The sequence below is a fragment of the Salvia splendens genome, chromosome 6 (assembly GCF_004379255.2).
Source record: "Salvia splendens isolate huo1 chromosome 6, SspV2, whole genome shotgun sequence".
Classification (NCBI taxonomy): Eukaryota; Viridiplantae; Streptophyta; class Magnoliopsida; order Lamiales; family Lamiaceae; genus Salvia; species Salvia splendens.
Window position 1 is genome coordinate 13,941,213 of NC_056037.1, and position 109,462 is coordinate 14,050,674.

Genomic DNA, 109,462 nt, shown 5'->3' on the forward strand with positions numbered 1-109,462 from the left:
ATGAACAATAATGAAGTTGATGATCCTGAATGGATCGATATCATGATTGAGCTAACTAAAGCTGCTGAGAGGACATGTATACTGAAAAATAGGAATGAGTTCCCTACCTTCACTCTGATACCGGAATATGACTACACTCCTGATGAGAATCAAAATTTTAATCGGGAAAAGGATATAGAGAAGGAAAAAGATGATGAGGTGGAAAACGAGCAAGAGAAACAGAATGAAAGCGAAAAGGAAATGGCTAATAAAGCAGCTCGAAAAGAAAAGGAAAAAATTCTAGAGAAAGAAGTTCAAAATGAAGAATATGAGGTAACTTTTAAAAATGATAGTTTAAGTACATAAAATATTGTTTATATGGTTAAAATGATATAGGTTTGATGATGTTTTTTGGTTGTTCTGTTTTAATTGAAAAATGATACTTTTGCATCATAAAATGATAGTTTAAGGGGATAAAATGATAGTTTCAAATGATAAAATGATACTTTTGTATGATAAATTGATTGTTTGAGTTCTTTGGTTGGATAAAATGATAGTTTCGGGGAATAAAATGATAGTTTCAGTGGGTAAAATGATAGGTTCGGTGATAAAATGATATTTTTGTTTCATAATGATAGTTTTAGATTTTTTGCTGATAAAATGATACTTTTGACTGATAATATGAGTTCCATTGGGTAAAATAATATCCCTTCTGTCAATAACAATTTATATTTTTGAATGAAAGCATGACAGAGTTGATACCATAATATCCACTATCATGGAGGATATAAATGGTGAAATAGGAGATGATGAAGTTTTAAAACAAATAGAAGAAAATTTGAAAAAGGACAAAGGGAAGAAGATGGTTTCCCAAGAACCTCCAGTTGAAAAGGAGAAAGTGGTCAGAACAACAAAGAAAATTGTTGAAGCATTGTGCTCTCCCTACAATGTCAGAGCAGTAAATCTAAAAGGAAAACTGAATAAAGAAGAGAAAGAAATATTGTACTGGTTGATGACACATGAAGAAAGTGAATACTAAGTTTTGAATTACATAATTATATTCTTATTAAGTTCTTTTAACTAACATTAAATATGAATTTGAAATCAGTTATGAGATAGTTTATGAGAACAACATGATGAGAATGTTCAAGATTGATTTCCACAGCCTTGCTCTACGTACACCCGTCAGTATCAACATCATAGATGCATGGTTTGTGTACCTCAACTACCATAAAAAATTCAAATCAAAGGCATCACCGAGTCGTCTTTTCATCAACACCACACCTACGGTACAGTAAACGAGTAAATAAATAATAGTATTACATTAAAAGTTAAATTTATTTACAAAAATGTAAACATGACAGGTATACAATATTACTGCAAGGAAATCTGAATGGACTGAAGCCGAGGCTCAAGAAAGATTCTGCTCGGCGTTAAATGAATTTGTGTCAAAGATTGAAAATTTCAAATGGGAAAATTATGACATGGTAAGTCATAATGAGATATACATTACAGAACAACATACCTATATTTTTAAAAATGACATTTGAATATAATGTTTTTAAAATTAGATATTCTTTCCGATCTGGGCGTACGAACATTTTTATATCATGTGCTTCAATCTCAAAATGCAAATGATGGATGTGATTGACAATGCTCTGATTAGTAAAGAGTTGATTGAGAAGAAATATGGAGATACACCAAGTATTCTGGTATGTTTAGTTAAATGCATTCAATATTTATTAGTTAAAATGCATTGAATATCATTTAGTACGGAACATAATATCATTTTTACCAGTAATAAATATCATTTTTAATCAACCTCATGTATGTTTTGTGTTATTTGAATAGAAACTTTTCTTCCGAATTTATCTTGGAAATGGAGTTAATCCATCAATGGGGAGAATTGTCAAACTGTCAAAAATCAGACACATGAATATGCCATGGCAGAACGATACAAATAAAGTTGACTGTGGAGTTTATGTGATGCGCCATTTGGATACTTACATGGGTGGTGTTGTTCGTAACTGAAATTCGGGTTTAACGAAGAAGGGGACAGAGTCTTTCACAAAACTCCGTGTCAAATATACTGAAGCATTGCTTATTGGAGATACTAACAAGAAGGCTTTTGAGACATTTACAATGATACAAAAGAAGTTTCAGAATGATAGAAAAAAGGGGAAATCAATGTTGAAAAGATGATTAGAGAATTTGAACCCCCTAAAGAGAGCTAGTAGTTGTAATAGTAACTTGTATGACTTGATACTAGTGTTTTGTAATAGTGGTTTCGAATATAATCACCCAAGATTATCATTTTATCCGTCAGAAGTATCATTTTATCTGCTTCAAGTATCATTTTGCCATTTTATAAGTCAGAAGTATCATTTTATCTGCTTCGAGTATCATTTTATCATTTTATAAGGTTATTGGCATATTATCTGCTGCGAGTATCATTTTATCATCTTATATATCACTTTTTCAGGTTAAGGTATCATTTTATCAGTTTATATGTCATTTTGTCAGGTTAAAGTATAATTTTATCAGCTTATATGTCATTTCTTCAGCTTATATATCATTTTATAAGGTTACTGTCATTTTGTCTGCTAAGAGTATCATTTTATCAGGTTAAAGTGTCATTTTATGACCAATGTATCATTTTATAAACAAAAGTATCATTTTATGCGCTGAAAGTAACATTTTGTTAACAAAAAGAGTATCATGTTATCAGCCAAAGTGTCATTTTATAAGCCCAATGTATCATTTTATTAAACAAAAATGTTATTTTATACACCAAATATACCTATCATTTTATCTGCTGCGAGTATTATTTTATCAGCTGAAAGTGTCATTGTATATCAAATAGCTTCAATCTGCCTTCTCATTGACTCTACCATAATTTCTTGAATCATGACGAGAGATGACATTTACCACACCGTCGTAGAGGCTTATTTGCTTTCTTTATTGCACTCTCCCTCTTCGATACCTTGTTACTAGCTGATCCTTTGGTACTAACAACGTCTGGAGGATGTACACCAATTACATCAGGTACTGTCATTCCATAAAAATCCTCAACCATCTTTTTCTTTTCAATGACTGAAGGTGTTGCACAATTTCCAAATATATGCTCTTCCAAATCATCAAGACCAGCACATAATAAAGACAGATGATCCATACTTCCCTCAGACTTTTGGACTAATCGATAAAAGTTGGAGAACAACTTTTTCTTAACTTCCTGCTTTTCATCCAAATAAGCAAGGTAAAAGATAACATTATTACAATAAATACTATCATTTCTCTGACTGAAAAATAGCGTTTTTACAAATAAGGTTAAAAATGGAGCACACGTTCAAATGGTTGTTGCTCCTCAGATGGTAGACCATGGGCTGCCTTTAGTAAAGAGCTCTTCAACCACCTTCGACCAAAATATTTCTCAGGAATAAGATTAGCAGCCTTATTCTTCAACAAACAAATATATGACAACATAGCAAACCAATTCTGGAAAACTTCTTACAACTACAGTCGAATGTGTCTTGCTTACAATCATACTTAATATCCCATGTTCTACCATATTGGTCCTTGACCTTATGCATCTTGATGTTATCCTCAACAGTTATAGAAACAATCTCACATACCATACTTATTTCCTGTTATACATGTTTGAAAATAGAATCAGTGTAGATTGTAGATGCATGCTTCTCAATAGGCAATTGGGTTGACAAATCAGGAATAGTTGAGTAATCCAAGTAGTTCAATCGTGAATTGGCATTCCTTTGATCTCACACAGCACAGTTAAAGAAATTGATGAACTGTACAAGATTTGCACGAGGCTTTGTGTAGTTTTTAAAAAAGCTATTCTCTGATTCAGACATCGATGTAGTCCTAAGAAGCGACCCCATGGGAAAATCTCGAAAATAAGCAGGAACCCAGAATTCTCTATCTTCAAACATCGATCCAAACCAGTGCACGTCTTCTAATCCATACCGTTCCATTATATCAAACTCATCAGGCTCTTACAAATCAGACCAAACACATGCATTCAACTCTTTTTTGAAATCTTCATTACCAAGCAAGGATTTGGGCAACTTATCTGACACCTTAACCATAATATGCCACATGCACCATCGGTGCCTTGTTTGTAAAAGTACTTGTTGAACAACAAGTTTGATCCCCCAATCTTGATCAGTGATAATCAATTTGGGTGCTACCCCCATACATCGAACAAAACAGCTAAACAACCAAGAATATGAGTCTCTACCTTCACTTGATAACAAGCCAGCTCCAAATGTAACTGCTCTGGGATGGTTATCTTTTCCAGTGAATGGAGCAAAAATCATGCAATACCTTCAGAACATAACATAAAAATGAATTATATTTTCATACATACAGAAAAGTATCACTTTATCAGCTATGAATATCATTTTATCAGCCAAAAGTATCATTTTATCTACTGAAATATAATTTAATCAGCAAAAAGTATCATTTTATGTCTTTTAGCAACAAAAGTAATATACATATTAGTGTTGTATGTTGAGTCAAATGAAATTACATCTCCAAATATATGATAATTTCGTCTTGAAAATGCATCAGCCCAGAAGAGTTTAGTTAACTTTTCATGAGATCCTATCTCAATTTCATAATAGAAGGCATCAGATGATTCCTTTTGAGAACGCATATAATCAAAAATCATTTGAGCATCTGAACCATCAATATTGGACATAATACCACGATAACCATTTCTAATATCAATAATATCACATCCAACATTTTCAGGTCCACCCATTATCTCCTTCAAAAGTTTGAATGTGAGAGTGGGACCAATATTACACCTGCCACAATCCTCCATAAACCTCCGATGGATAGGATCCAGACTGCGATTGGTCGTCATAAAATGCCTATGCTCATCCGTAACCATTAAGTGATTATGATACTCAACAAACTGATAAACATCATACCCTTTGCTCATGCCATCTGAAAAATATCTCAAGTTGAGCTTAGCAAGACATTCACACCTAAATGACCGACACCTACGCTTCTTAACAGACACTTCAGTTGATTGGGATGTGTTGGGGCAGTCGAACTCCGCGGTAAGAACATCAATGACAGAGTTATACCTTCTGTGGTGCGCGAAGCACGGAAGGAAATTACATCTAGGATTCTGGACAGCGTACCAGTATAAGTATGTTTTGTTGTGTTTTGGTATTTCTGTGCGTCAACCATACTGGCCATTACCTTTTTCCAGTTCACAGCCCCATCTGAGGACATACATTGTGAAGTGGGAGGGGGGAATGCACTGGCCAGTATGACATGTGTACATATGTGTTATCTATGTTTAAGTGTTTGCGTAGTGTCTAGGTCTAGTTTTTATGTGATTGGGCTTAAAACTCAACTGTCTTGAGCTGACGGTGAGGGGAATTGAGGGAGATAAGACATGCTGGAAAATGGAAACCACCCCCCTTAGTATCTCCTAGTCAGTATGTATGATGCGAGTATGAGAGAAAAGCCCACACTTAGAGCCAAACACGAAAGCCCTCTTAAAATGTGAGTTATAAGCTTAAAGTGGAACCACTTTCCACAATATCCAGAAAAGAAAAGAGTGGCTGCCACAGAATGATTAGGGCGAAGTGACCGCGTGTGGCAAACACTGAAGGCAGTAGGAAACCCCCCCTTTAAAAAAAACTACCAGTAGAACCCCTTTTCCTAACCATATATACCCAGATATACACCCCTAGCCACTGGGACTGTGTGTATGCAAGGCATGAAAGCAACTGGCCAGAAAGGTGTGCAAGAAAGAAGAATTCAAATGGAGGGAAGATTGGGAAGCTCGAGAAGAAAAAAAATGGTCAAAAATACTTGACCACAAAAAAAAGAAGGAATAAGGGTGGCGAAGCCACAAAAGAAAAAAAAAAGAAGAAATAATATGAAGAAAAATGGTCAGAAATACTTGACCACAAAAAAGAGGGAATAAGAGTGGCGAAGCCTCAAGGAGCTACTGACCAGTTGGAGGTTAATGTCAGAAACACAGGCCGAAAGAGGCAACAACCAAGAGCCCGAGTACACACAGTTCCCACGCACCAAATAAAGTGGAAATTTTTGAACCTTAGAGCCTTAGGAACATCCACGCCAAACACTACAACCAATAGCCCCGTTACAAACCTTAAAGCCCTTCAGTAACTGCACGTGAGATCTAAGTCCGAAGCATCTGTGGTCTAGCGTTTAGAGAGAACAGTCCTAACATTCCCGGAGAGGTATGAGTGACTGAGTGAACCTAGTGTTTGGCCGAAAGTTTGGGCGATCTTGACGAGCAGATATACTGACTGGGAGAGAAAAGGGGGGCGGCGGAAGTTCAAGGCTGTTGACAAACTCATATTTTCGTAGGTGTAATTGGTATGTTGAAGTGCTAAATGTCAATTTTATCACTCGAATTTGATTTCAGCTAACCGATTATTATACCTTTGGAGTTCTATGCGTTTTGTTGAGTGTTCTAGGAAAGATAGCTGAAAAGAGGAGAAAATGGAGCATAAAGTGTTCAGAGGCAGCAGGGGCACGAAAAGAAGGACCCGGCCGGGTGGATTTACAGTGCAATAATCCGACCCGGCCGGGTAGAGCCAAAGTCCAGCAACGGTTCTAAAATGGGGACCCGGCCGGGTTTAATTTCCAGTTCAAAAATACAACCCGGCCTGGTAGGAATGTCTGACACGTCTGAAAAGCTGAAAACGCGACTTTGACGAAAAAAAAACGAGAAAAAGGCTAGGGTTGCAGGCACGCGAAATATACCACACCTACCGCCTCCAACACTCACACACACCCCAAGAACACCTTTGAGAGAGAGATTTGAAGATTGAAGACTCTATATCGGAAGATTGAAGCTTCATTCCATAGCTTGCTCTCACAGGAGTACTTAGTTTCTATATTTCATGTGTTTGTTGAATTTCTTTGTGTTGAACATGATTTTCTTCATAAACATGAGTAGCTAAACATCTCTTGTAGAATTCTTGGTGATGATGCACTAATTTCATAGTTTTTATCCGATTGATATTGTTCTTGCCTTGCTCTTGTAGTTATTTGATTATTCTTGGGTTTATTCCTTTCAATTGCTTGATCACCATTTGATTGTGTAGGATTAATTAGATTAATCGGGAGATGAAATAGTTAATCCGGAAAGAAGAATAATTCACACCTTAATACAATAGACCTCGGGAGAGTTGAGGTTTTGAGTGAGGTCATTAACCTAATCAAACTTTTGGGAGTTAGAGGTTTTAGGATTAGAAGGGGACTTCAATTCTAGCATCTAATCTACAGGTTTTTCACCTCGGGAGGGGGTTTAATCTATAATCGTGGTTGACTTAGTAACTCTAGAGACACCAAAAGGTAAGGCGAATCAATTGGATAAGAGCTTGGAATTATGCATCGGATCCTTGAGTCCTACATTTTCTCCATATTATCTCTCATATCATCATCGCACCGTCTTTTCTAGTCCTTAATTGATACTTGCTTATTATATGCTTTTATTAGTTGTTAGAACAAACAAAACTGCACTTGATTGTCTAGATAGTAGTTGATCTTTGTTCGTGGTAGTTAAGCTGATACAAAATTGTCTCTGTGGGATACGATACTCTTGCTTACTGATTGCTACACTAGCCCCGTACACTTGCGGGTATTACTTGTGTTAAAATAAGTCGAGTCAGCTGTCTAAGGCCGGATTGCACCTGATCCCGAGGGGAGGGATGGTTGAAAATATAGCCCAATTACTGTGTTAATGTGTCTAAGTGTTTTAGTTTTCTTTTATGTGTTTGTCTTTGTTATGTGTTTTCTTTGAGTCATGGTTAGAGTCTAGGGTAGGATAGAGTCGGTCAGGGGAGTAACCAGGCTAGAATTCGACTTACTTCTTTTTGTTTGTTCTTCACGCTTGAGGACAAGCATGTGGTAAGTGTGAACAGTTTGATAAGTCGTATTCTAGGCCTTGGTTACTGGTCAGTATAATGTGCATAATTGGAATATATTCTGCAAAACAGTTGCTAAAGTGTGCAGGGAAGTGTTCTAGCCAGTACGGGAATGTTCGGAGAATTCAGGTGAAAAGGGCGTCGGGATGTTGTTATCCTGACCAGTATGCATGCCAAAAAGGCTCGAGATGGAGAAGAAGGATAGCTGGAAAGATCAGCCGCAAGCAAGGGGGTAAAAGAGTCATTTCATGTTTGAAGTCTACCCTAAAAATCAAGGGAGGCCTCAATATAAAAGGAAGCCACTTGGAGATAGAATCATCATCAATTAGTTAGTTAACTCCTACGCTTAGTTAGCAATCTCTCTTCGGTAGATCACTCCTTCAGCATTATCCTTCGTAATTCTCGTTCCTCGCCACAGCCATGGTCACTTGAAGATCATCAGTTCGCCGGAGTTCCATTCTCTCATTCCAGTCAGCGTGTCTCGCAGTGTCAACAGTTTCATCGCCCGGAGTGGCAAACAATCTTTATTGCTTTCTTAGTTAATCGCATTCTGTTTTCTTACGATTGGATTTGTTGCACTTTAAATATTTGCTTACTTTGAAGTATTAGTTGTGATCCAAATGTTTTATTGAATATGAAGTTGTTTTCCAGCATCGGTTCATGTTTGTTTTCGCTTCTTTCTGCCTAGATAGCTTAGATCTAGCTGTTACGGTAATTTCCAGTGTGGAATCGCATGTTTTAACTTCTGTAGTTAATTTCTCTGAGTTTGCAAGTCTAGATAGCTGTTAGATTTTAGATCTAAATTAGTTAAGTGCGAAAACCCAGTTTACGTGATTTCTGTCACCCTGCATGTTGACCAGTAAGCATAATTGCAGTTTCAGTGTTCGGTCTTTTTTATTTGAAGTTTTGATTGTAGATCTGTGTTCTTGAAGTTGTTAATCTGTGTTTTTATGGTGATGAATCTGGTTTTGCTGATCTGATTTGATTTATGTTGAAGAAGACAACATCTCCATCCAAGTTTGGGACCACTTTTGCTTTTTTTAACAACTTTTTACTTTTGTCCTTACTTTTCAGCTGTTACTTTTCAGATCTGCAGGTCTAGTCACCTAACTACCTCTTTTCCTCTGATATTCCGTTTAGCCTTTTATAGTAAACTCGTACCTTCCACATTTATTAGCCAAAATGTTCCCCACTCACACGTACACAACCGTCTGTTTAACATCTCTCTCGCCTCCTAGTCAGTAGAGTACCACCTTAAATTCCAGCCTAGATAAGTCTCAACCCAAAGCGTGGTAGCTAACCAAACCTTTCCAGAATATCACCACAATTCCCAAAACGCATTCATCATTTTCTTTTCTGGATATTGTGGAAAGTGGTTCCACTTTAAGCTTATAACTCACATTTTAAGAGGGCTTTCGTGTTTGGCTCTAAGTGTGGGCTTTTCTCTCATACTCGCATCATCCATACTGACTAGGAGATACTAAGGGGGGTGGTTTCCATTTTCCAGCATGTCTTATCTCCCTCAATTCCCCTCACCATCAGCTCAAGACTGTTGAGTTTTAAGCCCAATCACATAAAAACTAGACCTAGACACTACGCAGACACTTAAACATAGATAACACATATGTACACATGTCATACTGGCCAGTGCATTCCCCCCCTCCCACTTCAGGATGCATCACCAGGTATAAAATTCTTAGAGCCTTGTCTGCTGCAAGCCAAATACTGCCACTTAATAATACCATGAACTGATTTGTTGCCCAATTTACGAATGCCAAAACCAACTGAACGAGCATAATGTTCATAGAAATCAGCTGCTTCTACTAATGTATTGAATTTCATACCAATCATTGGCTTCAAAGCATCATCACAAACAGGAATGTACATACCTACAAATCAGTAAAAGTATCATTTTATCAACTCAGAGTATCATTCTATCCGGCAAAACTATCATTTTATGCAGTAAACCTAACATTTATAAGCCAAAAGTATCATCTTAACACATAATCGGCAATACATAATATAATTAAATAAGAAGTTCAGTACATCAGAAACATAAACCAATCGACAACTAATATTAATCTAAAATCAAATTCAATACATGAAGCAAAACAATCAATAAATTAAATATGAACACAATCAATAAGCTAAATAATAGATAATGTTTGTTACCTTCGTTATTTGCTACAGACTCCATCGAAGCAAATTCTGATAACAATTGAACAGGTAATCAATGAAAATAAGAACGCAAAATTGAAAACATCTTCCCGGTCACAATTATGCGAGAAATATGGAAACAAAATCTGGAGATTATGGAATAATGAACCAAATCAGAAGAAAATCTGGAAACCAAATCGGAAGAAAATCTGGAAACAAAATCGCTGAGAAGGAATATGGAAACAAAATCACTGAGAAGAGAAGAGAATCGAACTGAGAGAGAGTGAAAGAATGGAGCGAAATTCAGAAATTAAATGAGGGAAATGACATATTTACCCTCTGCGCCTTTTTTATGAAGTAAATATAAGTTTGAATCTCGGCCACAAGATTAGAAAATATGTGTGGTTCATATTTGGTTATAGAGTTATTATGTGATTTGGGGTATGATCACATCCCTATATATATATATATATATATATATATATATATATATATATATATATATATATATATATATATATATATATATATATATATACTCCATCTCCTTTGTTCACCATTTTTAATTAAATGATTTGAGCTTCTCTTTCTGTCAAAAAAAAATATATGTATATAGGGGAGTGTTAATTTTCTTGTTTTTCATAAGTCTTTCATTTTGAATTTAAGAGTTTATTTTCATATCTGTAATATCTCTTTTAATTTTATAATTAATTAGTTTATGCACCCATTGTGATAATAATGTTATAAAAGGTAAAATTACATAAAATTATATACTTAAGGATAACTTTGACAACTAATCAACACAATATATTAAAAATGTCAATGCAAAATTTATATTAGCATATTGACGCCTTTGTACTGACATTTATTTATAAACGTGAATCTAAATTTTTATTGATATACTTATGTCGTTATGTTGCTATTTTTAATATATTGAGTTGATAATTATCAAAATTTTGATGTTAAGCTAGTTATCATTTGATTGTATCAATCGTCTGTACGTGTAATTCTATAGAAAACATTATTTTCTGTTAAATGGAGTACCTTTTATGCTAAATTTAGTTTCGATTTAGAACCTCGAATGATCCGCATGATTGGAAATTGCTTCATGGCAGTCAGCATTTCATTTAAAATTTAGCTTATACTTTAATTGAGGTTAATGGGCATAGAGGGCTATATTAACAGAGGCAATAAAATTATAAAAGTACTAAGGTTCTAGACTTACCAAACTGATGGTTGATTTTTGTCTTGATCGTATGGTAATATTTTTTTGAGACCTCGACACCTCGGCCACTTTAATTGTAGATATAAATGAAGGTAACCCATAGCTTAAATAGTTGGTAATAATGTTATTTTAAAGCTAGCTAGTTAGCTTAATTATGTGAGTTGGATAATGTAGTCCGGAAATATATGTAGATTAGAAAAATGTTACTACTATATTCCAAGAGATTGTTTTGGGTACAATGTTTTAACATGGCTGATTCTCAAACAAAAAATGCTAATTTTGTCACTTTATCGTTGGATAAAAATAGTCTGCTTATATTTTTTATTTAAATTATATTTTTTTCTTAATTTTTTATCAACTCCATATTTTTTAAAAAATTAGAACATAATACTTACTTATAACTTTTTCGATTTTTCACAATTATCTTATTCTGTTCAAAATCGATACGGCAAAATTAAATATAACGTAACAATAAAATAATCGGTAGTGTTTTAATTAACTATCAAAAACTGAATGATGTTGTTTCATCCAAATCAATATCGTGATTTGTCACATCATATGATATTTCATAATACTACTAGTTTTGATTTTGATAGTTGTAGGAGACAATTGCAAAAAAATATGAAAGTTACTTGCTATAGATATATTAGTTCCAAAAGTTCTGAAATTGATTAGAAGTAAACGAAAAATTATGATTTGAATGACATTTTGATAATTTTCAATACTAGTTTGTTTGCTTGAGAATTCAATATTTTTGTAGTGGTAATTTGTGTAAAATAGTGAACGAAAAACAGGGAAAACATTTGAGACAATAGATCCAAGAAATGGAGAAGTAATAGCAAAAATAGCAGAAGGGGATAAGGATGATATTGATTTGGCTGTGAAAGCTGCTCGTCATGTTTTTGACAATGGCCCATGGCCTCGTTTCCCTCCTTCCGTAACTTCATCTACCATTTCTCATTTTTATTTTGTTGTAGATTTATTAGTTAGTTTAATCATCTAAATTTACAGGAAAGAAGAAAAATGATGCTCAAGTTTGCCGACTTGATCCACCAAAACATGGAAGAATTGGCAGCACTTGATAGTCTCGACGCCGGAAAGCTGGCCGAGAAGCTCCGGTACTACGCGGGGGCAGCCGACAAGATTCACGGATCGACACTGCTACACGCTTCGGGAGCCCATAGGGGTGGTGGGGCTTATCATCCCTATGAAGGTGGGCCCCGCGTTGGCCGCCGAGCAGACCCCTCTCTTCCTCGCCCATTTGGCCAAGCTGGTTGGACTTTTTTTTTGGTTGCTTACACATTTGTCAAGTTTGTTGATTTTTCATGCGTGCGTGCGTGCAGGCTGGCATCCCCGATGGAGTGTTGAATGTGGTGACGGGGTATGGCCACTCTGCTGGGGCTGCAATAACCTCCCACATGGATATAGACAAGGTCATCATCCATTCATGCATTTCTTGGTAAAATGAAAGAAAAAAAAATGATGTATAACATTATCCAACATCAATGTAAAGAGAGAACTGAAACTACTTATATATTCATGGGCCCCTCGCCACTCCTACCACCAATTGGTTAATTGGTTCTGGGATGGAACTTTATTGGTTTCTATATATCAGCAGTATTGATGCGCATGTCGTGTGTCAGGTTAGTTTCACAGGGTCGATGGAAGTAGGGCGTCTGGTGATGCAGGCGGCGGCTGCTAGTAACCTAAAACCCGTGACACTAGAACTTGGAGGGAAATCGCCTTTCATCATATTTGACGATGTTGATGTCGATAAAGTTGCTGCTCTTGCTCTGCGTGCAATTACATACAACAAGGCAAATCCAATACTTATATTCGTCAATCATTTCATCATCCCAATTCTCTTTAATCAGGGGGAAATCTGTGTTGCTGGTTCGCGCGTTTTTGTTCAAGAAGGTATATACGATGCGTTTGTAGTTAAGTTGTTGGAGAAGGTCGAATCATTGGTGGTCGGAGATCCATTCGATCCAAGTGTTCATCAAGCCACCCAAGTGGATGAGAAGCAGTACAACAAGATTCTTTCATACATAGAAATTGGGAAAAAGGAAGGAGCCACTTTGTCAACAGGTGGTAAGCCTGCAGCCAACAAAGGCTACTACATTGAGCCTACAATTTTCACTGATGTAACAGTAAGTATTCCAAAATCCAAATTCAAATACTACTATACTAGTACTAATTATACTTGTATGGTTATAAACATATACTCCATTTGGGGATTTTAGGATGATGTCACTTATGAAATTCAAGTAAGTAACTCTGTGGTATGGTGATTTAAGTAAAATTCAAGTAGAAATAGGAGATTGAAAATTGTGATGGCGCAGGAGCGTGGAGGAAGCGATCAAGAGAGGGAACGCGACTAAGTATGGGCTAGCAGCGGGTGTGATGACCAACGATTTGAACATTGTGAACACGGTGTCTCGGTCGATTCGTGCAGGGATAGTGTGGATAAACTGCTACTTCGCATTTAGTGATACTCTTCCTTACGGAGGTTATAAGATGAGTGGTTTTGGTAGAGATATGGGAATGGAGTCTCTCGAGTGTTGCCTTCAGACTAAATCTGTGGCCATGCCCATTCACAACTCTCCTTGGCTCTAATCCTATACATATACATACATTTATGTACAAGAACCTCTACAATTCTGATAATAAATCAAACGCATCATCAGTTTCCCTCTGTAGAGAAAAAGAGAAAACTGATTTCACCTACACTCTCCTTATCTATGCTAGAGCCAATCAAAGGTGAAGAAACATTTACATTAAAGATAGAGATTATATAGCATATTTCAAGAGTGTGACATACCTAAAAAAAGAAAGAAAACTTTACATAGTCGACGCTTGAATTCAGTAGATGATGAAAGTGCATAATAACATACATACAGCAGTAGGAAGAAATTACGAGGCAGGCTGAGGACGTGTTTCCTCTCGTCATCAGTTCTCCTTGAAAGATCTTTTCAGCTCATGCCACAGGCAAAATAAGAAATCAAACGCATCGTCGTCAAAATCAGTTTCCTTTGTCTTCGAAATAGATAGAATTGATTTCAGCCACTCTTCATGCAATGTCGAGAAATTCTCCCTCTGCTCGCTTGACTTGAAGCTTTCTCCCACAATTTCTTTCATGACTTGTCTTGCTTTTGAGGCTGCTCGAACCACTGTGTTTGGAATTCCAGCCATAGCTGCTATTTGCATTCCATAACTCTGTGGGCACGCTCCAGAGGCCAGCTGGTAGAGGAAAATCAGCTTTTGGTCGACTTCTGATGATGTGTCAGAAGTCCGATCAAAACAGCATGCCATATGTTGCAGTTTTACACGAGGATGGGCTGAAAACTCCTTTGTCAGAGGGTGATAATGTGTTGCAAATAACAATCGGCAGTTGACTGACTCCACAAGATGACGAAACACCTGGCCAAAATATTGGTGAGCGCACATTAAAAAATTAAGCAATGACTTCCACATAGTTTTAAAAACATTGTGTTAGCAGATATGTTTAACCCTAAACCCTAAAACATTGTGTTAGCAGATATGTTTAACCAAATGGAGGATAAGCAACTCACAGCATAGGCAATAGCATATCCATCAAAAGTACTAGTCCCTCGACCCAATTCGTCAAGAATAACCAGTGAATTCTTAGTAGCATTTTGCAAAACTGATGCTGTCTCTCTGCACTCAATTAGGAAGGTACCTGCAGAAAGATGTTTTTATCTCTACATTAGTAGGAAGAAGCTTCATCAACATCTTTTGAGTTTTATGTTTCTTGCAGAACTATATCTGAAGAACTATTTCGGATATCAATTCTAAAATAGTATAAGATAACTGGCAGAGTTTATTTCTGTGAGGACGATAGTGATCACAAGAAGTAATAGTATCAACTCAAACTCTCAAAGCAACCTAGAATCTGTCTCTTGGGAATTCTAGAGATATAATCATGAATCATCAAGTCACTTTCTATGAATACTTTATCTGAGTGATATTAAAACTCAATACTAAAGTTTGAATCCTATATCAAACAAATCAACTTCATATTATCATTAGGATCGTGTGATTGAGTCAGGAATGTACTAAGAACAAATAGATCCAAGATAGGCAGAAGACAAATTGTTTGACATATTTCTACAATAACCTTTTTCTTCCATCGATTATATGTTGTTCGTATTTATTATCCTCAGACACATGCTGTCACAATTACCATGTAATGTACTATGCTCACAAGTTTTAGCTTTCGAGATTCTTCATCCAAGAAAAGGTACACTACTAGACGAAGAAACTTACTCTCGCCAGTCATAATACGATCGGTTGCACCAAGCCGGGTAAATATGATGTCGACAACTGATAGAGTGCATGTTCTGCCCGGCACATAACAACCTAGCTGTGGAACAGAAACTCTTGTTGTTAAGCAATGATATTATGAAACTGAGATGAAACTGCATGCGTCCACCAATTTCTGACTGACGAAACAAACCTGTGCCAGTACAACAGCCAGACAAGTTGCACGCAAGAGTGTTGACTTCCCACCCATATTTGGCCCGGTCAATAACAATGTCACTGGAGTACAACTACTACCATCTTCTCCAAGAATAATGTCATTGGGCACAGGTGCCCCCCCATTCTCATCAAGGGCATAAGGATGCCATAGCCCTTCCATATGAAGTATTGGGTTTGTCGCCGTGAGTGAGTTAGTAACGGTGGCGTGGGACAAAACATTAGGTCGACACATCGCTCCACAAGAAGAAATCGCAGATATGGCAAAAGATCTTAATACATCAATGCAATTTATGGCATGTATCATTTGAGACCACCGAGCTGCCTTCTCGACAAGTAACTCAATCAAAATAGTTAATGTTTCAGCCTCTGAGTCTGAAACGTTATGGTCCTGTCATTACAAAACAGGACAACTTACCAATATAAAGATATTACTTTCCACAAGGCTTACTCTTACGGATCAAAGCAACTAGTAAATAAAATCATGATAGAGCAAGCAAGAGAGAAAGTAAGGGAGATAACTAGTAGCATTAAGAATGAAATCATATGAATTGCATACTAGTCATATATTCAGTCTAAAAGAAAGAAAATAAATGCTTGAGATATTTAGATATTTTGCAGATGGTGCTGGGAGAGAAAAGTAAAGAGGGATCTCAATCAGCATCGTTGCTTAATGGTTGACATAATCAAGAAAACAATGAGACCACAAAGCATTATAAGAACACCACAACAAAATCCAGAGAATAGCATACAACTAGCAACTCCAGAGGGCATTCACAGAGAGTTATTGTATGTTTGTAATGTTTTGGAAACTTTCTAAATATTTTCATTCCAGTTTTTCATGCTTATAATAATGTTTTGAGAATTAGATCAAGAATTAATTTCATTGACCAAATCTTTTCCGTGATTTTATTTTCCAAGACATAAGCATCAGTATACATAAAAAGTATCAAGACTGAGTAAGATCCCATGGATAAAGAACAGTGAAAAAGCACCAAAAAAGAATTTATATAACTTCAAATGCATAATGTCGAGAATCAATAAAGCAGACCTGGTAATTGGGGAATTCGCTATCTATTGCTGCTTCAAACTGAGAAAGGTATTCATCAAGCCCCCCACTGCCACTTAGAACAGGAACAGTTATAACTTTTGATAATGATGCCGTCATGACATCATTGTTTTGCAATAGCATTAGCATTTCCATTCCAATTCGCAGTCCTCTTACAAGAGATCCAAAAGCTTTTAGCTGTGGAAGCATGGTTCATATTTGATTATTCCAAGGCATTATGTGTTAGATATAAGTTCTGAGTTTTTATAAAATGCAACCTATGATGTACAAAAGCTGGAGATGCTAAGTTGAAACAGAAGGACAAACTGAGTAGCAACATGAGAATGCTTAAAGATGGTTAGCAATGCAAAAAACAGATGGTTAGCAATGCAAAAAACAGATGGTTAGCAATGCAAAAAACAGATGGTTAGCAATGCAAAAGGAAGTACGCATTTTGCACAATAGTAAAAAGTGGTATGTTTTGTAGGTATACTTTATAGGTACTCCAAACATTTACTGTGATTTTAAAGAATTACTATAATCTATCGGTAACAGAAATTATTGAATTAAGGAGACAATTACCTCAATCCTGTAAGAAGTTGAAGTATAACTTAGAATCAAGCGTGCCCAAAAGAGAAGGATGTGATTGTAATGGTGATTCTTAGAGCTACTAGTGAAACCAACCCTTTAAATAAGTCATCCATCAATATTCAACAGTGATAAAAATGTTAAAGCCAATCAGGGGAATAGGCAATGGTCTCCATTAAGAAAATACAGAAGCTAAGAACTTGTGTGTTGTGTCAATTTTTCAAAGACAAGATACAGAAAGGTGACTTTAAAAAGTGAGGGAAAAATAAACGCTCTCGTACTCTCTCCAAAGTAGAAAAAGTTATAGACCAAATAGAAAGAATGAATCAGTTTCAGGAAAAAAGTGCTTACTCGCTGTTTCAGTAACTTGCTACCAAGTAAGGGCAATGAAAGTACATAAGAAGATTGAAAGCTCGACTTTACACGTCCGAGTAACCTTTCCACATCTGGAAGCTTGCGAAGTAATTGGGCAATGTGTGAGACGATTTCTGAATCAGCCATCATGTTTTCAACTACATCAAGCCTATTGTTTATTTTATCTACATCTTGAAGGGGATGACATATCCAATTCTTTAAGAGCCGTTTCCCAGATGAAGTTATGCAATTATCAAGATACTTGTACAGAGTGCCTGTAGATTTATTAATGGATATTACATACTAGAGAGGGTGGGGTAAGAGGGAGAGAGAGAGAGGGAGTCACTAGCCTGATTGGCTACCATCCGCGCTATTATTAAAGATCTCCAAATTTACCAGAGTCTGACCATCCATTCTAAGGAAACCCTTATAAACTTCGTAAGAAAAAATATCTCCATTGCGAATGACATCATTTAACTGGACAAATCGCAAACGAAAAGCTGTTATAAGTAGGAAAAAAAAAGTAAATTCTAATCTTAGCACACAATTCAAACAAAAATACATCTCTTTACCATCAATCTTGATAGATGACTAATAAGTCCCCCCAAGGCACACAACGCAAGATCACAGTGCACAACTCCATCAAGAACTTGGTTCCATGAATCAGAAGACCCAGCAAAGTACTTGTTTGCATCAATAATACTTCTAACTTCAAAGGCATCTCCACAAGCGTCACTTGCATTCAATTGGAATGAAGTTGATCCTAAAGATATTAGAGATTATATAAAATTACCACTTGCTTGTTTGGTACTTATGTTTATTTAAGTAGCGTCATTACAACTATACAGTTATCAAACAAACAACTTTGATAAGACTATCCACGTGTTGCTGACTGAGCATGTAAAGCATGTAAAGCATCTAAAACCTATAAGCAAGGAAAGAAAAACATGTGAATGAACAATTCACAAAAAAAAAATGTTCAAGTGGATTGAGGAAAGAAAATTATTTCCTAACAGCCAAAGACAGAAGATTTGTTTATAAATTTCTTCTACAAAACGGAAAAGAAGGATAAGATAGCATCAGAAAACAAGATAGACAAAATGACCAAACTGTGCACAGAGAAAAGGATGGTTTCAGCATGTGAGAGTTCATGCAAAGATAATGAATTAAGCAAACTAGGATGGAGAGAATTTCACATGAGATAAAAAAATTGATGCCGTGACAATATGATAAAATGGTTTTCTTGACTATTACCTGTCAAATTTAACTTCTTGAGAGCTCTTTGAGCATCTTTAGACAGCCCTATAATAGAGACCACAGATAAAGCACATCCGCAAGATGTAAAGAAAATTTCATGTCCATTAATCTTGTACATAGAACACTTTTACCTTGTCCTTCATAAATAATTTCCTTAGGAGACACCTAAGGTGAAATTGAAAGTAATATAAGATACATTATGTTATTAAAATTGCATATTCACTAGTAGCTTATATTGAACACTCATACTAGATAGAAGAGCATACCTGCATTAACAAAGCCCCCACCGCTGCATATGAAGCATCATCCCTGATAGAACCAACCCAAAATTTTAATGCAGCGCAATCAACAAATGCAAACCCAAACAGAATTGAACCATCTTCCAGCATACGACCCTGGATGCAAAAAAACAGCATAAGCGAGCAGTAAATCTTAATTTTACGTCTATAGGTAGCCATAATATGTTGCAAATAACGTTCGATCTTGATGAAGAAAAAAAATACTCCCCCCGTCCCATAAAAATATGTGCATTTGAAATGACACAAGAATTAATGCACACTTGGTAAAGTAAGAGGGGGAGGAGAAAAGTAGTTAAAGTAGTGTTAGTGGATAGCGGTTCCCACATTATTATTAGTGTTTAATGATTTGTAATGGTGGGCAGAGTGGTATATGTTGTAAATAAATTGATATATGTGGGTAATAAGTTTAGGACAATTTTCCATAAATGGAAATGTCTATGGGACGGACGGAATGGAATATGCACATATTTTTATGGGAAGAGGGAGTATATAGGAAAAGCAAAACATCTAACCTCCTTTATAGCAAGAAGATGAACCGCATCAGGCCCAATATTGCCCTCACTAGTGGTAGCAGGAGTTTGCACATGAACCAACTTTCTTCGAATGACCTATACAAACCAACTCTCATTAGTTTGCCTCAGGCACCAACCATATCACGAATGGAAAATTTTATGTGAGGGAGAAAAAAGAACAAAAAGGGGAGAGAGGGGAAGGGTGGGGGGGGAGAAAGCCTCAAGTATGTGTAGCCACAACTGCACATCCTAAGTTTGTTACCACCACCCTTCCAACCTCACAAGGTCATTTACAGAAGTGTTCGTATAATCAAATCAAGAAGGAGACAGCAATCATTTTAAAAGCCCTGTTATCATCATCAAGCCATATTAAGTGTGTTTTTTCAGGTTAAAGTTGAAAGTGATTGTACTTCTGAATTCTCTAGCTACAAGACTCAAAAATAAACTTTTTCGGATGCCCTATTTCATTTCTTCATATCGATGGAAATGCAGAGATGTAAACTGCTCATAGCTAAGACTACAACAGCATGATACGATACTCAATCTCCAGCAGGTGGACAGAACACAGAAGTCACAGAACATTGTACAAATAAAAGTTTTTGAGGTACTTACAGATGTAGAGCCCCTAGATTTCGCCTGCTCTGAGGTTTCCAACTGTTCTATTCGACCAACCTTGTACCTTCCAGAAAGGATGCCACAGAAGCAATGGCATTATATTAGTTTCCATAGTTAGGTTGTTACCTTCTAACAATTAGAAAAGTAGTTTTTGAATCTTAAAAATATACTGGAAAATCAGTACAAAATGTCAGATATTCTCAACTGATGGTGCATTGGTGCTTTATGCAAGAAATTAAAATGTTATTCCAATTTACTTTTCGCTAAAAAGGGTTTCCTGAAGAATAAGGAGTAGAGTCGGTAGACATATCAAAGCCAAGTTATTTTCAACAACTGAGATGGAACATATTTTTAAAAGTAATCAATGCAATTGGGGAAATGTTCATACCCACGAGCTATCAACTTCTGAACAGCATCGTCAATTCCACTCTCAGATACACCAACCTAAAGTAAACAGCAATAATTTATGGAGAGATCAGGTTTCCTAAAGGCGTGTAAACATAAGATGAAGGCATTGAGCTCACTTGTCGACACTTCCCGACACCACTTTGTGTTATTTTCCAATCGAGTTCCTTATGACCGATTTCAGCATCTATTTCATAGAGCTCATAGAACTTTCCCTGTACAGAATGATGATACTACTGTGAAGGAATGCCATAACTCATAGATGAAGATTGTTCAAAAGAACAATTTATAGAACTTTGATAGCTTTGGAAAAATAACATTAAGGAAGAACATCATACACTTCCTATGATGACAATTTATGGGATAAAAGCATGTCCTATGATGACTAAACATTTCAAAATCGTATATTGTAGTTAGGGATTGTGATTGAAAGAACCAAACAAAAATTAATCTATTGCAAAGTATCTTCTCATACATGCATTTTGTCTAATCCAGAAAGTTACTCAGCACATGGAGGGCTGTATAAAAATAATCAAGAACACCATAAAACAATAGACAGGAAACATAGATTAGTAATCGCTTTCTATGCAAACTGAGCAAATGAAGATGGAACAAAAATGAAACTGACCACTTTAAAAAAGAGAATCACGTCCATATACTGGCGTTTGACATCCCAGTATTGCTTTTGAGATGCTGACATCTTTCCCAGTGCATTAGGAGGGATGTAAAGTGTCCTCTTATCATAAAGAGGGTTTGCTGGCTTTCTTCCATTGGCATCCTTGATTTGGGATTGATGCAACCATTCAAACTTGCTAATTGTATCCGAGTCCTCATCATGAATTTTCTTTGAAACACCAGAAGCTTGCTCAAGTTTCATTCTTTTCCTATTATCTTGCAAAGAAAAATCAGCCTTAGCCTCAAAATCACAGACATCCTCATGCACTCGCTTTACCCTAGGAACAAGCGGTCTCATGCCTGGCGTCTCTGGGCCAGGAAGGTCATCCTCCAAATTGTTTAGGAGCAAAGAACCTTTGTCCCCTCCAGGAAACACTGTTCTGCTGGAATTTAAAGCATGTTGTTCACTGGGATGCTTGGAGACCACCAAATGTCCATTTCCTGAATCCTCTGATGCATCAAACCCAAGGGGGAGAGACTGAATAATAAAATTTTCACCCCCATCACACCTGCACGTTGCACCAAAAAAATTTAAAATATTGTACTTGAATATGAGCCCAGAGCATGCTGAAATTTTCTTCACCCTTAATGTGTCCAAAAATTAGATTTCATCAGACGTATAGATGACTTACAAAAATTAAAAAAAGAGGCTAGTTAACTGCAAACACGTATTCCACTTTAACAAAGCTTTGCACCAGTAAAGATCATAGTATGTTACAATTGTACCCAAAGTCCTCTTGCTTTGACACCCCTGACCAAACCAGTATTCCAGTATCTGCAATTTCCTAAACACCTTTTACCACAAAAACAATAGAGGAAAGAGAACAAAAAAATTTGAAAAATACGCTGAACTAAACTCAGTAACTGTTATATCAATGTTCTCCATAACACGCACAATAGCTATTAATGGGGGAATACATATTTTCCTTTTTTATCCGTCCACAACAGCTAGCATACACTTGCATATAAATCTCCATGTCATGCTATCAGACTTCATTTGTCACATACCATGAGCCAATACAAATCAATGTCGAAAAAGTTAGGGGGAAAACAGCACGATCATTGAATTACAAAAACAAATAAAGCTAAAGCTGGAACGGAAGAGCATGAAGTATAACGAATACCGTCGTGCCAGGGCACTCACACTAAACACAGAGAATCAACATAAAATATCACAAAAACGCCAAACAGTTCAGTGAAGCATCTAATTCTAGGCACACAATAAAAAGTAAACATATGAGCAGGCGCACCTGGTGGAGCTGTGAGGTTTAGCGAACTTGTGCTGAATGGTGGAGAAGAGAGAAGGACGGCTGTCCGGAAATATCCGACGGGGCACTTTCTCGGGCGGAGTGTCGGTTCCTGTGATTTCCGCGTCGGAAACGGCGGGTTTGGCTCCGGTGGAGGGCTCCGGTTTCTTGAGGAATGAGAGTATGGACTTCTGTCGCTGCATTTTGGATTTCCGGTGACGAGGGCTTGCTAGCTTAGGTCATAAACTGGCGCCAAAATAGTAATACAATCCCCAAATCACAAATGCAGAGTATATAGATATGCGAGGGAGGGCTTCGTTGGAAATTGTGATGGTGTTAAACTGCCGCCAAAATACTATTCCTTGCCAAGTGATTTTTAGGATTTTAGTCTTTTTTTAAAAAAAATTAATTTTGTAAATATAATTTTTTAGTAAATGTTTGAAAGTTAGAAAATAATTAGAGAAAGTATAAATACAGAAAGTTTGATTCAATTGTGACTTATGGATTGTGGCTTTTAAAAACTATTGGACAAAATTTATCGCGCATCACACTCTCTCCATTTTAGTACTTTGATCAGTTTGATTCGATTGTGACTTATGAATTGTGGCTTTTAAAATCTATTGTGCAACACGCATCACACTATCTCCATTTTAGTAGTTTGATTATGAGGTTATTGAAATTTTTCCCTAATAAATACTTTATATGTCTTCTCACTCTAAGTGGAACATTTCTTATTCAACACGAGATTTCTATTTGTAATTTTATTTTGAGTTTAGTAGAGAAAAAATAAAAATAGAAGAGAGAATAAATTAGACATAATGATTTTTGTTTTAGAAATTGTGTCAATTAAAATGAGATGTTCCAAATAGAATAATGTACTATATGACTTAAAGTGAGACAAATGGAGCAATATTTAAGTTGCTAGTAATTAAGAGTGGCTCACAAAAGACTATCCCAATCTAATGTGATATCATAATATTATAGGTTGTTCATTTGTGGCCTAGCATAGTGAGTGTTCTAATAACCCTTTAAACTTTTATAATAAGCTTATTTAATGAAAATTATTATAATAAGTTTTGAAAATGAATTGTTTGATAATTACTTTTAGTAACCCCGTGCAATTAGGTGAAATGTTTATAATCAACGAAACTCTCTTTGATTAGGTTGGCTTTTTAAAATTTGACTGAGTCACGGTTTTTCCTTGTAATTTGACGAGTTACCAGAATAACTTATCCCAGCCAAAACATTTGTGTAGCTTGGAGAAAATTGGAACTGAATAAACTAAGTCCATGCCTAAAGATGTTTCTTGTGAAGGACATTATTAGATTTTTATAAACGTCATTAGCACAAACATTTCTCTTTCATGAAACATATATGAGATTAAGAATAAATGTAACCTGGAACCATGTTTTTTAACCTAGAAATATTGACAGCATATTAGCATATTATAACAAGGATCCATCCTTCTACACATAATATATGCAGTCTGCAACAGCAAAACTGCCTTGAGTTTACTATATAAACGTACATGGATATATTGGCTTCACCAAAAACCAATGGCCGGATTCAAATGTCCAGCCCCATCTAGAGTCTAGTACTACCGGAATAAATTTACCTGCATATGCATCATTATACTACTGCGCATGGAGAAATCCCATGGCTTTTTCGCCAGGCTTGAACTTGTCACCTTCACCGACCTGGAAAACTGCAACAAGTAACACAAACTTTACTTCTCTGTTACTGCCAGAGATTAAGATGGCATGACAACTATATTATCAGCAAACCCAACAGATCAATATGCCATAGATGGACTAGGAAGTTATTTGGCACACTGGCACGTCTGCTACAGAACCATAATAGATGCATGGATAAAGATCAAATGGGCAGGGATGAAAAGGTCCAGTAACATGTGGAACAACTTTTTGCAGAAATTTATCAACTGTAAGGGCACCCTAATACAGGATAAATGATGCATTCATGAATTGATGTGACTGTGAGTAGTGAAAAGTCAGTCACTGCGAATCCAATGCACAGTAAATCTGTAAAATTACAGCCATTTTGACACTTCATGAATCACAGAAGAAAAACTTATCATAACGGTTCTAACTCACTCAACACATTGAGCTGAAACAGCTGACCCATTGAAATCTACTGAACACTTCCTGTGCTTGCACGCTCACTCTCTCTGTCTTTAGTAAAGTTGGGCCCAGTGTGATTTCAATGTTTACAAATCTACAAATAAGACAAACTTTATGGTAACTCAAGCTGGGTCCAGGTTGTAGGCGGCAAATGTAGAACTCTATTGTGGCACTTGAGCACTTGATGATCATCATTTAAATCACATAATGAGCGATATGAAGGATTAGGGATGTCAATGTAGCCCGTAACCCGTGGGCTGGCCCGAATAGCCCGCCAAATTTATAGGGTTAGGGTTAGAAATTTCTAGCCCGATAAAATCAAAACCCGATTAGCCCGCACCCGATTAACCCGCAACCCATTAGGGCCATACCTGAAAACCCGATGGGCTGGCCCGAAAACCCGATAAAATTTATATTATTCTATTTTTTACTCCTAATTCGACATTTTATTGATTAATTTTAACTAAAAAAATACCTTTCAATTTTATATTAAATATACAAATTATATATTGAATTTTTATTAATATTATAATTGATAAATAAATTAAAAACATCAAATTCACAAAAAAATATTTAAATTTTTAAAACATGCATTAAAATTCTACGAAATATCTCAAATATTAGTATTTGATCATGTTTATTTGATCATGTTTATGATTGAGTTTAAGCATATATATCTCAAATATATCATAATTAAATGTTTTACATTGTATGAATATTAATAATTTTAATCATTATTTATTGGATTGATCGCATGTTAATAAAATATTAATTCGACATTTTATTGATTAATTTTAACTAAAAACATAACTTTCAATTTTTATATTAAATATACAAATTATATATTGAATTTTTATTAATATAATAATTGATAAATAAATTAAAAACTTCAAATTCACAAAAAAATATTTAAATTTCTAAAACATGCATTAAAATTCTACGAATATCTCAAATATTAGTATTTGATCATTTTTATGATTGAGTTTAAGCATATATCTCAAATATATCATAATTAAATGTTTTACATTGTATGAATATTAGTAATTTTAATCATTATTTATTGGATTGATCGCACGTTAATATTATCGGTAGCAACCCGATTAACCCGCTGGGCTGGCCCGAAACCCGAGCTTTTAGGGTTAGGGCTGAGCTTTTATAACCCGAAAGAAATGACAACCCGATTAGCCCGCACCCGATTGACCCGCAACCCGAGTAGGGCTGGCCCGAAACCCGACGGGCCGGCCCGATTGACATCCCTATGAAGGATCATCCAAATCAAGCCTGATGCTGCTATACATGGGAAATGTCATAGTTGTAAGAACAGCTACTACCAGGGGTATGCAGGCCCAACTGGCAATATCACTATGACATTATTTTAGCAACTACCAACGGCTTGTAAATTGTAATACGGCAGGGCGGCTTCACATTCTTAACCAGCCATAGCTCTTCCACCAAACAAAAATGGATACCCAAAACCGTCCATCTCTCTTATTGATTGTACTAGTTAATGAAACATTAGTGTTGTTTGATTCGAACACTTACACACTTCCAATCCAACGACTTTGAATGCCATGGAATTTTTGAAGCCTAGTTGCACCTCGGTAGAGCTTAGAGTCCACATTTACAGGATAAAATGGAGGCTTAATCAAATCTAAGGAAAAGGGAAGGTGATATTTGTAAAATGAAATAAAATAACAACAGGTTAAATATAATTGGGAAAAGAGAAAAGGAAAGCTAAAGGCGTCATGCTGGCACTAAAATCTGAAAATAGATATAAAATTACTAAATCACAAAACTAAAACATTTTCTGATTCAACACTTCGTCAGAGGCATTACTCTGCTAATGCATTCCTCCTTTTCTTAAGGGAAATGAAAAGGTTAAAGAGAAAGGAATGAAAGGAAGTTGCAAAATTAGAAAGAAACTACAATATTTTGTAAAGCATTATTTTCATTAATATTTTTTCTCTGCTACACTCTGGTTACCATAGAGAGAATCACAGATGCAAGGTACTTGGAATTGTCAAAGAGCACTCTCATTGAATCACTGTCTCATTCTATAAAATATTTTTCAGTTCTTCATGAAGAGAACTAGTTGTTGTAACTTGTAAAGTTGCAAGTTGTAACCATTCATATAAAAGCAGCTATGAAGCAGCCCTATGCATTCTCTCAGCAATCTATATGTAAGGTAAACTGTATTCCTATTTCCTATAGATATGAACAAAAAATGAACATCATCTCATCCTACATAAGTTATATCTTCGTTTTCCCTATTCTCGTTAGTTTTAAATTCCAGAGCACAGTATGCTGATTATCTCCAATAAACTAAGCTAGAAGGTAAGTTGACAGACAGTCCTAGAAAATAATAAGATCAAAGTTTGAGAAATGCAACATTAGGAAATACGTAAAAGAATAACAAAGACTATTCATTCAATTTATCGTCACCAGCTTACTAATTTAAATAATTCTCTAATTTCAAACAATGGATAAATGCACAAACTAATATAGTGAAAATTTATAAGAAAAAAAATGTGAACTCAATAAAAACATCAATATTAATATGAAATACTACTTACATATGCAATTTTCAAAGGGAAATTTAATAAGCATTGTCAATAATATTGTCAATAGTTTTCATCTTAATATAGAACCCAAAGGCCACCAAAAACAACCAGAAAAGAAAAATATTCACGAGTAAACCGAGAGAGCATTAAGCTTCCAGAACCACTCATATGTTGAGGTTGAGCTGAAAAATTACCATATCAATCTCCGGAATTCTCAGCAGAAGTATCAGTGTTCTCATCCTCGTCATCATCCATTTCTCGTATTTTAGCAATCTCCGCCTGCGCACGCTCAACAATCTGCTTCTTCTGCAACTCCAAATCCCTCTGGAAATCCTGCTTCAGTGTCTCCAACTCCACCATCTGCATCCTCTTACTCTCCTCAATCTTCTCATACACCTCTCCAAACTTCTGAATCGAATTGGCCAACATTCTAGCAGACTCACCATCCACCATATCATCCCCACTAAAATCCTCCTCCCCGTCCTCGCCCCCGTCTTCATCGGTATCCTCATCCGACTGCCCCGGGCTATCCCTCATCTCATCCAACACATTCGACATGTCCAAATACACCCTCGGATTCATAAACACGTACTCCCCGGAGTCCAAACCACACCCCAATCCGCCGTACCCTCGGGCCCTGAGGTTCAGCAACGCATCCATCTTCTTAAAAAACACCCACTTGATAGCACCCCCGCTCTCCACCTTCACCATCTCCTTCTTATACTTGTTCTTCAGCATATCCAACTGGCTCCTGCACTCCCCCTCCGTCCTCTCGCGCCCACTAATCTCGGTGACCTTCTCCATCACGTCGACCCAGTCCTCGGCGCGAAGGCTGCGCCTGCCGAGCTCTACGTAGCGCTCCCCCCAGACCTCCAGCAGGCCGAAGATCTCGTCTTCGCTCCAGGACTCGCTGTGCGGGGAAAATTCGTAGTTGGAGACGAAGGATTCGAGCTTCCGCTTCTTAGGGTGACGCTTAGAGTTGTCGAAATTGTAGAAATTGCCATTCTGGGCGAAGGACTTGTCGGGGCTGTCTTCATTGTCGTCGAAATCGTTGTCTTCGTCGTTGTCGTAATCGACGGCGGGGCTTCTGTAAGCGTAGAAATTGGGGGTTTTCATCGGCGTAGGGTTCTGATTTGAGATTAAAGGGATTTTTGGGGCACTGTTTTGGTTTGCGGAAAGGGAACAAAATGAAACTCTCCAATTCTGAATGGAATAATCGAATAAAGGTTAATTTGTTTCGAATTAAAATACTCAATGATTATAATTGTCGCATAAAATATAATTCTACCATTATTTCTCACAGGCAACTTCTGATTTTTCCAATACTTTTAGTATATCCAATGCTTTAAAATAACATATTGTTAAATTGTCACAAAAATCTAAAAGTATGGTTGATCAATATAAAATTAGTTAATTTTTACCATCATAACTTTGATATTTCTCATTTGTCCAATTGATTTAGATTTAGGAAAAAATTATGTATTATTTGGAAGTAAAATACTTTTAGCTTTATTTTTTATAATAAATTAATGGCTTTTGCAATCATGGAATTCAGATTCCACATCATACACGATTTTCTCCAAATACAAACAAACCAGACATACTCATCCAAGCACTTCTCTTCCTTCCGCAGTGAAGCGTGACAAAATTCGGGTATAAATGAGTAAAGGTACATGTTGAAGAATTTAGTGCTATGAGTATTTTCTTTCACAAGATCTTTAATTCTGAGCGCTATCTATATACAACTTGAACTGGTTTTATAGCCTATGACTAAACAGATAAAAAATAAATTGAAATATGAGCTTTTACTGCTGCCCAACATGTTAGAAATAACTTAGAGAATGGATTGAGAAGCATCTCTCCGCAGATACAAATTTGTGGTGGATTTTCAAAGATGCTATTTAGTCCAGGAGTATAGGAACATCAACTAAACGCTCCATCGTTTGAAGCTGATCGTATGGTGCAATCTGCAAGATAATGAACTAGTATCAAGCTTTGGCTCTGATGAATAGGATGTCTTGTATTGCATGTCACTTCAGTAAAGGTTGTTTATGATTGATTGAGGATATAAAAATGAAGCTCATTTCTGGTAGATTGGTTACCTGGTTAAATCCATCAGGCCATGTTATGGATACTGCATAGTTCCCCATTGGCCGGATTTCTTCAGGTTCGACATCCTCTGGTATGTCTCCATACTGCAGTTTCTGCTCACCGGTCCATTCATCCTGGTTGTACCATAATACGAACTTTCAAATGTTGCAAGTAAAATATTCCAGAGCTACTGGTTTTTATCTACTAAGATTATTTCTAAAAAGTGGGTTTCACTGGAGCATTATCATTTTACTTGAATGATCTAACTAGCACCTGCCAGATTTATGTTAACAAGCCCCAATCTTTCTGGTCAGTTACTTTGTTGCTAGTTCATTATTTGTTAATTGTCATCCAAAAGTTTCAGTATGAAGAACTTTTTCCATACCACACTTTCTGCAGATCGATCATTTCGCCTCACAGTTGCCGGGTGCAAATAGAATTCTTCATCTGATGTAGGTACTTTGACTCGGATTGCCTTCATAGATTTATCGTAAGTGACTGCTGTCGACACTGCATTGAAACAAGCATAAGAAGTTCCTTCAATCCCAGTATATTTAAGTAATTATTAGATATCTGTCATCCAACTCATGACCGGGCCTCAAGAGTCGAGAGTATCAACCAATCACGAATTGAACAGAATCTACCATCACATCATTGAAGAAGAATATCAAGATACCTTGTTGGCGGATTTTGGCACACTGTTGCACTACACAGACACCTAAATCCTGAAACGTTCCTGCTACTTCACCTTGGGGATCAGCCACGACTTCAGGTACTCCACTATCCCCATAAACAGATAGCTGTCAAGCAAGCACCTTATTTATATCACAAAATACACTTCCAATGATATGTGCTTGATATTGAAATATGAATTTGGTAAATTATGAGTTTATATTTTTCAGATAAGATGAAACAATAGTTCATTTTAGGAATAGAACTATCAATCCAGACGATTTTTGCAAGAAATCTACAATGATATCACATGAACAGCCCATCTGAATATATATAAGTATGTTGGCATCATATGCTGCACATCTATGTTTTCTTGGTATAGAATTTTATTTTTCTTCAGTTCAAATGTTTAATAAACATTGATCCTATCGTAATGTATATCAACATGCTAACATGGCCTAAAAGGAACTCACAGTTGGTCTTATAGGAAGCTCAAACAGATTAGGGATCCCAAACTCCTGAACCACCTGCAAATAAGCATATCTAGTTAGCAACTCTGGCCATCTGGATCAGCATAGCTGTTTGAAATATGGTGAAATAATTCCATGCATTTTACCCCACTTTAAAATGTATATGCATTTTACTACCACCCTTTCATGAGCTGTTTCAGTCTCCATAATATTTCAAGAAGAATAGGATTTAAAAAATAAGAACTTTTTAAGATATTAAAACATGGGGAAACCTGGGAACCTGAACCTCTGCCAAAAGGATAATATCGTTTTCCATCAGCATCAAAATGGCACATATTCTCAACCACTGCAACACATGGTACCTGAAGATATAAGTCACAGTTCTCAAAGAGCACCAAAGGGGTAAATCCCAGACTATGCAAGTTCTGGAAAAATAATCTATTTTATGATGTAATCTTCCATTGTTTAGATTACAAGAAAAAAGGCAGTCAATGGTTTTATGGGACTGAAAGTATGTGATAGTAGAGAAGGAACCAGCCTTTAGCTTAGAAAACATGCGGACTCCTTTTGCAACATCTATGAATGCTAGCTTCTGAGGTGTGGTAACAATAACGGCAGCAGTCAATGGGACAACCTAAAATTACAGTTTGACCAACCCCAGTTAGTTCACAAGGAAATTTTGCAGTCAGGCAAAGCATAACAGAAGAAGAATACTTCATATTCCAAATTATAATAGCACCTGGCATAATGTAAGTTGAATGTCACCTGTTCCAGGAGGCATGTCTATGACTAGGTAGTCAAGTTCACCCCTACACATTAGGAATGTGAAACTTAATCGAAATCTTGATAATGATGTCGATAAAATGATACATATACAAGTTACATGGATGAGGCTAATAGTATGTAGTATGTAGTATGTACTAGACAGGTTCTCTGTACAATTGCAACATGCATTGAAGACATGGGTGCTGTTTAATTCGAATCTAGAGTAGCAACACAGTGTGAAAATTTTCTGAGTAATCAAAATTACTTAGTATTTATTCAGCCAAAATGAAAAGGTGAACAAATGAGAAAGGGAACAAACAGAGAAATTTAATCATATGAACCAGAGAAAAATTATTTAGACAGAAATCTTGGCAAGGTAATACTGGCAGTGGCAGTACAATTAGTGAATATTGGAAACAACAGAGATAGAAAATTTGAAGAAAAAAGCAAGTTTATGCATCAAATGGTAATGGATATTATGGGCGAATACATTCTTATGAAATAAAAAGGCTTGGTCATCCTCAAGGAACCACAGCATACCATTCAGTAGTAGTCAGTAGTTGATCAATCACACCTGAAACCATTGGGCCACGCATAATAGCTCGACCTTGTCCAGTAAATCCAAAAGAAACGAGCTTGACTCCCATGTACTCAGTTGGAATTATAGTTCTCTTCTCTGGGTTCTAAAGAGCCATTCAGTTGTCATGCAGAAATGCAGGCAGGTAAGAGCAATTGCAATGCAAGAGTTTGATGACTTACCATTTCCAGCAACCGATTTTCTGGAGATACCATTGTAGGCAAACTAGGACCATATACATCAGCATCAAATATACCAACTCTTGCACCCATACCAGCCAAAGTATATGCAAGGTTTACTGCTACAGTTGATTTTCCCACACCTCCCTGGAGTTGTTGGAGTATTTATTTAGAAAATCAAACTGTTATGAAGTTCAAGGAGATAGCCGAGCATTGAATCTAACAATGCACAATATTGGGCAATTTGTATCTAAAGGATCCTATCCGGAGGAAGCTCTATACGGCTATTATATTTTCTTATACGTGAATAGCAGAATAATGATTTGCAGAATAAAAACAAATCCAAAGAATGTATGTACCCTCAAACCTTTTTGTACATCAGGTGGGAGAACATAATTTTTTAATTTGTAATGAATGTAAAATACAGAAGCAAGTATTAATAAAACAAAAACAACAAAAGAGCAGGACAATTACTTCAATGAAATACTGAGACATGTCACATGTTATCGAACACCTACCTTGCAACTTGAAACAGCCACTATATTTGATATCGTCTGTAGACCAGCTGGAAGTTGTGACCCAAAACGAGGTCTTGCTGGTTGAGCGGACATAGTCACCTCAACCTTTTCAACCCAGGGAAGAGCTGCAACCACCTCATTGGCCCTCTGCTCAAACTGCACGGTGAAATTTCCTTATATAGCAGATTTATTTATACATAACATTCACAAAAAAAAACAAAAAACTTCTACCTCTCTAGTTATAATGTGATTTAGGAGTTCTTATTAGTATAATTACCATGTCTTTCACTGGACACGCTGGCGTTGTGAGCTCTAACTGAAATGAAACCTGAGATTCAAAGTGTTAATATTAGATAAGGTGATGTAGTGTATTATGCAAATGAAGAGCTCATCAAATACAATTTCTTGAGAGACCTTTCCAGATTCTTTGTTGACATCAAGATCCTTCACAAACCCACATGAGACGATATCAGTACCAAAATCTGGATCGATGATCTGAGACAAAGCCTTTAGTACCTCCGCCTCGACTGTTTGACTTGATACTTCAGTAACAGGCGCTGCAATTGTAATTTGGTTATATTAGTTGAGATGGATCTGGCTAGAATTCCAACTTTACCAACATGTAAAACTCATGATATTCGATCAAGCACTTATTCATAACCAAATCAAGGATCAGGACACAAGCAATCTATAACTCATTCATCAACCCTGAGGCATATAAACACACATACATGTATCTTATAGGTAATGGTACACTGTAATTACATAGGCCGCTGCTCGTTATAGAGAAATTCGTCAAGTTATGGAGGAATGTTTTTCATAGTTAAAAGGCTTTCGGCGATTACAGCAGAAGAAACAACATGACAAAATTTTCAATTACCAATAAAGATAACAGAAGCAAACTATCAAAATTCATGCTTCGGTTATAGTATCTTCGATTGCGAGATAATTTATTTGATGAGCATAGATAAGTTAATTAATTTCCCCTGTGTTGTGAAAGCAAAAACATAAATGAAGGAAAGTAATGATGACCTTGGGATGAAGCAGCTTTAGGTGAAATTGAGGTAGATAGTGCATCGCCAGAAGAAATGAAGGCAGGCTTAAAATGCCTAGGAGGTAAGGCGGAAGCAGCAAAAATTGGTTCGGAAAATGACTTCGGGGCGACATGCGCCGCTCCTACACAAATTAAAGTTAGTTTTGAGAATGAAGAAGTATGAAGCTCAATCAAACTCACTGGCGTTTGATTGCGATATGGAGCATCGGAATGGCAGAGGAGCCTGAAGCAGCTGCATTTTGGCCTCCGCTGTGTGTGTGTGTGTGTGTGTGTGAAGAAGAGAAAAGAGGGGGAGAAGCAGAAGGTGAGTTTTTTGAGCAGAGAATTGGGGCCTCACGTTCCATCCATGCTGGGGTGTGGGGTCATGTAATCTCTTTTCTTAGAATTTTATGGAACGTCATCCACAACATAATCCTGCACTACTATTGCTAATGCTAAAACTTTAGCATAGAATCGGTTGTGCGTCGGCAAGAGCACATCCGTGCTCGCTACTGTGCTCTTGCCGACGGCACGGCCGAGCTCTTACCATCGAGCACCGTCGTACCGACTGCAAGAGCACGAGTGGCCGACGTGGCATGTTCTGGTTGGTCGTGGTTTATCATTTTTTTTGTTTGTTTTAAATTCGAAAAAATCTGAAAAATTCAGATTTAATAAAAAATATTTTCTCACCTCCCAATAAAATATATCCGTTTTCCACACTTTTAATTAACTTTTTTCATTATTTTTACCTCAAAATTCACACTTTCATCTATAAATATCCTCATTATCAACACTAAAAATCACTACACCAAACAACTATCTCAATCTCAATTTTTAGGATTTTAATTATGTAATTTTTTTTAGGATTCTAATTATGTAATTTTAAATTTTTTTAGTAACTTGTAATAATATTTCGGGTATTTTGAATGCATTTTAATATTGTGAAAATATTGTTAGTAATTGAAATATTTAAATTGAATAATAGAATGGTGAGACTCTTGAGCATGCTCTTGCTGAAGAGCATGAATGTGGGTGTTGTACTCTTGCGGAAGAACATAGAATTAAAAATGAATAAAGGTGAGTTTAGACCCACATCTATGCTCTTGGCAAAAGCACGGATGTGGATAAAAAATACGAGCCAAATTCAATATTATGAACAAGATATAGTACTCCCTCCGTTCCAAGTTACTTTTATGAAATTTGAGATAAGGGATTGAGATTTACTCCCTCCGTCTGCCATTAGGAGAGTCATTTTTTGGCGGCACGAATTTTAAAAAATGTTAACAAAAGTTGATGAAAAAAGTTAGTGAAATAGTGGTCTCACTTGTATATATTAATATTAAATGAAATGTGGGTGAAATGAGTTAGTAGAATGTGAGAATATTACCAATTATGGTAAAAATAAACCGGGCCTCCTATTCGCATACAGACTAAAATGAAAAAACGGACTCTTATAACTACTCACTTAAATTGGATGATCGAGATATGACACTTGGATCCACCAAAGCTATGGTGCAGCCTGCTCCGCCCCGAGAAGATCTTGGTCCTTGGAGGCCCAAACTTTTATGGGCCGCCCGCCCGCGTTGTTCAAATGCCTCCTGTTGGTCTGCTCATCATAGCAGGTGTTTGTGTGGACATTATAAATGTATTATTGTAATAACATTTGGTAAATCAACGGAGATTATTTATTTTGCGTAGTGTTATCTTTAGCCCTAGTTTTATTATTTGTTTTTGTATTTTTTCTATTATTCTTACAATTCTTTACTGCTATTCAAATTTTAATTCTCCTTAATTCAAATCCCAATTAATAAAACATGGATGATAACTAAGGAGAGGATGAAACATAAATCATGGATCAACTAAGCAATATACACTCCTCAATACGTGTGATTGCGACAAACTAAGGAGAGGATGAAGGCACCAGAATGAATCAAGAAATGGTGGTTCGATTTGGCGAGTTGTGTTTAAAGAATAAATATCGATTCCGGTAAATCTTATACTCCATATAAATATCAATCTTTTAATAATAAAAATAACATCAGCTTTCACTTTCAGAATTTTTAAAATCGTTACATTATCAAGTAATTTGGAATTCTTAAAATTTGAAAATAATTGGTAAATTCAAACGACACGTGGCGAGCACGTGACAAACTTGGGTATATTATCCTTTTAGTGGAATTATTTATTTTTTAGTAAAAGACGCTTTTTTTTAAAGGAGGATCGACGATGGTTCCCCATCTATCCCCGAAGTGACTCGGACCCCCGGCCTAACGGTCGGAGGTGAAGCGTTTTACCACCGAGCTGCGCTTCGTTGTCGGGATGGGAAGGAACGAGTCAGCCAACCTTTCCCCAAGCACGGGTCCAGACCAGTTAACTGTATCAACCCAATCAAGGGTACCAAGGTAACCTATCTCCCACAGGTACCCAAGTTAACCTATCTCCCCCAGTGCCTGGGATCCAGGCCAGGAATCAAGAACTCCCAGGGGAAATTAATCCCCAAGTTTGGTCTCCCAGAGGTCGAACTCGTGACCTCTAGGATGGCGCGGTATCCTTGCCTCCCTCCTCAACCACTTGAGCTAGGGGGCTTGAATTAGTAAAAGACGAATTTTGCCATTCAATATTTCACCAAATTAAAGTGAAGGTTGTTACCCCATGTAAGAAGCTTGACAAATGCCGTTGGTTACTGCCACCTGCAAATTTAACAACCTTTTAACTAGCGTCAAAGAAAACGCAAAAATAACCAGGTTTTAACTACTCTCTTCGTCCCAGAATAAGAATAGTACTTATCATTTTAATACATCTCACAATAAGAGTCACATTTCATTTTTATCATAAATGTTAAATAAGTCTCACATTCCACTAACTTACTTCACTCTCATTTTATTATAAAATTAATATAAGAAAGTAAGTCTCATATTCCACTAAATTTTCCAACCCACTATTTTTTATATTTTTTAAAAGAGTGAACTACATAAATGGTACATGATCTTTCACTTTCGCACGTAAATGGTACCTGATCTTTATTTTATATCGTTTTGGTATCATGTGACAAAAATAACCTTAGGTACCAAAAATGTAATTTTTTTGTTATGGATGATATTTTTGGAAATTTCAATTAAATAGTACCAAATATGTGATTTTTTTTCTTCATTTCTTATTTCTTTGTTTCTTCTTTAGTTTCTTCTTCTTCTTCTTTATTTTTTCTTCATTTTCTTCTTTCTTTTTAGTATTTTGTCTTCCTTTCTTCTTTCTTTTTTCTCATTGTTTATGTTTCCTCTTTTTTCTCTAATCTTTTTTTTCTTCTTTCTTTTTTGTGTTTTATACATACATCTAATGACATTCATAATATAAGATAAATCAAGAACAAAACACCTAACCAAATTAATTATTTAAAATAATTAAATCAATTGAATATCTTTTATTAAATTATTTTATACTCATTTTAGAGTTGAAACACCTAACTTAAAATATTCAACTCTTTATATCGTTATGAATAGAATTCTCTATTTTTAAATTTTCATTAAGACTATACTGATTAATTATTAATTTAATATAAAATAATTATTATTATTATTATTAATTATTATTATATAATATTATATGATTCATAATTTAAATAATTATACTATAATTTATTTATTAATTACTACTAATTTTTAGTATTAAATAAAATTATAACTATAATTATAATTAAGTATATTTGAATGATATTAAAAAATAAATTAATTATTAATTTATAACATCAAAATAATAATATTAATATTGATTAATAATAATAGTATAAAGAGTGAGGAGAATGAGAGAAGATATTATAATATCACTTTTGGTACTAGTTATATGCATGCCCAAAATATTCTTTATGACACAAATGGGATAATATATGTGTTTAGGGGGCATTTTGGGGTGAAAATTAAACCAACAACAAAAAATGTGATTTATAGGTACCAAAAATGATATAAAATAAAGATCAGGTTCCATTTATGTGCGAAAGTGAAAGATCAGATACCATTTATGTAGTTCACTCTAAAATTCGTGCCCAAAATAATAGTGATCCTATTGTGGAATGGAAGGAGTAATACACGGTAACAAGGTTCCAATTATGAAAACCATGTGATTCCTTGTCATTTTCTACCTATTTTTCACTAATAATATGAGTGAGAGAGACAATTTGTATAGTATTCAAGATCAGTTCATAGAAACAGAAAGAAGAGAAGAGAAGGGAGATTAGAGTGGAGCGTTTGATTTCACTAGTATTTACACCCGAGCTATGCACGGGACATAAGAGTTTCACGTAATGAATTCAAAATATAATAAATATATAGAAAATAAGAATTCAAAAAAGCAATGTAAAGATTTAAAAAAATAGAAATGTACTAATCTTGTCTCACTCTAAATGAAGAATTTACTATTCCCTAATGAATGAAACATTTATGCAATTTTAATTTATAATCTAAGTGGAGTAAAAACTATAAAATTAATGATAACAAGAAGTTGTGTGACTAATGATCAAAGAATGAGTTAATTAGAATAAGATATAAAATAAAAAAAATATGTGTGAGTAAAGATGATTATTGACAGTGCTATGCAAATCATTAATCCAAACAAAAGGTAAATTAATATATAAATTTAATAGCTTAATTTTGAAAAAAAATTGAAAAACATATATGGAATATTAAACATACCCACATTAAATATATGAATGATTTAAATCATAAAAATTGAAAACTTCTTTGAGAAGTCAAGTTAGAAAATTCGTATTATCCAATAATTACATTTTAGTTGACTATTTATTTCTTCTGTTTAATTTCAGAACATAGCATAACTTGATATACATGACCAAAGACTAATGAATATTTTTTATTGAAAAGAATAAATTTCTTACTTCAAGCCACATGTACATATAAAAAGTAAATTATCACTTAAAATAACGATAATATTTTATGCATCTTATTTGTTTTGAATAATCTGACAATTTACACTACTCTTTATGTTAAGAAGTACAAACTTTATAAGTTAGATTTAATTTTAAATATATATAATTTCATCTGATACCGTAGTTTAATCTATAAACTTAGTAGTATTTTTTAATTAATTAGAGGCAAATCAATATATAAGAATTAAAATTTTTAATTGAGTAAATATAGGATGAAAATTGCAAACATTGCATATGTGTTGCATTTAGCTCAGGAATTAATTCGGAGAAAAAATATTGCAATAAAGGATTAAATCTCAATTTTAACTTAAATAAATGGAAGGCAAACTAAACTCTCTAGCACAATTTCAATTTAAACCCAAATATAAGGCTAATTAGTATATAAATTTATTAACTTAATTATAAAAAAATTAATGGTAGTACACTATTTAATGTGTTTTAAAACTTCTTCAAGAAGCTAGCATTTTATTGGATTATTATTTGTCCAATTGTTTTTGCTTTGAAAAAATATTTTTGAATAGAAGTAACTTCATCTTTCGATTTTCCCTCCAAAAATGGTATTAAAGTCTTTTTACCCAACTTGCACTTTAGATTAGGATAGATTAGTCGTTGACTCACTTCTCATTTACCTAATAGATAAGAGTATATCCGTAAAAATTGAGAAGGTATAGTTCTTATTTACTTTTTTTTTAATAGAAAATGAGTTTTTATGAAAAGAACTAAATATGTAGTAGTAGTAGTTTTTATTTATTAATCTCCTTCCTTGAAAATGTCCTTTACCAAGGTGAATACTGCACATAGTAAATGGTAAGAGTAAATGTCAAGAGAAAATTAGATTAATTTTTTAATGTACTTAAGATCTAATACATAACAAATAAATAGATCAAAGTGAATCATTCCTATCGAACTATTTAGTTTGTAAGAGATACCATTGACATAAGTCATAAAAATAAAACATCAAATATTTTATTTTTGTAAGTTTTAATTTTTACGTACTTACTTATTACGAATGTGGGACTACAACAAGATAAATAATAATTACAAAGAAGAAAATAGGTGGTTTGACCGTAATGGTATGCAAGTATATTAATAGTATTTTTTTTATGAATAAACGAATTCAAATTTAATGGTCTCGCTCCGGAGAACTTTAATCTGAGATAAATTTTCTGTTGGACGGCCTTTAAATTCAAATTCATTTAGCCAGAAGAATTAAAGATACAACACCATATTTTATATATTATCACAAATACATACAACATAGTGCCATATAATATTATGGCTTATTATTATTGTCGCTATTATTTTATTACATAGTAATTTATTTGATCTTCCATCCAAACTATATTATATTATGAAGTGTAGCAATTTAGAATTATTATCAAATAACTAATGAATGATCTTATATTGAATATTTGGGAATTTAAATTGATTTTAGATTCAATTAATTTATGATTCACTTGAAGAATTCAAGATTTTTTGGAAAAAAAAACAATGATAATTTAATAATTAATAATTATAATAAGTCACTGGCCATAGTATAATTAGAACATTCATTAGAAATATGAATAATCGGTAGGAAAATCAGTTCAATATTCAGTACTATTGAATATTAAACACGATTAAATATTAAAATAATAATTTAAAATATTTAATACCCAAGATTTATATAAATCTAAGACCAATCAAAATTCTTCATTAAATTCAAGATCAATTCAAATCCCCTAATCGAATATAAGTTGATACAAAAGTGAATCTAAATTAATTTTAGTATTAAAATATATTAGTTTAAAATCAATCAAATTGAATATTACACCCTTTGTCCAACAAGGTTATGCAATTTTTTTTCCAAAGAATAAATTAGCGTCTTTATCTGGTTTTTTTATTGTAGTGGTGGTATTTTTGCATGAACTTTAATACTCCGTTTTTACTGCTCATTCGATTTGCATAGTGATAATATTGGTATATTAGCAAATATATATGTAGAAAATGAATGAATTAAAGTCATCTTTAAATATCAAGAATTGAACTTCAAATTCAAGTAATTAATCACATGTTTCAACCAATTACTATATTGTCAGAGTTTTTTTCAGTTTGAGACAGCCTTTTAGTTCATGATGCATGGTGTGTTTTATGTTGAAGTCGAAATGTCTTTTGAAAATACCTACAAGTTAAAATTTTGTATACTACTATTAAAAATACGATTATAACACAAAAGACAAAACTGTTAATTTTTATCAAGTGAATGATTGAATGAAACATGTCAGCGAGTCGTCGAGACGTGCATCTTCACTGTTCTGCTCCGATTTCGATCCGAACAGTTCTCATTCATTTCTTTACTTCATTATTCAACTATTTTGGACCTCTTTTTCTACACAACTCAAGCTTATCATGTACTTCCTCCATCTAATTATACTTGACACATTTCTTTTTCGCAGTTATTTTAGAAAAATAATATACTACCTCCGTCCAATATTAGGAGTCGCATTTGCTTTTTTGCATTCGTTTTATAAAAATGATACTCCCTCCGTCACTGAAAATTTGTCACATTTCATTTCCTGCACTTGTTTTGAATAAATGATACTCCCTCCATCCTACAAGAATATGCACTATTTCTTTTTTATCCGTCCCACAAGAATATGCACTTTCCAATTTTAAAAACTCTTTTATCTCTAAAGAGGCGGGACCCATTTCTCACAACCAATCCTTTAATTACTTTTTCTCTCTACATCTCTCTTACTTTACCAATTTTGCATTAAAACCCGTGTCGAACCCAAAGTTCATATTCTTTGGGGACGGGGGGAGTAATAAATAGTTAAAGTGTAAAGAAAGTAAAGTATGAGAGAGAATAATGTAGAGGAGAGTGAATAAAAAGTAAAGTGAGAAATTCGTCTCTACATTATTACAATATTCTCTCTCTTACTTTACTTTTTTTAACTAAATATTTATTACTCCTACTAGTATCATTTTTCTATAATGGCTGTAAAAAAGAAAGAGTGTACTACGCAAATAGTCCCTCAACTATGCGTTTTGCACGCAAATGGCACCTAAACTTTAAAAATATCGTGGTAGTCCCTAAACTAAGGTGTAATCACATTTTTTATACTTTTTTACTATTCATCATAATTTTGCACCTAAAATGCCTCCAAAGGCATGAAGGGCATATTTGGACTTTCATGTCTAGATATTGGATTTGATATTTTCTTTATCTTTCTCTGAGTACTAAATATGATATTTTCTTATAGTTTGAGTACCTAAAATGATATTATTTACTTCACTTTTTCAATCACTTTATTTCATATATTCTTTCTCTCTCTTTCTCTAAAAATTTTAGGAAGTAAAAATTAAAATAAAAAAATACACTATGAAGTTCTTAAATATGGAATAAAATTTAAAATTATAAATTGAATTATCAAAATAAATTTTAGCTAAATTTAATTTGATTTTGATTCAATAATTTTTAATATTAAATATTATGACTAATTAAAAATTAAGAATTTAGTTTTAATTAAAAAATTAACATTTAATATTAAAAAAATAATCAAATCACAATCAAAATTAAATTTTGCGACAAATTATTTTTATAATTAAATTTATAATTTTAATTTTTATAACTAATATATTTAAGAATTTCATACTATTTTTTATTTTAATTTTTTACTTCCTAAAATTTTTAAAGAAAGAGAGAGAAAGAAGATATGACATAAAGTGATTGAAAAAATGAAGGGTACTCAAACTATAAGAAAATATCATATTTAGTACTAGAGAGAAAGATAAAGAAAATATCAAATCCAATATCGTGATATGAAAGTTCAAAAATGTCCTTCATGTCTTGGGGGCATTTTTGATGTAAAATTGTGACGAATAGTGAAAAAGTATCAAAAATGTAATTACACCTTAGTTCAGAGACTATCCACGATATTTTTAAAGTTTAGGTATCATTTGCGTGCAAAACACATAGTTCAGGGATCATTTGCTTAGTTTAATAAAAAAGAAATGTTTCAAATAGAATGAGATACAGGAGTACAATCTAACCAATTTAACTCACCTGGTTAAAAATAATGTACATAAATTTAGATAATGACATGTCACCATCAGCTACTTCCATAAATAACTTTGGAATCCAAATTTTGGATTTATCATTATTAGTCAATTATTCATTTCACTTTTGGAGTATTTCTCAATCATCTGACATCTCTGTATTTGTCTTGCTCTACATTCTTTAATAATTATTATTGATAAAATGTTTGGATTACAAACAGAAGGCTTTTCTTAGTAATTTTTGCTTTAGTATTTTCGAATTAAAAATATTTTTTTTATAAGAGTTCAATTAGCTACTAATAAGATAAAAATATTCTACGGTTTGAATACAACCTATAGTAGAAATCACACTGAATTGCCCTTTTCTTGATTTGACACATGGTTCACTTTTATGAAATTTCCTTTAGAATAAAAATAACATAAATATACAAACATATATCAGGAATGATATGAAAATCATATAACAATGAAATGTTGAACTGATAACTTTTTTAAGTTACATGGTGCATACATCGTGACTCTAATTCCCATCATATTAGCTACTAGTTGAAGAGAAAATGTCTTACCAACTAATCAATCTACGATTCATCATCAATCAATAAAAAAATTAAACGTATATATGTTTAATCATGTGTGAAAATTTCGGGATCGGGTACCCAAAATTTTGGATCGAATATCCGCGGGTACCCGATTTGACAGGCCTATGTGAAATTGTAATAAATTGATATTCCCGGACATACAATTTACTTCACGAGGGGATGGATCGATTAGTGTTTTTTTACTCTTTCCTCTTGTAATTAGAGACACAAATGGTTATTGCAAGTGTCCTAAATGTAAGTACGGTTTTTTTTTGTGTCCTGAATAATTCGAAAATTGCTAACACAAGAAATTGCATCTTCAGTTTTGCAAATAGATTGTAGCGAAAATAGATATATAATGTGTTTAGAACATGATTTTGTCCCACTACCTTCTTCTAGGAATTCATTCTGTAGAATTCAAGCAAAAGAATATTGTTATTTTTCTATATAATTACAATGATTGAAACTGCAAGATGCAAATGAACGAAATAATACAAAATTTCATCAAAACATCATCAAAGCTTTAAAGCTTATCTACAAACTTATCAAACAAAAGGACATAGACATAAAGAACCATGTCCAAAGGGAATAATGGTGTTAATTATTAGTTAATAATGAGTACAGGTAAAACGGAAACCTAACATTTTATTGTTAAATGTATACGGGGATTCTATAGTTTGCTCAGACAATTTGTCTTTGACTATCCCTCCTATCATCCACATGGGCCATGCCCAATCTTCTTTAGAAAAATATACTTCCCAATCCTTTTCTTTAATTTTGAAGGTACGAGCTACACAGGGACGGAGATAGCACTGGCCAAGCCACCGCTCCAGCGGGGGCTTGGCTGGTGCCGGACCCAGTATCCCGCCCTGGCCGCCATCGTCGTTCTGCAACTGTGGGTGTGAGAAATTTGATTTAGGGAAGAAGATAGTCTTACTGGGCTATTAGTTATATTTTATGTTGGGCTTGGGTCATTAGAGATTAGTGATTGGAATGGAAGCCTAAATTTCTAAGTATCTAATTAATTAGTATATTAAATCTTATTTATACAACTTCACATTATTAAGAAGATGCGATAATAAATATTCTCTCACTTTCCAAGTTTCCACGCACCATTTTTAGTTTAATATTTTAGTGATCTTCTTCTTAATATTATAGTGTATACTTTATTTAGGATATTTCTTTACTCTCTTTTTTATATTCATCTATTTTTTCAATATTATGAATATTTATATACTACTACTTTTTATACATATTATAGTGTAAGTTTTGAGACAATTACTTCCTTTTTACTATAAAAATATTGATGGTAAAGTTAAAGACCTTTCTCTCTCATATACTATAGTAGAAGAGTATATAGAGTATTCAAGTGATCCAAATATCAGTGAAATATTTTTTTGAAAAACAATTGATAATAAGATTATTATTTATAGTTTAAAGTCATGTTGATCCGTCTAATACAATTACTACTCCTAAAAACTATAAAATATTACAAATAAAAATAAAATTAAATATTTTAATATTATTTTTAAATTCAGCACCTGCTTCCTTAAAATCCTCGTTCCGTCCCTGGAGCTACATAATTTAGAATACAGCATAATATTAGTTTATCATTATTCGCATCGTGTTATTTGATTAGACACACAAGAGTATTAATTAATAAATTATTAGGCATACATTTTCTTCGACTTTACAAAGAATTTTGGACGGAGCTATTAGTTTATAGTTTAATCATAAAAAATCATCAAGAATTTGTCGAGACAAATGATCGTAAGGTTCTTGCATTGATACAAACATGAAATAATAAGACCTCAATATATATAGTATGGTACTAATACTATATTATGGGGAACATAATCGGGCTGTTCGAACTTCTGATGGAAGGTCATGATTATTCTTATATTTTGTTCAAATAGTTTTTTTTAAAAAAAAAAATTGGCTGATGACAATGTATCTTATCTTCCTCCATGAGGTCAAAATTACATCGCATCTCGTGATTAACCATCTCTTCTTTATTCATATGATTAATTTATCTCAGATAAATCTTATTATAACTTATCTCATACTATATTCCATTATTATTTTATATATGGAATCAAAGTATAAGCACATGGAGTATACTATATATGTAGAGAGAGTAACATTTATTTCGTATAACCTAATTAAAATAATTTATTATTCAAAAAAAGGCATTACTATTTATTACTAGTATTTTTATATACTATAACATGTAGCCCCACTTTCTGAAAGTATTTCTTTGTCAAATGACCATTATTGAAAATTACTTTTTGTCACCTTTTGATTCTTGAATTATGGTGGCCCTATATTCTGGCTTGTTTGAGTCCACCACTCATTTTACCAGATTCCCAAATAAAGTTACTCTACCAATAAAAATTATTATTTCAAAGCTCGAAGAATAACTGTATTAAATAATTAAGTATCATTCAACATAAAAACATTTAGTTGATTTTACATTGTGTCACACAATCAATAAATCTAGTAATTAAAAATTGTCATCCAACCAAAAGCGACATTTCAGAATTTGGTACGATGAAGTTCAAATTAATACAAGATAAAAAAAAAGTGCAACATGAAAGATGTGCAAACACGTTTTTGTATTATAATTCCATGATTCAATTTCAAACTAATGGTGGAATAAAACATGATAATTGAATTATTGATGATTAGAGGAGAAGAAGGCTTCCCAAATCTCAGCAAAGACCTGAACAATAAGATTATAATGATGGTATGAATTTAGAGAGAGAAAGCAGCGCAGCAGATTCTCCAAATCCGTAGCAGCGAAGATATGCTTCTCTACAATCATCTCCACCATTGAATTCCTGAAATCAGTGTACGGATCGCTGGAGCGCTTCACCACCGCCAAACTGTCCTCCACCGAGGATGGCATTGACTGCCGCTGCCCCGTGTCGTCTTCGTACTCGCCGTCGCTGCTAAACAGCCCGTTGACATACTTGCAATCGGGAAATCGGTTCTCGAAAGCGCGCTTTTTGTAACGCGCTTTTCTCTTGCCTTGTTTGCCCCTCGGGAAATCGTAGAAGTTGATGATGGGGGAGGCCGGGGGGCATTTTCGACCTTTGACGACGTCGGGGGAGAGGAGTGCGTAGCTGAATCGTGGGGAGAAATGAGGCGGCGCAACCACGTCGGAGATTTGGTCTTTGGATTTGCATGATCGGAGCATGCGCCGGATGCGGATTTTCAGGCCGTTCTCCGCCATATTGGTGGTGGTGGGGGGAAATGGTGACTGATTAATGTACGTGCATATCTGTATATATAAAGAGAGTAATTCAAATAAAGACTGTTTTCAATAAATAATTCATTGTATCTTAATTTGAATTTTACTTGCTACTCTTGGAATGCTTATGTATATATTTAAGAAAAGTGACATACCTTCAATTGACAATTATCCCTATGATTTTACTTAAAATTAACTGAAATTGTAATAATTTCTACATTAATTAAAGCTTGAATTTAATTTAAAGGGTGGGTGTTTCAATAGATAATTTATTAAATTATTATGCCATTCTAGCTAGATTGATAATCCAACATATATACTTAATGATTGCAAATTTAACGTTTTCGATAGTTTTGTTTGGTACACAATGTGAAAGTGTGTCCATGCAAACTACTGATTTGATCGAGTGGTGGAGCCTCTGCAGCTCAAAGAAGAGATCAAGAAATGAAGCTCGGCTTTGAGCTAGCCGAGAAAGGGAGTTCGGTTTTTGAGCCGAGAAGGGAGTTCGGTTTTGAGCCGAGAAGGGAGTTCGGTTTTGAGCCGAGTAGCGGTTATAACTAACTTTGGGAAATAGAGTTAGTTGGATTTTATTTCTTGATTGCATCTTGTATAAGTAGCTCGATAGAGCTCAGTAGTGAAGTAGCAGAATTACACCATATACACACACACCCAGAGAGATTAATTCTCAAGATAGCGAGCGGTTGTGAGCGGTAGAGTGTGAGTGTGAGTTCATTGTAATTGTAAAGAGTTCATCAATAAGATTCCGGTCATCTTCTCCGTGGACGTAGGTGGTTTATCACCGAACCACGTTATATCGTTTGCGTGCTTTATTTTCTCGATTACGTGTGTGAGATCAGCGGCATCGCAACCCAACAGGTGGCGCCGTCTGTGGGAATTTCCCAAAGGAGTTCTTGATTGCTTTCTGGGATAGTTAGGGTCCAAGAATTCCGGTACTTGAGCTGATCTTGGCGATTGCCCACCGTCTGTTTGAGAAATGTCTACAGCTAAGTTTGAGGTGGAGAAGTTCACCGGGAAAAATGACTTTGGGCTGTGGAGGTTGAAGATAAAGGCCATCTTGATGCAGCAGGGCCTATGGAATATCTTGAAGAATGAAGTCGATGCCGAGAAAGAAGCGGAGGTCGATGAAAAAGAGAAAGGAAAGCTTCAGGATATGCAGTATAGAGCCTACAGCACCCTAATCTTGAATTTGTCAGATAGGGTTCTGAGGGAAGTCTCCAAAGAGGAGACAGCTGCGGGAGTATGGACAAAACTTGAGTCATTGTACATGACCAAGTCCATTACAAATCGTTTACACCTGAAGCAGAAGCTCCTTGCATTCAGATTCTCAGATGCGAGAGGAATTACAGAGCAACTTGAAGAATTTGGTAAGTGTGTAGATGATTTGGAAAATATCGATGAAATGATCAAGGATGAAGATAAAGCCTTGATGCTGCTGAATTCGCTTCCTAAGAGTTTTGAACACTTCAAGGATGCGGTGTTACTTGGAAGAGAGTCCAAGGTTACATATGAAGAAATTCATTCTGCTCTGAAAATGAAGGAATCGCAGAAGAATGATTATTCCACTTCTACTAGACAAAATGATCCAGTGGCTGAGAGTCTTTTCTTGAAGAAGGGTCAGAACAAGAAAGTTTTCAACAAAAAGAAACAAAACAAAGATAAGGCTGAGGGAGAGAGGGAGACTAGAAGCTGCTACTATTGCAGAAAGCCGGGTCACTTGAAGAAGGCATGTTTTGCTTGGAAAAGGAAGCAAGAACAAGCGATCAATGCAGGTTCAAATACTGCAGATCTTGCTCAGGAAGTGGAGGCCAATGAGGCCTTGAATATACTCTCAGGAGCAAGAATTGAAGAATGTTGGATCATGGACTCGGGTTGCTCCTTTCATATATGCTCCCACAGATCCTGGTTTCAAAAGTTGACAGCACACACAGGATCAGTAATGTTGGGGAATGATCAGACATGTGATGTTAGAGGGATTGGAGAAATCAAGCTGAAGGTGAGTGATGGTAGTGTAAAAACTCTCACAGAAGTGAGGTTCATACCTCAGATCAAGAGAAACTTGATTTCTTTAGGGCTGCTGGAGTCCAAGGGCTACAGGTTTGAGTCCAGTAACGGAGTGCTCAGGGTGACAAAGGGTCCCAGAATAGTCATGGAGGCCAAAAGAAAGAATAGCATGTATTACTTGGTGGGTGAAACCGTGATCAATGCAGTAAATGTTACTCAGTCAGAGAGCCTGGATCTGTGGCATGCTAGACTTGGGCATGTGGGGGAAAAAGGCATCAAGGAACTTGCTAAGCTGGGTGTAATGAGGCTGGGGACATCAGAGAGGCTCAACAAATGTGAGTCTTGTATTCTTGGAAAGGCAAAAAGGCTACCATTCTCTGGTGGAAAGCACACTACAACAGCTCCCTTTGTATATGCTCACAGTGACTTATGGGGGCCTTCTCCAGCAGAATCCATAGGTGGAGGTAAGTATTTCATATCTATTATAGATGACTATTCAAGAAAGGTATGGGTTTACATCCTCAAAGAGAAGTCTCAAGCATTTGAGAGGTTTAGAGAATGGCATACTAGATATGAAAATGAGAGAGGGTCAGTGCTGAAGTACTTAAGAACTGATAATGGGATGGAGTTCTTATCTACTGAGTTTGATAGCTTCTGTAAAATGAAAGGGATAAGAAGGCATAGGACCGTGCCAAGGAACCCTCAACAGAACGGGCTGGCAGAGAGGATGAACAGGACGTTGCTAGAAAGAGTGAGATGCATGTTGTTCTACTCTGGAATGCCAAAGAAATTTTGGGCAGAGGTTGTTTCTACTGCAGCTGATCTGATTAACAAATGCCCCTCTTCATCAATTTCTAATGAGACTCCTGATCAGAGATGGTATGGAACTTTGGGAGACTACTCAGGCTTGAAGATTTTTGGGTGTGCGGCTTATGCACATATCAAGCAGAATAAGTTGGAACCAAGAGCAAGAAAATGTGTGATGTTGGGATACCAAGATGGAGTGAAGGGGTATAGGTTATGGAATATGGATGAAGGGGGTCAGAATATCATTGTGAGTAGAGATGTAGTGTTCGATGAAGGAGAAATGCCATTCAAGAAAAGTAGAGCACCCCCTGGTGGTGACAGTAGCTCTAGCATACAAGAGTTTGAGTTTGATGAGAAATCTGCTTGGTCTGATGCTGATGAGGATGTTGAAATCTCTGAACACCAAGAAGAAGGTGGAGCTTCCAGTTCTCAGTCAGATGAAAACACAAGAAGTGGAGATTTGATAATAGCCTACCTGTTACTGTATGTAGTTGATATTCTACTAGCTGGATCAAGCTTGAGTGAATTGCAGATTGTAAAAGATGAGCTTAAACAAAAGTTTGAGATGAAGGATCTTGGGGAGGCAAAACGAATCCTAGGCATGGACATTGTCAGAAATAGGAAGAAGAAGGAACTGAGGCTTGTGCAAGCTGAGTACATCAAGAAAGTGATAAGGAAATATCAGGTGACAAATGCAAAGGCAGTCTCTACTCCATTAGCAGGCCATTTTAAGTTGAGCAAAGAACAGGCGCCTAAAACCGATGAAATCAGAAGGGAAATGAGTGCGATACCATATGCGAATATAGTGGGAAGCATAATGTACTTGATGATATGTACAAGGCCGGATGTGGCTCATGCTATAAGCGTGGCTAGCAGGTACATGGCTGATCCGGGTAGAGAACACTGGATGGCTCTGAAATGGATCTTGAAATATTTGGGAGGATCTGTTATGATTGGTTTGAGATTTGGTGGAAAAGCATGGTCTGAGAAAGATGAGATTCTTGTAGGCTACTGTGATTCTGATTATGCGGCCAACTTGGATAATAGGAAGTCCCAAAGCGGCTACATATTCACTTTGTTTGGTACAGCCATTAGTTGGAAGTCGAATCTACAACCGGTGGTCGCATTGTCCACAACTGAGGCAGAATATATTGCACTAACAGAGGCCGCAAAGGAGGGAAAATGGCTACAAGGAATCTTACAAGATCTGGGGATAGAGCTGGGAGCAGTAATGATTAATTGTGACAGCAATTCAGCCATATGCTTAGCCAAGCACCAAATGTTTCATGAGAGATCTAAACATATCGATGTAAGGAGGCACTTCATCAGAGACGAAATTCAGAGTGGGAAGATCAATGTGGTGAAGGTTCCCACTGAAGAAAATGCCTCAGACATGTTAACCAAGTCACTGCCAACTTTGAAGTTCAAGCATTGCTTGAAGTTGGTGGAAATTGTGGAATGTTGAAGTATGGAACAGGATTGAGAAGGGAATCTAGATATTGATGGAGTTTTGCAAGGACAAGGTGGAGATTTGTGAAAGTGTGTCCATGCAAACTACTGATTTGATCGAGTGGTGGAGCCTCTGTAGCTCAAAGAAGAGATCAAGAAATGAAGCTCGGCTTTGAGCTAGCCGAGAAAGGGAGTTCGGTTTTTGAGCCGAGAAGGGAGTTCGGTTTTGAGCCGAGAAGGGAGTTCGGTTTTGAGCCGAGTAGCGGTTATAACTAACTTTGGGAAATAGAGTTAGTTGGATTTTATTTCTTGATTGCATCTTGTATAAATAGCTCGATAGAGCTCAGTAGTGAAGTAGCAGAATTACACCATATACACACACACCCAGAGAGATTAATTCTCAAGATAGCGAGCGGTTGTGAGCGGTAGAGTGTGAGTGTGAGTTCATTGTAATTGTAAAGAGTTCATCAATAAGATTCCGGTCATCTTCTCCGTGGACGTAGGTGGTTTATCACGAACCACGTTATATCGTTTGCGTGCTTTATTTTCTCGATTACGTGTGTGAGATCAGCGGCATCGCAACCCAACACACAATATTCTATCCACACCAACTTCTACTCCCCAAATTGAGCATTATAATAAATCACCCGACATTTGAGTTCTAACTATTTTATATTTTTTGGCTTCAATATGATTCTTTACTTAATCCTCGTATTATGACTACTTTTTCTTCATTGTTCATACAATTTACTCCCACCATTCTATAGTCCTGTACTATATTTCATTTTCTGCACTTGTTTTTAAGAGATGATACTAAAGTGGCTAAAAAGTAAAGTGAGAAAGAGAATGATGTAGATTAGACTCTTATCTATATTATTCTTTTTTTTTACTACTATTTTTTAATTTTAACTATTTATTAGTATTATTTTTTTTAAAACGAGTGCAGAAAATAAAATGACTCTACTATTATGGAACGTATAGAGTAGTTATTTTTAAACTACTACTAGTATTGATACTAGCTAAGCCGTTTAAAATTTCACAACAATCGAACTTTGTTTGAAGGTTGGTTGATATACTTATTTGCAAGACACAGACAAATATCTGTCACTTCTATGTAATAACGAAAGCAACCGCGAAAAATATTTAAAATTCTATTTTTTTTCCATGTAAAAATTTCTACCATCCACACGATTCCTTTATAATGGAAAGGGGTGCGCCACAAAATAACTTTTAAATTAAAAATAAAAAATAAAAATCTCTAACTAACACCATGAGTTGGCAAGTCTGACTACTGATCAGTTCTGAATAAGGGAGAAACCTTATTGAAAAATTTGTTTTTATGAGTAGAAAATGATGAGAGCACTTTTGCCGTTTTTGTCGTCACTGTTGTCTCCATTAATGGGGTGAATCCAGGTGCTATATGCATAAATTAATTTCTTCGAGGTCTGTTAAAGTTAGGGATATTACTTTCGTTATTGACTTGTGATTTCATGAGATTTGTGCAGACGTTAATTTTGTTTGAAACATTAAGGTAGAGATTGCACTATTTAAATTTGTTACTAGTAAGTCTAAAAAGGTTGAGTTTACTCAAGGGAAATCTAATTTAAGATAATTATATTATAATAATGATAAAACTCCACTTCCCTTTTCCCTGTGAAGAGTCGCTACACTCAATAAAAATAAATGCATTTTGGTTTTATATTAAAATTGCTCTCTTTATCTGTACCATATATGATTTGGTTGAAGGTGCTTTTCCTTGGAGATATTTTCTGAATTAATTGTCTCAAAAAATCATGAATTAAAATTGAGTTTATATGGTTAATTACATGACATCCAACTTACTAATTGTAGCACGAGAAGAGAGATAGTTTAAACAACTGGGTATAATATATTTTCCTCTGATAAGATATGGATAATAAAAGTTTAATTATGTAATAACTAACCCTGCTTAAAATTATTAACTGAGAATTTAGAAGGTAAAAAAACTTAATCGGAAGAAGTGACGAAGTATGATACGGTGCAACCTTCCGCGAGGCTAAAGGAGACGAGGCCAGAGCATCTGATGGAAGAACCGGACTTCGACACGTCGGAGAAGGTCGACAAGGAACCGGATAGAACGATCGCGAGGGATCGCCCACGACGACAGAGGCGGCCGCCGGAGCATCTGGCGAACTTCTCCACCGGCCGAAAGTGAAGAGGAGTAGTTAGTATTATTTTTTTGGCTTAGTTAGAGTCTTTATTTTTCGTTGCTTTATTTTCCTAATCTTTTATTTAATTATTGGATATTTCTAGTTGAGCGGGCTTTAAGCTCATTTCCGAGTTTTCTTCGTTGATTCTTTCCCGGATCGTAGGTCGAATCAACCCTAGGGTCCTTAGTTATAAATAGGCGTGTATTTTGTTTCACCATCAAGGAATAAAATATTTTTACGCTATCTTTTGTTCACGTTCAAACCTATTCTTCTCGCGATTGATCGTCGGGCAAAGGCTCCCGCGACTTCTCGAAGGAATTACTCGTTGTTAGGGGAGTTTCTCCTTAACAAGTGGTGCTTTCATCACGTACTCAGCAATCCATGTCGATTTCGGAGGGAGGGCTGCCTGTTTCGGGCCCTGTTTCGTCACCGCCGTATATCGCCGGCTTGGAGCCGTTGGCGGCGGCATCTGTGCCGTTGAATGCTCAGGCCCTGGCCTTTGAACACATTCTGGCTTCGATCGCGAGGGTCGAGGCACGCCTGGATGCGGAGGGCCGTCAGCCCGTGAACGCGCCACCACGATCGCGGCCTGAACCTGACCCGCCATACGATGGACCGTCGGGGTGGAGGAGAGGATCACCGAATCGGCGTCATATACCCACGGCGGCGGTCTCCACGACTGCGCTGCCGTAACTAGGGTTTGCGGGGCCGTCGACTACGCGGGGGCCGCAACGTTCGGCGCCGATGGATAGTTCTCCCTGGGCACCTCCAGGATACGGGGGCGCGCTTGTTCAGAACAACCATCCATCTGCATGGGATCATCCGGCCGTTAGGCAGGAGGAGCGCTACGACGCGCGACCCTCGGCCTGGGATCTTCCATTGGGTGAGCGGGATGGGGGACATTATTCGGACTCTATGCGGTATGATCACCAACGCTATGAGAAACCGCGCTATGAAAAGATGAAGCCACCTCGTTTCAACGGGTCCGAGGCGGTTAACTGGATTTCGAGGGTTCAGTACTATTTCAACCATATGGGCACGCCAGAGGATCACCGTTTGCATTACGTGGTCATGATGTTTGAGGGTCCGGCATCGGAGTGGATATTTAACTACAGGGATAATAACCCGAATGCGAACTGGGCGGATTTCTTGGAGGATGTGCGACGTCGCTTTGACCCGCAGTGTTTTCAGAATTTTATTGGGTTAATCGCGAAGTTGTGTCAGACTGGGTCGCTAGCGGAGTATAATACCACTTTCGAGACCATGTTGAATCGGGTGAGAGGGGTACCTGAGTACATTCTCCTTCCGATCTATATAGAGGGCCTCACACAGCCTGTTAAGAACCAGGTGCGTCTTCAACATCCGTCTTCGGTGGCAGCCGCAATGGCTCTGGCGGTGGAGTGCGGCGGTTGCATCGATCGGCCGCCACCTGCAGAAGGTTTTTCCCGACGCACTGGGAATCGTTATGAGAACAGACAGCTCGGCCAACCACCGCAATTGGCCCTGCCGGCTCCCCAACAACAGGTTTCGCGCCCTCCTCAACAAAAGTTCTCTGAATTTTCAAAACTTCCGGTGATTCGGTTGTCACAGGCAGAAAAGTCAGAAAGATCTCGCCTGGGTTTGTGTTGGTGGTGCCCAGAGAAGTGGGTAGCGGGCCATAACTGTCGGGGGCGTTTCCTGGTGTACATGGGCGCGGACGGTGAGTCGGAGGAGGAGAGTGAAGGGGAAGAGGTTCCTCACGACACACAGTTGATTACTGCAGACATATCTCATATCTATGCATTGGAGGGTCGTCAAAAGGAGGACGCCATTGAGCTGGTCGGGACTGTGGGATCGATGGAGGTTCGGATTTTGGTGGATACAGGAAGCTCACACGACTTTCTCCATCCTCGGGTGGCTGAGCGATTGGCCCTCCCGCTGCTGAAAGTTCGACCGTTCAGAGTATATGTTGGCAACGGCGAATCACTCCTTTGTTCGTGGGTTAGTAAGCAAACGAGGATTGTCGTCCAGAAGCATGTGTTTCCGGTAGACCTGCACATTTTGCCGGTGCATGGGCCGGATATTATTCTTGGGAGAGCGTGGCTGAAGTCACTCCGTCGTGTGACTAACGACTTTGACACAGACACGTTGGAGTTTGTGAAGAATGGAGAGCAGATCCGCCTGAATTTGGTGCCACCGGCCGCCCAGACCGTCTCGCTGCGGCGTTTTTCTACCTTGCTCACGCTGCAGGGTGTCGGCGATGTGTTTGAGATGGTACCTCTGCCTCAGCAGCAGCCCGCCGCCGCGGCAGTGGGGGAGGCGGGCACTTTTCCGAGGGATCTTCCGGAGGCTATGTTAGCCGTGTTGGAGTCGCACAACGTGGTGTTTGGGTTACCCACGGGGATGCCGCCGAAGCGCATCTTTGATCACAGGATTCATCTACTTCCTCAGACAAAGCCGATCACTGTACGGCCCTACAGATATCCGTACTTCCAGAAAACGGAGATCGAGCGCCAGGTCAAAGAGATGCTTGATTCGGGTATTATTCGCCCAAGTCAAAGCCCGTTTTCATCCCCGGTGTTGCTTATACGGAAGAAGGATTGGTCGTTCCGATTTTGCATTGATTACAGGGCATTGAACGCAGCGACGGTGCCGGACAACTTCCCAATACCGACGGCAGATGAGTTATTTGACGAATTGGGATCGGCGAGGTTTTTCTCTAAGTTAGATCTGAGATCGGGATATCACCAGATCCGAATGTGCGAAGAGGATGTGTATAAGACGGCGTTCCGGACTCACGACAGGCATTTTGAGTTCTTGGTAATGCCGTTTGGCCTGACGAACGCCCCGTCTACATTCCAGGCCGCGATGAATGCCCTCTTCCGTCAGTTCTTGCGAAAATTTGTCATCGTTTTTTTCGACGACATACTCATTTACAGTCCGACATTGTCGGCTCATGTGCGGCACGTGAACGAGGTTCTGGCAATCCTTGAGGCGAACCAGTTCTTTGTGAAGCTTTCGAAATGCATCTTTGCGTGTACAACAGTCGAATACTTAGGGCATATCATCACGGACGGCCAACTCAAGGCGGATGCGGCGAAAATTGAGTCGATGAGATCATGGCCGGTGCCTTCGACTGTCAAGCAATTGCGGGGTTTCTTGGGCCTGACGGGGTATTACAGGCGTTTTGTGGAGCACTATGCGTCCATCGCAGGCCCTCTTACCGAGTTATTGAAAAAGGATGCTTTCGTATGGTCGCAGGCAGCGGAATCGAGTTTTGAGGCATTAAAGGCGGCAATGTCAACCGCACATGTCCTGCGCCTCCCCGATTTCGCGAGGACCTTTTACTTAGAAACGGATGCGTCAGATTTCGGCATAGGGGCAGTATTACTACAAGATGGGCACCCAGTGGCGTTCTTCAGTAAAAAGTTGGGCCCAAGGCGCCGCATTTCCTCTACGCTGTTGTGGAGGCGGTTCAGAAATGGCGCCAATATTTGTTGGGTCGGGAGTTTGTCATCCGGAGTGATCAGAGAAGTTTGAAAGAGTTATTACAACAGGTAATCCAGACGCCGGATCAACAGTTCTATGCCCGGAAGTTGATGGGGTATAAATTCCGAATTGAGTACAAGACGGGCGTCTCAAATAGGGTGGCCGACGCGCTCTCTAGGCGAGATGTGGATGACCCGCTTGTGTCGCGGGAAGAGAACGCGGATCAGCCGCGAGCCAGCGACCCCGCAGAGGATGCGAGCATGCTGATGGCGATCTCCAGCCCGGCTCCCGAGCTGCTGAATATACTGCGCGACGAGGTCCAGCAGACGTCGGATATGATCGCGCTGCAGACAGCCTTGGAGTTAGGTACAACGGACCCGGGTGTATCTATGTCAGGGGGGCTAATCTACTTTAAACGGCGTATTTATGTTAGCCAGGATTCTGCAGTGAAGGATGTGTTGTTGCAGGAGTATCACGCGGCGCCAACCGCGGGGCACCCAGGGGTGGACCGAACATTTAAACGCCTAGCAGCAGTCTTTTATTGGAAGGGGATGCGAAAGGATGTGAAGAACTTTGTGAATGCCTGTTATGATTGCCAAACGACGAAGTATTCGACGCAGAAACCTGCGGGATTATTGCAGCCCTTACCAATCCCAGCTCGTGTTTGGGAGGACGTGTCGATGGATTTCATCACCGGCTTGCCGCAATCTCGGGGGTACACAGCCATTTTGGTCGCGGTAGACCGCCTCACCAAATACGCACACTTTGCGCCATTGCCAAGCACTTATAATTCGTTGAAGGTAGCATCCGTCTTCATAGACACGGTGGTAAAGCATCACGGGTTCCCGAAAACGTTGGTGTCAGATCGTGACCCGGTATTCTTGAACGCAGTATGGGAAGATATGCTTCGTTTGAGCGGCACAAAGCTCCATTTTTCGACCGCTTATCACCCGCAGTCCGACGGTCAGACGGAGGTGCGTAACCGTGGTTTAGAACAGTACTTGAGGGCTTTTACTGCGGATAAGCCGTCCAAGTGGGTGAATTTCCTCCCGTGGGCGGAGCTGGCCCTGAATTGTTTCTATCACGAAGGTTTGGGGACGTCGCCGTTCACAGCACTCTACGGCAGGGAGCCGCCGTCGCTGATCGCGGTCGAACCGTCGAACGCGACCTACCCCACCTGATGTCGCATCGATGATAAGGCAGCGCGGGGAGCTGATTGTGACGTTGAGAAAGAACTTGGAGCAGGCTCAGCAGAGGATGCCAAATAAGCATCGCAGGGACGTGGAGTTTGATGTGGGGGACCGAGTGTTGTTGAAGCTACAGTTATATCGACAGCACTCCGTGGCACGTCCGTTATCTACTAAGTTGGCGAGACGTTTTTATGGGCCGTTTGAGATACTCGAGCGAATCGGGCAGGTCGCGTACCGTTTAAAGCTGCCAGAGGGTAGTCGGGTTCACGACGTCTTTCATGTGAACTTGTTGAAACCGTTTGTGGAGAGGGCGTCTGGAGGCACGGCGGCGTTTCCAGCGGCATTCGCGCATGGCAGTCCCGTGGTCCAGCCTAGGCGGATCTTGGATCGGCGCGTGGTGTGGAGCGGGGGTAGTACCGTGGAGGAAGTGCTGCTGGAATGGGAGGATAATGGTGGAGCTGCTCCGACTTGGGAACCGGTTACGATGGTGCAGAGGAGATTCCCAGGGCTGCTCCTTGAGGACAAGGAGGTTGTTAAGGAGGGGAGAGTTGATACGGTGCAACCTTCCGCGAGGCTAAAGGAGACGAGGCCAGAGCATCTGATGGAAGAACCGGACTTCGACACGTCGGAGAAGGTCGACAAGGAACCGGATAGAACGATCGCGAGGGATCGCCCACGACGACAGAGGCGGCCGCCGGAGCATCTGGCGAACTTCTCCACCGGCCGAAAGTGAAGAGGAGTAGTTAGTATTATTTTTTTGGCTTAGTTAGAGTCTTTATTTTTCGTTGCTTTATTTTCCTAATCTTTTATTTAATTATTGGATATTTCTAGTTGAGCGGGCTTTAAGCTCCTTTCCGGGTTTTCTTCGTTGATTCTTTCCCGGATCGTAGGTCGAATCAACCCTAGGGTCCTTAGTTATAAATAGGCGTGTATTTTGTTTCACCATCAAGGAATAAAATATTTTTACGCTATCTTTTGTTCACGTTCAAACCTATTCTTCTCGCGATTGATCGTCGGGCAAAGGCTCCCGCGACTTCTCGAAGGAATTACTCGTTGTTAGGGGAGTTTCTCCTTAACAAAGTATATATACATTGTCAACTGACACAATTTGAAGCCATGATCCAGTTTTTGTTTTGCTCGTCTTTTTTTTGTTGGTTATTTGTTGTTATCATGTCATTTAAATTCTGGAAAACAGATGACCATCGCAATTGGCCCTAAATCAACGAATCAATTTGTTTCAGGTATGCCGTTGCCTTGATTTTATACACCGTTTTGGTGCATTGAGTAAATCCTCCCCTCTTTAAATTTGCTAGTTGTTGTCGACTGTCGCAACATAGTATTTTATTAGGTCATATTTGGACAAAGGCCCAACTTACCACGCTTTATCAGATTTATTAAAACTAGTTGGAATTATTTGCTTTGTGTTGGCCCACTGTTCAAAAGCCCAACTTACCACTCTAGTGTGAATTATTTGGATTGTGTCGCCCAACTATTCGAAGAAGGCCCGACTTACCACGCGTTCAAAATTTACGAATTCGATTACTTCTCCGATGAATCAAACTATCCAAGTGACAAAGTCACCTCTAATACCTAGTTGGCAGTCTTCTCATTCATCATTTACATAATAAATGGTAGTAATTTCAGATAGGGATTTTGTTCCATAAAATCATTAAATTTTGCAAAATATGTTACTCCTACTATCTTCCATGAATTATAATAGTAGTCTGAAAAATCACAAATTTTGGCATCACTTGATTTTTCCTCCCGACAGATCAAAAGGCGAATCCTACTGAATTACGTGACATTTTTTATTCTAGTAATTCAGTTATTTCCTCAAATACACGAAACATTTTTCTAAAATACGCTGACCATTTCCATTTTCCTGATTCAAAGTACTCTTAACTTAGAAAAGCTTCAAACTTTGATTTGTCAGCCAAATACTTGTATTTATAAAAAAAACTAGGAAAGAAAACAATGTTGCAAGGTTTTAAATTTCTGGTGTGAAAGACTTTATGATTGACTACATAGATCCTATTTTTCCGTAAAAATTTAAATCAGGTTGGTCTATGAAAAAACAAGCTCCACCAAAGTTTGTGATTTTTCATACTGCTTTTATAGTTCATGAGAAATAGCAGATTTTTGGGGACCAAAATCCATTCCAAATAATACTACCTTATTTCCAAAAAGTAGTCCACCTTTGCCAGTTTGGACGGTCCTCTATACATTTCTATTTTTGGTAACTTTTTTCTTTCTAATGAGATGAACCTCATTTTTCATTAAAAAACTACAATCTTTTATTTTAGCTCTCTTTTACTTACCAAATTAGTAATAAAATCTGTTTTGTTTTCAAATTCTCTATTTTCATAGGATGGAAAACAAAAAAATGTCAAAGAAACCAAATACAAAATGAGGGGAGTTTTACTTATAACATTAGGAAGTACCTAAAAATACATTTGCCGATTAAAAAAATAGTATACTATACATTCGTGTTTAAAAAATAATTTTATTAGTAATGACACAATTTTATGCAATAAAAGAGAGATAAATAAAAAAATATAATTAAAGTATTGATAATGTAAAAGGAGATTCACCTATTTTAGATATAAAATTATAGTAGTAATTAAATAAAGATCAGACCGTCTAAAATGGGAAATAAAATTATTTATCGTGGATATATATTTTTCATATTAAGTAAAAGGAAAGTTGGTGGGGACTGGACTTACGTAAGGGCGGAGATAGGCGACATTTCACTTTAATCGATCACTGGTGTAACTAAATTTTCCTATATGCTTACACACACAACCACCATTCCTATCCTTAGCTACTTTTCATTTAATTTTTTGAAAAATAATGGCATTACGTGCGTGCGTGCTTCTTTTAGAAGAAGTTTTAGCTTTTTTATCAAGTATAAATTAAATAGGCTAGAAGATAATTTGAACTTTTGGTAGTTTTTTATCTTACTTTATTTAAATTTTACATATTTTAAGAATGAGAGAGTGACGAAGTTTGATTCCCAAATCTTACCCGTTGGAGGTGGAAAGTGGCACTATCAGCATGTATCTCACCTAAGCCAAGATTATGGTTCTGCATACTCTCTCTGTTCCATATTAATATAGACATTTAGAGCGTCCACTATAAGGTGGACGCGGCGGTCGCCGCGAGCGGGGCGATGGCGGGGCGGAAGGCGCGGCGATTATAGTGGATGGGGTGTCCGCCGCGAGGGTGGACGCGGCGGGTGAGGGGAGGGACGGCGGACGCGGCGAGGGGGCTATAGCCGCGCCTATAGGCGCGGCGCCTATAGTGGCACGAAGATGAAGCCGCGGCTATTGCATGCGAATATATATATTTTTTTTACATTTCAATTCACCTAATACACTCCACTCCATTCATTATTTTCACACCATTCAAACACAACATCTATACAAATTTCTCTCACTACAATTTGGGGTCGGAAATGAACAATTTGTGGAGAGACAACTGGAATGCTCTGATTCAACAGGTGCAACACCAGGCCGCCCAGGAGGTAGCGGCCCGTTTGGCGGAGGATGCGGAGGCTCTGATCCCTCTCACCATTACTCATCGGCGGACAATTTTTATTTTTATTTTTATTTTTATTTTTATTTTTATTTTTATTTTTATTTTTATTTTTATTTTTAATTCGTATAGTCGGCCTTTTCTAATCCACTAAGAGCCCGATAAATTTGTTAATAATTACTTGATATATTATAAAATGAAAGTTGATTATAAAATTTGGGGGCTATTGGAGTTGTCCACTATAGTGGCGGAAATAGAATTTTGGGGCTATGGACAAAAAATTGGGGCTATGGATAAAAAATTGGGGCGGGGCTATTGGGCGTGTCCACCTTATAGTGGACACCCTTAGTTATTTTGGTACATTATATAATAGTGGAGATTTCATTTTTTTAGTAAAAGTCAACACATTTCTTCTCATTTACTTTACTCTCTCTTACTTTATTCTCTCTTCATCTCTCTACCTTTTCCATTTTCTATTTATTCCATCCTTAACTTACCTCACTTAACACACATTTTCTCTTAAATCACGTGCCGAAAAGAAATCCATTTACTACCGTTGAACGGAGGGAGCACTATATTAATAGTAGTACTAATAAATAGTTAGAATAGGTAAATAGTAAAGTAAAAATGAGAATAATATAGAGAATACTCGTATCTACATTATTCTCGCTTTTACTTTAGTATTTACTCACTCTAACTATATATTAGTACTACTTTTTTAAAATGAGTGTAAAAAAGAAGTGACTCAACTTTCTTGGGCCCGATGGAGTACTAAATAGTGTAATCGAATGTCATCACACCCATCCATCCTTAATCAAATAGTTAGAAGATTAATTTCTAGGTATAAAGCAAATTTGAATCCTTAAATCAATTATCTTATCCTCCGATATTTCTATATATCAATCGGTGAATAGTTACTGAATTGAAACCTTTATTCTAACAACCAAAAAATAGCGACTTCTTGACTTTTTAATTCCTGGGCAAACCAATATGATTATAAAAGACTAATGAACCCTTCAACGTACTTAGATAACACTAATGAAAAATGACCAACAAATGTTAAAAGCAATTAAAAAACTGCATCAGCCAAACTACCACATTAAATCAACAACCATTGTCCCTCTCTTCTCCATCTCTCATCCAATTCCAATTCCAATTCCAATTCCAATTCCAATTCCAATACCAACTCTCTCTCTCATATATGTCTTCGATCCTATCAGCACAGAGCGTGGTGTTGGCCACCGCCATGGCGGTTTCCGGCACAGTAATTCTTCTCGCCGCTCGCCGCCACCAGAAGCCGCCGTCGTCGACTGTCAATTATTCACTGCCACCATCTAGCATCATCTCTTCTTCAGGTATGTATTTGTATCAACTTTAATTTTCCCGAATTCAATTTATTTTGTGCTTCTACAAATATTTAAAAATATATAGTTTGCTTCTAAACGGGTAATGAAAAGACAACATTTTTGGAGTAGGGAAACTGATCTCGAATGTTCAATTTATTTGTCCAAGAATCATGGATATTAATCTATGTGTTTGTTTTTGTGTATGTGCAATGATTTATAGTAGTATATTGTATTTTATTTGGACACTATGTTGGGTAAAGAATATAATTAAATGCAAATTCTAAATATTATACAAACTCCATAATCTGAATCGTTATAAAATGTCAATAGATGATAAAATAATAACAATAAAAAATGTCAACATAATGTCAATGATTAATGTTGTGTTGACATATTTTCTGTTAATGTTATTTTGTCATCGGTTCATTTTCTAATGGTCCATATCATATTTGGAGTTTGTACAATATTTAGAGTTTGCATTTTATCAATACCATGTTATGCAATGTGTTATTGGTTTACGTGGTATTTGGAGTATTATTTATAAAAAAAATCCAATAAAATTATTATAAAAATGAATAAATGTAGTGCATGTGTACAGATGAGGGGAAGAAAAGAAAGAAAAAGAAGAAGAAGAAGGTGCACTTTGCAGAAGATGTGGTGGACCCAAGAGGAAACAGCGAAGAATACAGGAAATCACAGAAAGCTAATTTCAATAAATATTCAAATTCAACCACTTTAAGCAAAGGTGGGAGAATTCAAGAAATGCCAGCCAATAGAGTGGCCCTTTACAATGGCATTTTGAGAGATAGAGTCCACCAAAAGGTTGCATATTCATGTTGATTCAGATTAATTTCCCCTTTTCTTCTTGTAACAAGATTTGGTTTGTTAATATAGTTGGGGAATTGATATGAGTTGGAAGTCTACCTCTCTTAGGAATTAGTTAGGTCGGTTGAGATCATGTACAAAGGTTTCTTTCTCAATTTGGCACTACAATTTGAAAGATTCGCACACATCAACTCTACTTGTTAGAGAGTTTGCATGTAAAAAAAAACAAAGGGGATAGGATAATATTGCACATGATCTTCTTATTTGCTTTGTCTATCTTCCCAAAATTCATTAGTACTTTTATACTCCTACTTCTTCTCATGACCACAAAAAAACCCCTTAAAAGAACTCAAAGAACTAATTAACTAGTGTGGTATGACAATTGACAAGAGGTATACATAATACATCTATCTTAGTATAAAGTGCCAATTTCTCTCACCCTTTTAACAACTGCATAGAGGCCACTATTTGGGTACTAGTATATACTACCAATCAACTTAATTTTGTGATTGACTTATTCTTTTACTACTTCCATCAATATGCTGCTGTCAAGTGTCAAAAGATTAGTGGACAGACCAATTAGCAAAGAAAAATATTTACTCTCTAAAAAATTAAATTTGAAATTCTACAAACTCTATGAGAGGATAATGTACTTAATTGATGCATGTGGCATCATCTTTTTCCTCACTTCTATTTCCCTTTCCCTTGTTTTGAATATTCGGAAGACGTTTATATTGACCAAGTAATACCGTAAACGAATAGAGATTACCGTAAAAATAGCTTATAATTTTAACTAGTGTAATTTAATAGTTGGAATCTGGATGGAGTCTATAGAGTTATAGGAATTGTGGCCTGACTCAGAAAATTAGGAATAATGACGTGGAAGAAACTTAGGGCCTAGATCCTGATCGAGGTTAATGATGCTATAAATATTATCATCGTGTACTGCTAGAGAATGAACGGTTTGTGACTATTAGTGCACACATTTCCTTTATACTTGTCTTTCTTATCTTTCTTTTATTCGACACATTTCATTTGCACTTTATTCATCCTCATTTTGCACAGCTATCTTTTAAGAAAATAAAATTTAACTCATCATTATCCATATTAACTAATTAACATAAAATTAGCTAACTCTATCTTAAATTAGCTATGTGTACTATTCTTTGAAACTCTTAAATGAACTTGAAATCTTTGAATTCATGTGAAATCCTGGCATAAAAGTTTGTAATTTAAATCCTTCAATTTGAAGTTACATAATTAATTACTGTATAAAAATTATACTAAAATCCAATTTTGGTCCCTTACATTAAGTTTATGACCTTTTGGTCCATAACATATTGTTTTGATACATTTTTATCTCAAACAAGGTCACAAACTTAATATATGGGATCCGAAAAGAATTTTATGGAAAATGTACGAGATCAAAATTGGACTTTAAGTCCTAGATTATAATTAAGTTATTAAATTAATCAAACATTTTGACTGTTAACTTTAATAGAAAATGGTTATTTTGGATCAAAACAATATGTTTGGGATAAAAAAGATACTAAAACAATATGTTAGCGATCAAAAGATTACAAACTTAATGTAAAGAATCAAAAAGAATTTTAGACCAAAGGTAAGGGAGTAAAATTAGACTTTATTGTAACATCAACCGTTTCATTATCTGACTACGAAAGGTACTACTACATGAAAGGCTTTTTACAGTGGAAGATGACACATTCATGAAATATTTAAAGCAATATGACATATGCGAATCCAATGTTTTAGAAACCCATGTCCGTGACCTCACAACCTCATCAAATATTGTACTTGCTTCATGTCATGTCGCTTTTCATAAAGCAGTTATAAAGGCAAGAGGCACACATTTATATTCATGATTATGCCTTTTTTTAAAGTTAATGTTACTTTTATCATGACCAGATATTTTTAAATTAGTATTATTTTATTAGTGATCATATATGTGGTCACAATTGCAACATCAATTTCTTTGATAAAGTTCTAAACTAAAATAATCATTTCATATATAGCACATCTTCCAAATTAAATATTTATAATAATTGAACGGTTGTAATATACATATGCCAATTTCCCGAATTGAAGACATATATGTGATATGTGTAGTTTAATATAATGAAGAAAGAGATGATGATATTTGCTGGTGCAGACCGATTTATAAAGGTCAGCAAAATATCCAAAAATTATATGTATACCAATTCAAAATTTTGTTAGTTTTTTGGATTTGGTTTAGATTTGATTTAATTTTTGGCCAAATAATAATTTTTGTGTTTGGATATATAAAAAATGAAGAAAAAAAGCTAAATTTAATAATATACTATCTGTTAAAGGATGATATTTAAATTTTATTAAGATTGTTGATATGTTAAATTGTTGACAGTACAATATATTCTTTGATGTAAATTCAGGAAAGAATGATTTTTGAATTTTCATTTTTTTAGAATATATTTGTACTATTTCAATTTTTTTAGTTTGAATTTCGATGTTTTGAATAATTTGATTTGATTCGGTATTCATTTAAAAAAAATGAATTTTCAGTTCGATTCTATTTCTGCAAAATGAACCCCAAATGTTCACCTCTATCGTCACACCAAACAGCCATATAATTAATTGACATTTATTCAAGAAAATAATGAATCAATTAAATATAATTTGTGGATATACGAGCACAAATTGGCGTCACTGAGAAACACTACTATATATGATTCGTATTATCAAATTTATTATGATTTCTGTCGTTCTGAAAATATACGTAACTACCAAATAAAGCATCGATTTACTATATTTCTAACCCTGACCACAAAAATCAAACAAATTATACAAACCTTTTACTTTTCACTTCACAAACTCGAGATAGAATAACTTATCATTAGCATTTGATTAGCAATTGAGATGAGTTTATTGGAGGGATGGAAAAAATGGTAGGGTTTATCATTTTATATTTGAGAAAGTAGAAAGAAAAAGCGATTAAGATAAGGATGATGGCATATTCACAATAATTACCCAAATTCCTAAGACGACTTAGTAGTTGATTAGTGCTGGTGACGTTCATCGATTATTGTCGATATATTTTTTATTTTTTATTCAAATTTTGTCATCATTAGTTATAGTATGTTAGTAGCTTTTGCTATTCAAAGAATGCACTTACGAAAGTGTTCTTTATTCGGTAGTACGCATAGGAATAATATGCTATATACTTTATGTGAGCTCCATATATGAGCACTGATCTTGTTTGACGCCCTTTTAACATTGTTCGTTTTGATTTATATATTTAATTTGATTTTAATACATTAAAAACTGTTATTGAAATTTTTAATTTCACAAAATTCATAAAAATCAAAGCTTAATTTGTTATTTTATTAATTTATTTGAAATTATAGAGAAAACGAGCAAATCGAGCTATGATTTTTATAATTTTTGTGAAATTAAAAATCTCAATAACAATTTTTAATGTATTAGAATCAAACTAAATATATAAAATCGAGACGAACAACACTAAACGTGCGTCAAACGAGATCGGTGCTCACATAAAGTAGGTAGCATATCATTTCTCATAATATTTATATATACAATAGTAATATTATGACAGAGTTGTATTCAAATGAAAATTAAGCCTTAACTGCCTTTAATCATATTTTATTGGATTCACATGGTGTGTGATAATTTAAAAATTATTATTTTAATATAAAAATTATTTATATCATTCCTTATTGACTCGTTTTTATTTTATCACTATTAAGATACTTTATTAGTGTACGGACTAATGCACCAAAGTATAATATCACACAGAAATTAATGTGTCTAACTTAATTAGTACGGACCAACTTCAACTCTTATATAAACAATCAAATTGGATTTTTGTTCTAAAACAGCTAGTTAAACAAATTCAAATTAAAAATAAGTAAAACTTAAGCAATTAAATATAATGTAAAAAGATGATACGAAAGAATATAGAATCCTAGGATCCAATTCACAACTTCAAGCTATTATCCAATTAATCACACTTGCCTTTTTTGTATTTCTAGAGATATTAGGCCAGTCACTTAATTAGGCTAAACAGTTTAGGTTAATTAGTTTATTTTGTAGGCTTATATAACTTTCACTTCTAAAAAATGAACAAAACTGCAAATAATTAATAATGAAACATGTCGATGTACACATGTCTCTCTTCTTTCTCCGTTTTCTCTATCGTCTTTTATTCGCCTTTTCCGTTTCCCTTCTTTTTCCAACAATTAGAAGTTCTGTAATTGCAGATAACTGATTCGATTATTTACATTTTTTTATGTTTTAGCCTCAAAACATCTCACCCACTTATGTAAGTTATGTTCAATATAATTATAGTACTACTTGTTATAAGAAATTGTACTTTAATTATTGTATAAAATTGCACCTGCAATTTTGATTTTTTTTCACAAATTAAATCAAGCATACTCTGGAATTGCTTTTTTTTTTTTCTAGTACGAAAAGAAATCAGTAAATAAGTAATATAAGTTGGTTGAAAATTAGACGTCGTATTGATTATCGCAATGTGTAGCTGCGTGCTTTCAACTAATCCTTGTCTTTGTATAATTCTTTCAAATAGATGATTTGATAGGCTTTAATTGCCTATCTTGAAGAAAAGTGGTGATTGGCGTTAATTTGAGAGAGATTGTGAGACATATCGATTTTCTCTATAAAGAAAAACCGGGATCGAGAGAATGATAAATATTAATTTAATTCATTCTGCTTGATAATAATAAAAGATTCCACACATATTTATAATATATGTGGTACAAAAAGATCTTCTATAAATTAAGAAATCAAATAAAAAAGCAAATCAAATCCTAACCACTATGAAAAGTAAATAAAATTATAACAACTAAATAATACTTAAATATAAATAAATTAAATAAATATACGGAGAGAATATCAGCTCCTTTTCGAAATAAAATAGAATATCAGGTCCTTATCAATGATCAGGCTGAATCTTACTATTTATGTAGTACTAACTTTTATTCTTTGGATTAATTTAGAACATGAGTAATAGTAGCGCTCATGAGCAATAGAGAATAAGCAAATAAGAGAAGAAAATAAAAGGTGGCGATACCATTCCCCTCCAAATGGGCCTTGAGCAGAAGGCCCAAACTTGGCAACCCATACAATCCGCCGACCCAATATATGCAATCACCAATATTTTTTTATAGTACAATGCATAACTCTTTTTAAGATACCGCAAGATTTATATTTGCATATTTCACCTAAAAAGAAACAAATATGTAAATAGATTGAAATTTCCTCCATAACCTTGAGGTATTTTTATCCAAATTTTTTTGAAGTAGTGAAAAAGTAGCTTTTATAATATTGAATCAAAATTTATGAACCTCGAATGCTATTTTGAAACGTTAAGTACCAAAAATAATACCTTAACAAAGTTCGCAGACCAAAAATAAATGTTTATTCTTTCATTAATTTCATACTACCTCCGTCCCACATTAAGTGTCACATTTTGTCATTTCGATCCGTCCCATGATAAGAGTCACATTTCACTTTTAACATGAATGGTAAGTAGATCCTACATTCTTCTACCAACCAATTCTACTCACATTTGATTATAAAACTAATATATATATATATATATATATATATATATATATATATATATATATATATAAGTGAGACTCATAGTCCACTTACTTATTCAACACATTTTTCTTTACATTTCATAAAATATGCGCTCGCACTAAATGTGACACTTAATGTGGGACGGAGGTAGTAATATTTATTAAAAAAAAGAGTCAAATTTTAACGTAATCCAACAATCCAAGTTCGATAGAGATGCTAAATAATGCTGGAAATTTTATGCTATAATAAAAGATAATTTAATAATATAAAATGATATTATTTCATTTCGAAACTTATTTCTATATATCAAACATAGAAATTGAATGAAGGCAATGGTCATTTCTTTTATTCTGCATACCATATAAACCACCGTATTTAATCATTTCATATACTCAATTTCTAAGTTCATTGTATATCCCTCGTTTTCATCCAATCTCATGTGGACCCCAGCCCATTTTAATATAATTGAGTGTTGATGCATATTTTTCTGAACTTAATTTTTTTTCAAAACGATTAGGTAGTAAATAAATTACAAAAACCGAATCTATTAATTATTAGAGAAAAAATATTGCAGCTCTATTATAGACCTGCTTCTGCAAATAAAAAAATATTTTTCACTTGAAAAACTAGGGTTATTTGAAGGTGTTGTTAAAGATAACAAATTAATGGGATACTACTAATAAAACAAGTTTGTTGAATGTTGATTGATTATAAAGGGAAGGGATTTTGGTTTGTGGAACGCATACGATGTACTGTCGCACACAAACGCAAGTTGGTAATTTGCAGAAATCGAGGCAACAATCACAAATTCAATTCCATTACAACTACAACGATATAAAAATGTGCTACTTGAATACTATTGTACCAAATTCAATGATTCTATTCTATCTGTTGTGGTAAACTTATTCTCCTCACACTTATGTCGTGACAAAGTTATATTGTTGCACCAACTTAAGGATATTTGCATTTAATATATATTTGGATTTAATATATTGGGAAATGATATGCTACACGTACTTATGTGACCAACTTATATGAGCACTATCCATGTCCGACGCACTTTTAACGTTGTTCGTTTTGTTTTATATATTTAGTTTGATTTTAATACATTTAAAAATATTATTGGGATTTTTAATTTTACAAAATTTATAAAAATCAAAACTTGATTTGTTGTGTTGCTACTTAGGTTGTTTGGTAGATCGAAGAGAGCTTATAAGCTCCACCAATTTAATACTAGTACTCCCTTCGTCCCCAAAGAATATGCACTTTGGGGTCGGTACGAGTTTTAATGTAAAATTGATAAAGTAAGAGAGATATAGAGAGAAAAAGTAAATAAAGTATTGTTATTGGAGAATGAGTCTCACCTTATTAGAGAGAAAAGACTTTCCATAATTAAAAAGTGTATATTCTCGTGAGATGAACTAAAAAGGAAAGAGTGCATATTCTTGAGGGACGGAGAGTATAATTTAAGATACTTATAATGTCTTAAGAACTTGTCAAAATAATTATGATTAATATTGTGAAGATGGAATCCACGAGCTCGGCGCTGCATGACAAGTTCGGTATTACATATCGGTTGTTAGCCGAACTGAATCGAGTTCGGTGATTAGCCGAGCTTCATCGAGTTCGGTGATTAGCCGAGCTTAATCAAGATCGGCGAAGTAGCCGTTGTGAAGTAGCCGTTGCTCAGTCATAGCCGTTGAAGTATTAGTTAATTTTCGGTTAGAGTTAGTTTGTAACTGCAGTGTGTAGTTAGTGAGCTGTTGAGCGCGGTTTTTTGTAGTAGTCTAGCTCAGCTACATATACTCTACTTCTACTTGAAGAGAGAGTAATCCATTGTATCAAGATCAATATTCAATAAGAGTTTTTCATTGTTTTCTCAATATCGTGTGTTACTCCATACTTATCACAAATCAAGTTCTTCATTCATTCTTGCAATTGTGGCTTGTTCATTCCTGATACGTCTTGATTTTATAACAAGTGGCGCCGTCTGTGGGAACGAAGAACAAAGCTTAGGCAATTGAAATTGTTTCCTGGCTGTTTTGAGGTTATTTCTGCTACTGCACATCATCCGTTTGAAGAATGGCTACTGCAAGGCTAGAGGCTGAAAAATTCACCGGTTCCAACGACTTTGGACTTTGGCGAATGAAGATTCGTGCAATGTTGATCCAGCAGGGGTTGTCTGCTGCCCTTGAAAAGAAAAAGGAAGGTGATGAAGGGAAGGCCGAGTTGGATGAGAAGGCTGCGGCCAAGTTGGCAGAAATTCAAGCTAAGGCTCACAGTGTTGTGATCCTTTGTTTAGGCGATAAGGTGCTACGAGAAGTGGCAAAAGAAACCACTGCAGCAGGCGTGATAGCAAAATTGGAGAGTCTTTATTTGACTCGCTCTCTTGCTAACAGGTTGTGCATGAAGCAGAGGTTATACGCCTATAGATTCCAGGAAGATAAAGGCATTTGTGAACAAATGGAGGAGTTTTCGAAGATGATTGATGATCTTGAAAACATAGATGTCACTATAGGAGATGAAGACCAAGCTATCCTGCTGCTCAACGCGTTGCCAAAGAATTTTGATCATCTTCGAGATGCGATGGTGTATGGGAGGGAGAAAACCATCACCTTATCTGAAGTAAAGGCCGCATTGAGAGCAAAGGAATTGCAGAAAGGTGCTTCAAGATCTCAAGAGAGTGCAGCTGAGAGCCTACACATCAAGAAGTTCAAGAAGCCAAAATTCAAGAAGAAATTTGAGATTTCTAAGCCTTCAAGCTCTGAAGTAAAGGAGTCAAGATCCTGTTTCTGGTGTAAGAAACCAGGACACCTCAAGAACGATTGCTTTGCTTGGAAAAAGAAGCAAGCATCTGAGGGGAAGAAACTGAACAATGCGGATTGTGTTGAGCGAGTAGAGCTTCCAGAAATCATGAATGTAATGGATGGTGGAGTTAGCGGATCTTGGATAATGGATTCGGGGTGTAGTTTTCATATGTGCCCACATGAACATTGGTTCCAAGATCTAAGTCCTGCTACTGGAACGGTGCTCTTAGGGAACAACCAAGTCTGCAATGTTAGAGGAATAGGAAAGATAAAATTCAAAATGATGGATGGATCTGTGAAATTGCTCAGTGATGTGAGGTACATTCCTGAGATTAAGAGGAATCTCATATCATTAGGCTTGTTGGAAGTAAAGGGGTTTTCATTCTCATCTCATGAAGGCAAGATGATGATCAAGAAAGGAGATCAGATGGTTATGACTGCAGAAAGGAGAAACAGCCTGTACTATCTGATTGGAGAGGTTGTGATTGGTGATTCAAATGCTGTGGCTGCTGAAAACTTGAATCTATGGCATCTACGGATGGGACATCCAGCTGAAGGAAGCCTCAAAGAACTAGCCAAGAAAGGTCTTATTTCTGGAAACACATCAAGCAACCTTGGTTCCTGTGAACAGTGCATCTTGAGCAAATCAAAGAAGAAGCCATATCCATCTGGTATGCATTTATCTACATCTCCTTTAGAGTATATCCATGCTGACTTATGGGGGCCAGCTCCAGTAACCACTCTTGGTGGAGGGAAGTACTATCTGGCAATTGTAGATGATTATTCAAGGAAGCTATGGGTTTATATCCTAAAAGAAAAATCAGACACTTTCTCTAAGTTCAAGAATTGGTGCTTGGAGGTAGAGCTTGAGAAAGACAGCAAGGTGAAGTGTCTTAGAACAGACAATGGAATGGAGTTTCTTTCTAGAGATTTTGATGAGTTTTGTAAGGAGAAAGGGATCAAGCGTCATAGGACAGTACCCACAAATCCCCAACAAAATGGGGTTGTTGAAAGAATGAATCGAACAATCTTGGAAAGAGTTCGGTGTCTCCTTTTCGCTTCTGGTCTGAGCAGTAAATTCTGGGGAGAAGCAGTTTGTACTGCTGCATATCTTATCAACAAATGTCCCTCTTCTAGCCTAAAGTCAGATACACCAGATTATAGGTGGTATGGGACTCATGGTGACTACTCAAAGTTCAGGGTTTTCGGATGTGCAGCATATGCACATGACAGAAAGAGTAAGCTTGAGCCTCGGGCAATAAAGTGTGTGATGCTGGGGTATCAGAAGGGGGTGAAAGGTTATAGGCTATGGAGTGTTGAGCCTGGTAATCAGAAGGTTGTATTGAGTAGGGATGTGGTTTTCATTGAAGACCAGATGCCTTACTTGAGCAAGGGAAAACAGAAAGATCAAATTCCCTATGATATGTTTGAGGTGGAGCTAGGGAAGCTAAGCCTGAATCCATCTGCGCGTGACAGTGATTCAGAGAGTGATGAGCTCAGTGATGAGCAACAAGGAGACTCCATTTCTGATCAAGGTGGAGTAAATCCGCAGTCTGCTGATGGCAACCTAAGGAATTACCAACTTGCTAGAGACAGAGTAAGGAGAGAAAATATAAGGAAGCCAGCTCGGTATGCTGAAGCAGATGTGGTATACTATGCATTGTGTGCTGCTGAAAATCTGGAGTATGCGGATCCTCAGTCTTACAAAGAAGCAATGGTGAGCAAGGACAGAGAAAGATGGATAGAGGCTATGAATGAGGAGATGAACTCTTTACTCAAGAATAACACTTGGGTTCTTGTGGATAAAAGCAGCTTGAAGCAAGAATCTAAGGATAGAAAACTCATAAGTTGTAAGTGGATCTTCAAGAAAAAGGTGGAGACAACAGATAAAGGTAGGATCAGGTTTAAGGCTCGGTTGGTAGCTAGAGGCTTTACACAAGAAGAAGGTATTGATTTCACAGAAGTATTTGCTCCAGTGGTAAAGCACACCTCAATAAGGATTTTACTTGCTGTTGTGAACCACAGAAACTGGGAATTGCAGCAGCTTGATGTCAAGACTGCATTCCTTAATGGGGACCTTGAGGAAACCGTATTCATGAGTCAGCCTGAGGGATTTATAAAGAAGGGAGAGGAGAACAAAGTCTGCTTGTTGAAGAAGAGTTTATATGGCTTGAAACAAAGCCCAAGGCAGTGGAACAAGAAGTTCAATGAGCAGATGGTTATTCATGGTTTTCTCAGGTCTGAGTATGATGATTGTATATACATCAAGAAGGCTGGAGATACTCCTGTAGCATACCTCTTGCTCTACGTAGATGACATGTTACTAGCTGGTCCATCTGTGGCTGAAATCCAGAAGATCAAAGCTGATTTACAGAAAAGTTTTGAAATGAAAGACTTGGGTGAAGCTAGAAGGATTTTGGGGATGAATATCTTGAGAGATAGGAGCAAGAAGTTACTGTTGCTATCTCAGTCAGAGTATATTGAGAAGATCTTGAAGAAGTTTAACATGGAAAATACTAAGGCAGCCTCCACTCCTCTGTCACAAAGCTTCAAACTGTCAAAGGAGCAGTCTCCGAGAACTGAGCAAGAAGTTTTGGAGATGAAGCAAATTCCTTACTCGAATATTGTTGGAAGCGTCATGTATACCATGATTTGTACAAGGCCAGACCTTGCACATGCCATCTCAGTCACAAGTAGATACATGGCTGATCCGGGAAAGGAGCACTGGAATGCACTCAAGTGGACTCTCAGGTACTTGAAGAGTTCTAGGAGCTGTGGGATCTTGTTCAAGGGAAGTCATAAGGAGGGTGAGGAAGCTGTTCAAGGGTATTGCGACTCTGATTATGCAACTAATCTGGACAACCGCAAGTCTCAGTCTGGATATTTGTTTACTTTGTATGGTTCTGTTATAAGTTGGAAGTCCGGCTTACAAAGTGTTGTGGCTTTATCCACGACCGAAGCAGAGTACATTGCACTCACATCAGCTGTGCAAGAGAGTTTTTGGATACAAGGTGTGATCTCTGATTTTGGGATAAATCAAAGAACTATGGTAATTTTCTGTGATAGTAGTTCTGCAATTTGCTTAGCTCGGCATCAGTATTTCCATGAGCGTAGCAAACATATAGACGTTCGTCTTCACTTCATCAGAGACGAGGTTGAGAGAGGAAGAGTGAAAGTGTTGAAGATAAGCACTTTGGACTACCCGGCTGATATGCTAACAAAATGTCTTGGCAAAGACAAGTTTGAGTATTGCAAGGATCTTATAAGTTTGAGCAGTGGAGGAGCTGTGGATTCAGGTGGAGAATTGTGAAGATGGAATCCACGAGCTCGGCGCTGCATGACAAGTTCGGTATTACATATCGGTTGTTAGCCGAACTGAATCGAGTTCGGTGATTAGCCGAGCTTCATCGAGTTCGGTGATTAGCCGAGCTTAATCAAGATCGGCGAAGTAGCCGTTGTGAAGTAGCCGTTGCTCAGTCATAGCCGTTGAAGTATTAGTTAATTTTCGGTTAGAGTTAGTTTGTAACTGCAGTGTGTAGTTAGTGAGCTGTTGAGCGCGGTTTTTTTGTAGTAGTCTAGCTCAGCTACATATACTCTACTTCTACTTGAAGAGAGAGTAATCCATTGTATCAAGATCAATATTCAATAAGAGTTTTTCATTGTTTTCTCAATATCGTGTGTTACTCCATACTTATCACAAATCAAGTTCTTCATTCATTCTTGCAATTGTGGCTTGTTCATTCCTGATACGTCTTGATTTTATAACAAATATAACTTGCATTGTATAAAGTCATAGATGGATATTTGTGAGTTAAGGGCAATATTGACATCTCACTGCGTGGAAAGAAACTATTCATGTGATTATCTTATATATATATATATATATATATATATATATATATATATAGTTCCATTATTCACAAATCCACTCTTAAAGACCGAACCACCGAACCATACCAAATTAGGGTTTTTTGATCTAGTTTTTTATGGATGAGAGGCACAAATTTATAATTTATTTTCACCTTCATCACGAGCCTATTTTAATTCATCCGAAGGTAAATAAGTCATACAAACATGTTACAAAGATTTAAATTCATTCCAGTAGATTTTTACTTCATTCCAGTAGGTTTTTACTTCAGTCCAGTAGGATTATTACTTCATTCCAGTACGTAAATGCGGTTTCGCCGTCGCGTGTCGTTCTTTCTCTCTACAATATCTATCACCACCGCCACAACGCTGATATGATGTAATAAACACATGGAATGATGCAATAAATTATTGGAATGAAGTATGTGAAGTCCTACTGGAATGAAGTAAAAACCTTATCCAATGAAGTAATAACGTTTCTGAATGAAGTAATAAACGCACTTGAATAAATTACATTTTTTAATGTAAATAAAGTAAAAACTCAGGTCAATGAATTCAAATGAAACATATGTTGAATCATTTCAAAATCTACTGGAAGAAAGTAAAAACATGTTGTAGTTTCAAGGTATTACGTACGGAATGAAGTAATAAATCTATACAATGAAGTAAAATGGGCTTGTAATGAAGACCGAAAAATTTACACAGCAGCATATCTCATCAAAAAAACTAGATCTAATGGCCCAGATTTGGTCTCTAGTTCGGTCTTTAAAATTGGTTCGACGTTGATCACAACCTATATATATATATATATATTCTTGTTCGTGCAAAAGCAGCTAACACTATTTACATTTATTATTACATTTTTCTTAGATAATTAAAACAATTAAAATTTATGAATAAAAGATAAATGATTTAATTTTATTAAAATAACTAAAACTTGCACAATTAAAAAAATTATAATCTAAATTTAAAAATACATAATTAAAAAACAAATAAAAAACCATTGCATAATTCAATTAAAGTTTTGCACATAATCGACGTGGCCGAAGTGTTTCCAGATTTTCTCAACTAACTTGTACGAGTAGATCATGATGATCTCTATCGCGTATCGACTCATGACGAGTTGCGTACGCTCATAATTCTAGAGGAGCACCTTAAATGGGAGGGTCGCTTGCAATCGAGGAGCCGACCATTTCTTCGTTCTCCAATTATCAATGTTGGCCCCTTAATCTTCGATAAGCATATTGTAGATTATGATCCACGCATACATTATATTGCAAGGACGTTTTTATGCTACATACAGCTCAGACTCTTAATGATGTTCAATTGAACTTGGGGCACCCCAGATGCGTGTTTCACGTCTTTCTTTGTGGCCTCCTAGTTTTGGTGAATAGAGCTATTTTGGGGTTAGTTAGATACTGAAATTTCTTGGTGAAAGTCGGCCACCTTGGGTAAATGTTGTCTTTGAAGTAATAGCTCAGTGTAATTTATAGAGGGCGCCCGTCCTTTCAAGACATTATTGATGATGTCGGAGTGGTTCAATACTTGATGTCATTATTCGACCCGGTGACTCTGAAGAACACATATCAAATCTATAGTCGTTGGTGATGGTCAGTGTGATCCATGATCACTAGTATATGTGCCCCTCGCGGCAGATGGACAACTTCCCAATTATGATGTTGTCAAACATATCAAGGAAGTCGTGCATAATTATCGGTTGTTGGTAGAGATGTCAAATAGGTCAGATCGACCCAAGCCCGGCCCACCAATGAAACGAAGCGGGCTTGGGCTGGGCTCAATAGATTAATCGGGCTCCAATTGGGCCTTTTTACAAACCCAGGACCGGCCCGAGCCTAGGCCCACTCGAAGCCCGGCCCAGGCGCAGGACCGGCCCAAACCCCGCCCAGGCCCGACAGAATCTAACTTATGCACTTATATTTGTATATTTATTTTCTATAATTACATAGATTAGTTATTTACTTTTTTTAAAAAAAATAGTGAATTCTAGAATTGATTGTGTTATAATAATTTTGATTTGCATAAATATTACATATAATTAAATTTAACTTATTTTGATATAAAGTATGTTTTTTGTGTCTAAAATATTTTGACAATTTCCTTTTTTTATTCATTTATGAATATTTTATTTTATCTAACAATTTTTACGTGCACCATATATATGTGGACTAGTATGTATACCTCATTTCTTTCCAAATAGGTAAAACTTGTTTCTTAATATGTCTTATTTCATAGGAGCGTATATAAAAATTTTACGTGATTTTAATTCAATAGAAATTAAATATTATGACTAGTATATGGGTTAAAAAGAATGTCAAGATTTACATTAAAAACAACTGTCTGTTTCAATATTTTGACAAAATTAGAAACGAAATAAATTAATGTATTGAGATTAGTTGTTAAGGATTTATCTCTTTCAAATATAGTTCCATAAATATAGTGATTGATTAGTTATTTATATGTACAAAATATAATTACATAGATTAGTTATTTACTTTTTTTTTTCAAAAATAGTGAATCCCAGAATTGATTGTGTTATAATAATTTTGATTTACATAATTATAGAGATTAGTTGTCAATGATTTATCTCTATCAAATATCGTTCGATAAATATAGTGATTGATTAGTTATTTATACATACTATACTATATAAATCTTAGAATATTCAATCGATTCTATCTTTTTATTCATTATGAACAATGTCTAATAATGTTGTAAATAAGGGTGAACTAATTTCACTAGAATTGCCAATACATATTTAAATATGTCTCGACCAATATCAATTTAACACCCTAAAAATATATAAAAATAAATTCATTTAAGCAAGCTATAAATATTGAGTAATCAAATTCCAACAGCCACTTTTTTAGTTTAATTAATGTTTAATTAGCACAATTAAAAATTATCAACTTGGCCCAGCCCGGCCCACTTACCAACTGGGCCCGGGCTTGGGCTGGGCTCAATCTATAAACCAAAACCTAGACCTGGCCCGCCCGCCATAGATATGGGTCTGTGCCCGGCTGGGCTCAAATCTCGCCGGGCCTCACCCGGCCCGGCCCACTTGACATCTCTAGTTGTTGGCGATCTCAAGTATACGTGCCGAATGTGTCTCGAATGGCTTTTCATAAATGCTTCAGCACTCGAGCCCCGTGCTTTAGGCAACGCGTAAGTACTCGTCTAACATGTTTGAACCTCCAATGGTTGCAACGTGTAAAAGCCACTTGCATATTATTTGCAGACCTAGGCAACTGGTGTTTTCGCATTACTGTTATAAATGCTCTTTTTTGGCTACCAATGTTGTTGGCTGTGCGCAAGAATAAATAATGGCTCAATACCAAAATGGTGGCGAAACATTTTGTTTCATCTTATGTATTTTCATTTATGTTTTATTTTCAATTTTAGTTAATTTATAAAAAACAATTCTTTCATTTTTTTTGTGTTCATTACATTTTTTTAATTATTATTATTATTATATTAAATAAAAGATTGAAGAGTTTGTCAATTTACTCAACTTAATAAAATATCTTGATCTCAATGAATTTTGGTATAATTTATTGTGATGTTATTATTATTTTATTTGAATGCCAAATCAAAATTTTCATCGGTATACATTTGATGCCAGCGGGAAGAAAATTTAACTTGTGCTATCAAAACCTTAACCCACTAGCACCCACTAGCTATTAAGATGCTAGTGGGTTAAGGTTTTGATAGGCTAGAGTCAAGCGCCCAACGACGCGATTAGGTCTAGGGTGTCCCTCTTGAGTCTTGACCATGCTAGCATCTGCATACACGCGCACTAACTATATAGCCGACTTCAAATATGATCATGTGATGTACTGTCGAATGTGTAACTGTAACATATGTACCGTCGAATGTGTAACTGTAACATATGTACTGCCGAATGTGTAACGGTAACATAACTATAATGGTTATGTCATACTTATATAGGGTGGATACTCTTTTTAGCTATTTTTACGCATGAAAAGTGGAAAGTATCTCGATTATCCAAATAAATTAGTTGACAATGGTACATATTTATGTGCTTCGCACATCATTCCACTTTGGCATGCAATATGATCTTGCAACGTACTGTCCAACGTGTAACTGTAATATAACTATAATAATAATGTCACAATTATATAGGTAGCAGGATAAATACTCTTTCAAACATGATCATGTAACGTACTGTCAGATGTGTAACTGCAACATATGAACTGTCGATTGTGTAACTGTAACATAACTATAATGATTATGTCATACTTATATAGGATGAATACTCTTTTAGTTATTTTTACGTATGAAAAGTGAAAAGTATCTCGATTATCCAAATAAATCAACAATGGTTGATATTTATGTGCTTCGCACGTCATTCCACTTTGGCATGCAATATAATTTTGCAATGTTCTGCCCAACGTGTAACTGTAATATAACTAATAACTACAACTATAATAATAATGTCACAATTATATAGGTAGCAGATAATACTCTTTTAGCCCTTTTTTTTAAATATATGAAGTTTACCTATTTTAAGTATGAAAAATATCTCAATTATGTTACTTAGATTAGTTGACAATGGTCGATATTTATGTACTTCACGCGTTATTCCCTTCTAACATATAACATGATCATGTAACCTAGTGCTGAACGTGTAACTCTTACGTAACCATAATGATAACGAGTGATACTGTCATATAATACATACATAATTGGCATGAGACCGTATAATATGTGTAACTTGCTACGATAATTTTGGTCATAATATTTATAGAACTTATATTTTCATATAGATAATTAAAAATATATATTTATTTTATCAATATTAATTAAATTTTCCACTATGTAAATATATATACACAATAAAATTTGAGCATATAATGATAGTATAAGATGATAAAGTACCACGCCCAAAATATTTCACTATACATACGCACATAATGATAGTAAGATGGTAAAGTACCACATTCAAAATATTTCACTAAAATCTAAATGAAAATTTCCATAGATCTCCTTCGCCTCCTCTAGACAACACCCCATTCACTTGTGTTAGTAAAAATAGATCAATTTAAATATTTAGTGATTCACTCATTTATAACGAATTAATTATTCAGCTACATATAGTAATTTGTTGACACTCCCAACTAAAATGGGACATGATCCATTGAACAAAGACTAGTCTAATTTAGTAAAAATTCCAGAAATGCAAGGTAATAAAATTTGTTATGTTAATTGAATTTAATGGTTGCAAAAGTGCAGAGCTGTGTGAGTAAAAAATAAAGAAAAATAAGGCAAATTGTGTGACCTAAAAAACCGGTTTGCGGGCATGATTCATTGAACGAGGTTAGAACTTATAATTCATCAGCCTTGAGCTCTTTCCGGCCATAATCATGAATTAAAGACTTTTGACACCTCACCCAATTCTTCATTTATATATGTTCTCAGCACACCACTGCTCTTCAAAACCACCTCCTTTTTCTCCATCTCTTCTCTTTCTCTTGTTTTCTCTCTCCTTTTTTTTGCCCAACTACCTAGGGTTGGGTTGTTCATCAAGATTCTGGGTGATTTTTATTCTTGGAATGCAAAGATGGGCTCTAATCTTCATCTGGGTTGTGTTGATTTTGTTGCTAAGCTTTGTCTTTTTGGCTCTCCTTTGGGGATTTTCTTGTGAGAAACAGCCATGCCTGCTCTTGTCAATTACAGAGGTGAGTTGATTCATCAAGATTTGATTTTTTTAATCGCGGGACTTTTAATTTTACTGTAAATTATTTCTTGATTGCTGTGTATGAGGCCGTCAATGGATTCTTGAATTAGTTTATAGGAATCTTATCTAGGCTAGAAATGGGAATTGTCTTATTTGAATTCATGAGATTCTTTCCTAAGTAAGAAAGTGGACTGGATTTGGGATTACCAATGGTGTGCTTACCTGATTAAGTTCTTTAGTGGTGAATATGCAATCATAATCATTAGATGACATATAGCTTGCTCAACAAATCTTTAGATTTAGAATCCAGTATATGATATAGGTAGGTAATTGGGATTAAAGGCTTAATAATTTGATTGGAACTAAAGAGATCACGATATTGACCTAAGTAATTATTCCAATCATGATTTTGCTTGCCTAATTGTGTTAGGATTTTGGAAAGAAGCATTAATGTAATTGGGTTTTTGGATTGACTGATTTAGGGTAAATTATCTTCCCATTTGAGAATAATCATGATACAATATAGCTGACATTGATTTTTTGCCCTATCAGGGGATGGTGATTTGTATTCTGGGCCTTCATTATGTTCCGGAGATTCTGGCCTCTTACTCTCCGTCGGCTCCCACGTGGAGATCTATTGCCCGCCTAGGAAGCGCTCGCGGATCAGTGGCCCTTGTGTCGTCAGTGGGAACATCATCGATGACAAGAGGCCATCTATTGATGTCCTCCCAGATGAATGCCTGTTCGAGATCTTCAGGCGCTTGCCTGGTGGTCGAGAGAGGAGTTCAACAGCGAGTGTTTCAAAGCGGTGGCTCACAATCTTGAGCAGTGTTCGCAGTTCTGAGTTTTACAACAAGGAACACGTCTCTGCGGATGACGACATAGAAATGGAATGCAATGGATGCCTCACTAGGTGTGTGGAAGGTAAGAAAGCAACAGATGTGAGGCTTTCCGCCATTGCAGTTGGAACATCTAGCCGTGGGGGGCTTGGGAAGCTTTCTATCCGGGGAAGCAACTCTTTGAGGGGTGTTTCTAACTTTGGTTTGTCAGCAATTGCTCGTGGTTGCCCTTCCCTCAAGGCACTCTCGTTGTGGAACGTGCCCTCCATTGGTGATGAAGGGCTATTCGAGATTGCTAGAGAGTGCCATTCGTTGGAGAAGCTAGACCTTTGCCAATGTCCTTCAATCTCAAACAAGGGTTTGGCCGCAGTTGCAAAGAGCTGTCCGAGTTTGACTGCAGTGACTATTGAATCCTGTTCAAACATTGGCAATGATGGCCTGCAAGCACTTGCCAAATTCTGTTCGAAGTTGCAGTCAATCACTATCAAAGATTGTGCACGTGTTGGGGATCAGGGTATCGCTAGCCTCTTGTCATCGGCTTCTGCCTTGACAAAGGTGAAACTTCAGTCACTTAACATCACAGATTACTCGGTTGCTGTGATAGGACACTACGGAAAAGCAATTACGAATCTTGTTCTATGCGGGCTTCAAAACGTGAGCCAAAAGGGCTTCTGGGTGATGGGCAACGCACAAGGTCTTCAATCACTGTCGTCTTTTACCGTTAGCTCATGCAGGGGAATAACTGACTTGAGCATCGAAGCAGTGGGGAAAGGCTGCCCGAACTTGAAACACATGTGTGTCCGCAAATGTTGCTTTGTGTCCGATAACGGGCTTGTGGCTTTTGCCAAGTCGACGAGCTCTGTTGAAAGCTTGCAGTTGGAGGAGTGCAATAGGATTACACAAGTAGGGATCTTGACTGCTCTTTCCAGCATCAGTTCTAAATTGAAGTCTGTTTCTTTGGTTAAGTGCATGGGAATCAAGGATCTATCGGCTGAGTTTTCGACACTCTCCCCATGCGAGTCTCTTCGTTCTTTGTCGATACGAAGTTGTCCCGGATTCGGAAGTACTAGTTTGGCTATGGTTGGGAAGTTATGCCCCCATCTGCATAACTTGGATCTGAGTGGACTTTGCGGGATCACGGACATCGGGCTTCTCCCACTCCTCGAGTGTTGCGAGTCAGGGCTCACCAAGGTTAATCTTAGTGAGTGCTCGAATTTGAGTGACGAAGTGGTCTTGGCTTTGGCTAGGTTGCACGGTACGACACTTGAATTGGTGAATCTCGATGGGTGCCAGAAGATCACTGATGCAACGCTAGTGGCGCTGGCTGATAGCTGCCCGTTGCTCAATGATCTCGACGTGTCCAAGTGCTTGGTAACGGATGCTGGTGTCGCTGCATTGTCGCATGGGGTGCAATCCAATCTGCAAGTTCTCTCATTGTCAGGGTGCTCGATGGTGTCGAACAAGAGCGTCCCCGCTCTGGAGAGAATGGGGAAGATGCTCGTGGGCTTGAATATCCTACACTGCAATTCCATCAGCAACAGCAAGGTGGAGATGCTAACTGAGAAATTGTGGAGATGCGATATACTATCGTAAGTGTGATCGAGCAAGTTAGCATCACCCGAAAATCAGTGATTTTTTAGCGAGCGCGGGCTTGGTTGGGTTGTTTCCATGGAGACCAAGGCGAATCAGTTTTTCTCTATTTTTGCAGGCTTCTATGTATTTAACAAGCCTGTTAAAAGCACCCCTTTTTAGACCTCTCTTGTGGGAGAGTCTGCCTCTTTGACTGCCTTTGGTTTCTTGAGAATACGGTCCTACCATTCCGCGCTCGTTGTTGCCTAAGCCCCTTGCGATCGACCTTGATGTCGAGTGTTATGATGCTCCTCCTAAGCTCCCACCAGTGCTCTGCCCGGTCCATGCTGTGTCAATAAAGCATTTGCTCGTTCCGTTTTCATTTCCATGTCTCGTCTAGTCGTCGTCGTAGTCGTGTCTTGATAAAGCTGTTGCTAGCTAGTATGGATTCGTAGTGTGTGTTTGTTTGTTGAGCTTGAGTTGTGTATGGGTGGTAGTCCATGAGAGTGAGGTGTTAAGCTCTGTGATGGAGAGAGGACTTGACCATGGCAGCCTGTTGTTGCCATTACAGCCTTTATAGGCTGTTTTTTTGTGTCTTCTTCATTTTTGATAGGATTGAAAAATCCTATTTCTGCACCTTACCTCACTCACTACCTCCCTTTTATGTTCAATAAGGAAATGAAATTGTGTTTTGTGTCTTACTACTACTAGTGTTGCTCTTGTTTCTATTTCATCTTTTGATTCTATTATTCTAGTCTTTTTTTGGTATACATAACATGATGCTATCTGAAGTGGAAAACATAATTTGATGAGGGATTTGGAATGATTGAAAAATACTACTATTAAATAGTGGATAATGAAAATGTGATAATGTTGGGTTAGGAGTAAGCACTGAAACCCCAGAGTCAGAAGGTTGTGTGAATGAAGTCATATTCATACATACACCTAATAGTATATATTATTATGATTCAATGAACTAGCTTTGCTAGGCCCATCTCTAACCCTCATCTTTTCTATTTTTAGAGATGATTTATTTCTCTGGATGGGTTTCTAGATTCACTGCCATACTCTCATGCAAAAGTTCATTTATTATACAAATCTTCAATATTTTTATTTTGTATAGTGTTGGTTATGTATTGTGCTGTTAATTAGGCTATCATTAGCTTAATACGGAGAGTTAATTGCAATTTGCATTATTGGCTTCAATTTATTTACCAATATACTCCTATTAAATTTTTTGATTAACTTTTGAGCATTAATATGAACACATTAAAAATCTGTGTTGGATTGTTTATTAGGAACTCCTTTCCACCTGAAAATTTACAAGAACTAATATCTCTATTGTTTTCCAACACTGAACCCCAGTACATAATTTATGTAAACTCAAATTATTTTTTCATATACATAAACTATTAGATAAAAAAAAATTAAGCTTTGAGCTATATAATGACGTTTTTCTACAAAAAAATTGCTCTTTCTCATAATTTACTGTGGTTCGATATTTAGCTCGTCAGATTTGTCATGAACAGGCGAATTAGAAGTTGGTTTATTAGTTTTTCATTCAAATAATATTGCGTATTTTAAAATAATTCTTTTTGTTCTTTTCTGCCTTTCACTATACGTGTGTTTTTTATTTGTTCTTTTTTTCTTTTTTCATTATTTAACAAAAGCACCTCGCATACTGGGAGCGTATCGCCGAGCGCTACAATGAGGCGAAGCCGCCAAGCTCGTACAAGCGCCAAAGGGAGCAGCTCCGCAAGCACTGGGATCAGGTGAAGAAGCAAGTCAACCTGTTCGCGGCGGAGTACGAGAAGTGCTCGAGCCTCGAGGATCAGGGAAGCGACGAGAGCTTGAGTGACGTGCGCGATAGAGCGTTGTTGTCATACCAGTCCATGTACGGTGACTTTAAGCATTTCAGCATCTGTGCGCTCTTGGGGGACAAGCAGAAGTTCCAAGGCGGGATTCTGCACACCGGTGCGACAAAGAGGACGAAGACCACCGACACTGGTGGTTACACGACCAGCGAAAGCGGAACTCGTCCGGTGGACCTCAACCGGACGTGCATGGTGGAAGAGAGTTCCGGCACACCGATGTCCTCCCGGCGGCGTCCCATAGGCGTCAAGGCTGCGAAGAACAAGGGGAAGGCAAAGGCGACATCCTCCTCGGCCGCCGCTCTCCATCGCCGATCCCGACCCCGACCCCGGCGACAATTGCCTACTCGGATTTGGCAACAGCCTCGATGGCGCGTACGTTGTTGAATACGCACAACGCCCTTATGAAGTGTACGGATCCGACCAGAGCCTAATACCTCCAGGGGTTGATCGATGAGTTGCGCCGGAAGTTGGGGCTTTTGTAGAATAGTCAATTTTTTATTTATAACCATTGTAACTTTTTTTAATCAATGTATTATTTGCCGTTTCTATTTAATCGTTGTATTTTTAATTAGTTTGCATTTATATATTTGAAAACATTTAAATTAACTAACAAAACAATAGTAAAACCTATATGGCGCTCCTTAGGGCACTCCACTGCAGGTGGAAGGGTATGAGGATAAAATGCTGACGTGGCGGTGCATGGAGCGGGCTTTAGGGCGCCCCACTGTGGATGCCCTTACATCATCACCCCTTCCGTTGAGAATGTACGTCACCAGTGTAAAATCTATATACTCCGAAACCATGCCTAAGGCCTTGCAGGTACTGCCCTCTATACCGGCTGCCCCGAGCCCACGTCTCAACGCCATAGCCATCATACTTGCCATCAACCCAATCACCTTCATACCTCCCACTCATGTAATAGTAATAAACCCCACTGCCACTACATTTCCCCTTATGAAATTCGCCCTCATAGACATCCCCGTTGGTGTATGCTTGAACATAACACCCGAAAATGGCCTTCTTATCCGCCTTCTGCCTCGAACCAAGGACTTGGCAAGGAACAACCTAATCGTGGGGAGCCTCGGGATTGCTATTGTGGCGGAGGCGGAGATGGCGGTGCAGGTGGCGGAGGTGGTGGCGGAAATGAGTCAAGAATTTCTGAGACCTATTGTGGAAAAGACTGAATTTTGCAGGTGGGTCCACGACGTATCTGTGGAGGGCGTTGGAGAGAGTCAGAGTCTTGGTGAGGGAACGGGAGAATTGTTGCTGTAGATGGGGTCTCTTGAAGGGGGTGGGATTGGGGGTAAAAGGGTCATTCTGCTTCAGTTGCTGCTGATTCTCATCGTTGATGAGGATTTGGAGGGCGGGAGTGGGCCCAGGCGAGGACGAAGGCGGCGGATTGGATTGAGAGAAATGTGGGTGTTTCTGGGTGAGGGAGGAAGGGGGAAGGGGAGGAGTGGGGTTGAAATCGGAAGAGACGCCGCTGCATTCTCAACGGAGGGGGTGATGATGTAAGGAGGGGGTGAGGCTGAGGGATGAGACGGTGACGACGGTGGTGGGGGCGATGAGGGGGAATCGGGAGGCGGGGAGGGCAGCGGAGATGATGGAGATGCTGGAGGGGGGAGGAGGGGGGGGGGTTATTTTTTTATTTATAATATATAAGTTTATTTATTTATAATAATAATTATTATTTTTGAATTAATTAAAAATGATTAATCTGGTCAAAATCTGATAAATCCACGTTGACTGTTAAATTTTAACAGCTCCGTCCATTTCGGACTAAATGTGATCCGATTTCAAATGTGAGGGACCGAATAATTCAAAAGATAATGTTTTTGACCAAAATAAAAAAATCCCAATATGTTAAGGATCAAAATTGTACTTTAGTCCTAGATATATAAAGCTACCGTTTTGGTTAACTCAATTTTGGCGCCCAGTTTAATAAAATGTGCTTGCATGCATATTGTAAAAAGTTCTATTCATGTATTAATAATTATAGGACATAGTATAATCTTTATTTAATGTTTCTTGAAGGATTTGTGGTGCAATGATCACACCGCCAAGTGAAAAGTTGACACTACACTGAAAAGTTTTCTGTTGAGTTTGTCATAAATATTTCAAATCGATACAAAATATCCATAGACTAATATGCTTTAACACATGGATAATACATTGATTACTAAACTGTCATTGATTAAATATTTGGGAGTAGTGATAATACATATTGAGCTATGTGCTCTGAATCAATAGATATTTGTCAATCGGGGTGAACAACTTCATTTCAATCATTAAGAGGTTTGCGTATATAACAAGCTTATCAGAAAAATATTACTACTAGAATTTATCAAATTTAAAATCAAAATAGAGGTAAAATAACTAAATCTTCACCTATAAATACCAGCTTTCAGAAACAAGAGCATGCCTATTTTCAAAATCAGAAATCAAATACCTTTCTCTCAATTTGGTGTAGGAAAAACTAATGGTTCCCATTTTTAGAAAATTATTATGCTATGTTTAAATTGTTTTTCTTTCAATACTCCTATTTTTCTGCACTAATGTAAGTATAAATAATGTAAATAATTAGAAAAAGATTACAAGTTCGAGGAATGTTCAAACCAAGAATTTGGATCGAGAGGAAGATGAAGAAGTGGTCAAAAGGAGAACAGACAAGAGGAAAATGTTCCGCAAACAATAAAATATGAGAAATGTGATGAAAGTAACCGTAAAAAATCTTTTTGTATCACAGATGTTGGAATAAAGACAGTATATACAATTCACATAAAAGAGGTAAAAAGTTGAGACGAAGCTCGAGAAACACAATTATATAGCAAGCAGGTTAAACATTATGAAGCCCGAAAAGAAACGAAAGATATTCTCAAAGAAGGTAGGTAAAATTGAAATTATATTTTTATAGGATCTCATTTTTACTATCGTTCTTATGAAAGAAATTCAATGTACTGAACTTTTTACCTGTGAATTATAGACCATGCAAGGTTTAAACAGTCCAAAAATCAACAACTCCACAAGAAAAAAGATTACTTGAATGAGAACAAGGGTGAAATTAGAAATTTTTAAATTGAAAAAATTTAGTAGATTTGAAAGAAAAATAAAATACTTTAAGCAAAGGGCGGAGATCGCTATGCGATATTAAAATAGAGATTGAGAGTGACAAGATCTGTTTGCACTGTGCCGAAAAGCAAACGTTTCATATTTATTGGGACGGAGGGAGTATAATTGAAATCGAATGGACTGAATAAACAAACATTGTTGTATGACGAAGAGTGTCAGCGATGGAGAGATTTGGGAGGCACTTTTTAACGCTAGAAAGAGATAAGCAAGGTATATATATATGTACTCCACATGACAAGTTTTGTGTTGATATTTTTCTCATAAAGCCCATTAAAGGGTAAATAAAGAAAGGCTCTTATATACGTATGGTATGATCGTTTCCGTTTTAGTAAAGGAAAAAAAATTAAGGTAATGCACTTATTTTAATTTTTTCGTTTACTTCTCAACAAATTTAACACTACAAATGTATATCTATCTGTCCACACTATTTGATTGAAATTACATGACTACTTAATTCCTTTCTAACTAAACTAGACTAAATTATGATTAAACAATATGAACCTTGAAACGAAGAGAACATATTAAGATTTATAGGGTTTTCTATTGTTGAAGATCTCACGTCCTCTCTCAATTTAATACTTTCTTTAAAGTCTGCATAATGATTATATTTCTCATTTTTGTTGATTTATTAAGAATGTGTACGTATAATCAGTACGTGAAAATTATATGGCCCGTGCATAGCACGGGTGATAATACTAGTTAGTAAAAAGTGAGACAATTAGTGGTTGCATATGCATAACATTCTATCCGAAAATGTACACAAAGAAAAAGGTAAAACAGATTTCTTCCTAGCCAGTCTTATATAGAAAAAAGTTCACCTATTTTTATTGACTGTACATCGGCTTACAACATAACTTATGTCACGTATAAATCTACGAACAACCTTATCTTTTCCCACACATGAAGCTATCACACATGCATACATACATCATTGATAACAATAATGATTTAGATGGTATCTAAGCTATGGTTTTATTGCTTTCTAAGTAATATATAATAGCTCAAGATTGTGCAATTTGCTTCCGAAAACAGAGTTACTTACAGCACAAATGCGCAACCCCCCGTTCTACAAAGGGTTTTTGTATTGCTTTGCTTCGAAACTGGATCAACAAGTCATGGTTCTAAGCAAAGCAGGACCAGGACTCCCTTCCTTTGCTCTCCAGATAATATGATGGATCTTTTCGCACAAATTCTTGTAGAACTGCAGAAGATACTCAGAAACAAAAGGGTGAGTAATGGATCATTTTGCGCTGGATGGAGCAGGGCTCGGTTTGGAATGGTAAAGCACAGAGTCACCTTGTGGTATTCAAGTGTGTCTCCAGCAGCCTTACGGACATCCACCATGAAGAGGGATGGTGCAACTTCATATACCTTTGTGGAACAAGTATGAAGTCAAGCATGTGATGCATGACATGTTGAGATATTAAGCATTTGGAAAGCAACCATGAGTTAACATTTATGATTTACCTCGAGCACCACAGCAAATTGACTGGTTTTATTAGCAGATACGCCCTCGAGTCTCGTCTGTTAAAAGTATAGAATTGGAAGTGATTACGGAATAGTAGAGAACGGTAACCTCAGACCCAACATATTTGCAACCTAGACTTGCTATGGAGACATAGTTGAGCCCATCACATTACTGAATAAGGCCGTTGTCAGTTACCAAAAGAGTACGAGGAGAAGGGGAAATGATGCTCATCATCTAGAAATCTCTTCTGAGATGGCACAGAAAATCCAAAAATTTATTTACAACATTCAGCCACAGAATTCGAGGGAAACAGACCTTGTAACTTCTTGTGTGAACCTTGAGTCCCATTGAACAAGCAGCTTCCTCAATTGCTGCAATTATAACTTTTGCAGGTTGTCGGGAAACAAAACGAGTCTGTCGTTTGACATAATCCTGCATATATGCATAGACCAATTTTGAGTCAAGTCAAGCCAAACACAACAATGGTGTGTAGAGTAACAACAAATTGAGAGCCTTCGTCCTTGAAAAAATAATATTGCAGATGTCATGTCATAATTGAATTTTTATACCTGACGCCTGTCAAACAAGGCCGATAAATTCAACCCTTGGGAAAGTGTAATCATTTCAAACGCATTCATTATCAAAGGACCACCATCATCATTCCGAGATTCCTCATTTACATATTTGTCCTGAAATTTGAAAGAGTAAAAACTGTTGATAAAATTGCTACACTGAATGAAGATATACTGACTAGACCAAAGAATGTGATTGTCATTCTTTGCATGAAAAAATGGTAGGTAGCAATTGGTATTATAGAACAAATGACATAATATTTCTAATTGAATTGCTAACTTACAGATAAAGTAACAGCTCATGGAACTCATCAAACCATAAATAATCAACTCAGCACAGAAACTATATAAAAGAAGAGAACAAACTAACCTCAATGTCATCAAAAACAGCACGAACATCATCCAGATTCACCACTTCATCATCTCTGGGTCTGACAGGGACATAACTTTTTTGGAACCATGAGTCTCGTTTTATTCCTTCAATTTTTATTCGCTGCAAATAGTGGTTACTTAGAAGGGCCAAGCCCTTTCTTGTGGGTCAAAATGGAATGCAGCAACTAGGGGAAGAAACAGGAGAGGGGAAAGGGAGAAGTGATCAAACAACACTAAGAACTAATGGAAACACTGTATTGTCAATGAGAAGTTGCAAGATGTTGCAAAAGCTTCATGATAATATTAACAAATTCAAAGTCGGATAGAAGTCCAAATGGATTGGAAAAAATGAGACCCAATTGGCTTTAGAAAGGATCGAACACCATCCAATAAAATCTGAATGCTCTTTATACGAGATAATTTAAATAATACCACATTTCTGTAGAAATCAAAATTACACTTGCTAATTCTGCAGGAAAAAAATGGTGCAGAAACATTATTCAGTTTGAGTTTATAACTCAGTTGATCCAATATTATTAAGTTACTCCTAAGTGCAAATTTTATAACTCGTATCAAATGTTCTAATGTGTAAAATTCAACTTGCTATATATCTTCTGACTAACTATAAAAAGATTTTTCATTAATTTTTATTGTGACCAACTTTGCAATCACACTCATTCCTAATGGATCCAGTTGATATCTTACCTCAGATTACGAGGATTATTTAAAATATTTTTACGAAGGCTAAGGTCCCAGTTATTAAAAAAAAGTTGCATCTACGGTATATTATGATCTATAAGGTTCAATGGTTGTGTCTGATCTGCTATTCTAGAGCTCCAATGTTCGACAACTGTAAAACTCACTATGCTACTCGTGATTTCTTATTACGGTAGAATGATGATAAGGAGGAACAAGTGGAGATTTGAGGATACAGCAGTTGATTTTTAGAATGAGTAAAAGAGTGTGTGCAATGCTTGAAAAATCAAACGTAGAGTTAAGAGATGCCAGGAACAGTGAACAATTGGATATGAACATGGTTTCTGTAGTTACTGTTTCAGGATTCGGGTCAAGGATCTTATGTATCAATGCAATTGCACCCACAGAAAACCAATACGGGCATGAGAACTGGGCAGCATTAATCTGCAAAACAGGAAAATGACGAAACACAATTTAAATGATATTCCTCACAAATTACAACAGAGCTTCTCTGGAAAAGCTAATATAATGCTATTGATATTATATGAAACTAAAAGAAAATCAAGGTATACTAAAACAAACTATAGTTAGAGATTCTTAACTATAGTTTGAATTCAATTTAATGGCAGATATAACCTTTTTTCTGTTTGTAGTCAAAACATGCCACTCATATTCATGGGAGTAAATCATACAATCCACTATATAAGATTAAAGGAAGCCACTGAAATGTTTTTGTGTTAACTACTGACGATAGATTTAGCACCTCACTGAATCACCTAGCATGATCGTTTTGATAGAAAACCTAAACCAATTGGATAAGAAATTCATGAAGCTTTGAAAAATATAATTTTTTCACGTGTTAATAAATCATTGTCCATAACTTAGTACAGATCCATACTAAAAATGTAATATAATATTTGTAACATTAAAAAATATAATGAATTTATTAACCTTGTTATATAAGGAAGGAAGGTCTATTTCCTCAAATGGCAAATATCCTGCCATTAAAACATAAAGGATCACGCCGCATGACCAAATATCAGCAGCTGCACCATCATAACCTCGGTTGCTTAGTACCTAAAGCATTATAATAACAAAGGTCCATAAATGGCAAGCATGATTAAGGACAGCAGATAAGAATAAGGATTTCTCAGGTAATGAATTAAGAAAACTTACAACTTATCGAAATAACTAAGGCCCCACAAGCGTGCAGATTTCAGAAGGTTATGATTAAGCGGACAGGAGAACAACTATTCAATAGCTTCTACATTAAATTAATGGATGTTCAACAGCATATCTTCTCAGATACATATGTGAAAAGAAATGGTCGCAACAAGTGGGGAAATGAAGCCAAGCAAATAAATTAGCAACCGCAATAGATCAGTCCTGCTAAGAAATCAAATTTCCCATCGCCCGAGTTCAAGAGGAGAGAGAGAGAGAGATTCTTGCACAACTAGACATGTTATATGGCCATCTAAATTAATTTTCAAGATCTACAAACCCATGCTTCTAAGACATATACCTAATTTTACTCTTAAATTTACATTGTTTGTGTTCATAGCAGCATAGACAGTAGCAACATAGAGATGTAAATTGACATGAGATATCAGGGTGGCAGTTCACCAGATTAGAAATCCCTACCTATTGTATGGTTTTGGTATGACCTTTGTCACCAGTATACATTAAGTACAGCTTATTGTCAAGTCTTTTTAAAGCAACTTCATGATATTTCTATCTAGATAAAGTTAGAAGATGCTGCACAATCATATACAAGAAATAGAAGGCAAGGTGATACACTATTTCCATATCAACTAAGTCCAAAATAACCACACATTTGTCGTATATTTGCCTCAGTCACAAAGGCTTGAAGCCAATCTAGCTGTTCTGCAGTTCAAAAGGTTTCTTTAAGAATTAAATAGCCCTTGCTGTTCTGTAGTTCAGAAGGTTTCTTTTAGACTTAAATATAGCCCTTCCAGAGATGGTTCCAAATGATGCTGAAAATGTGGCAGGTTAGCCGTGCAGATCCGTATTAATCTTTGTTCCCTTTCTCTTTCTCTCTCACACAACACAAACTCACAGATTGTTTTTTCAGACTAGTCCATGTGATGGTTGTACAGATAGAAAAGTAGATTTGGTAGTAAAACAAGAAGAAAGGGGCAGATTATATTCTAGTTCTCTAATGATCGATCTGCAATACAAGCGTAGGAAAAGATAGCAATAAAATGGTACAGGCAACTTTTCCAAAAGTATGTTATTCCAAAAAATAAGGAATCCAACTAACCAGTATGTTATTCATGAAAGTGCAGCACAAAATACTCAGACTCTACGTGCAAGATATCTATCCAACAGAGTATAGCATCATATGAAAATCATACCTCGGGTGCAACATAATTTGGAGTCCCACAGGTTGTGTGAAGAAGATCAACTCCCTGGACATGGTTCCAGAAAATAGGAGAAAACAGTGAATCACATTTATTGCCCCAATATTAACACAATTGGCAGTACCACACTAAAGAATCATCTAATTTTAAATGGTTACAGTGCTTACCTTTTGAGGTAATGCACTCAGTCCAAAATCAGAAACCTTCAACTTTCCTTGGGAATCAAGGAGCAGGTTTTCAGGCTATACACATAAATATTAACATTAGAAATACAATAGTAGTAATGGATATCAATTCAATCATCATTAAAGACTTCCGCTTACCTTTAAATCACGGTGGTACACACCCTTACTATGGCAATGTGAAACTACATCGATGAGTTGTTGAAAGTATCTTCTTGATTCATTCTCAGAAAGCCTACCATGGTGAACCTGGGCATCAAGAAATACAAGTAGGCCAGTTAATCATGCATATGATTGGAAAAGAAGATAAATTCCGCATCACAAGGTTTATAAAAGGTATGACCCCAATATAATGACTTCAATCATCGGTTCTACATGATCAGAGGGCTCCGAAAATAGATATACACAAATGCATAGAAATATAATGTGACCCAAATGTATCCACATTAGATCTTCCCAATTTTTTTATGACATGATTAAAGATACAAGTCCAGATATGCATATTTGCTTAATGTAATATCCAGCACAAACAATATTTTCAGTTTGCATGTAAGATAGACGGTTTCAGTGCTCATTTAACCATAACACAGTCAAATGGGAAATATAACATCATTTTTTCAAAAATTACACAAGTACTTACAATTTTATCAAAAAGTTCTCCGCCAGTCACAAACTCCAGAACTATGTATATCTTTGATTGACCGGCTAAAACCTAGTAGGCAGATAAATATAAGAGAAGGTCAGCAAGCAATGGATCCTGATGCTCTAATGGGGTTCTAATAAAAAAATCCAAATGGACAATTACTAAGTATACCTCGTGCAGCCTTACTATACAAGGATGTCTGACAATCTTCATTATTGAGATCTCTCGTTTTATCTGTGAACCAACAAATGTGTCACCAATATGATTTAATAAATAAAGAAAAGTGAAAAAAAACACCATATAGCTCCAGATACGCAGATCGGGAATAGCATAATGCGCTTCGAGTTCATTAAAACAATACCCCAACTAGAATTTTCAGAAATATAAGATTCTTCCACTTGCTTGAAGAAATCTCCTGTACTTTCTGGGAGAGTGGAGATTCTTCACAAAAGGAATAGACTAAAGAAGCTTTATATATCAAGTTGCACCATAGTTTTGTTTCTTTTTTCAAGAAAAAGAAAAGGGATTACTGATTGCAGTGCTGAAATCTAACTGATAACAGTAAAATTTGTAACAATAGCAACATCTACAAATAAAGTGTATACCTGGTCGACCATCTTGTGCTTGAGAATAGTACTCTTGGCCAAGATTTTAATGGCCACATTGTCACCCGTCTCTGTGTTGTGCGCAAACTTAACTTTTGCAAAAGTTCCCTCTCCAATGGTTCTTCCAAGCTCATATTTTCCAACTTTTCTCTTCGCTCCCATCATTTTGTGTTTGGAAATGCAAAAGTTCCAAAAATATCCAATCCTGACAATCACGAACCAGTTTTATTGCATACAGAAGTCAACCTTATGAAGCAGCCATAAAAAGGTACTAGAAAACAACTGCACAAATTAATCATCATGATTGATTAGCGCGCTAATTTACAGCAATCAGATAGGATTCTTCTTCCAACCAATTGCAGAAGTCGTAAGAATCCAATTGAATTGAAAAGAAATTAAATTGGAGATTGAAATCACACAAAAGGAGCGCAAAATCATGTTTTCATGTAGATATATGTATATAATGCACTAGGTAGAAGCTTGTAATCCTCTCCACAAAGATGAGCAAAAAGCAAGAGAATTAGGAGAGACGAGACAGAATGAGGCGCTGCAATAGCAGTTACGTCGTTTGAGATGAGCTAATACCGTCAATCGGGGAGTATAGCCGCCAGAAGCAGATCCGGTCGCCGGAGCTGGAGCTGGAGCTGGAGCTGATGTTTAAGCTGGAGTACTAACAAAACTTACGCTGCGAGACTACTTTGACCTCTCAAAATTATACTATAATTACTCAATTTAAAGTAGAACCAAAGTCCCAACCACCGATCACGTTCACCTATAACAATTTTACAACATTTTACTATTAAAAACATCAATATGAATTATAAAAACATCAATCTAAATTTGACATATGACTACTCTTATAAAAATAAAAACGAGTTAAACTACCTCTATTCTTATGAGGGTTACTTCCGAGTCTGCATCCAACCTATGTGGTTGTATTCTGGCTTCATATAGAAAATTTATTAACTTTTAAGAATTTGGATGTTTTGATATGTATCATAAATCGATTGAAGATGTTGTAAAAGAAGAATTTCAAACTATTCAGTGTAAACGTTACATTTTCATATTTTCTTATTATTTAGAATTCTCTCTTGTTTTTGTTTATTTATTTAGTACATCATTCAAGAGATCGCCTAAAATGAGCACTGCGCGTAGTGCACTGAGTCAGAGTGATTCACACTCGAGAAATGAATGGTGATTCCATGATTGCTTGATTGGGGACATATTGTTAATTTTATATTTGATATTCTATATATTGAATTTAATAAACCCTACATCTAATTTTTGTTTTACTTTTTCTCTAACTCAATTGGTAATGCACTTCATATTCGATACGTCAAACACATATACTACTATTATTTGTGTATACTTATAATAATTTTAGTTTGTATAGTATACTTTAAGCGTATTTTTAAAGAATGTATATGATGCACTACAATTCTTTAATTTTTAGAGTACTTACTTTTTGACTTTAATAAACAGGACTAGTTTCAACTTCAAAGTCAATTTCAAAAGAGTAATAGTGTATGAAATGAATGCTTTTGCAAGGTCGAAAAGTTTATATATCACTCTGTTAATTATGCTTTCCTTATAAGACAAACTTAGTTCTTTTTTTTAAATTACAATTTGCATCTTTAAGTAGTATTTTATTGTATTTTGTAGCATGTGTAATTTGATAAAAAAAATGTGAAAAATAAGTGGGCCAAGACTCAAACCGCAACCAAATAACGTAATTACTGAAATCGGCAGTAAATAAAAAGTGTGCGCCAATTGCAATTCGGCAGCCATAACAAATAATACAGCTCACTATTTTCTTCTGAATTTTGAGTTGTAAAATCATGAATATTTCCGGCGCTAATTTGCACGACACTACTCAGGTTCCGATCCTGAATGATGCATTCACCTTATTATTCTCCTCGTTTTTCTCGGATTTTCTAGTTTGCAAGTGCTTGTTTATATCAATATGTATTCTTTTTGGAATGAATTTGAATTTGATTTTTTTGTGATATTATATGATTTTGTGCAGTCTATGGTGCTAAGATCTACCCAAGAAAAGGATGGAACTCGGTATGATTCCGATTTTGCCAGAATCGAGCAGCTGATTAAAGGCAACACTTTCACTAGGTACTTTTTCGTATATCGGTGCCTTTGCCCTAACTTTAGAGTTGAAAGTTCGATTTTTGGTGATTAATTTAGCAACTGATGTATAAGCAAACATGTCGTATTGCTGGACTCTGAATGCGTAGCAACTGATTATTTTGAATGCAACTATTTCTATGAGGAAATTTCTGAACTATACGGAACTGCAAGATTTTAGGGCTTTTGTTGATCATTGTTATATAAAAAGTCCTTGGGATTTCTAAGTTTTAGTGTCGAGATAGTATATGTTATTTGTTTTTATTTCACATTGATGGTGTATTTTGTGTGATTTTAAGAATGAAGGGTTTCCAGCATTCTAACGTGCATTGAACTATTGATTAATTCAATATAGATTAATCAAAGTAATCCTTCAGATAATTATGTATTGCGATTGATTAACTCAATATAGATTAATCAAAGTAATCCTTCAGACAATTATGTATTACGATGAAGATTGTTGTGTGATTTCCCCTCTTTCAATATGATTTACATGTGAGGGAAAATGGAAGTATTAAAAAAAGACAGCATTCATTTCAGTTTTGAGCAGTGCATGCAGTTTACACATTTGAATTATACATGGTGCACTTTTTTGTCTTATCTTCAGACTCCAATGCAGAAGCATAGGGAACAACTGGGAGAACACATCTATCCACTGTGTTTTTCCCATTTTGAACATTTCTCTCTATTACTCTAGTTTCATGTAGTTGAACTTGTTTCTCTCTCATCGTCATCGAAGCACAGTCACCAATCTGAAATCTTCTGACATATGCATGTCTGATCACATAAACCATTGGGTCAGAGAATTCATCAAAAGCAGAACATATTGTAATTATAGGAAGTGCTAGTGATGTAGTGGTTATGACTATGAAGCTTATTCCCAATCTTGCTTATCTTGATCAGTTCCGAGTTTCTGCTGTCTGGCTGTGAGTTTTATAGTTTACTTACAATTGTGATTGGTGGGTGGTGGAACTTAGATGCCTAACATGGATATCTTCTCATAAACAAGTTCCCCTCAGTGTCCGTTTAAATTTCTTGAAATGTACTATAGTGTATGTAGTCACTGCTAGGTATATTTAGAAATATACTCCCTCCGTTTTTTAAAAATAGCAACTATTCCATTTTGGGCCATTCCTTAAATAGAAACTTTAGAATATTTCTATTTTAGGACATGGACCCCACAATCCAATAACTCTACTTTCACTACTTTTTCTCTTCCTCTCTCTTACTTTACTCATTTTTCTTTTCATCTCTCTTACTTTACCAATTTTTCTCACTTACTTTACCAATTGTGCATTAAAACCCGTGCCGTTTCAAATGTTTCTATTTTTTTTAATGCGGAGGGAGTATTTGTTAGTTTCTTCTTAATAACCCAGGAATTGCATCTGATTCGTCTGGTACACTGCAGGGAGGAAATCACTCATTTGATGGAGATATTAAATTCAAGAGTGAATAAGGAGGAGGAACAAAAATTAAGCAGTAATGCTGAAGATGATGGTCAGCTTGTTCCATGGAGGCCTGAAATACTCATAACACCTTCTGAAGGGAGACAGAGATATACTGAGGGAACTGTGATTGGCTATTCTCGTGAAAAGTCAGATGTGAGTGCATATTTCTTGTATATCATTCAGAATTTTCTTTCTTTCAGTACAATTTACAACCTGCCAGGCCTGAAATGTGGTGAAACTTGTTAAACCTTTTAGGGTAATAATGTTTATTAGTTTTATTTGAAAATTAATGCAGTTGATACAACTTTTTTTTTAAGTATTGTATGCACTCATGTAATTATTCTTATGAGTAGAAATACTGCTATGTCGAGAAATGGCACAGGTTCCTGTTGGTGTAAGTGCTTCCCCAATTGATCTTGCTCGTGCATACATGTCTCGTCGTACCACTGAAGAAGGCCAAGATCTTCATAATTCCATATCTAACAGTGAAAGAGCACAACAAACCAATGAGTTTACAAGAAAGCCACTACCTTTTCCATCACCTTCACCTAAGCCATCCATATGTTGGCCTGGCTCTGTGGTGCACACACGTCATGGTCTTACTACACCACTGGGTCAGAGGGGGAGGAGCAGGCTTCAAGATTTTCCTAGAACCCCCTATTCAAGAACCATACTGTCAAAGTCCAAAACCAAGGTAGGCATCATTACATTGGCAGAATATGTTATTACTAGGGTTACTCATTTTAACCGTGCATTTTTTTGTGATTCAGTTACAAGCTGATAGTCAGTATGCAAACACATCAACTCCCTTTCGACAATCTCGAGAATCCCCCTATGAGCAGGTATTATTTGCTTTTGTAATAATTCCATGCTCTATAGTTATGCTCTTCCCATCTATGATTCCATAGTTCCAAAGGAGTTTTTCATTATATAAGGAGTACTATAATCAATACGTAATAAGTATATGTTTCCTATGATCAGTTTGCATGGTCAGATTTATTGAGGGGGCAAACAAAATGTTTTAGACTTGTGGTTTTAGCATATAATGAATTTAAATGACTTTCAGGTGAAATCAAGGGGTGAGACAGTTGATGCTTATGGTTCAGTGGGACCTATTCGTCGTATGAGGAATAAATTTGCTTCTGAAATCCGTCCACGAGGATCCATTTTCCTGAGTTCGCCTAAAGAAATTCCTCTAAAAGCCCCTACAACCCAAGAATTTGAAGGTTTCTTACCTAGTGTAGAAAAGAATATTGTGCCAGGTGAAACTAGCGGTGTACCTAAATACTTGTCAGGGGACAATGTTTCACTACCCTCTGATATAGGTATGTCTAGCATGAACTTATCTGCTAGTCAGGCAGCTAGGAAAGCACTGGAATTTCTCGATAGAAACAAGCCAACCCCTAAGCAAAAGGAGGCTGAATTAAGGTTGGTGACTGGATGGGGATCTTCTCCTGATGCAACTGATGTCAGTAACGTAGAAAGTAGAAGCTCAGCACACGTTGAAGACCCTGCTTCCCACAAGAATACTGACACTTCCGGCCCAAATTTCCCTTCGGAATTCAATAAAAGTAGCAATAAGTTTAATTTTTCAGGAAATTATCATGCCAAAGGAATGAATGAAGCAAGAGATGAAGCTACCGGAATCACTAAAGGTTCTGGCTCAATTTTTAGTGGCTCTTCGAACAGCACTGCAGGTGCAGATACAATTCCTCTTTTCGGTCATAAAACTTCTGGTCCTCAGCCCCGAAATTGGAATAAGGTATGTACTTCTCTTCCTATGTTGCTTCTCTATGCACTAGAAGTTCTTGTTTCATATTTCCTGGTAATGGTATTTAAATCTGTTCTCCTGCCTTAAGTCCTTGTTGCAGAATGCTCTTGCCACGACTAATGATAGAGAGACCAAGACAGGTTCGCAGTTTTCTCTTCCTCCTCTAAGTAATGGACAGGATGCAAAGACAACAACTGAAGCAGAAGCTTTGAAAAGTCACGGGATGAAACCTTCATTGCCGTCAATATTTACCCAGAGGACTATACTACGTGCAGCTTCCTCGGACAATGGAGTGGGGTTCACTTTCCCTGTTTCTGCTTCTGCAGGTGTGCTCTCAGAACCGCCAACGCCTTCTATCATGCCATCTTCTTCACCAAATTTAACATCCCAACCAAGCGATACTCCTAGTATTCCTTCTTACAGTTTTGGCTCTAACAAGTCAGCACCAAGTGTAGTGTTCTCGTTTCCATCAACGACAAGTAGTGCATCAAACCAAGATGATTCTGATCCTATATTTAGTTTTGGATCAGACAAGGGTAGATTGTGTTTTAGCTCTTTTGGAGAAGATTCCATTTGTTATTAATCTGCAGGCCTTTATATTCAGATATAAGATTTGAGTTTGACCTTTTTATACTTTGGATAGGTATAATTGATCTAGTTTTCCCTCTCTTTTTGGTTCAAGTATCGTTGAATGACTCGCTTTCTCTCTATTTCTATCGGATGCGTTAGCTGTTAAGTTTGATAATATAACGTGCAATTTGCGTATCTGTAATTAGCAGACACGCTCTGCTAATGACATTTCATCATTTGTGCTGTGTATTCTGCTTGGTTTTCCCGAACTATTTGTTTATGACATCATTTGTGCTGTGTATTCGGCGTTTTTTTCCTCTCGAAATATTTGTGTATGTTTTATTTTGAATTTATTGATTTATAATCAAGTTTTATTAATTACAGCATATTAAAGTTTAGTTACAATGAATATCATTTGGTTTAGATTATGGCATACACTTGCATTTTTTGGAGGAGAGTGTGTGTGTTTGGTTTACATTACAATTAATATTATTTGTGTGTGCTAAATTTAATTTCACTGAAGTGTATATATCTGACATAATTCCGACTTTCTAAAGGGGTTCGCCGTCCTAAAACTGTTAAATTGGGAGAAACTTTTGAGTTCTTTAAAGTTAAGATTAACTAAATTTAAAAAATTTTAAGTATAACCGTACAATGTTTGTAAAGTACTTATACCATCAGCAGTGGGGCGCCCTAAGGTGCGCCACGTCAGCATTTTTATCCTCCTCCTTCTCCACCTGCAGTGGGACGCCCTATGACGCGTCACATCATCATTTTGTTGTTTTGTTTAATTAATTTAACTGTTTTCAAATAACACGTAACGAGTAAAAAAAACGACTAAATAACTAGCGGCGAAGTTTTAATAATAAAAAAAATTACACCATTCAACTAAAAAAAGAAAAAAACTAAGTCGGGCCAATTCCCAACTTCCTACGCAACTCATCGAGTAATGCACGGAGATACTCGGCTTGTTCGGGGTCGGTGCACTTCTCGAGGGCCTTGTGCGTCTGCAACATCGTCCTTGTCATCGACGCTGTAGCTAACGACGCAAACGCGGTGGCCGTCTGCGTCGGGAGCTCATCCGGGTCCGGAACAGGGGTTGCAGCGGTCGACGATGACGTCGCGGTCGCCTTCCCCTTGGCCTTCGCAGCCTTGATGCCGGGAGGACGCCGGGAGGACACCGGTGTGCCGGAACTCCCTTCATCCACGTACGTCCGGTTGAGGTCAACCGGGTTAGTGCCGCTGCCGCTGCTCGTGTAGTCACCAGCTTCGGTGACCTTCGTCCTCTTCGGCGCACCAGTGTGCAGAATTCCACCTTGGAACTTCTGCTTCTCCCTCAAGAGCGCCCAGATGGCCTCGTGCTTGAACTCGCCGAACATCGACCGGTACGACAACATCGCTTTAGAGCGCACGTCGTGCACGCTCTCGCCGCTCCCCTGTGACCGCACGCACTTCTCGAACTCCGCCGAGTACAAGTTCACTTGCTTCTTGATTTGATCCCAGTGCTTACGGAGTTGCTCACTCTTGCGCTTGTACGCGGTCGGCGGCTTGACCGAATTGTAGAGGTCCGCGATGCGCTCCCAGTACGCGGTCTGTCTCTGGTTGTTGGCGAATATCGGATCTTCCGATATATCTACCCAACACCGGGCCAAAGTGAGAGTTTCGTCGTCGGTGTAGTTCGTACGGACCGAGAGGCGGCAACTTCTGCGCCCGCTGCCGGTTCCGCTTCGCCTTCCCCTTGGCGGCACCGGTCGCTGCGGGGGCGGGATCGGCCGATGCGGTTGGGCGGTGCGGCAACGGCTCTATATCAGACAACCCATACGATTCCGTACTGAAATCGGGATCGTAATGGGTGTTGTCGCCGAACGAACGATAATCGCCGGGTTCTGTACCCGGCCAATGCGCCTCTCCGCTAAACGTAGGGCTATTGGGGCTTGAATCCATTTCGTAGTAATTATGTAAATGTAAGTTTCGAAGATGAAATCGTGTGAAATGAAATGTTACAAATGAACGCTATTTATAAAAAAACGAAACCGCGTGTCATCGTCCGCGTGCCATCGTCCGCGGCCTTCACAATGGGGCGGACGATGTCACGGACGATAGCCATCGTCCGCGACGTCCGCAATGGAGCGGACGATGGCGCGGACGATGGCCATCGTCCGCGGTTTAAGTCGCGCCTGATGGTTGGGCGAATTTTTGATGGTAGTAAATGCAGGTAATGAATATAGATCACGACACAAGGAATTACGTGGTTCGATTTACTGAGGTAAATCTACGTCCACGGGAAGAAAGGAGGGCAAGATTGTATTGCTTGATCTGGTTTTCCAGCTTACAAATACAGACTTGCTATATGATATTTGATGTCTAGAGAGCCCCCCTGTCTATCTGATCTAAGTTCTATTTATACATTGAACTAAGATCGTGGCTTGCATCACCACTAACTAGGTCGTGGCTTACATCATCACTAACTAGGTCGTGGCTTACATCATCACTAATTAGATCGTGGATGTCGTGGAGGTCATGAAATCCTGCATGGGTCCACCACTAAATAGATTGAGTAGTGGAGGTCGTGGAGATCCTGCATGGGTCCACTATCTCCCAGTTCGGTTGAATACTGAGACCGAACTGCTGAACTATTGCCGAGCAGCTTTTGCCAATCTGAGAGTAGAGCTTGATTGGTCGGCTTTTACCGAGCTATAGGCTGGGGCCGAACTCTTTGGTAATGCCGAACTGAGAGTAGAGCTTGATTGGTCGGCTTTTACCGAGCTGTAGGCTGGGGCCGAACTCTTTGGTAATGCCGAACTGATACTCTTCCTTGGGCTTTGGGCTGATGGGCCGTCACTGCTATTGGGCTTGTTTAGTACGTACCCCATCACTACCCCCCCCGAAAAGCGAAGTGAATCACTTCGGCGAAGCGAGTCACTTCGGCATTCTGGATAAAGGTACGGGGGAGGCTGACGTCAGGGGACGTGCCTTGCGCGTGACTGCATTAAATTCGACAGTAAAATCCGGCCGTTGAATCCTGAAAAGGTGGGATTCGAAACGGTGCGATGATTTTGAAATCTTCTCCGAATCTGATAAGTACATCCTTTCTTCATCAGTTGAACACTTTTGCTATTGCTTCTTCTGCATTCTCTCTCTTTTGCGTAAAAATTTCCTTCCGCTTTCAAGAATTTCTTCAGAATTTCTTCAGACTTTCAAAGAGTAAGAACTATGTCTTCTTCTTCTTCTTCTGAGTCAGGTAGCGGTAGGAAAGGGGGTAAGGGGTCTTCTAGCCGGAAAGAATCCGGGGAGAAGACCGTAGAGTATTTTCACAGCATCTTGAGTAAGGATACTGTGATATCCTTACACGAAAAATATTTTTTTCCTGGGGGGAAGGTTGCGATTCCCGACGACCTTCATAGGGCTGACTCGCCGCCGGAGGGTTACGCCACCGTTTATGAAGCCAGCTTGGAATGCGGGCTTCGTTTCCCTCTTCCCTCTGCCTTTGTAGAGCTGCTAGATTTTTTTCAACTCCCTTTAGGTCAGGTGACTCCGAACTCTTGGAGGCACTTATCGGCCTTTGCTGCCGAACTGCGTAGGCTAGATAAGGATCTGTCTCTGAGGGCAATCCTTAATTTTTTCCAGTTTAAGAGAAAAGGATCTTGGTTTTACTTGATCCCTTTACAGCCTTTTAGGGCCTTCTGCAAAACCAAGTGGCCAAAGTGGCAGCATCGCTTCTTTTTTTATAATAGGACAGCGGCTCCTGGCTTTCCCTGGAGAGGGCCGAAGTCCGTGATTCCTCATCCTCGGTTAGAGCCGTTGGACGAGCTCGAGGGCGAGCTCAATAAGATTCCTATGATTAGGAAGCAGTACCTGGAGTCTGAGCTCGTCAAGGGCGACTTCGTGTTCGACTCCTCGTCTTCGGACGAAGAGACCGAGGGTGAGGAATTCTTTTTTGTGCCTTACTGCTTTTGTGGCGAAAACTAACCTTGCTTTCTTGCTTTTTGGCAGTGAACTTGCTAAATAAGATTAGCCGCAAATCCTCCGAGCTTAAGGAGCCGGAGAAAGAGAAGGCTACCAGCTCGGCGCATGATGCCGAGAAGAATCCGAAGAGGCAAAAGACCTCTTCTTCGGATCCAAAAAAGCCGGAGTCGACTTCGGCAAAGGGGAAGGGGAAGACCCAGAAGCCCCCAAGAGCGCCAGAGAAAGACGTGGTCTTGGCGCCTCCTTCGGAACATATCTGTGAGCCATTTTTATGGCCCACGGACTTCGCCGAGGTGAATTCTCTTCTTGATTTTCTGGCCTTGCTTTTTTCCTGTATTTTTTGTGGCCCCTCGGTTGACTTTTTCCTTTTTCCATTTTCAGAGGAACGATATGCTCTCCAAGCTCGTCGCCGTTGAACTCTCCAAAGCGTCCAACGATTATGCTGAGATGCAGAGGAAGTTGGCGGCTGCTCGTCACCAGGCCGAACAGGCTAAGGCCGACTTTGAGAAGGCCAGAGCTGCTAGGATCTCGGCCCAGGATGAAGCCCAGTTTGCCAAAAACCAGCTCGTCATCCAGCGAGAGCAGACGAAACGGAGGGATGCTGCCGCCGTGGTTGCCCAAGGGGAGGTTCTCCGTGCTTTCGCGGAGAAACTCTTTCTGAGCAATCAATTTTCGGCCTTTGTCGGTGATCTGCTGAAACTGATGACCGATAATGCCGAGCAGGGGCCCGAAGTCGTTCTGCCGCTGTACGGCCGAGAGATAGCAGCTCGTCTCCAGAGTCTGCCGCTCCTTGAGGAGCTTGCTTCGTCCTCGGTCCTGCTTTCTGCTGACCGAGTTCGTAGTTGCCGAGCTGACCGGGACGAGAATATGGAGGCTATCTTTGCCTCCTTAGGGTCAGTTTCACCCGCTCCAATTTTCCACGGAGAGGGTGAGACCGAGCAGCCTGATCAGCAGACCGGAGACAGGCAGGCCGAGCAAGAGGTGCTGCTGATCGGTGATGGGGGCACCGAGCAGGCTGGGAGGAGCAGGGAGGCCGAGGCTGAAGCTGAGGCAGACAAGGAGAAGGAAGCTGAACCTCACCGAGGAGCCGGAGACGAAGCTGGCGGAGTATGATTTCGTCTCCCTTCTCTTAGTTTAGTTTCTTCCTTCTTGTAAAATGGCCTTGAAGCCCTCGTGTAAAAATTTTTTTCTTATGAATGAAAAAATTCTTCTTTCTGCACTTGTGTCTTCGTATAGCTTTTCGTACTCTCTTTTACTCCTGTTGTGGTTTACTACCTGCTCAGCAAACTGAAATGCCGAACTGACATAGGCTGCTTTGTATTCTTAACTCTTAAGGAGCTGGAGGTACTTCACTGGAAGCAGCTGTACTCTTCCGCTTTAGACGAAGCTGAGAAAAAAGCCATAGCTGACCAGATGAAGAATGACGAACTCTTGGCTTGTTTAGTGAAGCTGGAGGCCGACAATAAGGACTTAGAGTCCGAAAAGAAAGATCTGGAGGCCGAGCTGAATACTGCCGTCGCTGAGAGGACTGCGTATGAGGATTTCATCTGCGGACGCGGGGGAATGACCATCTCTGAAGTTCAGGAACGAGTTGACGAACTGTGGGAGGAATATCATGTACTCCGGAGGAACAATGCGCTGGAGAGCTCGGCTTGCCAACAAGTCGTGAAATCATTGCGGCGCTGGGCTTCTCGGTACGACATCATTCTTTCCCGGCGTCCTTCAATCGAGAGATTCCTTAGGCATTTCCAGCCAACAGATGCTCGCACTCCAGCTCAAACCTCTGATTCACTTGCTCAAAACCCTACTCCAAGTCAGCAACGAACTCAGGAACAGCCGGAAACGTCAAGACGAGAACGGACTCAGGAGCAACCGGAAACGTCAAGACAAGGACGGACTGAAGTTCGTAGAGGAGCTGTGATTATGAGTGAGCAAGATCAACAAATGCTTCGTGAAGAGACTCTTCGCCGCCGAGGTGCTAGAGCTTCCCGGGCTCAGGGAAGAGGCGGTAGGTCGATTAGAGCATCTCGTCGACCTGCTTATTCTTCAGCTGCCGAGAACGCCCGAACTCGGCTTCACGAGGATTTTGTGAATAGATGGCTCAACTTTAGCAACCAGGGACAGTAGAATAGTCTTTTGTAATGGCGTAACGCCTTCTCGTAGGGCAGCAGAATTGTATGCCGAACAAGTTTTAATAAATGAAATCTTCATTTCGCTTCTATCACTGCGTATTTACAGCTCAGCGAAAAAAATTTCATCGTGCTCGTCCTCGGTCTTATGAAGTAAACTTCTTTGACCGGACTCGTCCTCGGTCTTATGAAGTAAGCTTCTTTGACCGGACTCGTCTTTGGTCTTATGAAGTAAACTTCTTTGACCGGACTTAGTCCTCGGTCTTATGAAATAAACTTCTTTGACCGGACTCGTCTTTGGTCTTATGAAGTAAACTTCTTTGACCGGACTCGTCTTTGGTCTTATGAAGTAAATTTCTTTGACCGGACTAAGCTTGTGTCCTAATTTGGCGAGTTTTATCGCTCGGATCGGACTTTCCCTTGTCCTAATTCGGCGAGTTTTATCGCGTGGATCGGACTTTCCCTTGTCCTAATTCGGCGAGTTTTATCGCGTGGATCGGACTTTCCCTTTGTTGCAGTTCGTTTCAGACGGACTGCTTGTTTCTTAAGCTGAATTGTGGTCTTGTATCCTCCTTAGAAGCTTGGACTCACAATCGTTGGCTTATATATGTTCTAAAAAGGGGATCAGCCTTCGAAGAACAAGATACCTCAGTAACATTTGTAAGAGACGACACGCACATAGACAGACAAAACGCACATAGATAAACAAAACGCACATAGACAAACATGAAACACAAGTAAAAAACAAAGAAAGCACATACCCCTAGGACCGAACTAGACACAAGACTGACTGACCGGACTGTCTCTTACAAATGGAACTTCTTGAGGTTGGAAATGTACCATGTTCGGGGTGCTTGTTCTCCTGACATGTGAGTCAATTTGTAAGACCCTTTGCCGAGGACTTCTGACACCCGATATGGACCTTCCCATGTGGGTTCGAGTTTGCCCAGCTTTTCTGCTCGGCTTACTTCGTTGTTTCTCAAGACGAGATCTCCCACTTGAAATTGCAGCTTTTTCACCCTTTGGTTATAATACCGGGCTACTTGCTCCTTGTACTTGGCTGCTTTTATGCAGGCCAATTCTCTTCTTTCTTCGGCCAGATCTAGTTCGGCTCTCAGTCCGTCATCATTCATTTCTGAGGAGAAATTTAGAGTTCGGGGACTGGGTACGCCGATCTCAACCGGAATCACGGCTTCAGTGCCGTACACCATCGAGTTCGGCTCCGGTGTGACTTCGGTCATTTCGCCTGCCTCTGACTCCGGCTGCTGTGATTGCTATGCTTGATGGTGCCGAGCTGATTGCTCGGCACTTTTAAGCGCAATCTGCAAACTCTTGCTCTTTTTTGATCACCTCGGATGACCGCTATCCCTCCTTTAGTGGGGAAGGAGTTCGGCGAGGAAGCCTCTGATCGCTATGATCGGGCTTCTTTTTGTCTTCTCTAGATGAGCTGTCTAAAGACCGTTTTCGACGGTCTGCCTCATCGGCACGAGAAAACTGGTCCGCAATGTCCCACATCTCTTGAGCTGTTTGCGGACTGCATTCCACGAGCTTTCTGTAGAGAGCTCCGGGCAGGATTCCATTTTGGAATGCCGAAATGACAAGTAGATCATTGAGATCATCTACTTGTAGGCATTCCTTGTGGAACCTCGTCATAAAGTCGCTGATC

The 109,462-nt window shown here is 37.2% G+C and overlaps 8 protein-coding genes and 1 pseudogene across 9 annotated transcripts; 4 read left to right on the top strand and 5 right to left on the bottom strand.

Moving 5' to 3' along the window:
* Positions 1-12,003: 12,003 nt before the first annotated feature.
* LOC121809702 lies at positions 12,004-13,798 on the top strand (annotated as a pseudogene).
* A 274-nt stretch (positions 13,799-14,072) lies between these two features.
* On the bottom strand, positions 14,073-23,110 carry LOC121809701 (DNA mismatch repair protein MSH7-like). 2 transcript variants are annotated; one of them, XM_042210460.1, is made up of 18 exons: positions 22,802-22,935; positions 22,184-22,326; positions 21,505-22,060; positions 20,996-21,091; positions 20,860-20,915; positions 20,469-20,535; positions 19,857-19,952; positions 19,312-19,440; positions 19,177-19,210; positions 19,043-19,090; positions 18,361-18,551; positions 18,139-18,265; positions 17,786-18,063; positions 16,850-17,044; positions 15,779-16,189; positions 15,589-15,685; positions 14,874-15,001; positions 14,073-14,721 (listed from the first exon to the last, which is right to left on the bottom strand). In XM_042210460.1, exons 3-18 carry the CDS (start codon positions 21,847-21,849, stop codon positions 14,251-14,253), a joined length of 2,769 nt encoding a protein of 922 aa, XP_042066394.1. In that variant the 5' UTR covers positions 21,850-22,060; positions 22,184-22,326; positions 22,802-22,935; the 3' UTR covers positions 14,073-14,250. The 2 variants fall into 2 exon arrangements, with proteins under 2 accessions (XP_042066394.1, XP_042066393.1); XM_042210459.1 differs by lacking the exon at positions 22,184-22,326 and having other exon boundaries at positions 22,802-23,110.
* A 1,186-nt stretch (positions 23,111-24,296) lies between these two features.
* LOC121806289 (trihelix transcription factor ASIL2-like) lies at positions 24,297-28,712 on the bottom strand. Its single transcript, XM_042206282.1, has 2 exons — positions 27,692-28,712; positions 24,297-24,503 (listed from the first exon to the last, which is right to left on the bottom strand). Exon 1 carries the CDS (start codon positions 28,611-28,613, stop codon positions 27,696-27,698), a length of 918 nt encoding a protein of 305 aa, XP_042062216.1. The 5' UTR covers positions 28,614-28,712; the 3' UTR covers positions 24,297-24,503; positions 27,692-27,695.
* A 386-nt stretch (positions 28,713-29,098) lies between these two features.
* LOC121809755 (fe-S cluster assembly factor HCF101, chloroplastic-like) lies at positions 29,099-34,175 on the bottom strand. The gene is made up of 15 exons (XM_042210540.1): positions 34,004-34,175; positions 33,802-33,945; positions 33,184-33,326; positions 33,047-33,097; positions 32,770-32,925; positions 32,255-32,398; positions 32,036-32,178; positions 31,470-31,539; positions 31,269-31,364; positions 31,003-31,092; positions 30,734-30,787; positions 30,265-30,388; positions 29,974-30,098; positions 29,600-29,722; positions 29,099-29,464 (listed from the first exon to the last, which is right to left on the bottom strand). The coding sequence occupies exons 1-15, from the start codon at positions 34,059-34,061 to the stop codon at positions 29,399-29,401; spliced, it is 1,587 nt and encodes a 528-aa protein (XP_042066474.1). The 5' UTR covers positions 34,062-34,175; the 3' UTR covers positions 29,099-29,398.
* Positions 34,176-46,025: 11,850 nt separating this feature from the next.
* Positions 46,026-46,586, bottom strand: LOC121808836 (transcription repressor OFP8-like). The gene has a single exon (XM_042209410.1). The coding sequence runs from the start codon at positions 46,584-46,586 to the stop codon at positions 46,026-46,028; it is 561 nt and encodes a 186-aa protein (XP_042065344.1).
* Positions 46,587-62,273: 15,687 nt separating this feature from the next.
* Positions 62,274-63,699, top strand: LOC121806989. Its single transcript, XM_042207173.1, has 2 exons — positions 62,274-62,618; positions 63,208-63,699. Exons 1-2 carry the CDS (start codon positions 62,465-62,467, stop codon positions 63,447-63,449), a joined length of 396 nt encoding a protein of 131 aa, XP_042063107.1. The 5' UTR covers positions 62,274-62,464; the 3' UTR covers positions 63,450-63,699.
* Positions 63,700-81,109: 17,410 nt separating this feature from the next.
* LOC121809402 (EIN3-binding F-box protein 1-like) lies at positions 81,110-84,555 on the top strand. The gene is made up of 2 exons (XM_042210002.1): positions 81,110-81,447; positions 81,999-84,555. The coding sequence occupies exons 1-2, from the start codon at positions 81,423-81,425 to the stop codon at positions 83,876-83,878; spliced, it is 1,905 nt and encodes a 634-aa protein (XP_042065936.1). The 5' UTR covers positions 81,110-81,422; the 3' UTR covers positions 83,879-84,555.
* Positions 84,556-89,655: 5,100 nt separating this feature from the next.
* On the bottom strand, positions 89,656-96,811 carry LOC121809326 (CBL-interacting serine/threonine-protein kinase 24-like). The gene is made up of 16 exons (XM_042209895.1): positions 96,662-96,811; positions 96,362-96,548; positions 95,777-95,981; positions 95,343-95,405; positions 95,169-95,240; positions 94,670-94,777; positions 94,514-94,588; positions 94,341-94,394; positions 92,917-93,042; positions 92,320-92,409; positions 91,268-91,390; positions 90,895-91,014; positions 90,641-90,757; positions 90,325-90,381; positions 90,154-90,228; positions 89,656-90,058 (listed from the first exon to the last, which is right to left on the bottom strand). Exons 3-16 carry the CDS (start codon positions 95,939-95,941, stop codon positions 89,963-89,965), a joined length of 1,341 nt encoding a protein of 446 aa, XP_042065829.1. The 5' UTR covers positions 95,942-95,981; positions 96,362-96,548; positions 96,662-96,811; the 3' UTR covers positions 89,656-89,962.
* Positions 96,812-97,512: 701 nt separating this feature from the next.
* Positions 97,513-101,799, top strand: LOC121809325 (nuclear pore complex protein NUP1-like). The gene is made up of 7 exons (XM_042209894.1): positions 97,513-97,653; positions 97,803-97,900; positions 99,321-99,513; positions 99,743-100,054; positions 100,131-100,202; positions 100,427-101,122; positions 101,220-101,799. Exons 1-7 carry the CDS (start codon positions 97,615-97,617, stop codon positions 101,712-101,714), a joined length of 1,905 nt encoding a protein of 634 aa, XP_042065828.1. The 5' UTR covers positions 97,513-97,614; the 3' UTR covers positions 101,715-101,799.
* Positions 101,800-109,462: the final 7,663 nt, after the last annotated feature.

Bases quoted from the DNA above. Each gene is read 5' to 3' on its own strand.
- LOC121809701 (XM_042210459.1), bottom strand. From the start codon at position 23,001: ATGCAGCGACAGAAGTCCATACTCTCATTCCTCAAGAAACCGGAGCCC. The intron at 19,211-19,311 runs GTATGCTCTTCT...ATTTCACCTTAG, and splicing joins TGGGGGCTTTGTTAATGCAG to GTGTCTCCTAAGGAAATTAT. The intron at 16,190-16,849 runs GTCTGCTTTATT...TTGTAATGACAG, and splicing joins GCGAATTCCCCAATTACCAG to GACCATAACGTTTCAGACTC.
- LOC121806289 (XM_042206282.1), bottom strand. From the start codon at position 28,613: ATGAAAACCCCCAATTTCTACGCTTACAGAAGCCCCGCCGTCGATTAC.
- LOC121809755 (XM_042210540.1), bottom strand. From the start codon at position 34,061: ATGCAGCTGCTTCAGGCTCCTCTGCCATTCCGATGCTCCATATCGCAA. The intron at 32,399-32,769 runs GTAGGTGTTCGA...CAACAACTCCAG, and splicing joins TGGCTGTTTCAAGTTGCAAG to GGAGGTGTGGGAAAATCAAC. The intron at 32,179-32,254 runs GTAAGTCATCAA...ATGGCTCTTTAG, and splicing joins AAAATCGGTTGCTGGAAATG to AACCCAGAGAAGAGAACTAT.
- LOC121808836 (XM_042209410.1), bottom strand. From the start codon at position 46,586: ATGGCGGAGAACGGCCTGAAAATCCGCATCCGGCGCATGCTCCGATCA.
- LOC121806989 (XM_042207173.1), top strand. From the start codon at position 62,465: ATGTCTTCGATCCTATCAGCACAGAGCGTGGTGTTGGCCACCGCCATG. The intron at 62,619-63,207 runs GTATGTATTTGT...GCATGTGTACAG, and splicing joins TAGCATCATCTCTTCTTCAG to ATGAGGGGAAGAAAAGAAAG.
- LOC121809402 (XM_042210002.1), top strand. From the start codon at position 81,423: ATGCCTGCTCTTGTCAATTACAGAG. The intron at 81,448-81,998 runs GTGAGTTGATTC...TTGCCCTATCAG, and splicing joins TGCTCTTGTCAATTACAGAG to GGGATGGTGATTTGTATTCT.
- LOC121809326 (XM_042209895.1), bottom strand. From the start codon at position 95,941: ATGATGGGAGCGAAGAGAAAAGTTGGAAAATATGAGCTTGGAAGAACC. The intron at 94,778-95,168 runs GTAAGTACTTGT...CTTGATGCCCAG, and splicing joins GAGAACTTTTTGATAAAATT to GTTCACCATGGTAGGCTTTC. The intron at 93,043-94,340 runs GTATGATTTTCA...ATAATGCTTTAG, and splicing joins CAAATTATGTTGCACCCGAG to GTACTAAGCAACCGAGGTTA.
- LOC121809325 (XM_042209894.1), top strand. From the start codon at position 97,615: ATGAATATTTCCGGCGCTAATTTGCACGACACTACTCAG. The intron at 97,901-99,320 runs GTACTTTTTCGT...GGTACACTGCAG, and splicing joins AAAGGCAACACTTTCACTAG to GGAGGAAATCACTCATTTGA. The intron at 100,055-100,130 runs GTAGGCATCATT...TTTGTGATTCAG, and splicing joins TGTCAAAGTCCAAAACCAAG to TTACAAGCTGATAGTCAGTA.